Raw genomic sequence first — 139909 nt, forward strand, 5'->3', positions numbered from 1 at the left:
ACAGGCTGGGTCTCTGTTGGAGGGGTGACCTATTAGAGATTTTTAAAATTCTGAAATGTTTTGATCAAGTGGATACAGAAAGAATGTTTCCTATTGTGGGGAAGAGCAGAACTAGAGGCCGTCAATATAAGATAGTCATCGAGAAATCCAATAGGGAATTCAGAAAAAACCTATTTACCTAGAGAATGGTGAGAACGTGGAACTCGCTAGAACAGGGAGTGGTTAAGGTGAATAGAATAGATGCATTTAAGGGGAGGCTGGACTAGAAAATGATGGAGAAGGGAATAGAAGGTTACGATAATAGATTTAGCTGAGGAAAGATGGGAGGAGGCTTGAGTGGAGCATAAACACCAGCACGAACTGGTTAGGCCGAATGGCCTGTTTCTGTGCCATATATCCAATGTAGTTAGGGATGGGCAATATGGGATGAGAAGCACTCACATAACGTGAACATTTTTTTTGAAAAAAGGGCTGGTAACAAGACACATTGAGGGTCATTGACAAAAGAGTTGACACAGGAATGATGGGACAAATGACCTCTTGTGCTGTATCATTCTATCAATAATTGGCAGCTGATTACAGAATTAGCAGACTGCTTGCTCATGCGGTCCTTTTAATAGTTCTAATTCTCCTTACTCCATACAAGTAATACCAGAACCTGTCATAGCTGAGGCAAATTGAAGTGTCAGGCTTTCCCCCCTCTCTCACTCCACAACCATCCAGTTATGGTGTGCTGTACAACACCACCTTCCTGGGACTGTATTCCTTACAGTGACTGGTGCAGTCAGACATCAGCTGGACTTATGTCATTTTGATACTGTATCACCTGCAAGGGTTTGTGTTAGAGATGGTTGGAGGCTACCTAGAAAATTCCAGGTCAGTAGTTAGAAGGCAATGCTGTGTGCTGTCATTAGTCAGACTGCAAACTGTCAGCACACATGTTAATAACACAACTTCTCTAAACTACACAAAACTCTGGAATTCAAAGATTACGGTAGTGTATTTGCCTACCCCAGTAACTCCTGTGTATCCACTGCCAGGAATGATATTGTGCTGCCACCAAAGAGGTGGTTCTTTGTAGGGTATTGTACCTAGCAGTACATCACCACGAGAACCAATATAGTAGGTGTCGTACAACACAGAGCAGAGCCAGGTGTGCCTTTAACTTGAATGCTGTAGATTATACCAGGGTATCCTGTTAGAGATAGTGAGTGTGTGATTAATTTCTCACCCTTGCTGAGGTATTTTTGTATTTGTTTTCCCTTAGTTCATTACAACCCTGATGTGTAATGCTGATTCCACTCATAAAATTTAGATATATCAGTGTAGTTCTTTGATTGGCAAACGATCTAAATTGAGGAGCCTTGATCAACAAATGATTGTTGCTACAAACAGTCCTTAGTCACTGTTAAAAGCCCACAGTGGAATCTTGTCTCGATAATGCTAAATGAGATTGCTTCTGTTTGGTGAGAATTGGAAAAGGTTCTTGTACTGTTACCTCTCTGAACTATTTACTGGGAGTATTTTTAAAACTGCTCAAAGAATTACTGTAAAAAAATCAAGATGCAGCATTGAATAGAAGGTTTAAGATCATCTGGTGTTTATTTTTAATCCAGATTCACTTTAGATTTTGAGCCATGAGGAAATTTACAGTTAGCCTAGAACTGAAGAATTTAAAACTTTTCTCTTCACTTCCATTTCATGTAAGAAGAAAACATTTGTACCAAACTAATCACTAGAACTTGTAATCTTTGTGAAAAGATATTTATGAAAATGGACCAGAAACAATACAAATCTCACACAGATGCTCAGGTAATAAAAGAAAATGGCTCCTTAACATCCAGTTACATCCCCTTAATCCTTGTTGTATTCTTTATTTTAACCTTTTTGAACCGTCTGTACTTTCAGGATTCATTTTAGTCACTAACACCCGAAAAAATCTCAACGCAAGAGTCTTGATAATAAATGCTAATTGAGCAGCACTTTGTAACCACATCACATTGAAATAATACCCCAAGTTGGGAGAGACTTGCTTGACTTGGAGCTAACCTGAGATCTCTTAGTCCTCTCATCCTCTTGCAGAGGAACAGATGTATACACCGGACCCTGAGCAGTTCACTCATTCCCACCATACGGACTCAGAAAATTAATTGGCAGCAAAATCTTTCTTTTCATAGAGATGCAGCAAAGCAGCTTCCCCCAGACTCATTTTAATCAGATTCTGTCCTCAAACTCATCAACATTTATTTATTTTTCTGATGTCTTGTTTTTATAAATAAACTTGGGAATTTTGAAGTGGATTTCAGATATAATGCAAACCATAACTTGTACTGACAGACTGTCAAAAGATCTTCATTTTAAATTGTAAATGTTTTTTAAAGTTTATGTTTGTGTGAGGCTTCTGTCTTTGTAAATGAAATGTAATTAAAGTTCAACGGTTTTCTGCTCGCAGCCCTTCGCACCTTAATATAATCTCGCTTCCTGAAGCCTGAAAGCTGACTCTCTCCCCACTTTACAGCCACACAGATGGCCCAGGAGCAGGAGATTTTCAGAACATAAAAGGTGCAAGTCACAGATATTTCACAAACTGGGGACAGTGTAGAGGGAGCTTTACTTTGTATCTAACCCTGTGCTGTAACGTAGACGGAGCTCTATTCTGTATCTAACCCCGTGCTGTGCCTGTCCTGGGAGTGTTTGATGGGGACAGTGTAGAGGGAGCTTTACTCTGTATCTAACCCCATGCTATACCTGTCCTGGGAGTGTTAGATGGGGACAGTGTAGAGGGAGCTTTACTCTTATCCAACCCCGTGCTGTACCTGTCCTGGGAGTGTTTGATGGGGACTGTGTAGAGGGAGCTTTACTCTGTATCTAACCCTGTGATGTACCTGTCCTGGGAGTGTTTGATGGGGACATTGTACAGCAGCGGTTCCCAAACTGGGTTGAGCAGAAACGTGGATTTGGGTCACAAGCTCCCCCTTCTCTGATACTGTGCCCCACACCCAGTCCCTGGTGGTGCCCGCCTTACCTGTCTTTAGATTTTTTTCTTCTTCTCAAGCCCATTTAAATATGTCACCTGCCGGGTCTCAGACATACTCGGGCTGTCAAACCCGCTGCACCTCCCCACTCCTCGCCACCGGCTTGCTGACCTGTGTGTGTGTTGGTGGGTGGGGTATAAGGGTAGATTGCAGTGTGCCTATGTTTGGAATGGGGAGGAGTTGATTACAGTATGTGTGAAAGGGGTGGGGGTGGGTGCTGTTTACAGAGTGTGTATGGAGGGGGAAGGGCTTCACTCAGGTTTCTCGTCACTGGAGAAAATGGAAAGCTCAGCTAAAACCTCAATTTGCCAGTAAATGGTGCATGTTTTGTTCTGTGTCTGTTCAGAAGCACTCCACTTTACACTTGCCCCCTATTGGAAGGAGCATGGCTCCACCGTCAAGTACCTTGAATTTATTTTATTGTAAAGCTGCATTGTGTGTAGCAGAATCCATAGTGAAGCTGCAGCCACTAGGGCTATAAAACTTATTTTGTGTCATTTGAAACCCTTAGTAGAAAATTAGTTGACATGTCTCACATTAAAATCAATATTGTCAAGAATAGGGAACCTCGATGTGGTGTTGCTATAAATCCATAATGATGGATGGAAATGTGAACATCAGTCAGATCCACTGCTTCCTGGTCAAGGCCTATGAGCTGCAGCAGCCCAGATAAAATAATAGACTTGTGAGTACATAAAATAATAACATTTTGAGATAGTACTTGATGTGGATCTATAATATGCAAACTTTTATAATTATTATGAATGTTGCTATGCTGTTTTATTGCTGTTATGTTTTTGTTGGTGTTTGGGGTCACATTAATTTTCACGTTTTAAAATGGGGTCACATTGGAAAATAGTTTGGAAAGAATTGGTGTAGAGGAACTCTTACTCTGTATCCAGCCCCGTGCTGTACCTGTCCTGGGAGTGTTTGTATGTGTTACTGAAGTGGTGGAGTACACATAATCTTTGTTCACCTTATCCAATGGCTTCCGGTGGGAATGCTGCACTGCCAAAAGTACAGTCCTGTGGATGAAACATGAAGTTGAGAGAGGCCTTTGTCAGGTGGTGTTGAAGATCCTGTGACAATATTGGAAAGAGTAGAACGGCTCTCTCAGATAACACCACCAAATATAAATTAACTGAATGTTGCTAAGTGTTGGTTATAATTTGCCAGGCCTGACTACATAATAACAGTAACTGTACCTCAGAGTAATGAATGGAATGTGACACACTTTTGAGATATTTCAGTTGTGTAAAGATGCAGTATAAATACATTGGTGTCTCCTAGAATCAGGTATTGCAGAAGGTCATTTAGCCGGCTCCTGTATCAAACTGTTATGAAGAAGAAACAATCTTTGCTCACTTGGTGGGAGGAGTATTTATATAATTTTGTTTTTACACATGCAGGAAAAGTTTTATTGAGAAAATCTTTGTAGTGAATTAAAATGCTATATTTTATGGGTTATACCTGGGTCACATTTGATTCAGTTAAATTCCATGCTGATAAAGTCCATATAAAACTAATAGTGTGCAAATATAAACAAGACTATTTCGAAGCAATGCATTGGTTAAAAGCTGTCAATCTGTCTGTCGCTCTTGTTTGTTGCTTTGCCCTTGCCCACATGTGTCTGTCCCTGACTATTGACAGTTTCTTTCCAGCGTTGTAGAAGTTTAGAATCTGGGTTCTGCGCTTGTCAGATGGTAAATGGGTATTTGAAAGTCGCAAACTAGTCCTGAAGTGCAGCGATGAGGTGACATTTTGAGTGGATGTGGCGATGTCAAGAGCGAAAGAACGAAACCTGATGGGGGAGCAAACACCAACCTCCAAAAAACAGTCCCACATCCTGATGCTGTTTTTCTGTTGAATATTAACAGAATGAGGAGAGGAGTTGGCAACTGGGGGTCTGGGATGTGAGTCCTGTGTATCTTGCCACCACTATTTTGATTTAGCTCTGGAGCTATAAATAGCCGCTACACTCCTCACCAAGCCTAAGAAAGGGGGCAAGATTGGCAATTGGGATTTGGTAAAATCGGGCAAGTGAATGACTGAAGTGCTCGGCAATATCTCAAGACCTTTAATCTGGGTATCACGCTTAAGGCCTTAGGAAATGTATAGAGAAGTTTAACTAGGATTTTACCAGGGAAGAAGGACTTCAGTTGGCAGAAGGTTAAGAGGTAAGCTAACAGGTTTACATGGTAATGAGAAGCTTTGATAGATAGAGAAAAACTATTTTCTCTGTTGAGGGGGTTCAATAAGCAGATGTCTTGATTCAAAATAATTGGGGAAAAAATACCTGGAGGGAAAACAAGGAGAAATATTCTCAGATGTTAAGCAAAAATAAAACCCTCCACCTGAATAGGTGATAAAAGCTTTTTGGGTAAGTAATTTTAAAAGGGAGCTGAACAAGTATTTGAGGATGAGGAACTTACCGGGTTATGGACAAAAAGCGGGGATGTGGGACAAAGCACAATGGCAGTAAGAGACAGCACAGATGACAGATCGAACACTGTGTTGTACGTTTTAATAATTCTATCTTGCTCATTGAGCATAGCTCCAACACTGACCAAAACCAATCTCAACTTCACTCAGTCTCGCTCCTCCTTTGCATCAATGTCTGCAAATCAGATTGTGCTGTTGTAACATTTACTAAACTTTTCCGTTTCCTGAATACCAAAGATAGAAGTGACGAAGAACAAAGTGAACTCCAGCAACCAACCAACTGATTGATTGTGAGTGACAAGACTTTGGACGGATGACTGAACACTGATGATTTGTCTGAGGTCTCTTCTTTCACATCGTCTAGGGAGGGTCCAATTGTTGGAGTTATTGGTTTCACTGGAAAACTGTGGGGAAGGTTCCAGAAATGTTGATTGAAAGTTTGATGAGAGGTTGTCACTTGCCAGGGTTATAAATTCTAAAGGCTTTTGTGGGTTTAGGAATTCAGGCTGCACTCTTCAAAACTGCTACTGAAGTTGTGCTGGGTGGAAATCTTCTGGAATCGTGTCTGAGGAAGGCAAAAGCAGAACAATTAAGGGAGGCTGGAGGCAAGGGGACAAAGAGGGATGCAGAGGAGAAACAGGGAATGTGGAGTTGCGGGGAGGCGTGGTTAATGCCCTATGGTGGGTTGAATTACTTGCTTGTGGACAGTGACTGAATCATCAGTGACCTATTGCACTATGGCAGTGAGCAGTTTCTTGAGGAAAATGGGGAAAAAGGCTCCTCTGCCTGGGGACGCCCTCTTGTTCCCCCCCACCACCACCACCACCACCGCACCCACCACCCTTCAGAGAACACTTTCTCTCAATATTCCTTTAACACCTCAATTATTTTGCCCTTCTACATAGTCTTTTATCTTTGAAGGTATGAGAACATAAGAGATAGGAAAGAATGAGTCATTCGGCCCATTGAGCCTGCTCCACCATTCAACAAGATCATGGCTGATCTGATTATGGCCTTAACTCTACTTTCCTGCCTGTCCCCCACCCCAGCATAACCTTTGACTGCCTTGTCAATCAAAAATCTGTCTAATTCAGTCTTGAATATATTCAGTGACCCAGCCTCCACTGCTCTCTGGGGAAGAGAATTCCAAAGATTAATGATCCTCTGAGAGACTCCCATAGCTACCTCGACTACAGCTCCTCAAACCCCGCTTCCTGTAAGGACTCCATCCCATTCTCTCAGTTCCTTCGCCTCCGTCGCATCTGTTCCGATGGTGCTACCTTCAAAAACAGTTCCTCTGACATGTCCTCCTTCATCCTTAACCGAGGTTTTCCACCCACGGTCGTTGACAGGGCCCTCAACCGTGTCCGGCCCATCTCCCGCACATCCGCTGTCAAGCCTTCTCCTCCCTCCCAGAAACATGATAGGGTCCCCTTTGTCCTCACTTATCACCCCACCAGCCTCCGCATTCAAAGGATCATCCTCCACCATTTCCGCCAACTCCAGCATGATGCCACCACCAAACACATCTTCCCTTCACCCCCCCCCTATCGGCATTCTGTAGGGATCATTCCCTCCGGGACACCCTGGTCCACTCCTCCATCACCCCCTACTCCTCAACCCCCTCCTATGGCACCACCCCATGCCCACGCAAAAGTTGTAACGCCTGCCCCTTCACTTCCTCTCTCCTCACCGTCCAAGGGCCCAAACATTCCTTTCAAGTGAAGCAGCATTTTACTTGCATTTCCCCCAACTTAGTCTACTGCATTCGTTGCTCCCAATGTGGTCTCCTCTACATTGGAGAGACCAAACGTAAACTGGGCGACTGCTTTGCAGAACACCTGCAGTCTGTCCGCAAGAATGACCCAAACCACCCTGTCGCTTGCCATTTTAACACTCACCCTGCTCTCTTGCCCACATGTCTGTCCTTGGCTTGCTGCATTGTTCCAGTGAAGCCCAACGCAAACTGGAGGAACAGCACCTCATCTTCCGACTAGGCACTTTACAGCCTTCCGGACTGAATATTGAATTCAACAACTTTAGGTCTTGAGCTCCCTCCTCCATCCCCACCCCCTTTCTGTTTCTTCCCCCTTCCTTTTGTTTTTTCCAATAAATTATTTCGATTTTTCTTTTCCCACCTATTTCCATTATTTTTAAATATTTTAAAATCTTTTATGCTCCCCCTACCCCCACTAGAGCTATACCTTGAGTGCCCTATCATCCATTCTTAATTAGCATATTTGTTTAGATAATATCACCAACTTTAACACCTATGTGTTCTTTTGTTCTGTTGTCTGTGACATTTTTTGATGATCTGCTTCTATCACTGCTTGTTTGTCCCAACAACCACACCAACCCCCTCCACTTCTCTCCCCCTACCCAAACCACCACCCCCCCCCCCCCCCCCGCCACCCCCCCAACCACCACACACCTTAAACCAGCTTATATTTCACCCCTTTCTTGGATTCACTCAGTTCGGTCGAAGGGTCATGAGGACTCGAATCATCAACTCTTCTTCTCCGCTGATGCTGCCAGACCTGCTGAGTTTTTCCAGGTAATTCTGTTTTTGTTTTGGATTTCCAGCATCCGCAGTTTTTTTGTTTTTATCTGTTTTTTTGACTCTGCTGTCCTGTTGGCCTTGATGACCTTGGCGGTCATCCTCTGGCCCATGGAGCCTGTGCTGGCCCCGCCTGGGAGGAAGCGGCCAGCGCCATGCCTGGCATCTCCCCAGACGCTGCAGCCTCATTGGATGCCACGGTCACTGGCAGAGGGGCGGAGGAGCTGCTGTCATCATCCGGTGTGCCTTAAGTGGAGCCCGCAGAGACGACAAGCAGCTTGTGCGTCAATGTGAGGTCGCTCTGGACCTCCCTGCTCTCCATTGATGGATGGGCACCTAGCTGGGATACTGGGTGCCCAATCCATCTACCACACTGGCACTGACCACCTGAGGTCGTTGCCTGTGTGAGGGCTTGCAAGTCCGAGTGCAATCCCAGGAACCCCTGACTCTGTTCCTGGAGTTGCCTCTCCATGAGAGTCGCCACTCTGTCCATGGAGGAGGCAGTGCACTCAGTCATGAAAGTCAATGCAGTGCTTATGCCCCACATGGACTCCTCCACAACGGAGACCAAGGCGTGCAGACCCTCATGGATCTCCAACAGATCCTCCCGACATCCTGCTGGACATCCAACATCTGCCACCAATGGATGACTCCAGAGATTCATCATCTGCCTTCACCTGAGCATCGTTCTGGTCTCCAGCAGCCCTCCGACTTTTGGCTCCCTGGGCCCTCTCTGCCTCCACCTGCATCTCAAGCGAGTGTGAAGTGCCCTCACCAATGTGCACCGACATTCTAGCCATTAATCTAATGCCCACCGAGGTGCTGGTATCTGCGCTGGTGCCTGCTACAGAGAGAGGGTGTGGCGCAGGTGCAAGTGGAGTGAAGCCCGATGATACTCTGGCATCAGGGGTGGCGCTTCGGAGTCCACAGGGCGTTTGTGTGCAGTCAAACCTAAAAGGGAGAGCAAGGACATGTCATTAGTTAAAGTCATCACACTGTCACTCTACATGCCAGGCACCCTGGTGAGACAATGGTGATCTGCATCATGGCACCATTGCCTTTCAATGATCAATGGGGTCTCCAGGTTCGAGGCTCACATCAATGAAGGGACTACAATAGAATGGCTGCACAATCCAAAATTTGCACCTCTCTGCACTGCGCTCTTATCTTCATCTGACACCCCTGCTTCTCCACGCCTGGTTGCACAGGGAACGTACTGGCTCTCCAGCTCCAGGGCATCCTGCTCGAACCAGGAGAGCAGCAGCAGGTTTTGAGGGGGGCCTCCACTTGTACTTGCCCTTTCTGCTTGGTTATGGCTCATCTTCTTCTGAAAGGACAGAGGTGCATTGATTAGTCCACTGTCTACCTGCAGCGCCATTGCAGCCTGGCCAACTCCAGCTGAGAAACACCTCCCAGATACTCAGTCCAAGCAGCCAGGGCTCATCCCCTTGGCCAGCTCTGGTGTGATTAACAGTTGGCAATCAGACTCTAGCACCCCTGAGGTCCACGGGGAACGGCCAGACCTTAACATTTCTGCACGTTGACCCATGCCAACGGTACTCACCCTTCCTGATCCTTCCTGACATTGAGGTCATTGAACCTCTTCTAGCACTGCACCCAAATGTGCTGCACCACGTCATGGCTGCTCACCAGTGCTGCCACCTCCTCCCATGCCCTCTTGGTGAGGTGTGGCAGTCTCCTCCCATCTCTGGGGACAAGGCTGTCCCTCCTGGCAGCCACCTCCTCCAGGAGGATGGCAAGGCACTCATCAGAAAAGCAGGGGGCTGAGTGCCCACCCAACCTGCCCTCCCGCATGGCATCTCCGGCTACATTCGACTCCATCGCTTGAATGTTGAAGACGCAGAGGAGACGTTCTTCCGCGTCAGCCTTCCAGGGGCTGCCTGAGCCATTTTTAAACCAGCAACCGGGTCACCATTGGACCCGGCGGCCAACAGGCCCCCGCCCCCACTCGGCCCTTCCCAACCAGTGAGGAGCCGCGTTTCACACTGGTTGGGCCTTAATTGGTCCGCCAGCGTGAAATCGCAGTCAGGGGCCAATCGCGGGAGGCGGACCGTTTCCCAGCCGCTCCCAGGCCCGCTGACCACGCTGGCCTGATGACCTCATTATGCTGCCCCTGGTGAATGTCCCATAGACCCCATATCAGCTTGGAGCAATGATCCAGTGTCTCCCTCAACTCCTCTTTCAATGCCCCTCACCTTCCTTCACCCACTCCTTCGCTACCCCTCACTCCCCACCACTCTCACCCACTCCTTTGATGCCCCTCACCCCGCTCACCATTGCAGCGGTAGCGCAGATTTGCCCAGATGATGTTTTCCTGTGAGAAGCAGAAGACTCCCAGTCTCCCTCCACGCATCGTGGTGTCAATGATTGTCCCCGAATCTGCCACGATCACTGGTCCTTCATACAGGCGCACTCTGCAGGAACAAAACAGAGATTCAGCAGGGTGAGGGGGAGACGGGTGTGGGGAATAGAGGAAGGTTGGGTGGGAGTGGCGGGAGATGAAGCAGGTGCACAAAGGCATCACCCACTTTCTGCACACATTCATCCTTATTAAAAAAATGGGCACCGAATGATACAACCCAACCCTCGCCCCCACCTAGGCGTCACTGAGTGGTACAGTTTTCCCCAGTTTCTGGTTTGTGACGACATGACTAACTGTCCTAGAGGAGGTAATGAGGAAATAGGGTTGGGCTGTGACCTCACCCCTACCCTTAATGTCCCCACCCTTGGGGCTATGACCCCACCCCCCCAATGGCCCCCACCTTAGGGCTTTGACCCTACCCCCCTATACCCCCCTTGGTGTTCCCGACCCTGGGGCTATGACTCACCTGATATACCCGACCTGGGGCCGATGCTGCAGGAACCAGCGATATGAGGTGTTGTCTTTCCAGCCAGCATTCCTGGGGTCTTTCCACAGGAGTTTGACCTGATTGCTAGTGTCTCCTGTGTGCCAGAGGGCATTTCGCAGGTGTTCCCCTGGGCCAGTCTGAGATTTCACTGCCTGTTTGGAGCAAATTGAGACATTCCATCAATACAAAGGTCTGCTAGTTTATATTGTCACATGTCCTTTACCTCCATTACAAGTTGGAGGGCTGGACAACATTGAAAGTCTTCATTAAATCAAGTCAGTGATATAGCGGATACAACCCGTTACAGACACTGTATAGGAGATTAGTATCAATTATAACTCACTTGAAAAGATCATCAGATCAAAGCTTTTGCCACCCTCTCAAAGACTAGATTAAAAGGAACTCAGATGTCTGTATCTTTTCAAGGTTGAATTAATGAGATCCACCGAGTGTATTGCTGTCTATGTCAGCATGTTGTGATTGTATCTGGTTAATCTGCCTTTAACAAGTCAATGCAATAGTAACATCTCTCCACCCAATAATGAGAAGCCCTGGCTTTTCCCAGAACATCCAAAAATAAGGCTGTTCATCCCACATCATGATCTGATAGTCACTCATCTGATTTATGGCACACCTGCTGTATTTTTTAATCTCTTCCCATGGACAGATGACACTGTGGGGGGTAGGATTAATAAATTTGCGGATGACACAAAAATTGGCCGGGTGGTTAACAGTGAGGTTGAGTGTCTTGGGCTACACGAAGACATAGACGGGATGGTCAAATGGGCAGATAAGTGGCAGATGGAATTTAACCCTGAAAAATGTGAGGTGATACACTTTGGAAGGAGTAATTTGACAAGGAAGTATTCAATGAACAGCATGACACTAGGAAGTTCTGAGGAACAAAGTGACCTTGGCGTGTGCATCCATAGATCTCTGAAGACAAAGGGGCATGTTAGTGGGGTGGTGAAAAAGGTATATGGGACACTTGCCTTTATCAATCAAGGCATAGATTACAAAAGTAGGGAAGTCATGTTGGAGTTGAATAGAACCTTGTTGAGGCCACAGCTGGAGTACTGCGTGCAGTTCTGGTCGCCACATTATAGGAAGGATGTGATTTTACTGGAGGGGGTGCAGAGGAGATTCACCAGGATGTTGCCTGGGATGAAACATTTAAGTTATGAAGAAAGGTTGGATAGACTTGTGTTGTTTTCGATGGAACAGAGAAGACTGAGGTGCGACCTGATCGAGGTGTACAAGATTATGAGGGGCATGGATAGGGAGCAGCTGTCCCCCTTATTTGAAGGGTCAGTCACGAGGGGACACAAGTTCAAGGTGAGGGGCAGGATGTTTAGGGGGGATGTGAGGAAAAACTTTTTTACCCAGAGGGTGGTGACAGTCTGGAATGTGCTGCTTGGGAGGATGGAAGAGGTGGGTTGCCTCACATCCTTTAAAAAGTACCTGGATGAGCACTTGGTACATGAAAACATTCAAGGCTATGGGCCAAGTGCTGGTAAATGGGATTAGGTAAGTAGGTCAGGTGTTTCCCACATGTTGGTGCAGACTTGATGGGCCAAAAGACCTCTTCTGCACTGTGAGATTCTGTAACGGTTAGTGAGATAATGTCTCAACTGTAAGATAAAAGCAAAATACTGCGGATGCTGGAAATCTGAAACAAAAACAAAAATTGCTGGAAAAATTCAGCAGGTCTGACAGCATCTGTGGAGAGGAAGACAGAGTTAACGTTTCGAGTCCATATGACTCTTCATCAGAACTAAAGAGAGATAGAAATGTGGTGAAATATAAGCTGTTTAAGGGGGGGTGGCATAGGTCGAGCTGGATAGAGGGCCAGTGATAGGCGGAGGCAAAGGAGAGATTGCCAAAGATGTCATAAACAAAAGGTCAAAGGGGTGTTGACAGTGGTGATGTTAGCTAAAGGATGTGCTAATGGTGACATAAAGGGTAAAAAGCAGGATGAGAAAGTGCCGATTAGGCACTTTACAGCCTTCCGGACTTAACATTGAGTTCAACAACTTCAGATCATGAGCTCTCTCCTCCATCCCCACCCCCTTTTTGATCCCCTTTTTTCTAAAAATTATTATATTTTTTTAATATATATTTTTCTTTTCCCACCTATTTCTGTTATTTTAAAAATTTATTTCCATCCATCGTTTTATCTCCACCTTTTAGCCTATTTCGATCCCTTGCCCTCACCCCACCCCCACTAGGGCTATCTGTCACAACACCATTTGACCCATCATACCTGTGCTGGTCCTTTGAAAGAGCTATCCAAATAGTCCAACCCTTCTTTGATCTTTCCCTATAATTATTTCACCTCTCAAAGTTTTTATCAAAGAGCAGATATATAAATCAACAAAGGTAGAAATATGCAACAGAAAAGCCATAAAGAAAGTGAACAAACACTGAGATTTATTTATACGAGATCAGAATTGACCACATTTGGAGCTGGCAACACAGAGTGGGGGTATGAAAGAGGGACGGAGTGGGTGATGTGGAGTTGGGAACATGGGTGGGCAGTTGAGATGGAGGGAGGAGTTAAAGGGAGGAGGGTGCGACAGAGAGAGAGGGACCAAGGAGCTGATACAGAGTGGGGGTTGGGGTGCCCTGGGTGTAGAGATGGCTCCGGCCGTGTGGTCTGGGTCCAGGAGCTAATCCATTAGTGAACATTAAGATAGCAAATCCAGATCAGTCACTCACCTTGAGCTGGATTCCAGGGTCTGCCACAGCGCGGAATGGATTGGCCTGCCAATACGTTTGTTCAGTCTGTTTCCACATCACCACGTAGAAGCTGGAACTGTCCTGATAGCCAAAGATAAACCCGGCATAGTCATCATCCGTCATTGTGTTAACGTGAAACGTTCCTTCAAAATCCACACCATTAAAGGCTGTGTAACCTGAAGAGAAAGAACAAGCCGCTCGGTTTAAAGATTCTACAATGTGAAAGCCACTGCCTTTCATTCTCAGTCAGTGAGGGTCTGGTAAAGGGGAGGTCAAAAAGGGTTGGGGGGAAAAGTTGGGTCATGCATTATTTCTGATTCTCAACACCATAGATGTTGGGACATGAAGTGGAGGACGAGCCACACTTGTGTGAGAGGCCATAACACTCAGAGTGTCAAGAAGTCCCAACAGAAATACCTTCATCACTCAGTATGCAGTTAGATACAGAGTAAAGCTCCATCTACACTGTCCCCAACAAACACTCCCAGGACAGGTACAGCACGGGGTTAGATACAGAGTAATGCTATCTCTACACTGTCCCCAACAAACACTCCCAGGATAGGTACAGCACGGGGTTAGATACAGACTAAAGCTCCCTCTACACTGTCCCCATCAAACACTCCCAGGACAGGTACAGCACGGGGTTAGATACAGAGTAAAGCTCCCTCTACACTGTCCCCATCAAACACTCCCAGGGCAGGTACAGCACAGGGTTAGATACAGAGTAAAGCTGCATCCACACTGTCCCCATCAAACACTCCCAGGGCAGGTACAGCACAGGGTTAGATACAGAGTAAAGCTCCCTCTACACTGTCCCCATGAAACACTCCCAGGACAGGTACAGCACGGGGTTAGATACAGAGTAAAGCTCCCTCTACACTGTCCCCATGAAACACTCCCAGGGCAGGTACAGCACGGGGTTAGATACAGAGTAATGCTCCCTCTACACTGTCCCCATCAAACACTCCCAGGGCAGGTACAGCACGGGGTTAGTTACAGAGTAAAGCTCCCTCTACACTGTCCCCATCAAACACTCTCAGGGCAGGTACAGCACGGGGTTAGATACAGAGTAAAGCTCCCTCTACACTATCCCATCAAACACTCCCAGGGCAGGTACAGCACGGGGTTAGTTACAGAGTAATGCTCCCTCTACACTGTCCCCATCAAACACTCCCAGGACAGGTACAGCACAGGGTTAGATACACAGTAAAGCTCCCTCTACACTGCCCCCAACAAACACTCCCAGGACAAGTACAACACGTGGTTAGGTACAGGGTAAATCTCCATCTACACTGTCCCCATCAAACACTCCCAGGGCAGGTACAGCACGGGGTTAGTTACAGAGTAAAGCACCCTCTACACTGTCCCCATCAAACACTCCCAGGACAGGTACAGCACAGGGTTAGATCGAGAGTAAAGCTCCCCCTACACTGTCCCCATCAAACACTCCCAGGACAGGTACAGCAGGGGGTTAGGTACGGGGTAAAACTCCATCTACACTGTCCCCAACAAACATTCCCAGGATAGGTACAGCAGGGGGTTAGGTACAGGGTAAAGCTCCCTCTACACTGTCCCCATCAAACACTCCCAGGACAGATACAGCACAGAGTTAGATACAGAGTAAAGCTCCCTCTCCATTGTCCCCATCAAACACTCCCAGGGCAGGTACAGCACAGGGTTAGATACAGAGTAAAGCTCCCTCTACACTGTCCCCATCAAACACTCCCAGGACAGGTACAGCATGGGGTTAGATACAGAGTAAAGCTCCCTCTACACTGTCCCCATCAAACACTCCCAGGACAGGTACAGCACGGGGTTAGATACAGAGTAAAGCTCCCTCTACACTGTCCCCATCAAACACTCCCAGGGCAGGTACAGCACGGGGTTAGATACAGAGTAAAGCTCCATCTCCACTGTCCCCATCAAACACTGCCAGCAAAGTGTGATATTGATTCCACCTTTGAGAAATTTCACCAAAATTTAAAAGAAGAACAGGCTGGAGCAATCTTACCAACAGCGAGACCCGGGTCACTGTTCATTGTCTGGACAATCTCCATTCCCTGCAAGATTGACCATGAGTAACGATTAGAATTCTCAGACACATCTTTAAAATAAACCAAAAACTGTCTAAAAGCAATGCTGCTACATAGCTGGAATATTTCTGTCCCAGTCACAGTTGCACAGGTCTGAAAAGGGCAGTGTCATCTTGAAGGAGACTTGTAAAGGTTGTAAGAACAGGTTAGCATGAAAGAACCTGATAAAATAGTGTAAACAGTTGCTGTAAACTGAAAATTCAATCATAAATAATATTTCAACTTAACAGCAATAATCTAAAGTTGTCAGCTTGATCTGCCTGAATAGGACATTGCAGGGTGTCAGTATTATAATTACCGATTACAAATTATTGGGATTGTGTTTAATTGTGTTTATTTCTGGGATTTGTAAGTTAATTCCATGTGAAGCAGCCTGATCCATTTCTCAGACACAAGTACAGAAATTTGTCTCTCAATAAAGTCCAGCCCAGTCTCAGTGACTGTCCAACACTGACAGCTGAGGTACCTGGTTTAAGACAACCCAGTTCGGGTCAATCTGTGCATCTCCCTCGGGATCCAGGATCACAGTCTGATAGGCTCGGAAATCAGTGAGTGCAACCTGAGCATTTTCAGGACAAACATCGATAATATCAATGACCTTATCGTCATCAAAATCTCCTTCGCAGGCGTCTCCTATCCCATCACCTGCATTTCAAATGAGAAGTTTAACTCAAGGATCTCACATTAACTCAGCTGTCCAAACCATCTAAGTTATTCCCAACCCGAACCCAAACACAAACCCCCAACCCCAAGCCAAACCGTAACCCTAACCCCAACCCTAACCCAGACCCAAACCCCAACCCTAACCCTAATTTTAAAGGCAAAATACTGTGGATGCTGGAAATCTGAAACAAAAACAAAAAACGCTGGACAAACTCAGCAGGTCTGACAGCATCTGTGGAGAGAGAGACATAATTAACGTTTTGAGTCTGTATGACTCTTCTACAGATCTGAAGAAGAGTCATACAGACTCAAAACGTTAACTCTGTCTCTCTTCACAGATGCTGTCAGACCTGCTGAGTTTTTACTGCATTTTTTGTTTTCGACCCTAATTTTAAACCTGACTCAAACCCTTCAATTCACACAATATGGCTATCCCAGCTCTTTGCAAGAATAATCCCAAACTAATCCCACTGCCCCACTCTTTCCCCATAGCCCTGAGCAAAATTTCAAAGCTCACATTCTATCATTAAGAAGGATTTCTATTCCCATCGTTTCACAACCTCCCAATGAAGCTTTTGCCGCCCCGAGACAGGAGGCACATTACGAGCTCTCACTCGTATCCTGTTCTCGCCATCCTTCATCCTGCATATGTCCATCAGCATCAAAATTTCTCCAACTCCCTCCCTGATCTCTGATCTATGGAATCTCCTCAAGCCCTCTGTCAGCACCCCAGTGTTTTGCTTTCCATTGCATCAACCCCAATTTCCACTCTCCACTCCCTACCCCACTCCCTCCCTCTCTCTACCCCACTCCCTCCCTCTCGCTACCCCACCCCCTCCCTCTCTCTACCCAACTCCCTCCCTCTCTATCCCACTCCCCCTCTCTCTTTACCCCACTCCCCCTCTCTCTTTACCCCACTCCCTCTCTGTACTCCACCCCCTCCATCTCTCCACCCTAATCGCTCCCTCTGCCCCACTCCCCCTCTCTCTACCCCACTCCCTCCATCTCTCTACCCGACTCCCTCCATCTCTCTACCCCACTTCGTCCCTCTCTACCCCACTCCTCCTCTCTCTTTACCCCACTCCCTCTCTCTACTCCACTCCCCATCTCTCTGCCCCACTTTTTCCCTCTCACTACCCACTCCCCCTCTCTCTGCCCACTCCATTTCTCCCCCACTCTCTTTCGCTCTGTCCCACTTGCTCCCTCTCTGACTCACTCCCCCTCTCTCTCTCTCTCCCTCCCTCTCTGACCCACTCCCCCTCTCTCTGAAGCAGAAAGAGATAGACAAAGACAAAGAGAGACAGAAACAGTAACTCACCATCAAGATCATCTTGTGTTGGATTAGCTACAAGCCGACAATTGTCTGGTCCAGGGGAGACCATGTCAGGAATTCCATCGTTATCATCATCGTCATCACACTCATCACCAACTCCATCCCCATCTGTATCTAGCTGGGCGCTGTTAATAACTGTCGGACAATTATCTCTGGTGTCCTGGTGCCCATCACCGTCACTGAGAGCAGAGAGATAACATACCAACTGTTCATGGTAAAATTAGCACATCATCCTACCCAGCACACACCAAAACATGTGCACAAATCCACATAGAACCACACACACCGACACAGGAATTCACCAAGGCTCCTTAAACAGCACCTTCCAAACCCACAACCACTACCATCTAGAAGGACAAGGGCAGCAGATAGATGGGAACAGCACCACCTGGAAGTTCTCCTCCAAGCCATTCACCATCCTGACTTGGAAATATATCACCATTCCTTCACTGTCACTGGGTCAAAATCCTGGAACTTCCTCCCTAACAGCATTGTGGGTGTACCTACACCATATGGACTGCAGTGGCTCAAGAAGGCAGCTCAGCACCACCTTCTCAAGGGCAATTAGGGGTGGGCAATAAATGCTGGCCCAGCCAGTGACATCAACACCCAGTGAAAGAATTAAAAAAAAACACACACACATGCCCTCATTACAGCTTTAGTTCAAACATAGATAAAGAAGTGAGGTGAGAGTGACTGCCCTTGACATCAAGGCTGCATTTGACCAAGTGTGGCATCAAGGAACCCCAGCGAAACTGGAGTCAATGGGAATCAGGGGGAAAACTCTCCACTGGTTGGTGTCATACCTAGCACAAAGGAAGATGGTTGTGGTTTTTGGAGGTCAGTCATCTCAGATCCAGGACATCACTGCAGGAGTTCCTCAGGGTAGTGTCTTAGGCCCAACCATCTTCATCTGCTTCATCAATGACCTTCCTTCCATCATAAGGTCAGAAGTGGGGATGTTCGCTGGTGAGTGCACAATGTTCAGCAACATTCACAACTCCTCAGATTCTGAAACAGTCCGTGTCCAAATGCGGCAAGACCTGGACAATATCCAGGTTTGGGCTGACAAGTAGCAAGTAACATTCATGCCACACAAGTGCCAGGCAATGACCATCTCTAATAAGAGAGAATCTAACCATTGCCCCTTGATGTTCAATGGCATTACCATCACTGAATCCCCCACTATCAACAACCTGGGGATTACCATTGATCAGAAACTGTACGGGACTAGCCATATAAATACTGTGACTACAAGAGCAGGTCAGAGACTAGGAATCCTGCGGAGAGTAACTCAGCTCCTGACTCCCCAAAGCCTGTCCACCATCTACTAGCACAAGTCAGTAGTGTAATGGAATACTGCCCATTTGCCTGGATGAGTGCAGCTCCCATAACACTCAATACTTTTACAGTTTCCTTATGACCTCTTCACAACTTACTTTCTACCCACCTTTGTCATCAGAAAATTTAGCAACCATACATTCGGTCCCTTCATCCAAGTCATTGATATAAATGATAAATAGTTGAGGCCCCAGCCTGATCCCTTTGGCACACCACTCAGCACATTTTGCCAACCTGAAAGTGACCAGTTCTCTATCCAGGACAAAGCAGCCCACTTGATTGGTACCCCATTCATTACCTTAAACACTGACTCCCTCCACCACCGACACACAGTAGCAGCAGTGTGTACCATCTACAAGATGCACTGCAGGAATTCACCAAGGCTCCTTAGACAGCACCTTCCAAACCCATGATCTCTACCAACCAGAAGTACCAGGGCCACAGATGCATAGGAACAGCACCATCTGCAAGTTCCCCTCCAAAAGGAATACTGACTCCCTCCCTAACAGCACTGTGAATGTACCTATACCACAAGGACTGCAGCAGTTCAAGAAGGTAGCTCACCACCACCTTCTCAAGGGCAGTTAGGATGGGTAATAAATACTGGCCTTGCCAGCGACACACACACCCCGTAAGCAATTGAAAACACACCCACACACATACACCCACACAGATACTGACACACTCATCCACACACACACACATGTGCCCACTCACATACGTACACACACACATTCACACTGACACATGCACACATGCAAACACAGCACACACATGCACACACCCACACACAAACACACACCCCCGTACACACACACATGCACACGCACACTAACACACACACACCCACACACGCAAGCACACACATATACAGATACATACACCAACCCACTCAACCACGCACACACATATGCACCGACCCACCCAACCACACACACATACACACACACGGATACCCGCACACCCACGCTCATACACACACATTCACACCCACACATGCACACATACAAACACAGCAGATAGCACACACATGCACACATCCATACACATACACACATCCACACACACCCACACATCCACACACACACCCCCACACACACACGCACGCAAACACACATATACACACACACACTTACACCGACCCACCCAACCACATAAACACACATACACACACCCACCCAAACCCACACACACAGATGCGCACACACATGCACACACATACTCCCACACGCACAGACGCACATTCACACACGTGCGCAAATACAGACACAGACACACACGCACAAACACATACACACATGTGCACACATGCACACAAACATTATTCCCATCTCCTCATAACTTCTAAGCTCCCAGCTGCAGACTGACGAGTGACAGTTAATGGATTCTCAGCATAGAGGATTATTGTGGTTAAGTTTAGAATAATCTCTCTCAAAACACTAGTTTCAGTCCAGCTGCTCTCTTTTTAATTACTTGTCCTGTATCCAGCATCCCCACTCAGTTTAAATGTGAAGGTGTCGCCCTCACCTGTCAGTGTTGGTATCACAGGAATCACCCACAAGGTCATCATCATCATCCAACTGCAAAAACCAAAATCAAATCAGCATCAAATCAGGACCATTCAATCTCACTCATCCCAGCTCAGTGAGGATAGACTGTGGGATTCTCAGAGGGACAGAGGAACGCACCATGAGACAGAGGAATCCCCACCCCCAGGCAGTTAGAGACACCCTAGAGAGAAGCCCAGAGAGAGGCAAACCTTAACATTCCTGGCAGCTAGTGTATGAGCCATTGGGAGGAGGCTGAGGAGTCCCAGGCAGAGGCTGAGGGGTACCTGGCCAGAGGGCGAGGGCAGGGGTGGAGGGTGAGGAGTACCTGTCCAGAGGGCGAGGGCAGGGGTGGAGGGTGAGGGGTGCCTGGCCAGAGGACGAGGGCAGGGGTGGAGGGTGAGGAGTACCTGTCCAGAGGGTGAGGGCAGGGGTGGAGGGTGAGGGGTACCTGGCCAGAGGGTGAGGGCAGGGGTGGAGGGTGAGGAGTACCTGGCCAGAGGGCGAGGGCAGGGGTGGAGGGTGAGGGGTACCTGGCCAGAGGGCGAGGGCAGGGGTGGAGGGTGAGGGGTACCTGGCCAGAGGGCGAGGGCAGGGGTGGAGGGTGAGGAGTACCTGTCCAGAGGGCGAGGGCAGGGGTGGAGGGTGAGGAGTACCTGTCCAGAGGGTGAGGGCAGGGGTGGAGGGTGAGGAGTACCTGTCCAGAGGGTGAGGGCAGGGGTGGAGGGTGAGGGGTACCTGGCCAGAGGGTGAGGGCAGGGGTGGAGGGTGAGGAGTACCTGGCCAGAGGGTGAGGGCAGGGGTGGAGGGTGAGGGGTACCTGTCCAGAGGGTGAGGGCAGGGGTGGAGGGTGAGGAGTACCTGGCCAGAGGGTGAGGGCAGGGGTGGAGGGTGAGGGGTACCTGGCCAGAGGGCGAGGGCAGGGGTGGAGGGTGAGGAGTACCTGGCCAGAGGACGAGGGCAGGGGTGGAGGGTGAGGGGTACCTGGCCAGAGGGTGAGGGCAGGGGTGGAGGGTGAAGGGTACCTGTCCAGAGGGCGAGGGCAGGGGTGGAGGGTGAGGGGTACCTGGCCAGAGGGTGAGGGCAGGGGTGGAGGGTGAGGAGTACCTGGCCAGAGGGCGAGGGCAGGGGTGGAGGGTGAGGGGTACCTGGCCAGAGGGTGAGGGCAGGGGTGGAGGGTGAGGAGTACCTGGCCAGAGGGTGAGGGCAGGGGTGGAGGGTGAGGAGTACCTGGCCAGAGGGTGAGGGCAGGGGTGGAGGGTGAGGAGTACCTGGCCAGAGGGTGAGGGCAGGGGTGGAGGGTGAGGAGTACCTGGCCAGAGGGTGAGGGCAGGGGTGGAGGGTGAGGAGTACCTGGCCAGAGGGCGAGGGCAGGGGTGGAGGGTGAGGGGTACCTGGCCAGAGGGTGAGGGCAGGGGTGGAGGGTGAAGGGTACCTGTCCAGAGGACGAGGGCAGGGGTGGAGGGTGAGGGGTACCTGTCCAGAGGGCGAGGGCAGGGGTGGAGGGTGAGGGGTGCCAGGCAAAGAACAAGGGTATGTTAAATGGAGAGTGAGGGTGTTCTGGGAGGAGGGTGAGCTCGAGTCAAGCACCTGATATGTACCTGATCTGCGTTACTGATGTTTGGGCAGCTGTCACAGGCATTTCCAACCCCATCACTGTCGTGGTCCAGCTGATCCTGGTTTGGAACTTGCTCACAGTTATCTAAGCTATTCCTGATTCCTGGAAAAAAAAAGAATGATTGAAAGCTGCACCACTTCAAATTAGGAACAAGAGCTGGCCATCAATTCCAGAGCAGCCACACCAATCTCCACATGTTCACATCTCTCCAATCTCCACATTTAGGAACATATCTTTTTATTTCAGTTGGATTGCTGTAAAGAACATATCCTTTTATTTTCTGTTGGAATGTGGATTTTAAAATTACAATGGTTGCCGTTTGAGAGATATGTCCACTCGAACAGGATGAGAAATATATACAATGTTGCAGCCTGGGAACAGTGGGTGTGATGAAAGACAGGATGGTGCCGGAAAGGAGTCGTGTCCAAGGGAGCTGCCTGACAACAGCATTTTAATTGGCCCCTGACCAGGTGACCAGAGTTTGTGTGAAGAGCAGTGCAGCTGAATAGCTCCTAGCCTGAAAGGAACAAGGCCTAAAACCTCTTTTTCCTGTGTTGGGAAGATTCCAGTAATTCCACAATAATAGCTAGCTCTCTTTTCTTCTCATTTCTCTATAACCTGCTCTCTGTAAAAAGGGAAATGGGAAAACCACTGTTAGAGACATTGAAAAGCAAGTTCTTAACCAGTGAGCTAAATACTGAAAGTGTTGGAAGACCACCTCGTGTCATCAAGAAGAACTGAAAGGAACTTGGGAGACATCGATCAAAATCAACCCATCGAATCCTGTACTCCGGAATTGGTGTTATTGAACTGTTTTATTCCATCCTTAAAATCCAGGTTTTGTGTGTCTTGTCTGTGTGTGTATAGGGGTTTAAGAAATGGGTAGAGTTTAAATTATAGTGTTAGAAATTACCAGTTCATATTTCTTTCTTTTGCCACTGGTTAATGACAGTTTGTTCAATAAACAGTTATTTACTTACTAAGGTTACAAACCTGGTGCTCATATTCTGTTAACCTAAATTAAACAGTTAGGTAGGATTGGGACAATCTGGTGGTTTGGCCAAACTTTTCACATTTATCGCAGCTCAGGGAGCAGTGAGGCTTGATAGTACAGCGCACTATCCCCAGTGAGTTGTGACAAAGTTCTGGGGCTTGAGTCTGGGATACATTGGAACAAACGACAAATATGATTTGGGTGTAGGTTTAGTAAGTAATAAAAGCTAAAAGGAAACACCAAGTTTGTACTGTCAAAACTAAGATGGCACTGGAAACTGCTAAAGCTTTCCTGTAAGTGGAAGAAGTGTCCCTGACAATTTTACAAGGGATCTCAAATGCCAGATTAATCGAATTGGCAAGTACATTGAGAATAGGATTGCCTGCCGAAGCTAGTAAGGCAGAGGTAATCGAAGAGATGGCACAGCATTCAAAATTGGAAGGAATACCCGAGAGTCTGAGTTCTCCAAGGGGTGGTTCAATGGAATGGGCTCATTTTCAGTTGCAAGTAAAAAAAATTGGAACTCGAGGCAGCAAAGAGAGAACGGGCATTCCAAAGGGAACAGGCAGAAAGGCAGGAGAGAGAAAGAAAACAAGAAAGGGAATTAGAAATGGTGAGGTTAGAAAAGGAGGAAAGGGAAAAAGAGAGAGACAGAGGATTCCAACTTAAAATGCTGGAATTAAAAAAGAGACACCAGTAAGTGAGACAGGACTTATTCCAGATCAGAATCCAGTGGGGAGATGTTTAAATTTGTGCAAGCTCTTCCAAAATTTGAGGAAAGGGATGTTGAAGCATTCGTTATTTCATTTGACAGGTTGGCTAAACAGATGAACTGACCAGAGGAAAACTGGATATTGCCCATGCAGAGCAAATTGACAGGTAGAGCACAGGAAATTTATGCTTCACTGTCAGAGTAGGTTTCTAGGGATTATGATGTGGTGAAAAAGGCCACTTTGAGTGTATATGAGTTGGTCCCTGAGGCATACAGACAAAAGTTTCAAAATTTAAGGAAATAGCCTGGGCAAACTTACATTGAATTTGAAAGGATTAAGCAAAGTAGTTTTGACAGCTAGATATGAGCATTAGGAGTTGAAACTACCTATGAAGTTCACAGAGACCATTCTCTTGTAAGACTATAAAAATTCCCTACCTTCTGTAATAAGAGCCCGTGTGGAAGACCAAAGAATTGCAACTGCTAGACAGGCAGCAGTAATGGCTGACGATTATCAGCTAATCCATAAAGCTAAACCCTTTTTCCATCACCCCCATAAATTTGAAAAGGATAGAAAGTGGGAGAGTGAAAGGAAGGCAAGTAGCCAGGGTAAAGAATAGATAGCTGGGGATACCTTGAGATCTCCACCCCAGATCAGGAAGGAAGGTACTTAGGGTGGAAGTGAAACTCAAAGGCCTAAGTGTTTCCATTGTAATAAAATGGGACACATTTGTTCAGAATGCTGGAAGTTGCGAGGGAAGCCCAAGGGACTTATTGGAGTTCATAAGAATGAATCCGAAAAGGGAATTCAAAAAGAAAATGTCACGGATCAAATTGTAGCTTTAACTACAGATAAGGGTCAGGAGGTAAACACTGGGCTGAATGCAGGTGAAGTGAATAAGCTAGATGAGAGATATAAAGGGTTTTATCTAAAGGCAGGATAACCCTTTTTCATCAAATGATGCAGCTAAACCCATAACTGTATTAAGCGACACAGCAGCTACTCAAACTCTCTTGCTGGAGAAGAACCTAGTTTTCCCTTTAGAGAGTTCAATGAAAGTTAAACAGGATAAGTGGAGAGTATATCACAATTCCATTGTACAAAGTGAAATTGGAGTATGATTTGTTGTTTGGATCAGTAGTTGTAGGAGTGGTTAAGAAATTACCCGTGGATGGAGTTGATTTACTCCTGGGGAATGATTTGACAGGAGTGAAGGTTACAGCTTCGCCCATAATTACGGCAAGTCCGAGAGAGGCTAAAGAGACAAAACAGTTACAAGAACAAGTTCCTGGTATTTTTCCATCGTGTGTGGTAACCAGAGCAATGGCTAAACAAAGTCCATCAACAGAGGTCAAAGTAATACCTCGAGCAGATGTTAGAATAGCTGAAACTTTCTTTCAGCATGGAGATAATTCAAAGGAAGTGTTTGGCATGTCTTCATTAATTGAAGCTCAGAAAGCAGATCCAGAGTTAAACAAGATAGCACAGTCAGCTCACATTGAAGCTGAGGCGGAAAGAGTTCCAGAATGCTATTACATTAAAAACTTGAGTTCTGATGAGGAAGTGGAAACACCCTTACAGACCTGCAGATGAGGAATCAACGGTTGTTCATCATATAGTGGTACTGCCCAAACATTGTAAGGAGATATTGTGAGTAGCACATGAAATCCCTATGGCAGGACATGTAGGAATACGGAAAACCCATGCATCAATAAACAGGTATTTTACCTGGCCAGGACTTTATAAGGGACGTAGTGCAATTTTGTAAAATGTGTCATACATGTCAGGTAGCAGGTAACACTTAACATGTAATCAATCCAGTACCTTTTATACCCATACCAGTTTTTGTGACAACATGTTCACAGAACTCAGTCCATCTCTCCAATCTCCACATGTTCACAGAACCCAGTCCATTTTGTCATGACTCACTGGGATAGTGCGCTGTAATATCCAGCCCCATTGTTCCCCGAGCTGTGACAAATGTGAAAAGTTTGACCAAACCACCAGGTTGCCCCAATTCTACCTAACTGTTCAATTTAGATTAACAGAATACAAGCATCAGATTTATAAACTTAATAAGTAAATAACTGTTTATTGAACAAATTGTCTTTAACTAGTGGCAAAAGAAAGAAATATGAACTGCTAATTTCTAATACTATAACTTAAACTCTACCCCTTCTTAAACCCTTATACACACACACACACATAACATGGATTTTAAGGGTGAGATAAAACAGTTCAATAGCATCCAAAGTACAGGATTAGATCGGTTGATTTTGACTAATGTCGTCCAAATTTCTTGCAGTTTGTTGTTGACACAAGATGGCCTCCCAGCACTTTCAGTCTGTGTTCACTGGGCAAAGCTTGCTTTTCAATGTCTCTACCTGTGAGTTTTCCTCTTTTCTTCTTGACGGGTTTTCAGAGAAAGCAAATTACAGAGATGTGAGTGATAGCCAGCTGGCTATTATGGCAGAATTGCTGGAATCTTACAAACACAGGAGAGAGAGAGGTTTCAGGTCTTCCCTCTTTTCCGTCTAGGAACTGTTCTGCCTGCACTGTTACTACACAAAACCCTGGTCACCTGGTTAGGAACCAATTAAAATGCTGTTGTTAGGCAATTCCCCCTAGACAAGAACTCCTTTCCAGCACCATTCTGTTCTCTTATGGCACACTCTGTTCCAGGTTAGCAACATTGTAGATATTCCTCAACCTGTTCCAGTGAACAGGTCTTTCAACTGGTAGTTTTTTAAAGCCACAGGCCAACTTTAAAGCCACAGTCCAAAAAAAAAGTAAAAATAGAGTCTTTATAATCTCCACAAACCCTTCTCATCATGCCTCACTAAATTCACTGGATTGATCCCTGGGGTGAGGGGGTTGTCCCACGATGAGAGGCTGAATAAATTGCATCTAAATTCTCTGGAGTTTAGAAGAATGAGAGGTGATCGCATTGAAACACTCAAGATTATGAAGGGGCTTGACAGGTAGACACTGAGAAGTTGGTTCCACTGGCTAGGAAATCTAGAATACAGAGGCACATTTTCCGGATAAGGGGCCAATCATTTAGAACTGAGATGTGGAGAAATTTCTTCTCTCAGGGGGTTGTGAATCTTTGGAATTATCTAACCCAGAAGGCTGTGGATGCTCAGTCATCGAGTATATTCAAGACCGAGATAGACAGATTTTTGGTCCCAGGGAATTAAGAATATAATCCCAATTTACTCAGCCTCTCATCATAGGACAATCCCCTCATCTGAGGGACCAATCTAGTGAGCTTTCTCTGTACCGCCTCCAATGCAAGTATATCCTTCCTTAAATGTGGAGACCAAAACTACACACAATATTCCAGATGTGGTCACCAAAACCCTGTACAACTGAAGCAAGATTTCTTTATTCCTGTACTCCAATCCCCTTGCAATAAAGACCAACCTGCCATTTGCCTTCCTAATTGATTGCTGCACCTGCATGCTAACTTTCTGTGTTCCTTGTACGAGCACACACAAAATCGCTTTGAACTTCAACACTTACAAGTTTCTCACCTTTCAAAAAATATTCTGCTTTTCTATTCTTACAGCAAAAGTGAATAACTTCACACTTCCCCACATTATACTCCTTCTGCCATCCTGTTGTCCACTCACTTACCCTGCTTATATCTCTTTGCAGCCTCTCTGTGTCCTCCCCACAGCTTACCTTCACCTAGCTTGGTATCATCGGCAAACTTTGATACATTACCCTCTATCTCCTCATCTAAGTCATTAATATAGATTGTACATAGCTGAGGCCCCAGCACTGATCCCTGTGATACTCCACTATTCACTGCTTGCCAACTTGAAAAAGCCCTGTTTATGCCACTCTCTGTTTTCAATCTGTTAACTAATCCCCTATCCATAATAATATATTACCCCCAACGCCATGAGCCCTTATCTTGTCTATTAACTTTTTGTGCTGCACCTTGTCGAATGCCTTTTGAAAATCCAGGTATACTACATCCACTGGTTCCCCTTTGACTACCCTACTAATTACATCATCAAAAAATTTATGAATTTGTCAAACAGAACTTCCCTTTAGCAAAACCATGTTGAGTTGTCTTAATCATATTACGCTTTGCTGAGTGCATTGTTAAGTCTTCCTCAATTATCGATTCCAGCATTGTCCCATCAACTGATGGCTAAATGGCCTGTAGTTCACTGTTTTCTCTGTCTCTCCTTTCTTGAAAAGTGATGTAACGTTTGCCAACTTCCAATCTAGAGGGACCATTCCTGAACCTCAGGAATTTTGGAAAATCATTGCTAGTGCATCCGCCATCTCTGCAAATCTCTCTTTTAGAACCATAGGGTGTAGGCCATCAGGTCCTGGGGATTTATTGGAATTTAGTCCCTGAATTTTCTTCAATACTTTATCTCTGTTGATATTAATTTATGATGTCATGTTGCATTCATTCGGGTCAGGTGTGCGCCCATCCGATGAGCGCAATATCTTGCTCCTAATTTTAAAACAATGATCCCTAGTTCTGGACTCACCCACAAAAGGAAACATCCTTTCCACGTCCACCTTGTCAAGGCCGTTCAGGATCTTATATACTTCAATCAAGTAATATACCACACTTGGTCAAATGTGTCCTTGATATCAAGGGCAGTCACTCTCACCTCACCTCGGGAGTTCAGCTCTTATGCCCAACTTTGAACCAAGGCTGTAATGAGGGCAGGAGCTGAATGGCCCCGGCGGAACCCAAACTGGGCATCAGTGAGCAGGTTATTGATAAGCAAGTGCCGCTCGATAGCACTGTTGATGACCCCTTTCATCACTTTACTGATGATCGAGAGTAGACTGATGGGACGGTAATTGGCCGGGTTGGATTTGTCCTGCTTTTTGTGTAAAGGACATACCTGGGCAATTTTCCACATAGCCGGGTAGGTGCCAGAGTTGTACTGGGACAGCTTGGCTAGGGGCACGGCAACTTCTGGAGCACAAGTCTTCAGTGCTATTGCTGGAATATTGTCAGGGCCCATAGACTTTGCAGTATCCAGTGCCTTCAGCTGTTTCTTGATATCATGTGGAGAGAATCAAATTGGCTGAAGACTGGTATCTGTGATGCTGGGGACCTCCGGGGGCAGTTTAAACCCCTGTCTACAGCCCTATTTATGCAATTGGCCAGAACACTGCTCCCAGCCCTGTTCAAGTGGAGTCCATCCCAATGGAATAGCTCACTCTTCCTTGAGTACTGATGCCAGTGTCCCATGAATCGAAACCCCTTCTTCCATTCTGAGCCATATGTTTAATTCTCTAATCTGTGTGACCCTCTGCCATTTGGCATGTTGCTCAGGTAGCAATCCAGAGATGATTACCTTTGATGTTCTGCATTTTAATTTGGTCCCTAACTCCTCAAATTCTCTTAGCAGAACATCATTCCTGATTCTATCTGTCGTTGGTTCTCTGGTGGACCACAACAACTGGATCCTCCCCTTCCAAGTTCCTCTCCAGCCGTGAGGAAATGTCCTTAACCCTGGCACTGAGCAGGCAACACAACCTTCGGAGCTCCTGGTCGCAGCTGCAGAGAGCAGTATCTATCCCCCTGACTATACTATCTCCTGCCACTACCACATTCTTCTTCTCTAACTCCCTTGATTGGCATCCATCACCATGATGCCATTGCCAGTCTGCTCATCCACCTTGCAGTCCTTCTCCTCATCCACACAGGTAGCAAACATCTCGTACCTGTTGGACAAAGTCAGGGGCTGAGGCTCCTCCATCACCTTATGCTGGTCCCACTTACCTACCTGACTCGCAGTCACACCCTTCAGCCCCTGACCATTGACCAAATCTAAACTTCTGCCTTGCCTAAGGGACGGCTCCTGGAATAAAGTATCCGGGTAACTTTTCCCCTCCCTGATACATTGCAGTGTCCACAGCTCAGCCTCCAGGTCAATGACTGAACCGAAGCTCCTCAAGCTGCAGACACGTTTGCCCTGAATCACACTGGTGTTCAGGAACTCCCACATTCTGCAGTGGCAACACAACCCCTGCCCTGCCATCTTTATTATGTGTTAATTGGTTTATTACTTTTACTTAATTAATTCATAATTAATAAACCCTATTAATCCCAATAAGCTTTACTAGAGCCAGTAAACCTTAATACTACCAATAATACCTTACAATTACTGATAAATTACATACTTTGAAAGGTAAAGGAGCAAAATACTCACCAACCAATCACTTACCTGTTTCCCTGTAACATCACACTCTGATTATTCAACGAATGCAGTTGGTCCACAGGCTGAGCTGCTCTCTCCGAGCTCTTTCGTGAACTCTCGCCTTTCTCTCTCTGTGCTTTTTCATGAACTCTTGCCTCTCTCTCCCTGCTCTTTAATGGTCTCTTGTCTCTCCATGCTCTTTTGTGAACTCATGCCTCTCTTGCCAAGTTCTTTAATCAATTATGTTCTCAATTTGGCTGAATCACTCCCTTCTGCCACAGTGCACTGCCCCAAAACTGAGGGCACTGAGTCTAATGGTTGCCCACAGCTTTGTGTATCATTTCTCTTGCTTTGGAGCTCAGTGATTGAGGTCCTTTCCATCTAACTCATTCCCTTCCTGTCCCAAGTTAATAATCCTTGTTGCTCATAACGCTGATAACGAACCATGAAAGATTCTTCATCCCCAGGAAACCTTACATTTCATGACAATTACCATCTCCATCCATGTCCTGATCACATGCATCTCCTTTTCCATCGCCGTCAATGTCCTGCTGATTGTTATTAACAGTGAGTCTGCAGTTATCACACAAATCTCCAAAATTATCCTGATCTGTGTTTCTCTGGTCAAGATTTTGTATCAGAACGCAGTTATCCTGTAAAAATGAGATCAGATGGGATAATGTCACCAAATTTACTTTGAGAGCACCTTCCAAACCTGTGAGCACTACCATCTAGAAGGACAAGGGCAGCAGACACATGGGAACACCCCTACCTGGAGATTCCCCTCCAAGTCATTCACCATCCTGACTTGGAAATATATTGCCATTCCTTAAATGTCGCTGGGTCAAAATTCTGGAACTCTCTCCCTAACAGCACTGTGGGTGTACCTATACCACAGGGACTGCAGCGATTCAAGAAGGCAGCTCACCACCACCTTCTCAAGGGCAATTAGGGATGGGCAATAAATGCTGGCCCAGCCAGCGAAGCCCACATCCAAAAAAAAATTTTTAAAGTTGCTCATATTGAAAGAGTCCAGAGACTGTTGACCTTCTGTCAACTGTTTGTTTTATTTTTTGACCAAAATGTCTTGTACTTTTTGAAAAAAAGAAAACCGCACAGACACAATAGGCCAAGGGCTTCCTTCTATCCCATAAATTACTGTGATTCATAGATCAAAAACAAACATAAATTGCACTTCCATAGCACAATTCAAGCCCCAAAAGTGTTTCATAAATGGAGTGTTTTCAAAGTGTAGTCACTGTTGTAAGGTAGGAAATATGACAGCCACTTTGCACACAGCAAGATCCCACAAACAATGATGAGATAATGACCAGATAATCAGGTTTAATGATACTGATTGAAGGATAAATATTGGCCAGGAGGGAATTCTCCTGTTCTTCTTTGAAATAGTGGCTGTAAGATCTTGAATGTCCAGCTGAGAGGGCAGATGGGTCTGCAGTTCAACATCTCATCTGAATGTTGCCCCCCACCCCTGACAGTACAGTGTTCCTCAGTACTGTGCCAGTGCCTGCCTGGATTATGAACTCAACTTTCTGGAGTAGGGCTTGAACGTGCATCGTTCTCTAAGGCTAAGGTGCTACCCATTGAAGTAAGCTGAGATTCTATTTATTCAAACACCAACCTCAAGATTTGGAACTCCATCTCCATCTGCATCATCATCACAGGCATCTCCAGCCCCATCTCCATCAGCATCTTCCTGCCCAGAGTTTGGCACTGTCAGACAGTTATCCTGGATCAGGAGAATGGCATGTTAACAAACACTCTTTTCTTTTTATCAGTTTCCTGTCCCTTCTTCCTCACTCTCTCCAACTTTCCCTCCCTTTCATTACATTCCATCTGTACCTTGCGGCAGTTTCTTTCAGGACATTCGAGTGTCACATCTGGAAACCCATCGATATCTGTGTCCTTTGCACACCTGTGGCCATTTCCAGCCCATCCGATTGCGCACTGTGGCAATTAGAAAAGTAAAGACCATCTTAATCAATAACATGATTAGACATGAACCATACACAGAACACTAACTGATGTGTTGCTGGGACCTTTGCTAATATCGTTGGTGCAATAGATTTTTGGACAGATGCCCTTAAAGCACCAAAGCTCTTTAAACACCTGTGGCACATCTGGATTTTATCACTGTCTCTCTCACCATTTATACTTGGTTAAGCAAGTCATATAACACCTTTTCTCTCTCCCTCATTAGCATTATCTTACTGAATGAGCATGTGTTCTCTCTTTTATTTCCAGTATGTTCTTTATTCATCAATAATTAATGTTTGTGTGTCCATATTCCTGTATAATATACTAGCATGTATAGAGAATTGTAAGAGTTTGTGCTCGAGTGTACATACAAACATACAAATTAGGAGGCCATTTGGCCCCTCGAGCCTAGTCTGCCATTTAATATGATCATGTCTGATCTGACAGGAACTGCAAATCTGCATCCTGCCTACCCCCAATAATCCATCACCCTCTTGCTTACCAACAATCTATCCACCTCTGCCTTAAAAATATTTAAAGACCCTGCTTCTACTGCCTTTTCAGGAAGAGAGTTCCAAAGACTCACAACCCTCAGAGAGAAAAAATTTCACCTCATCTCTGTTTTAAATGAGCGACCCCTTATTTTTAAACAGTGACCCCTGGTTCCAGATTCTCCCACAGGAGGAAACATCCTCTCCACACCCACCCTGTCAAGACCTCTCAGGATCTTATAAGACCATAAGACGCAGGAGCAGAAGGAGGATATTCGGCCCATCGAGCCTGCTCCGCCATCCAATGAGCCCATGGCTGATCTGATAATCCTCAACTCCACTTTCCTGCTTTTTCCCCATAACCCTTGATTCCCTCAATCTACACCCTGAATGTACTTAACGACCCAGCCTCTACAGCCCTCTGCGGTAAAGAATTCCACAGATTCACTACCCTCTGAGAGAAGAAATTCCTCCTCATCTCTGTCTTAAATGGGCGATCCCTTACTCTGCGATTATGCTGTCTGGTCCTAGACTCTCCCACAAAGGGAAACAACCTCTCAGCATCTACCCTGTCAAGCCCCCTAAGAATCTTATATATTTCAATAAGGTTTCCTCTCATTCTTTTAAACTGCAATGAGTACAGGTCCAACCTACTCAACGTCTCCTCATAAGAAAATCCTTCCATACCCAGGATCAACCTAGTGAACCTTCTCTGGACTGCCTCCAATGCCAGTATATTTTTCCTTAGATAAGTTTACCAAAATTGTTCACAGTATTCTAGGCATGCTCTAAATAGTGCCTTGTATAGTTTAAGCAAGACTTCCCTATTTTTATATTTCATTCCCTTTGAAATAAAGGCCTTCCCTATTACCTGCTGAACCTGTATGTTAGCTTTTTGTGATTCACGAATGAGGACTCCCAAATCCCTCTGTGCTGCAGCTTACTGCAGACTGTCTATTTAAATAATATTCAGCTCCTCTATTCTTGCTGCCAAAGTGCATAATCTCACATTTTCCCACATTATATTCCACTTGCCATGTTTTTACCCACTCACTTAACCTGTCTATATCCCTCTGTAGACTCCTTGTGTCATCCTCAACACTTGCCTTCCCACCTATTTTTGTGTCATCCACAAACTTGATGATAGTACATTCACTTCCCTTAAGTCATGAGTATATATTGTGGCCCCAGCACTGATCCCTGTGGCACTCCACTCGTTACAGGTTGCCAATCTGAAAATGCTCCCCTTATCCCAACTCTCTGTCTTCTATTAGTTAGCCAATCCTCTTTCCATGCTATTATTCTAGCCCAACACCTCGGGCTCTTATCTTATTAAGTAGTCTTATGTGCGGTACCTTATTGAACGCCTTTTGTAAATCCAAATATATTACACCTACTGGCTCCCCTTTTAACTAACCTGCTTGTTACCTCCTCAAAGAATTGTAATAAATTTGTCAGGCATGATTTCCCCTTCATGAAGCCATGCTGACTCTGCTTGATTATATTATGCATTTCTAAATACTCTGCTATTACATTCTTTATAATTGACTCCAACATTTTCCCAATGACAGATGTTAAGCTAACTGGCCTATAGTTACCTGTTTTTTGTCTCCCTCCCTTTTTGAATAAGAGTGTTACATTAGCAGTTTTCTAATCCTCTGGGACTTTTCCAGAATCTAAGGGTTCTTGGAAGATTACTACCAGTACATCCAGTATTTGTGTAGCTACTTCCTTTAATATCCTAGGATGGAGCCCATCAGATCCAGGTGACTTGTTGGCCTTTAGCCCCATTAGTTTCTCTAGTACTTTTTCTCTAGTGGTAATTATTGTATTTATTTCCTTCCCCATTTTTGCCCCTTGATTATTTAGTATTTTTGGAATGCTATTAGTGTCTTCTACTGTGATGACTGATGCAAAGTATTTATCCAACTCCTCTGCCATTTCCTGGTTCCCCATTATTATTCCCCCAGCCTCATTCTCTAAGTGGCCTATGTTCAATTTGGCCTCTCTCTTCCTTTTTATATATTTAAATAAGTTCTTACCATCTGTTTTTATATTACTTGCTAGTTTACCCTCAAAGTTTATTTTCTCCTTCTTTATTATTTTTTTGGTGAGCTTCTGTTGGTTTTTAAAACTTTCCCAATCCTCTGGCTTACTACTAATCTTTGCCACATTGTATGTTTTTTCTTTCAATTGATATAATTTCCTTGGTTAATACCCTTCCTAGAATCCTTCTTTCTTGCTGGGATATATCTTTGTTGTGAGTCATGAACTATTTTCTCATCAACCGTCGTTTCTGCTAAACTCCTTCCCCCCCAGTCAACTCCAGCCAACTCATTCCTTTGTAATCACCCTTATTTAAGTTTAGCACAGTTGTTTCTGATACAAGTTTCTCACCCTCAAACTGAATACTAAATTCTATCATATTATGGTCACTGTTTTCCAGGGGATCGTTTATTCTGAGATCATTATTAAACCTGCTGCATTACACATTACCAGTTCCAAATAGCCTGATCTCTGGTTGGATCCACAACATATTGTTCTAGTAAACTGTCCCGAATACACTCTATGAATTCTTGCTTGTGGCTACCTCTGCCAATTTGATTTTCCCATTCCACATGAAGATTAAAGTCACCCATGATTAATGTACTGCCTCTTTACATGCCCTCATTATCTCCTGATTTATTCTCTGTCCTACTGTATAGCTACAGTTAGGGGGCCTATAGACTACTCCCAACAGTGTCATCTTCCCCTTGTTATTTCTTACCTCCACCCATATGGATTCTACACCTTCCAATCCAATATCATTTCTTGTTATCGTACTTATTCCATCTCGTACTAACAAAGCTACCCTACCTTTCCTTCCTGCCAGTCCTTTCAAAAAGTCACATACCCCTGAATATTTAGTTCCCAGCTTTGATCTCCTTGTAACTATGGCTATAAGATCATACCCATTAATCTAATTGTACTGTTAATTCATTTAATTTGTTCCGAGTACTACGTGCATTTAAATAAAGAACCATTATTTTTGTCTTTTTATCATTTTTCCCCCCGTTGAACCTATTTGCTACTTTTTTTAATGTTTGGACGTTCTGTCCCTTCCTGTTACACTCTGGGGTATGTTTCAATCAAGTTGCCTCTTACTTTTCTAAACACCAGCAGATACAAGCCTAACCTTTCCTCATAAGACAACCTGCCTACTTCTGGTATTAGTCTGGTAAACCTTCTCTAAACTGCTTCCAACGCATTTACATTTTTCTTTAAGTAAGGTGACCAGTACTGTACACAGTACTCTAGACGTGGTCTCACTAGTGTCCCGTACAACTGAAGCACAACCTCTCTACTTTTGTATTCAATTCCTCTCGCAATAAATGATAACATTCTATTAGCTTTCCTAATTACTTGCTGTACCTGCGTACTAGCCTTTTGTGATTCATACACGAGGACACCCAGATCCCTCTGAATTTCAGAGCTCTGTAATCTCTTACCATTTAGATAATAAGCTTCTTTATTATTCTTCCTGCCAAATGGACAATTTCGCATTTTCCCACATTATACTCCACTTGCCAGATCTTTGCCCACTCACTTTATCTATATCTTTTTGTAGCCCCCTTATGTCGTCTTCATAAGTTACTTTCCTACCTATCTTTGTGTCATCAGCAAATTTAGCAAGATATTCTTTTGATCCCTTCAACCAAGTCATTTATATCAATTGTCAAAAGTTGAGGGTCCAGCACTGATGCCTATGGCACACCACTCATAACAACCAGAAAAAAATTGTTTTATAGCTGCTCTCTGTTTCCTGTTAGCCAGCCGGTCTTCTATCCATGCCAATCTGTTACCCCCTACACCATAAGCTTTTATTTTCCGCAATAATCTTTGATGTGGCACTTTATCAAATGCCTCCTGAAAATGTAAGAACAGTACATCGACCGGTTCCCCTTTATCCACAGCACATGTGACTCCTTGAAAGAACTCCAATAAATTAGCTAAATGTGATTTCCCTTTCACAAAACCATGTTGAGTCTGCCTGATTGTCTTGAATTTAAGAAGCCAACCTATATTCCATACAGCTTCAAAGAATGAGAGGTAGTCTCATTAAACATTGTCAGGGTAGATGCTGGGAGCTGATCCCCCTGGCTGGGGCATTTAGAACTAAGGGTTACAGTCTTAGGATTGATTATTTACGACTGCTCAGAGGATTTAGAATTCTCTACCCCAGAGAGTTGTGGATGGTCATGAGTATTTTCAAGGCTGAGATAGGTTTTTAGATACAAAGTGAATCAGGGGATATGGGACAAAAACAGAATTACCTGGAAAAACTCAGCAGGTCTGGCAGCATCGGCGGAGAAGAAAAGAGTTGACGTTTCGAGTCCTCATGACCCTTCGACAGAACTTGCGTTCGAGTCCAAGAAAGAGTTGAAATATAAGCTGGTTTAAGGTGTGTGTGTGGGGGGCGGAGAGATAGAGAGACAAAGAGGTGGAGCGGGGGGGCGGGGGTGTGGTTGTAGGGACAAACAAGCAGTGATAGAAGCAGCTCATCAAAAGATGTCAACGACAATAGTACAATAGAACACATAGGTGTTAAAATTAAAGTTGGTGATATTATCTAAACGAATGTGCTAATTAAGAATGGATGGTAGGGCACTCGAGGTATAGCTCTAATGGGGGTTTTTTTTATATATAATGGAAATAGGTGGGAAAAGGAAAATCTTTATAATTTATTGGGAAAAAAAAAAGGGGGAAGGGGGAAACAGAAAGGGGGTGGGGATGGGGGAGGGAGCTTACGACCTAAAGTTGTTGAATTCAATATTCAGTCCGGAAGGCTGTAAAGTCCCTAGTCGGAAGATGAGGTGTTGTTCCTCCAGTTTGCGTTGGGCTTCACTGGAACAATGCAGCAAGCCAAGGACAGACATGTGGGCAAGAGAGCAGGGTGGAGTGTTGAAATGGCAAGCGACAGGGAGGTTTGGGTCATTCTTGCGGACAGACCACAGGTGTTCTGCAAAGCGGTCGCCCAGTTTACGTTTGGTCTCTCCAATGTAGAGGAGACCACATTGGGAGCAACGAATGCAGTAGACTAAGTTGGGGGAAATGCAAGTGAAATGCTGCTTCACTTGAAAGGAGTGTTTGGGTCCTTGGACGGTGAGGAGAGAGGAAGTGAAGGGGCAGGTGTTGCATCTTTTGCGTGGGCATGGGGTGGTGCCATAGGAGGGGGTTGAGGAGTAGGGGGTGATGGAGGAGTGGACCAGGGTGTCCCGGAGGGAGCGATCCCTACGGAATGCCGATAAGGGGGGTGAAGGGAAGATGTGTTTGGTGGTGGCATCATGCTGGAGTTGGCGGAAATGGCGGAGGATGATCCTTTGAATGCGGAGGCTGGTGGGGTGATAAGTGAGGACAAGGGGGACCCTATCATGTTTCTGGGAGGGAGGAGAAGGCGTGAGGGCGGATGCGCGGGAGATGGGCCGGACACGGTTGAGGGCCCTGTCAACGACCGTGGGTGGAAAACCTCGGTTAAGGAAGAAGGAGGACATGTCAGAGGAACTGTTTTTGAATGTAGCATCATCGGAACAGATGCGACGGAGGCGAAGGAACTGAGAGAATGGGATGGAGTCCTTACAGGAAGCGGGGTGTGAGGAGCTGTAGTCGAGATAGCTGTGGGAGTCGGTGGGTTTGTAATGGATATTGGTGGACAGTCTATCACCAGAGATTGAGACAGAGAGGTCAAGGAAGGGAAGGGTACTGTCAGAGATGGACCACGTGAAAATGATGGAGGGGTGGAGATTGGAAGCAAAATTAATAAATTTTTCCAAGTCCTGACGAGAGCATGAAGCGGCACCGAAGTAATCATCGATGTACCGGAGAAAGAGTTGTGGAAGGGGGCCGGAGTAGGACTGCAACAAGGAATGTTCCACATACCCCATAAAGAGACAGGCATAGCTGGAGCCCATGCAGGTACCCATAGCCACACCTTTTATTTGGAGGAAGTGAGAGGAGTTGAAGGAGAAGTTGTTCAGTGTGAGAACAAGTTCAGCCAGACGGAGGAGAGTAGTGGTGGATGGGGATTGTTCGGGCCTCTGTTCGAGGAAGAAGCTAAGGGCCCTCAGACCATCCTGGTGGGGGATGGAGGTGTAGAGGGATTGGACGTCCATGGTGAAGAGGAAGCGGTTGGGGCCAGGGAACTGGAAATCGTTGATGTGACGTAAGGTGTCAGAGGAATCACGGATGTAGGTGGGAAGGGACTGGACAAGGGGAGAGAGAAGGGAGTCAAGATAACGAGAAATGAGTTCTGTGGGGCAGGAACAAGCTGAGACGATCGGTCTACCGGGGCAGTTCTGTTTGTGGATTTTGGGTAGGAGATAGAAGCGGGCCGTCCGAGGTTGGGAGACTATCAGGTTGGAAGCTGTGGGAGGGAGATCCCCAGAGGAGATGAGGTCAGTGACAGTCCTGGAAACAATGGCTTGATGTTCAGTGGTGGGGTCATGGTCCAGGGAGAGGTAGGAGGAAGTGTCTGCGAGTTGACGCTCAGCCTCCGCGAGGTAGAGGTCAGTGCGCCAGACAACAACAGCACCACCCTTGTCAGCGGGTTTGATGACAATGTCAGGGTTGGACCTGAGAGAATGGAGTGCAGTAAGTTCAGAGAGAGACAGGTTAGAATGGGTGGGAGGAGCAGAGAAATTGAGACGACTAATGTCGCGCCGACAGTTCTCAATGAAAAGATCAAGAGAAGGTAAGAATCCAGAGGGAGGGGTCCAGGTGGAGGGAGAATATTGGAGATGGGTAAAAGGATCCGTTGAACATGGGAGTTGGCTGAGAAGATGTAACTGAGTTAGAGGATCAGCTCTAATCATATCGAATAACAAAGCCTGAAGAGCTGCATTGCCTCTTCCTGCTTCTTTTGTTTCATGTCTCATTACATCTAACACAGTCCTGGAGTGTCCATTTCCCTCTCCCCCTGTCCTATTCTTTCCCCTTGTCCTTCTCCTAGTCCCTGTCCCACTCGTCCCAGCGCCTCTATCTCTCCTCAGTCCCTCTCTCTCCCCCGTCTGTCTCTCACTCCTTCTGCTCCTGTGTCCCTCTCTCTGTCCCTTGTCCCACTTACTCTCCCTTGTTCTACTCACTCCTTGTCTCATTCTCTGTCCCTCTCTCCCCATCCCTCTCTCAATCTATCTCTCTGTCCCTCTCACTCCTTGTCACATCTCTTTTATCCCACTCCCTCTTTCTGTCTCCCAATCCCCTCTCTCCCTCTCTCTGCATATCTCTCTCTCCCCCCAGCCCCGCTCCTGCTCTTTCCCTGTCCCCCTCTCTCTCCCTGTTCTTCTTTCACCATTCCGTTCCTCTCACTCGCGCTCTATCTCACTCTAATTCGGTCTCCCCCATTTCCTTTCTCTCTCCCTCTCCCCCAATCAGTCTCTCTCACTGAACCTCTCTTTGTCATTCCCTCTCTCCCCACCAGCCCTCTCACTCTCTCCTACTCCTCTCTTTTCTTCGTTCCTCCCTCTCTTACTCTTCTCTTCCCCCGCTCTCCTCTGTCCCTGTCCCTCTTTCTCACTTGATCTCTCTCTCTCTCTTTCTCCCACCATCTCTCTCTCTCTCCCCTAATTCCCTCTTTCCCCCAGTCTCCTCTCTCTTTCCAGCTTCATCTGTCTCTCTCCCCTGCCCTTCTCTATTTCTCCATACCACTATCTCTCCCCTGCCTCTTTCCATCACTCCCCCTCTCCCCACCAACTCTCTTTTTCTTTCCATCCCCTCTTTTTCCCATTCCTCCTTTTTCCTGTCCCACTCTCTACCCTGGCTCTCTCTATCTCTCCCATGCCACCCTCTGTCTCTCTCTATCCTCCCTGCCCCGCTCTCTCTTTAGCTCTCTATCCTCTGACACCCACTGCCCCTCTCTGTCTCTGTCTCTCCCCTGGTCCTCTCTGTCTCCTGGCCCCTCTGTCTCCCCCTGCACCCTTTCTCTCCCCCGGTCCTCTCTCTCTCCCCTGCCTCATTCTCCCTCGCCCTCCCCCCTCTGTCTCTCCCCGTCCCCATCTCTCTTCTGCCCCTCTCTCTCCCCTGCCTCCTCTCTCTCTCCCCCAACCCTCTCAGGCTCTCCCCTGCCCCTCTCTCTCTCCCCTGTTTGATTCAGAATTGTTTGACATCTTTTCTTACAACACAAGCAATCTCGTTATTTCGGCCCACATGACACTCTGCTCTCTCATGGCAGGGGTTTGAGGCTCCATTTGGACAGCTCCTCTCCAGCCGACACCTCAGGTTCTGATCTCTGATGTATCCGGGTTTGCAGGGGCCACATTGGAATGTTCCCTGTGTAAATAGAGGGATATTTGTTGTCAACACCTGGAATATCAACAGGAGAATTTCTTCTTGCTCAGGAGCTCAGGTTAATTGAAAAGCTATTGGAAGTTGAGATTTCTGTCTCCCTGAAGTCAAAGCTCAGGATCCCAGTCTAAGGACAATTTGAAACTTTCTTAGTTGGCATCAAAGCAAAGAACTGAAGACTGGATTGGCATTGACTTGCCCTATTGCTGTCCAGATAGCCCAGTCTTTCCATTACTAAAACTTTTGGGCCAGATTTGGCATTTGGACTGAGATCCTGATGCCAGGGTCATTTCTGGCTCACTCGTCCACATGTGTGGAAGGCGGGACCTCTGAGGGCACCTTATGCAATGTGACCAATTAACAGCAGGCCTGCTGGGGGAGTTGACCAATAACGGGAGGCGGGCAGAGTTAATGCCAGGTGTGAGATTAAGGACACCGTCTTTAAAGAGCAGTCTGCAGCCTTCACTGGGTGCACAAAGGAGGCTAAAGATGGGCTGCAGAAGGAGGAATGGCTACAGTTTGAGGAAGGGTCGCTCTACGTTTCAGTGATGCTTCCCTGGAGCTGTTCCCATGGGTTGTGTGGGAAAGGAGAGAGGTACTATTCCCAGGTGACAGGAGGAGGAGACCAGTCGGCCTTACAAAGAAGCTCATTGCCGCAGAGGGCGAGGCTGATGTGGAACCCAGTGAGAGTGAGAGAAGCAATGGTGGTAGACACAAACCCTTCTTGATGGCCTTTTTGATGGCACTTCTGTGCTCCAGCATGTACAGGTAGGCAGAAGAGGGAGCATAGGGACATTGTGATGCGTACTCTTGTCTCTCCCACAGGCAGTATTGGGGGTGGCACCACAGAGGGCATTGGAGCCAGAAGAGGCCTCAGAGGAAGAGCACAATCTGACACATCAGTCCAGCGCACACTTCACCAGTACAGGTACCCTCTACCTGTGGGACATGTTGTGTGGTCAGAACAGGTGGCACCTGTTAGTGAACTTGGTAAACACAGGCAGGAGCGGGTGACAGAGTCAGTGACAGCTGTGGTCAGTCCCCAGTGGAGGGACAAGGAAAAGTGCAACAATGCTCAACTCCACACAGGTATTGGACCTGGGCGGCCATCAGCAAAACAGCTCCTTATCGAGCAGCAGCAGGAAATGTGTGGATGTCTCTCAGAAACCATTCACTGTCACGTGTAGGAAGGAGAAGTCCATCCATGGCATGACTGGAGTCTTTGTCTCTGGCATATGAGTGCATGGCCTCTCCATTGAGAAAGTTGTGACCCACATGGAGTGACTTATGCATCAGAGCATCAAGTGGATACAGGGGGCTTCCACAAATCTCATAATGGCATCACCCTTCTAAATGTTGAGCGCTATATTAGGGTGATGGTTCAGAGATGCTTGCAGCCATAGCCAGGTATCGGTTCACGCCTGGTAAGCAGTGGATTTGAGCCAAGGTATGGATGGCTGAAAGAGAGGGGAGCTCATCACAAGACTCCCAGCTATGATGGTGGCCCCTCAGCCCCTCTGACCATGAGACGACCACTGCTTCCTACCCTGATGACAGAGGCTACCCCTCCACAGATGCTGGTGTCTCAGTCTGTGCTGGGCCTCTCAAGAGCTCCACAATCCAGAGGTTGTCCATCACAGGGTATCTGAAGCACCAGAACAGCAAGGCCAGCAGGCTGGCTCTACATCAGCTCCATGCACAGGGGAGTATAGTGTAGTAGCAGCTAGAAACAAAATCATTAATGCACAAGGGGTCTCACACTATTGCCTTTATTTCATGTGTATGGTACTGCGTGTGGGGCATTGTGTGTATGGTACTGCGTATATGGTACTGTGTGTTTGGCACTGTGCACATGGTTTTGTGCATGTGGTACTATGCGTGTGGTACTATGTCTGGTACTGTGTACATGGAATTGTGCATGTGGTACTGTGTGTTTGGCACTATGAGTATAGTACTGTGTGCTTGGTACTGTGGGTATGGTACTATGCGTATGGTACTGTGTATATGATATTGTGTGTATGGTACAGTGTGTTTGACACTATTTGGTACTGTGTGTATGCTACTGTGCATATGGTACTGTGTATATGATATTGTGTGTATGGTACTGCATGTATGGTACTGTGTGTTTTGTACTGTGTACATGGTACTGTGTTTGGCACCTGTATTTGGTACCGTGTATATGATACTGTGCATGTGGTACTGTGTGTTTGGTACTATGTGCTTGGTACTGTGTGTGTGGTACTGCATGTTATGGTACTGTCTGTTTGGTATTGTGTGCATAGTACTGTGCACTTGGTACTTTGTGTTTGGTACTGTGTATGTGGTACTGTGTGCTAAGTACTGTGTTTGGTACTGTGTGCATGGTACAATGTGTGTGGCACTGTGTGCTCGGTACTGTGTGCATGGTACTGTGCACTTGGTACTTTGTGTTTGGTATTGTGTGTGTGGTACTGTATGTATGGTGCTGTGTGTTTGGTACAGTGTGTGTGGTACTGTGTGCTTGGTACTTTCTGTTCGGTACTGTCTGTGTGGTACAATGTGTGTGGCACTGTGTGCATGGTACTATGTGCTTGGTACTGTGTGTTGGTACTGCATGTTTTGTACTGTATGTATGGTGTTCTGTGTATGGTACTGCATGTATGGTACTGTACATATGGTACTGTGTGCTTGGTACTATGTGTTTGGTACAATATGGTACTGCATGTTTGGAACTGTGTGTTTGTATCAGTGCGCTTGGTACTGCGTGTTTGGTACTCTGTGTATGGTACTGTATGTATGGTGTTGTATGCTTGGTACTATGTGTTTGGTACTGCGTGTTTGGTACTGTATGTATGGTGTTTGTGTTTGGTACTGCATGTATGATGTTGTATGCTTGGTGCTGTGTGTTTTGTACTGTGTGTGTGTGGTACTGTAACTCAGGGGGTGATGGTGGCATGGTGGTAATGTCACTGGGCTAATAATCCTGAGGCCCAGGCTGATGTTTTGTGTACAGGGGTTCAAATCCCACCACAGCAACTGGTGGGATTTAAATTCAACTAATTATCTGGAATTGGGAAGCTAGTAGAGTGGCATGGTGGTGCAGTGGTTGGCACATCCTGACCTGGGATGTTTGTCTGTGTGAAGTTTACACATTCTCCCCCTGTCTGTGTGGAGTTTGCACATTCTCCCCGTGTCTGTGTGGAGTTTACATGTTCTCCCCGTGTCGTGTGGAGTTTACACGTTCTCCCCGTGTCTGTGTGGAGTTTACACGTTCTCCCCGTGTCTGTGTGGAGTTTACACGTTCTCCCCGTGTCTGTGTGGAGTTTACACGTTCTCCCCGTGTCTGTGTGGAGTTTACACGTTCTCCCCGTGTCTGTGTGGAGTTTGCACGTTCTCCCTGTGTCTGTGTGGAGTTTACACGTTCTCCCCGTGTCTGTGTGGGTTTCCTCCAGGCCTCCAGTTTCCTGCCAATGTCCAGAGATGTGGATTGGCTACAGTAAATTGGCTACAGTAAATTGTCCCTCAGGATGTTTGTGGAGTCTCAAGTGTACGCTGCCTAGCACCCATTGACTGTCGGATAGGCTCTGGCTCCCCACAGCCCTGAATTGGATAAAGCAGTTGTGAAAGGTGAAAGGCTATTCTCTGTAATAGCGACCATGAAATATGATTGATTGTTGTAAAAACCCATCTGGTCCTTTAGGGAAGGAAATCTGCCGTCCTTACCTGGTCTGACCTACATGTGACTCCAGACCCACAGTAATGTGATTGAAATGGTGTGACAAGCAATACAATTCAAGGGCAGTTAGGGATGGGCAACAAATGCTGGCCTAACCAGAGATGCCCACATCCCTTGAAAGAATAAGCAAAAAAACTGGCTGATGGGGAGACTCAGCTGGGTGTAATGTGGATGAGGTTTTCGCTGCAATGCAGCCTCAGCATCTACTGTGCACGGCATCTGGATACACTTTCCGTTTATTCTCCTCATCTGAGGAGAAAGCAACACTAAAGTGAACGATCCTGCACCAGTTTAACTGCTCTCTGCTGGGTCAGGTTGTGCAAAGAGCAGCAGATCACTATGATACAGTAGACCCTTGAGAGTCAGTGTTGGAGGGAACCCCAGAGCAGTGTAAATACCTGAGGACCATTTTCAGAAGGTCAATTACCTGCTAAATGGTTGCCCTTATAGTCGGATGTCTGTGACTGAATGTTTCTTCCACCTTAGCAGTGATGCTAGCAGCAATGTCTTCAGAGCCCCTTGTCACCCAGGATTTATCCACAAAGACTATCTATTGCAGTGAATAATTCAGCTGCCTGGGAATGTCATGTCAGCATATCTAACACATTTGAAGGATTCTTTTGCATTGGTTGCACATGATCTGCACATGGACAGAATAGAACCCCCTCCCTATTGGTGACATTGTCTGGATTGCTCTGAGGAGCCTTGATGGCCACACGTCTGGTGCAGTCAGACCTCCTGAAGCTGAGGGAATCCTAGTGCCAAAGCTACAGCCCATTTGGTCCAACTTGCCTTATCAGTCTGGCACCGTCAATACTCTCCTGCACCGCCACCGCCCCCCCCCACCCCCCCTTGCCCCTCCCCACAGACAAGGCATCCATCACCTGCCTTATTTAACAATGAGTAGCAGATTGTGAGATAGCATAAATGTCCCCACCCCAATCCCTACCACGTGGTCACCTTCACAGCTGGAGCACAAGTCTTCAGTCCTATTGCCGGAATGCCAGGGCCCATAGCCTTTGCAGTATCCAGTGCCTTCAGCTGTTTCTTGACATCATGTGGAATGAATCAAATTGGCTGAAGACTGGCATCTGTGATGCTGGGGACCTCCGGAGGAGGACAAGATGGATCATCCACTCGGCACTTCTGGCTGAAGATTGTAGCAAATACTTCAGCTTTATCTTTTGCACTCTCTGCTCTTTCCTCATTGCAGTTCATGGGCCTCAAAAGCTCTGCTACCTGTGCAAAATAATTGTTAATGATCCCCTACTCCCCCCCTTAACAATCTCAATCGGATGCCTGCTACCTGCAGACCACCCCCCTTGGCCCCAGAACCCCATTCCCACTCCTTGCTGCAACTGGGAAATTCACCCTGCAGCTGAAGTATGTTGGAAAGCCATCTTATTCATTACATTCTTCCAATTCTCCCTCCCCTTGCTCCCAGCCCCCTCACCACAGCTTTGTCTCCACCCTCCATCCCCACAGGGCTGTGAAAATTCAGCCCTTTTTGTCCGTCTTTGATTCATTCTTTATGCCCTGAGGCACTTTGCTCCTCTCTTCAGCAGCCAGAGCCCAATACAAGCTTTGCACACGTGATTATTTACCCAGCATGGGGCTAGACTCTGAGCCATGGCAGGTTATTCAACCATGTGTGCGTCACAGTCCAGTCTGAACTTGTCCTCGTCCAACCCGCAACTCACCAGCTGGAGTCACTGACCTGGAGCAGGGACTCTGGCTCATTGACCCGGCACTCAGGCACTGAGGACAAGTCTCACGCTCAGCATGAAAATGCCCTCACACTCACTCACACTCACTCACACTCAGCCCTCACACTCACACTCACACTCAGCCCTCACACTCACTCACACTCACATTCAGCCCTCACACTCAGCCCTCACTCACTCACACTCAGCCCTCACACTCTCACTCACACTCAGCTCTCACACTCAGCCCTCGCATTCACTCACACTCAGCCCTCACACTCACTCACTCACTCACACTCAGCCCTCACAGTCACTCACACTCAGCCCTCACACTCATGTTCAGTCCTCATACTCACAGTTACACACACACACACACACACACATACTCACCCCTCACACTCAACCCTCATACTCACACTCAGCCCTCAGGTTCACTCACACTCACAGTCAGGCTTCACACTCAGCCCTCAAGATCACACTCATTCAAAATCAGCCCTTACACTCACACTAACCCTCAGACTCACACTCACTCACACTACACCCTCACAGACTCACTCATACTGACTTACTGTCAGCCCTCACACACTCACTCTCAGCCTTCTTACACTCAGGATCCCACTCAGCCCTCACTCTCACTTACTCTCAGCCCTCACATAAAAAACCCTCAGAGACTCACACACTCAGCCCTCATGCACTCACTTACACTCACTCAGCCCTCACATACTCAGCCCTCATACTCACTCACACCCAGTCCCCACACTGACTCACGCTTAGTCCTCACACTCACTCACATTCTGCCCTCACACATTCACTCATAATCACACTCAGCCCTCACACTCACTCATACTCAGCTTGCACACTCACTCACATGTATACTCACTCACACTCATACTCACACACATACTCATTCATACCCACTCACACTCACTCACACTCAAACTCACACACACATGCATACACTCATACTCACTCATACCCACACACTCACTCACACTCAAACTCACACACTCACATGCTCATACTCACACACTCATACTCACTCATATTTACTCACACTCTCACACACACTCATAATCACACTAATACTCACTCACACATACTCACACACACTCATACTCACTCACACTCACACACATACTCACTCACACTTGTACTCACTCATACTCACTCACACTCACTCATGCTCAGCGTGACTCCTCAATGCTCACTGCCAGTGCTCTCTCAATGATTTCTGGGCTGTTCTGCTCCAACCGGCCCAGTAAAGTTCAGAGCACAGAATGATATTGCTGTTGTTCTTACTGGAATGTTGATGCAGTCCGAATTTGGATCACAGCCGCCATTATCACCATCCTCACACTCGTTGATGTCAATGCAAATCTGAAAAGAGAGAGAGAGTGAGTGAGTGAGTGAGGGAGTTCCAGATTAATAGTATCTCACACACACACACACACACACACACCTCACCCCTCCCATCACCCCACACTCACTTCCCCATTGCTCCTAACTCCCTCACCAACCCCCCACGCCCCCTCATCTTCCCAAGCTCCCACACATTCAGCCCTCACACTGCAGTGAAACAAGACCCCAGTCCCACTACAGGATCAAACCTAACCCACTGTCAGGGGTTTAGTATGTGAGGGCTTCGTGTAAGTCAGGGTGAGGGCTGAGGGTGAGTGTGAGGGCTGAGTGTGAATGAGTATCAGGGCTGAGGGTGAGGGCTGAGGTTGAGTGAGTATCAGGGCTGAGTGTGGGGGCTGAGTGTGAGGGTGAGGGCTGAGGGTGAGTGTGAGGGCTGAGTGTGTTTGAGTGTGAGTGAGTATCAGGGCTGAGTGTGAGGCTGAATGTGAGGGTGAGGGTGAGTGTGAGGGCTGAGTGTGAATGAGAATCAGGGCTGAGTGTGAGGGCTGAGTGTGAGGGTAAGGGCTGAGAGTGAGTGAGTGTGAGGGCTCAATATGAGTGAGAGTGAGGGCTGAGTGTAAGTGAGTGTGAGGGCAATGCGAAAGTGAGTGTGAGGGCTGAGTGTGAGTGAGGGCTGAGTGTGAGTGAGGGCTGAGTATAATTCAGTGTGAGGGCTGAGTATACATGAGTGTGAGGGTTTAACATAGTTGAGTGTGAGGGCTGAGTGTGAGTGTGAGGGCTGAATGTGAGTGAGCATGAGGGCTGAGGGTGAGTGAGCATGAGAGCTTAGCGTGGTTGAGTGTGAGGGCTGAGTGTAAGTGAGTGTGAGGGCTGGTTGTGAGGGCTGAGTGTGAGTGAGTGTGAGGGCTGAGTGTGAGTGATTGTGAGGGCTGAGTGTAAGTGAGGGTGAGGGCTGAGTGTAAATGAGTGTGAGGGCTGAGTGTATGTGAGAGCTGTGTGTGAGTGAATGTGAGGGCTGAGTATGACAGGTGTGAGGGCTGAGTGTAAGTGAGCATGAGGGGTGAGTGTGAGAGCTGAGTGTGAGTGTGAGGGCTGAGTGTAAGTGAGGGTGAGGGCTAAGTGTGAGTAAGCGCAGGAACGGAGTGTGAATGTTGAGTGTTAGGGCTGAATGTGAGGGCTGAGTGTATGTGAGTGTGAGGACTGAGTGTGAGTGATTGTGAGGGATGAGCGTAAGTGAGGGTGAGGGCTGAGTGTAAGTGAGGTTGAGGGCTGAGCGTAAGTGAGGGTGAGGGCTAAGTGTGCGTGAGCGCATGAACTGAGTGTGAAGGCTGATTGTAGGTGAGAATGCGGATGTTTATCAGTGAGTGTGAGGGCTGAGTGTGAGGGCTGAGTGTGAGTGAGTGTGCGGGCTGAGCGTGAGTGAGTGTGCGGGCTGAGCGTGAGGTCTGAGTGTGAGTGAGTGTGCAGGCTCAGTGTGAGGGCTGAGAGTAAGTGAGTGTGAGTGCTGAGTGTGAGTGTGTGTGAGTGCTGAATGTAAGTGAATGTGAGGCTTGTGTGTGAAGGCTGAGTGCAAGTGAATCTGATGGCTAAATATGAGTGAGGTTGAGGGCTGAGCTTGAGTGAGTGTGAGGGTTGATTGTAGGTGACTGTGTGGATGATTGTCAGTGAGTGTGAGGGCTGAGCATGAGAGAGTGTGACAGCTGAGTTTAAATGAGGGTGAGGGCTGAGTGTAAGTGAGTGTGAGGGCTGAGTATGAGGGCTGAGTGTATGTGAGTAGAGTATGAGTGAGTATGAGGACTGAGTCGAATTGAGTGTGAGGGTAAAGTGTGAGTGAGTGTGAGGGCTTAGCGTGGCTGAGTGTGAGTGAGTGTGAGGGCTGAGTGTATGTGAGTGTGAGGGCTGAGTGTGAGTGAGTGTGAGGGCTGAGTGTATGTGAGTGTGAGGGCTGAGTGTATGTGAGTGTGAGTGCTGAGTGTGAGTGAGTGTGAAGGCTGAGCGTAAGTGAGGGTGAGGGATGAGTGTAAATGAGTGTGAGGGCTGAGTGTATGTGAGAGCTGAGTGTGAGTGAATGTGAGGGCTGAGTGTAAGTGAGTGTGAGGGCTGAGTGTATGTGAGAGCTGTGTGTGAGTGAATGTGAGGGCTGAGTATGACAGGTGTGAGGGCTGAGTGTAAGTGAGTGTGAGGGCTGAGTGTAAGTGAGGGTGAGGGCTGAGTGTGAGTGAGCGCATGAACTGAGTGTGAAGGCTGATTGTAGGTGAGAATGCAGATGTTTATCAGTGAGTGTGAGGGCTGAGCATGAGAGGGTGTGACGGCTGAGTTTAAATGAGGGTGAAAGCTGAGTGTAAGTGAGTGCTGAGTGTGAGGGCTAAGTGTGAGTGTATGTGGGGACTAAGCGTGAGTGAGGGCGGAGTGTGAGTGAGTGTGAGGGCTGAGTGTGAGTGATGGTGTGGGCTGAGTTTAAGTGAGTGTGAGGGCTCAGTTTAAGTGTGGGTGAGGGGTTAATGTGAGGGCTGAGTGTGAGTGAGTGTGAGGGCTGAGTGTGTGGGCTGAGTGTAAATGAGCGTGACTGCTGAATGTGATGGTTGAGTGTGACTAAGTGTGAGGGCTGAGTGTGAGTGAGTGTGAGGGCTGAGTGTAAGTGAGTGTGAGTGCTGAGTGTGAGGGCTGAGCGTAAGTGAATGTGAGGGCTGAGTGTAAGTGAGCATGAGGTGTGAGTGTGAGGGCTGAGTGTGAGTGAGTGTGAGGACTGAGCGTAAGTGAGCCTGAGGGCTCAGTGTGAGTGATTGTGAGTGCTGCATGTGAGTGAGTGCGCGGGCTGAGTGTAAGTGAATGTGAGGGCTGAGTGTAAGTGAGCATGAGGGGTGAGTGTGAGGGCTGAGTGTGAGTGAGTGTGAGGACTGAGCGTAAGTGAGCCTGAGGGCTCAGTGTGAGTGATTGTGAGCGCTGCATGTGAGTGAGTGCGCGGGCTGAGTGTAAGTGAATGTGAGGGCTGAGTGCAAGTGAGCTGAGGGCTAAAAGTGAGTGAGTTTGATGTGTGAGTGTGAGAGAGTCTGAGCACTGAGTATAGGTGAGTGTGCGGCTGATTGTCAATGAGTGTGAGTGCTGAGTGTGGGAGAGTGTGAGGGCTGAGTGTGAGTGAGTATGAGGGCTGAGTGTAAGCGAATGTGCGGGCTGAGTTTAATGGGTTTGAGGGCTGAGTATGAGTGAGGGTGAGTTCTGAATGTAAGTGAGGGTGAGTACTGAGTGTGAGTGTGAGGGTTGAGTTTGAGGGCTGAACATGAGTGAGTGTGAGGGCAGAGTGCATGTGAGTGTGAGGGCTGAGCATGAGTGAGTGTGAGGGCTGAGTGTAAGTGAGGGTGAAGGCTGAGTGTGAAGGATTGTGGGGGCTGAGTGTAAGTGAGAGTGTGGGCTGAGGGTGAGGGTGAGGGCTTAATGTCCATGAGTGTGAGGGCTGAGTGTAAGTGAGAGTGAGGGCTGAGTGCAGGTGAATCTGAGGCTAAATGTGAGTGAGTTTGAGGTCTGAGCGTGAGTGAGTGTGAGGGCTAAGTGTAGGTGAGTGTGTGGGCTGAATGTCAGTGAGTGTAAAGGCTGAGTGTAAGTGAGTGTGAGGGCTGAGGGTAAGTGAGTGTGAAGCATGAGCGTGAGGGCTGATGTGAGTAGGCTTAGTGTGAGTAAGTGTGAGGGCTGATTGTGAGTGACGGGTTGACTGTGAGTGAGTGTGAGGACTGAGTGTAAGTGAATGTGTGGGCTGAGAGTTTAAGTGAGTGTGAGGGCTGAGTGTAAATGAGTGGGAGGGTAGGTGTGAATGAGTGCACGGGCTGAGTGTAAGTGAATGTGCGGGCTGAGTGTAAGTGGGTTTGAGGGTTCAGTATGAGTGAGGGTGAGTTCTGAATGTAAGTGAGGGTGAGTACTGAGTGTAAGTGAGTGTGAGGGTTGAGTTTGAGGGCTGAACATGAGTGAGTGTGAGGGCAGAGTGCATGTGAGTGTGAGGGCTGAGCATGAGTGAGTGTGAGGGCTGAGTGTAAGTGAGGGTGAAGGCTGAGTGTGAATGATTGTGGGGGCTGAGTGTAAGTGAGAGTGTTGGATGAGTGTGAGGGCTGAGTGTAAGTGAGAGTGAGGGCTGAGTGCAGGTGAATCTGAGGCTAAATGTGAGTGAGTTTGAGGTCTGAGCATGAGTGAGTGTAAGGGCTGAGTGTAGGTGAGTGTGTGGGCTGTATGTCAGTGAGTGTAAAGGCTGAGTGTAAGTGAGTGTGAGGGCTGAGGGTAAGTGAGTGTGAAGGCTGAGCGTGAGGGCTGAAGTGTGAAGGCTTAGTGTGAGTAAGTGTGAGGGCTGAGTGTGAGTGAGGGTGAGGGCTGAGTGTAAGTGAGCCTGAGGGCTGAGTGTGAGTGATTGTGAGTGCTGCAAGTGTGTGATTGTGAGGGCTGAGTGTGAGTGAATATGAGGGATGATTGCAAGTGAGTCTGAGGGGCAAATGTGAGTGAGTTTGATGTGTGAGTGTGAGATAGTGTGAGGGCTGAGTATGGGTGAGTGTGAGGGCTGAGCGTAAGTGAGGGTGAAGGCTAAGTGTGAGTGAGCGCATGAACGGAGTGTGAAGGTTGAGTGTTAGGGCTGAGTGTGAGTGAGTGTGAGGGCTGAGTAGAAGTGAGTGTGAGAGCTGTATGTGAGTGAGTCTGAGGGCTGAGTGTAAGTGAGTTTGAAGGCTGAGTGTAAGTGAGGATGAGGGGTGAGTGTGAGTGAGTTAGAGGACTGAGTGTGAGGGCTGAGTGTGATTGAGTGTGAGGGTTGAGCGAGTGAGCATGAGGGCTGAGAGTAAGTGAGTGTGAGAAATGTGTGTGAGTGATTGTGAGCCTGAGGGCTGAGTGATTATGAGCGCTGCATGTGAGTGATTGTGAGGGCTGAGTGTAAGTGAATGTGAGGGATGATTGCAAGTGAGTCTGAGGGGCAAATTTGAGTGAGTTTGAGGTGTGAGTGTGAGATAGTGTGAGGGCTGAGTGTGAGTGAGTGTGCGGCTGATTGTCAATGAGTGTGAGGGCTGAGCGTGAGAGAATGTGACGGCTGTGTTTAAGTGAGGTGTTTACTGAGTGCAAGTGAGTGTGAGGGCTGAGTGTGAGGGCTGAGTGTCAGTGAGTGTGCGAGGTGAGCATGAGGGTTGAGTGTAAATGAGTGTGAGGGCTGAGTATGAGGGGTGAGTGGGAGTGAGTAGATTATGAGTGAGTGTGAGGACTGAGTCAAATTGAGTGTGAGGGTTAAGTGTGAGTGAGCATGAGGGCTTAGCGTGGCTGAGTGTGAGTGAGTGTGAGGGCTGAGTGTGAGTGAGTGTGAGAGCTGAGTGTATGTGAGTGTGAGGGCTGAGTGTGAGTGAGTGTGAGAGCTGAATGTATGTGAGTGTGAGGGCTGAGCATAAGTGAGGGTGAGGGCTGAGTATGAGTGAGTGTGAGGGCTGAGTGTGAGTGAGTGTGAGGGCTGAGTGTATGTGAGTGTGAGGGCTGAGTATGAGTGAATGTGAGGGATGAGCGTAAATGAGTGTGAGGGCTGAGTGTATGTGAGAGCTGTGTGTGAGTGAATGTGAGGGCTGAGTATGACAGGTGTGAGGGCTGAGTGTAAGTGAGGTTGAGGGCTAAGTGTGAGTGAGCGCATGAACTGAGTGTGAAGGCTGATTGTAGGTGAGAGTGCGGATGTTTATCAGTGAGTGTGAGGGCTGAGCATGAGAGGGTGTGATGGCTGAGTTTAAATGAGGGTGAAGGCTGAGTGTAAGTGAGTGCTGAGTGTGAGGGCTAAGTGTGAGTGTATGTGGGGGCTGAGCGTGAGTGAGGGCTAAGCGTGAGTGAGGGCGGAGTGTGAGTGACTGTGTGGGCTGAGTTTAAGTGAGTGTGAGGGCTCAGTTTAAGTGTGGGTGAGGGGTTAATGTGAGGGCTGAGTGTGAATGAGTGTGAGGGCTGAGTGTGTGGGCTGAGTGTAAATGAGCGTGACTGCTGAATGTGATGGTTGAGTGTGACTAAGAAAAAGGGCTGAGTGTGAGTGAGTGTGAGGGCTGAGTGTGTTTGGCTGAGTGTAAATGAGCGTGACTGCTGAATGTGATGGTTGAGTGTGACTAAGTAAGAGGGCTGAGTGTGAGTGAGTGTGAGGGCTGAGTGTAAGTGAGTGTGAGTGCTGAATGTGAGTGAGATTGAGGGCTGAGTGTGAGGGTTGAGTGTGAGTGTGTGTGAGGGCTGAGCCTGTGTGAGGGCTGAGTGTGAGTGAGTGTAAGGGCTGAGTGTGAGGGCTGAGTGTGAGTGATAGTGTGGGCTGAGTGTAAGTGAGTGTGAGGGTTGACTGTGACTGAGTGTGAGTGTGAGTGCTGGGTCTGAGGGCTGAGTGAATGTGAGGGCAGAGTGGGAGTGAGGGTTGAATGTGAGTGTGTGGGTGAGGTTGAGTACTTAGTGTCATTGAGAGTGAGAGCTGAGTGTAAGTGAGCATTTGGGCTGAGTGCAAGTGAGTGTGAAGGCTGAGTGTGAGGGCTGAGTGTGAGTGAGTGTGCGAGCTGAGCATGAGGGCTGAGTGTGAGTGAGTGTGCAGGCTCAGTGAGGGCTGAGAGTAAGTGAGTGTGAGGGCTGAGGGTGGGGGCTGAGTGTAAGTGAGTGTGAGGGCTGAGTGTAAGTGAGTGTGAGTGCTGAGGGTGGGGGCTGAGTGTAAGTGAGTGTGAGGGCTGAGTGTAAGTGAGTGTGAGTGCTGAGTGTGAGTGTGTATGAGTGCTGAATGTAAGTGAATGTGAGGCTTGTGTGTGAAGGCTGAGTGCAAGTGAATCTGATGGCTAAATATGAGTGAGGTTGAGGGCTGAGCGTGAGTCAGTGTGAGGGTTGATTGTAGGTGACTGTGTGGATGATTGTCAGTGAGTGTGAGGGCTGAGCATGAGAGAGTGTGACAGCTGAGTTTAAATGAGGGTGAGGGCTGAGTGTAAGTGAGTGTGAGTGCTCAGTGTGAGGGTTGAGTGTAAATGAGTGTGAGGGCTGAGTATGAGGGCTGAGTGTATGTGAATAGAGTATGAGTGAGTATGAGGGCTGAGTTTATGTGAGCAGAGTATGAGTGAGTATGAGGGCTGAGTTTATGTGAGTAGAGTGTGAGTGAGTATGAGGGCTGAGTCGAATTGAGTGTGAAGGTGAAGTGAGTGAGCATGAGGGCTTAGCGTGGCTGACTGTGAGTGAGTGTGAGGGCTGAGTGTATGTGAGTGTGAGGGCTGAGTGTGAGTGAGTGTGAGGGCTGAGTGTATGTGAGTGTGAGGGCTGAGTGTGAGTGAATGTGAGGGCTGAGTGTATGTGAGTGTGAGGGCTGAGTGTAAGCGAATGTGCGGGCTGAGTTTAATGGGTTTGAGGGCTGAGTATGAGTGAGGGTGAGTTCTGAATGCAAGTGAGGGTGAGTACTGAGTGTAAGTGAGTGTGAGGGTTGAGTTTGAGGGCTGAACATGAGTGAGTGTGTGGGCTGAGTGTAAGTGAGGGTGAAGGCTGAGTGTGAATGATTATGGGGGCTGAGTGTAAGTGAGAGTGTGGGCTGAGGGTGAGGGTGAGGGCTTAATGTCCATGAGTGTGAGGGCTGAGTGTAAGTGAGAGTGAGGGCTGAGTGCAGGTGAATCTGAGGCTAAATGTGAGTGAGTTTGAGGTCTGAGCGTGAGTGAGTGTGAGGGCTGAGTGTAGGTGAGTATGTGGGCTGAATGTCAGTGAGTGTAAAGGCTGTGTGTAAGTGAGTGTGAGGGCTGAGGGTAAGTGAGTGTGAAGGCTGAGCATGAGGGCTGATGTGCGTAGGCTTAGTGTGAGTAAGTGTGAGGGCTGATTGTGAGTGATGGGTTGACTGTGAGTGAGTGTGAGGACTGAGTGTAAGTGAATGTGTGGGCTGAGAGTTTAAGTGAGTGTGAGGGCTGAGTGTGATTGAGGGTGAGTTCTGAATGTAAATGAGGGTTTGTGCTGAGTGTAAGTGAGTGTGAGGTTGGGGTGTGAGGGCTGAGCATGAGTGAGAGTGAAGGCTGTGTGTAAGTGAGGGTGAGGTCTGATTATGAATGATTGCGAGAACTGAGTGTAAGAGAGTGTTTGGGGTGAGGGTTGAGTGCGAATGAGGGTGAGGGCTGAGTGTGGGAGAGTGTGAGGGTTGAGTGTGAGTGAGTATGAGGGCTGAGTGTAAGCGAATGTGCGGGCTGAGTTTAATGGGTTTGAGGGCTGCGTATGAGTGAGGGTGAGTTCTGAATGCAAGTGAGGGTGAGTACTGAGTGTAAGTGAGTGTGAGGGTTGGGTTTGAAGGCTGAACATGAGTGAGTGTGAGGGCAGAGTGTATGTGAGTGTGAGGGCTGAGCATGAGTGAGTGTGAGGGCTTAGTGTAAGTGAGAGTGAAGGCTGAGTGTGAATGATTGTGGGGGCTGAGTGTAAGTGAGAGTGTGGGCTGAGGGTGAGGGTGAGGGCTTAGTGTCCATGAGTGTGAAGGCTGAGTGTAAGTGAATGTGTGGGCTGAGAGTTTAATTGAGTGTGAGGGCTGAGTGTGATTGAGGGTGAGTTCTGAATGTAAATGAGGGTTTGTGCTGAGTGTAAGTGAGTGTGAGGTTGGGGTGTGAGGGCTGAGCATGAGTGAGAGTGAAGGCTGTGTGTAAGTGAGGGTGAGGGCTGAGTATGAGGGCTGAGTGGGAGTGAGTAGATTATGAGTGAGTGTGAGGACTGAGTCGAATTGAGTGTGAGGGTTAAGTGTGAGTGAGCATGAGGGCTTAGCGTGGCTGAGTGTGAGTGAGTGTGAGGGCTGAGTGTGAGTGAGTGTGAGAGCTGAATGTATGTGAGTGTGAGGGCTGAGCATAAGTGAGGGTGAGGGCTGAGTATGAGTGAGTGTGAGGGCTGAGTGTGAGTGAGTGTGAGAGCTGAGTGTATGTGAGTGTGAGGGCTGAGCATAAGTGAGGGTGAGGGCTCAGTATGAGTGAATGTGAGGGATGAGCGTAAATGAGTGTGAGGGCTGAGTGTATGTGAGAGCTGTGTGTGAGTGAATGTGAGGACTGAGTATGACAGGTGTGAGGGCTGAGTGAAAGTGAGGTTGAGGGCTAAGTGTGAGTGAGCGCATGAACTGAGTGTGAAGGCTGATTGTAGGTGAGAGTGCGGATGTTTATCAGTGAGTGTGAGGGCTGAGCATGAGAGGGTGTGATGGCTGAGTTTAAATGAGGGTGAAGGCTGAGTGTAAGTGAGTGCTGAGTGTGAGGACTAAGTGTGAGTGTATGTGGGGGCTGAGCGTGAGTGAGGGCTAAGCGTGAGTGAGGGCGGAGTGTGAGTGACTGTGTGGGCTGAGTTTAAGTGAGTGTGAGGGCTCAGTTTAAGTGTGGGTGAGGGGTTAATGTGAGGGCTTATTGTAAGTGAGTGTGAGTGCTGAGTGTGAGGGCTAGCTATGAGTGAGTGTGAGTGAGGGTTGAGAGTGAGTGAGTGTGAGGGCTGAGTGGAAATGACTGGGAGGGTAGGTGTGAATGAGTGCGGGGGCTGAATGTAAGTGAGTGTGAAGGCTGAGGGTAAGTGAGTGTGAAGGCTGAGCATGAGGGCTGATTGTGAGTGACAGGTTGACTGTGAGTGAGTATGAGGAAATAGTGTAAGCGAATGTGTGGGCTGAGAGTTTAAGTGAGTGTGAGGGCTGAGTGTGATTGAGGGTGAGTTCTGAATGTAAATGAGGGTTTGTGCTGAGTGTAAGTGAGTGTGAGGTTGGGGTGTGAGGGCTGAGCATGAGTGAGAGTGATGGCTGTGTGTAAGTGAGGTTTAAGGCTGAGTGTGAATGATTGCGAGAGCTGAGTGTAAGAGAGTGTTTGGGGTGAGGGTTGAGTGCGAATGGGGGTGAGGGCTGAGTGTAAGTGAGTGTGAGGGCTGAGTTTGAGGGCTGAGTGCACGTGAATCTGCGGTCTAAGTGTGAGTGAGTTTGAGGACTGAGAGTGAGTGAGTGTGAGGGCTGAGCATGAGTGAATGTGCGGGCTGAGTGTAAGTGAGTGTGAGGGCTGAGTGTAAGTGAGCATGAGGGGTGAGTGTGAGGGCTTAGTGTGAGTGAGGGTGAGGGTTGAGTGTGGGTGAGCACGAGGGCTGAGTGTAAGTGAGTGTGAGTGCTGTGTGTGTGAGCTGAGTGTGAGTGTGAGGGCTGAGTGGGAGTGAGGGTTGAGTGTGAGTGAGCATGAGGGCTGAGTGTGAGTGTGAGGACTGAGTGTGAGGGCTGATTGTAATTGAGTGTAAGTGCTGAGTTTGAGGGCTAGGTGTGAGTGAGTGTGGGGGTTGAGATTGAGTATGAGGGGTGAGTATAAATGAGTGTGAGGGGTGAGTGTGAGGGCTGAGTGTAAGTGAGTGTGAGGGCTGAGTGAGTGAGGGTGAGGGCTGAGGGTGAGGGTGAGGGCTGAGCATAAGTGAGGCTGATGGCTGAGTGTGTGATTGTGAGCGCTGCATGTGAGTGATTGTGAGGGCTGAGTGTAAATGAATGTGAGGGCTGAATGCAAGTGATTCTGAGGGCTCTATGTGAGTGTGTTTGAGGTGTGAGTGTGAGAGAGTGTGAGGGCTGAGTGTGAGTGATTGTGAGCACTGCATGTGAGTGATTGTGAGCGCTGCATTTGAGTGATTGTGAGCGCTGCATGTGAGTGATTGTGAGGGCTGAGTGTAAGTGAATATGAAGGCTGAATGCAAGTGAGTCTGAGGGCTAAATATGAGTGTGTTTGAGGTGTGAGTGTGAGAGAGTGTGAGGGCTGAGTGTGAGTGAGTGTGAGGGCTGATTGTGAATGAGTGTAAGTGCTGAGTGTGAGGGCTAGGTGTGTGAGTGTGAGGGTTGAGAGTGAGTGAGTGTGACGGCTGGGTCTTAATGAGTGTGAGGGGTGAGTGTGAGGGCTGAGTGTGAGTGAGGGTGAGGGCTGAGTGTAAGTGAGCCTGAGGGCTGAGTGTGAGTGATTGTGAGTGCTGCAAGTGTGTGATTGTGAGGGCTGAGTGTAAGTGAGGTTGAGGGCTAAGTGTGAGTGAGAGCATGAACTGAGTGTGAAGGCTGATTGTAGGTGAGAGTGCGGATGTTTATCAGTGAGTGTGAGGGCTGAGCATGAGAGGGTGTGACAGCTGAGTTTAAATGAGGGTGAAGGCTGAGTGTAAGTGAGTGCTGAGTGTGTGGGCTAAGTGTGAGTGTATGTGGGGGCTGAGCATGAGTGAGGGCTAATCGTGAGTGAGGGCGGAGTGTTAGTGAGTGTGAGGGCTAAGTGTGAGTGACTGTGGGCTTAGTTTAAGTGAGTGTGAGAGCTCAGTTTAAGTGTGGGTGAGGGGTTAATGTGAGGGCTGAGTGTGAGTGTGAGTGTGAGGGCTGAGTGTGTGGGCTAAGTGTATATGAGCGTGACTGCTGATTGTGAGGGTTGAGTGTGACTAAGTGAGGGCTGAGTGTGAGTGAGTGTGAGGGCTGAGTGTAAGTGAGTGTGAGTGCTGAGTGTGAGTGAGATTGAGGGCTGAGTGGGAGGGTTGAGTGTGAGTGTGTGGGAGGGCTGAGCCTGAGTGAGGGCTGAGTGTGAGTGAGTGTGAGGGCTGAGTGTGAGTGACTGTGTGGGCTGAGTGTAAGTGAGTGTGAGGGCTGTGTGTGTGGGCTGAGTGTAAATGAGCGCGAGGGTTGACTGTGACTGAGTGTGAGTGAGTGTGAGTTCTGAATGTGAGTGAGTATGAGGGCAGAGTCAAAGTGAGCGTGAAGGCTGAGTGTAAATGAGTGTGAGTGCTGGGTCTGAGGGCTAAGTGAGTGTGAGGGCTGAATGGGAGTGAGGGTTTAGTGTGATTGTGTGGGGTGAGGTTGAGTACTTAGTGTCAATGAGAGTGAAGGCTGAGTGTAAGTGAGCATGAGGGCTGAGTGCAAGTGAGTGTGAGTGTTAAGTGTGAGGGCTGAGTGTGAGTGAGAGTTGAGAGTGAGTGAGTGTGAGGGCAGAGTCAAAGTGAGCATGAGGGCTGATTGTAAGTGAGTGCGTATGCTGAGTGTGAGGGCTAAGTGTGAGTGAGTGTGAGTGAGGGTTGTGTGAGTGAGTGTGAGGGCTGAGTGTAAGTGAGCATGAGGGGTGAGTGTGAGAGCTGAGTGTGAGTGAGTGTGAGGGCTGAGCGTAAGTGAGCCTGAGGGCTAAGTGTGAGTGATTGTGAGCGCTGCATGTGAGTGATTGTGAGCGCTGCATGTGAGTGATTGTGAGGGCTGAGTGTAAGTGAATGTGAGGGCTGAAGGCAGGTGACTCTGAGGGCTAAATGTGAGTGTGATTGAGGTGTGAGTGTGAAAGAGTGTGAGGGCTGAGTGTGAGTGATTGTGAGCACTGCATGTGAGTGATTATGAGCGCTGCATGTGAGTGATTGTGAGGGCTGAGTGTAAGTGAATATGAGGGCTGAATGCAAGTGAGTCTGAGAGCTAAATGTGTGTGTTTGAGGTGTGAGTGTGAGTGAGTGTGAGGGCTGAGTGTGAGTGAGTGTAAGTGCTGAGTGTGAGGGCTTGGCGTGAGTGAGTGTGAGGGTTGAGAGTGAATGAGTGTGACGGCTGGGTCTAATGAGTGTGAGGGGTGAGTGTGAGGGCTGAGTGTGAGGGCTGATTGTGAGTGAGTGTAAGTGCTGAGTGTGAGGGCTTGGCGTGAGTGAGTGTGAGGGTTGAGAGTGAGTGAGTGTGACGGCTGGGTCTAATGAGTGTGAGGGGTGAGTGTGAGGGCTGAGTGTGAGTCTGTGTGCAGGCTGAGTGTAAGCGAGCATGAGGGATGAGTGTGAAGGCTAGGTGTGAGTGAGGGTGAGGGCTGAGTGTAAGTGAGGGTGAGGGCTGTGTGTAAGTGAGCCTGAGGGCTGCGTGTGAGTGATTGTGAGCGTTGCAAGTGAGTGATTGTGAGGGCTGAGTGTAAGTGAATGTGAGGGATGATTGCAAGTGAGTCTGAGGGGCAAATGTGAGTGAGTTTGAGGTGTGAGTGTGAGTGAGTGTGAGGGCTGAGTGTAGGTGAGTGTGTGGGCTGTATGTCAGTGAGTGTAAAGGCTGTGTGTAAGTGAGTGTGAGGGCTGAGGGTAAGTGAGTGTGAAGGCTGAGCGTGAGGGCTGATGTGTGTAGGCTTAGTGTGAGTAATTGTGAGGGCTGATTGTGAGTGACGGGTTGACTGTGAGTGAGTGTGAGGGCTGAGTGTGATTGAGGGTGAGTTCTGAATGTAAATGTAGGTTTGTGCTGAGTGTAAGTGAGTGTGAGGTTGGGGTGTGAGGGCTGAGCGTGAGAGAGTGATGGCTGTGTGTAAGTGAGTGTGTGGGCTGAGTATGAATGATTGCGAGAGCTGAGTGTAAGAGAGTGTTTGTGGTGAGGGTTGTGTGTGAATGAGGGTGAGGGCTGAGTGTAAGTGAGTGTGAGGGCTGAGTATGAATGATTGCGAGAGCTGAGTTTAAGAGAGTGTTTGGGGTGAGGGTTGAGTATGAATGAGGGTGAGGGCTGAGTGTAAGTGAGTGTGAAGGCTGAGTGTGATTGAGGGTGAGTTCCGAATGTAAATGAAGGTTTGTGCTGAGTGTAAGTGAGTGTGAGGTTGGGGTGTGAGGGCTGAGCATGAGTGAGAGTGAAGGCTGTGTGTAAGTGAGGGTGAAGGCTGAGTGTGAATGATTGCGAGAGCTGAGTGTAAGAGAGTGTTTGGGGTGAGGGTTGAGTGTGAATGAGGGTGAGGGCTGAGTGTAAGTGAGTGTGAGGGCTGAGTTTGAGGGCTGAGTGCAGGTGAATCTGAGGGCTAATTATGAGTGAGTTTGAGGACTGAGAGTGAGTGTGAGGGCTGAGCATGAGTGAATGTGCGGGCTGAGTGTAAGTGAGTGTGAGGGCTGAGTGTAAGTGAGCATGAGGGGTGAGTGTGAGGGCTGAGTGTGAGTGAGGGTGAGGGCTGAGTGTAAGTGAGCACGAGGGCTGAGTGTGAGTGTGAGTGCTGTGTGTGTGAGTTGAGTGTGAGTGTGAGGGCTGAGTGGGAGTGAGGGTTGAGTGTGAGTGAGCATGAGGGCTGAGTGTGAGTGTGAGGACTGAGTGTGAGGGCTGATTGTAAGTGAGTGTAAGTGCGAGTTTGAGGGCTAGGTGTGAGTGAGTGTGGGGGTTGAGAGTGAGTATGAGGGGTGAGTTTAAATGAGGGTGAGGGCTGAGTGTGAGGGTGAGGGCTGAGCGTAAGTGAGTCTGATGGCAGAGTGTGAGTGATTGTGAGCACTGCATGTGAGTGATTGCGAGCGCTGTATGTGAGTGATTGTGAGGGCTGAGTGTAAGTGAATGTGAAGGCTGAATGCAAGTGAGTCTGAGGGCTAAATGTGAGTGTGTTTGAGGTGTCAATGTGAGAGAGTGTGAGGGCTGAGTGTGAGTGATTGTGAGCGCTGCATGTGTGTGATTGTGAGCACTGCATGTGAGTGATTGTGAGGGCTGAGTGTAAGTGAATGTGAGGGCTGAATGCAAGTGAGTCTGAGGGCTAAATGTGAGTGTGTTTGAGGTGTGAGTGTGAGAGAGTGTGAGGGCTGAGTGTGAGTGAGTGTGAGGGCTGAGTGTAAGGGATGATTGTGAGTGAGTGTAAGTGCTGAGTGTGAGGGCTAGGTGTGAGTGAGTGTGAGGGTTGAGAGTGAGTGAGTATGATGGCTGGGTCTAAATGAGCGTGAGGGCTGAGTGTGAGGGCTGAGTGTGAGTCTGTGTGCAGGCTGAGTGTAAGTGAGCATGAGGGATGAGTGTGAAGGCTGAGTGTGAGTGAAATTGAGGGCTGAGTGTGAGGGTTGAGTGTGAGTGTGTGCAAGGGCTGAGCCTGAGTGAGGGCTGAGTGTAAATGGGCGCAAGGGTTGACAGTGACTGAGTGTGAGTGCTGAGTGTGAGTGAGGGTTGAGTGTGAGTGAGTGTGAGGGCAGAGTCAAAGTGAGCGTGAAGGCTGAGTGTAAGTGAGTGTGAGTGCTGGGTCTGAGGGCTGAGTTAGCGTGAGGTCTGAGTGGGAGTGAGGGTTGAGTGTGTGTGGGGTGAGGTTGAGTATTTAGTGCCAGTGAGTGAGGGCTGAGTGTAAGTGAGCATGAGGGCTGAGTGTAAGTGAGTGTGAGTGTTAAGTGTGAGGGCTGAGTGTGAGTGAGAGTTGAGAGTGAGTGAGTGTGAGGGCAGAGTCAAAGTGAGCATGAGGGCTGATTGTAAGTGAGTGTGTGTGCTGAGTGTGAGGACTAAGTGTGAGTGAGTGTGAGTGAGGGTTGAGTGTGAGTGAGTGTGAGGGCTGCGTGTAAATGAGTGGGAGAGGTGAGTGCGAGTGAGTGAGCGGGCTGAGTGTAAGTGAGCATGAGGGCTGAGTGTGAGGGCTGAGTGTGAGTGAGTGTGAGGGCTGAGCGTAAGTGAGCCTGAGGGCTCAGTGTGAGTGATTGTGAGCGCTGCATGTGAGTGAGTGCGCGGGCTGAGTGTAAGTGAATGTGAGGGCTGAGTGCAAGTGAGCTGAGGGCTAAAAGTGAGTGAGTTTGATGTGTGAGTGTGAGAGAGTCTGAGCACTGAGTATAGGTGAGTGTGCGGCTGATTGTCAATGAGTGTGAGGGCTGAGTGTGAGTGAGTATGAGGGCTGAATGTAAGTGAGGGTGAGTGCTGAGTGTAAGTGAGTGTGAGGGTTGAGTTTGAAGGCTGAACATGAGTGAGTGTGAGGGCAGAGTGTATGTGAGTGTGAGGGCTGAGCATTAGTGAGTGTGAGGGCTGAGTCTAAGTGAGAGTGAAGGCTGAGTGTGAATGATTGTGTGGGCTGAGTGTAAGTGAGAGTGTGGGCTGAGGGTGAGGGTGAGGGCTTAGTGTCCATGAGTGTGAGGGCTGAGTGTAAGTGAGAGTGAGGGCTGAGTGCAGGTGAATCTGAGGCTAAATGTGAGTGAGTGTGAGGGCTGAGTATAGGTGAATGTGTGGGCTGAATATCAGTGAGTGTAAAGGTTGAGTGTAAGTGAGTGTGAGGGCTGAGGGTAAGTGAGTGTGAAGGCTGAGTGTGAATGAGTGTGAATTCTGAATGTAAATGAAGGTTTGTGCTGAGTGTAAGTGAGTGTGAGGTTGGGGTGTGAGGGCTGAGCATGAGTGAGAGTGATGGCTGTGTGTAAGTGAGGGTGAAGGCTGAATGTGAATGATTGCGAGAGCTGAGTGTAAGAGAGTGTTTGGGGTGAGGGTTGAGTGCGAATGAGGGTGAAGGCTGAGTGTAAGTGAGTGTGAGGGCTGAGTTTGAGGGCTGAGTGCAGGTGAATCTGAGTATGAGTAAACGAGTATGAGTGAATTTGAGGACTGAGAGTGAGTGAGTGTGAGGGCTGAGCATGAGTGAATGTGCGGGCTGAGTGTAAGTGAGTGTGAGGGCTGAGTGTAAGTGAGCATGAGGGATGAGTGTGAGGGCTTAGTGTGAGTGAGGGTGAGGGCTGAGTGTAAGTGAGCACAAGGGCTGAGTGTTAGTGAGTGTGAGTGCTGTGTGTGTGAGCTGAGTGTGAGTGTGAGGGCTAAGTGGGAGTGTGGGTTGAGTGTGTGTGAGCATTAGGGCTGATTGTGAGTGTGAGGACTGAGTGTGAGGGCTGATTGTAAGTGAGTGTAAGTGCTGAGTGTGAGGGCTAGGTGTGAGTGAGTGTGGGGGTTGAGAGTGATTATGAGGGGTGAGTTTAAATGAGTGTGAGGGGTGAGTGTGAGGGCTGAGTGTAAGTGAGCGCGACGGGTGAGGGTGAGGGCTGTGTGAGTGAGGGTGAGGGCTGAGGGTGAGGGTGAGGGCTGAGCGTAAGTGAGGCTGATGGCTGAGTGTGAGTGATTGTGAGCGCTGCAAATGAGTGATTGTGAGGGCTGAGTGTAAGTGAATGTGATTGCTGAATGCAAGTGAGTCTGAGGGCTAAATGTATATGTTTGAGGTGTGAGTGTGAGAGAGTGTGAGGGCTGAGTGTGAGTGAATGTGAGGGCTGAGTGTGAGGGCTGATTGTGAGTGAGTGTAAGTGCTGAGTGTGAGGGCTAGGAATGAGTGAGTGTGAGGCTTGAGAGTGAGTGAGTGTGACGGCTGGGTCTAAACGAGTGTGAGGGGTGAGTATGAGGGCTGATTGTGAGTCTGTGTGCAGACTGAGTGTAAGTGAGCATGAGGGATGAGTGTGAAGGCTGAGTGTGAGTGAGGTGAGGGCTGAGTGTGAGTGGGTGTGCGGGCTGAGCGTGAGGGCTGAGTGTGAGTGGGTGTGCAGGCTCAGTGTGAGGGCTGAGAGTAAGTGAGTGTGAGGGCTGAGGGTGGGGGCTGAGTGTAAGTGAGCCTGAGGGCTGCGTGTGAGTGATTGTGAGTGCTGCAAGTGTGTGATTGTGAGGGCTGAGTGTGAGTGAATGTGAGGGATGATTGCAAGTGAGTCTGAGGGGCAAATATGAGTGAGTTTGAGGTGTGAGTGTGAGATAGTGTGAGGGCTGAGTATGGGTGAGTGTGCGGCTGATTGTCAATGAGTGTGAGGGCTGAGCGTGAGAGAATGTGATGGTTGTGTTTAAGTGAGGGTGATTACTGAGTGCAAGTGAGTGTGAGGGCTGAGTGTGAGGGCTGAGTGTGAGTGAGTGTGTGGGCTGAGCATGAGGGCTGAGTGTGAGTGAGTGTGCAGGCTCAGTGTGAGGACTGAGACTAAGTGAGTGTGAGGGCTGAGGGTGGGGGCTGAGCGTGAGCGTGAGGGCTGAGTGTAAGTGAGTGTGAGAGCTGAGTGTGAGTGAGTGTGCGGGCTGAGCGGGAGGGCTGAGTGTGAGTGAGTATGCAGGCTCAGTGTGAGGGCTGAGAGTAAGTGAGTGTGAGGGCTGAGGGTCGGGGCTGAGTGTAAGTGAGTGTGAGGACTGAGTGTAAGTGAGTGTGAGGGCTGAGGGTGGGGGCTGAGCGTGAGTGTGAGGGCTGAATGTAAGTGAGTGTGAGTGCTGAGTGTGAGTGTGTGTGAGTGCTGAATGTAAGTGAATGTGAGGCTTGTGTGTGAAGGCTGAGTGCAAGTGAATCTGATGGCTAAATATGAGTGAGGTTGAGGGCTGAGCGTGAGTGAGTGTGAAGGTTGATTGTAGGTGACTGTGTGGATGATTGTCAGTGAGTGTGAGGGCTGAGCACGAGTGAGTGTGACAGCTGAGTTTAAATGAGGGTGAGGGCTGAGTGTAAGTGAGTGTGAGTGCTGAGTGTGAGTGAGATTGAGGGCTGAATGTGAGGGTTGAATGTGAGTGAGTGTGAGGGCTGAGTGTGAGTGACTGTGTGGGCTGAGTGTAAGTGAGTGTGAGGGCTGAGTGTGTGGGCTGAGTGTAAATGAGTGCGAGGGTTGATTGTGACTGAGTGTGAGTGAGTGTGAGTGCTGACTGAGTGAGGGTTGAGTGTGAGTGAGTGTGAGGGCAGAGTCAAAGTGAGCGTGAAGTTTGAGTGTAAATGAGTGTGAATGCTGGGTCTGAGGGCTGAGTGAGTGTGAGGGCTGAGTGGGAGTGAGGGTTGAGTGTGAGAGTGTGGGGTGAGGTTGAGTACTTAGTGTCAATGAGAGTGAGGGCTGAGTGTAAGTGAGCATGAGGGCTGAGTGCAAGTGAGTGTGCGTGTTAAGTGTGATGGTTGAGTGTGAGTGAGAGTTGAGAGTGAGTGAGTGTGAGGGGAGAGTCAAAGTGAGCATGAGGGCTGATTGTAAGTGAGTGTGTGTGCTGAGTGTGAGGGTTAAATGTGAGTGAGTGTGAGTGAGGGTTGAGTGTGAGTGAGTGCGAGGGCTGCATGTAAATGAGTGGGACAGGTGAGTGCGAGTGAGTGCGCGGGCTGAGTGTAAGTGAGCATGAGTGGTGAGTGTGAGGGCTGAGCGTAAGTGAGCATGAGGGCTAAGTGTGAGTGATTGTGAGCGCTGCATGTGAGTGAGTGCGCGGGCTGAGTGTGAGTGAATATGAGGGATGATTGCAAGTGAGTCTGAGGGGAAAATGTGAGTGAATTTGAGGTGTGAGTGTGAGATAGTGTGAGGGCTGAGTATGGGTGAGTGTGCGGCTGATTGTCAATGAGTGTGAGGGCTGAGCGTGAGAGAATGTGACGGCTGTGTTTAAGTGAGGGTGATTACTGAGTGCAAGTGAGTGTGAAGGCTGAGTGTGAGGGCTGAGTGTGAGTGAGTGTGAGTGGTGAGTGTGATTGAGGGTTGAGTGTGAGTGAGTGTGAGGGCAGAGTCAAAGTGAGCGTGAAGGTTGAGTATAAATGAGTGTGAGTGCTGGGTCTGAGGGCTGAGTGAGTTTGAGGGCTGAGTGGGAGTGAGGGTTGAGTGTGAGTGTGTGGCGTGAGGTTGAGTACTTAGTGTCAGTGAGAGTGAGGGCTGAGTGTAAGTGAGCATGAGGGCTGAGTGCAAGTGAGTGTGCGTGTTAAGTGTGAGGGCTGAGTGTGAGTGAGAGTTGAGAGTGAGTGAGTGTGAGGGCAGAGTCAAAGTGAGCATGAGGGCTGATTGTAAGTGAGTGTGTGTGCTGAGTGTGAGGGCTAAGTGTGAGTGAGTGTGAGTGAGGGTTGAGTGTGAGTGAGTGCGCGGGCTGAGTGTAAGTGAATGTGAGGCTTGAGTGTACGTGAGCCTGAGGGGTGAGTGTGAGAGCTGAGTGTGAGTGAGTGTGAGTGCTGAGTGTGAGTGAGGGTTGAGTGTGAGTGAGTGTGAGGGCAGAGTCAAAGTGAGCGTGAAGGTTGAGTGTAAATGAGTGAGTGCTGGGTCTGAGGGCTGAGTGAGTTTGAGGGCTGAGTGGGAGTGAGGGTTGAGTGTGAGTGTGTGGGGTGAGGTTGAGTACTTAGTGTCAGTGAGAGTGAGGGCTGAGTGTAAGTGAGCATGAGGGCTGAGTGCAAGTGAGTGTGTGTGTTAAGTGTGAGGGCTGAGTGTGAGTGAGAGTTGAGAGTGAGTGAGTGTGAGGGCAGAGTCAAAGTGAGCATGAGGGCTGATTGTAAGTGAGTGTGTGTGCTGAGTGTGAGGGCTAAGTGTGAGTGAGTGTGAGTGAGGGTTGAGTGTGAGTGAGTGTGAGGGCAGCGTGTAAATGAGTGGGAGAGGTGAGTGCGAGTGAGTGCACGGGCTGAGTGTCAGTGAATGTGAGGCTTGAGTGTACGTGAGCCTGAGGGGTGAGTGTGAGGGCTGAGTGTGAGGGTGAGGGCTGAGCGTAAGTGAGCCTGAGGGCTAAGTGTGAGTGATTGAAAGCGCTGCATGTGAGTGATTGTGAGGGCTGAGTGCAAGTGAATGTGAGAGCTGAAGGCAGGTGACTCTGAGGGCTAAATGTGAGTGTGATTGAGGTGTGAGTGTGAGAGAGTGTGAGTGCTGAGTGTGAGTGATTGTGAGTGCTGCATGTGATTGATTGTGAGCGCTGCATGTGAGTGATTGTGAGGGCTGAGTGTAAGTGAATATGAGGGCTGAACGCAAGTGAGTCTGAGAGCTAAATGTGTGTGTTTGAGGTGTGAGTGTGAGAGAGTTTGAGGGCTGAGTGTGAGTGAGTGAGAGGGCTGAGTGTGAGGGCTGATTGTGAGTAAGTGTAAGTGCTGAGTGTGAGGGCTAGGCGTGAGTGAGTGTGAGGGTTGAGAGCGAGTGACTGTGACGGCTGGGTCTAAATGAGTGTGAGGGGTGAGTGTGAGGGCTGAGTGTCAGTCTGTGTGCAGGCTGAGTGTAAGTGAGCATGAGGGATGAGTGTGAAGGCTGAGTGTGAGTGAGGGTGAGTGCTCAGTGTGAGGGTTGAGTGTAAATGAGTGTGAGGGCTGAGTATGAGGGCTGAGTGTATGTGAGTAGAGTATGAGTGAGTATGAGGACTGAGTCAAATTGAGTGTGAGGGTTAAGTGTGAGTGAGCATGAGGGCTTAGCGGGGCTGAGTGTGAGTGAGTGTGAGGGCTGAGTGTAAGTGAGTGTGAGGGCTGAGTGTGAGGGCTGATTGTGAGTGAGTGTAAGTGCTGAGTGTAAGGGCTAGGCGTGAGTGAGTGTGAGGGTTGAGAGTGAGTGAGTGTGACGGCTGGGTCTAAATGAGTGTGAGGGGTGAGTGTGAGGGCTGAGTGTCAGTCTGTGTGCAGGCTGAGTGTAAGTGAGCATGAGGGATGAGTGTGAAGGCTAAGTGTAAGTGAGGGTGAGGGCTGGGTGTAAGTGAGCCTGAGGGCTGAGTGTGAGTGATTGTGAACGTTGCAAGTGAGTGATTGTGAGGGCTGAGTGTAAGTGAATGTGAGGGATGATTGCAAGTGAGTCTGAGGGGCAAATGTGAGTGAGTTTGATGTGTGAGTGTGAGATAGTGTGAGGGCTGAGAATGGGTGAGTGTGCGGCTGATTGTCAATGAGTGTGAGGGCTGAGCGTGAGAGAATGTGATGGTTGTGTTTAAGTGAGGGTGATTACTGAGTGCAAGTAAGTGTGAAGGCTGAGTGTGAGGGCTGAGTGTGAGTGAGTGTGCGGGCTGAGCGGGAGTGCTGAGTGTGAGTGAGTGTGCAGGCTCAGTGTGAAGGCTGAGAGTAAGTGAGTGTGAGGGCTGAGGGTCAGGGCTGAGTGTAAGTGAGTGTGAGGGCTGAGTGTAAGTGAGTGTAAGTGCTGAGTGTGAGTGTGTGTGAGTGCTGAATGTAAGTGAATGTGAGGCTTGTGTGTGAAGGCTGAGTGCAAGTGAATCTGATGGCTAAATATGAGTGAGGTTGAGGGCTGAGCATGAGTGAGTGTGAGGGTTGATTGTAGGTGACTGTGTGGATGATTGTCAGTGAGTGTGAGGGCTGAGCATGTGAGAGTGTGACAGCTGAGTTTAAATGAGGGTGAGGGCTGAGTGTAAGTGAGTGAGAGTGCTCAGTGTGAGGGTTGAGTGTAAATGAGTGTGAGGGCTGAGTATGAGGGCTGAGTGTATGTTAGTAGAGTATGAGTGAGTATGAGGGCTGAGTCGAATTGAGTGTGAGGGTTAAGTGTGAGTGCGCATGAGGGCTTAGCATGGTTGAGTGTGAGTGAGTGTAAGGGCTGAGTGTGAGTGATTGTGAGGGCTGAGTGTATGTGAGTGTGAGGGCTGAGTGTGAGTGAGTGTAAGAGCTGAGTGTATGTGAGTGTGAGGGCTGAGTGTGAGTGATTGTGAGGGCTGAGTGTGAGTGAGTGTGAGGGCTGAGTGTATGTGAGTGTGAGGGCTGAGTGTGAGTGATTGTGAGGGCTGAGCGTAAGTGAGGGTGAAGGCTTAGTGTGAGTGAGTGTGAGGGCTGAGTGTATGTGAGAGCTGTGTGTGAGTGAATGTGAGGGCTGAGTATGACAGGTGTGAGGGCTGAGTGTAAGTGCGGTTGAGGGCTGAGCGTAATTGAGGGTGAGGGCTAAGTGTGAGTGAGTGCTGAGTGTGAGGGCTAAGTGAGTGTGCGTGGGGGCTGAGTGTGAGTGAGGGCTAAGCGTGAGTGAAGGCGGATTGTGAGTGAGTGTGAGGGCTGAATGAGTGACTGTGTGGGCTGAGTTTAAGTGAGTGTGAGGGCTCAGTTTAAATGTGGGTGAGGGGTTAATGTGAGGGCTGAGTGTGAGTGAGTGTGAGGGCTGAGTGTGAATGAGTGTGAGGGCTCAGTGTGTGGGCTGAGTGTAAATGAGCGTGACTGCTGAATGTGATGGTTGAGTGTGACTAAATGTGAGGGCTGAGTGTGAGTGAGTGTGAGGGCTGCGTGTAAATGAGTGGGAGAGGTGAGTGCGAGTGAGTGCGCGGGCTGAGTGTAAGTGAATGTGAGGGCTGAGTGTAAGTGAGCATGAGGGGTGAGTGTGAGGGCTGAGTGTGAGTGAGTGTGAAGACTGAGCGTAAGTGAGCCTGAGGGCTCAGTGTGAGTGATTGTGAGCGCTGCATGTGAGTGAGTGCGCGGGCTGAGTGTAAGTGAATGTGAGGGCTGAGTGCAAGTGAGTCTGAGGGCTAAAAGTGAGTGAGTTTGATGTGTGAGTGTGAGAGAGTCTGAGGGCTGAGTATAGGTGAGTGTACGGCTGATTGTCAATGAGTGTGAGGGCTGAGTGTGGGAGAGTGTGAGGGCTGAGTGTAAGTGAGTATGAGGGCTGAGTGTAAGCGAATGTGCGGGCTGAATTTAATGGGTTTGAGGGCTGAGTATGAGTGAGGGTGAGTTCTGAATGCAAGTGAGGGTGAGTACTGAGTGTAAGTGAGTGTGAGGGTTGAGTTTGAAGGCTGAACATGAGTGAGTGTGAGGGCAGAGTGTATGTGAGTGTGAGGGCTGAGCATGAGTGAGTGTGAGGGCTGAGTGTAAGTGATGGTGAAGGCTGAGTGTGAATGATTGTGGGGGCTGAGTGTAAGTGAGAGTGTGGGCTGAGGGTGAGGGTGAGGGCTTAATGTCCATGAGTGTGAGGGCTGAGTGTAAGTGAGAGTGAGGGCTGAGTGCAGGTGAATCTGAGGCTAAATGTGAGTGAGTTTGAGGTCTGAGCGTGAGTGAGTGTGAGGGCTGAGTGTAGGTGAGTATGTGGGCTGAATGTCAGTGAGTGTAAAGGCCGAGTGTAAGTGAGTGTGAGGGCTGAGGGTAAGTGAGTGTGAAGGCTGAGCATGAGGGCTGATGTGAGTAGGCTTAGTGTGAGTAAGTGTGAGGGCTGATTGTGAGTGATGGGTTGACTGAGTGAGTGTGAGGACTGAGTGTAAGTGAATGTGTGGGCTGAGAGTTTAAGTGAGTGTGAGGGCTGAGTGTGATTGAGGGTGAGTTCTGAATGTAAATGAGGGTTTGTGCTGAGTGTAAGTGAGTGTGAGGTTGGGGTGTGAGGGCTGAGCATGAGTGAGAGTGATGGCTGTGTGTAAGTGAGGGTGAAGGCTGAGTATGAATGATTGCGAGAACTGAGTGTAAGAGAGTGTTTGGGGTGAGGGTTGAGTGCGAATGAGGGTGAGGGCTGAGTGTGGGATAGTGTGAGGGCTGAGTGTGAGTGAGTATGAGGGCTGAGTGTAAGTGAGAGTGAAGGCTGAGTGTGAATGATTGTGGGGGCTGAGTGTAAATGAGAGTGTGGGCTGAGGGTGAGGGTGAGGGCTTAATGTCCATGACTGTGAGGGCTGAGTGTAAGTGAGAGTGAGGGCTGAGTGCAGGTGAATCTGAGGCTAAATGTGAGTGAGTTTGAGGTCTGAGCGTGAGTGAGTGTAAGGGCTGCGTGTAGGTGAGTGTGTGGGCTGTATGTCAGTGAGTGTAAAGGCTGAGTGTAAGTGAGTGTGAGGGCTGAGGGTAAGTGAGTGTGAAGGCTGAGCGTGACGGCTGATGTGAGTAGGCTTAGTGTGTGTAAGTGTGAGGGCTGATTGTGAGTGACGGGTTGACTGTGAGTGAGTGTGAGGACTGAGTGTAAGTGAATGTGTGGGCTGAGAGTTTAAGTGAGTGTGAGGGCTGAGTGTGATTGAGGGTGATTTCTGAATGTAAATGAGGGTTTGTGCTGAGTGTAAGTGAGTGTGAGGTTGGAGTGTGAGGGCTGAGCATGAGTGATTGTGCTGGCTGAGTGTAAGTGAGTGTGAGGGCTGAGTGTAAGTGAGCATGAGGGGTGAGTGTGAGGGCTTAGTGTGAGAGAGGGTGAGGGTTGAGTGTAAGTGAGCACGCAGGCTGAGTGTAAGTGAGTGTGAGTGCTGTGTGTGTGAGCTGAGTGTGAGTGTGAGGGCTGAATGGGAGTGAGGGTTGAGTGTGAGTGAGCATGAGGGCTGAGTGTAAGTGAGTGTAAGTGCTGAGTTTGAGGGCTAGGTGTGAGTGAGTGTGGGGGTTGAGAGTGAGTATGAGGGGTGAGTTTAAATGAGTGTGAGGGCTGAGTGTAAGTGAGTGTGAGGGCTGAGTGTAAGTGAGCGCGAGGGGTGAGTGTGAGGGCTGTGTGTGAGGGTGAGGGCTGAGGGTGAGGGTGAGGGCTGAGCGTAAGTGAGGCTGATGGCTGAGTGTGAGTGATTATGAGCGCTGCATGTGAGTGATTGTGAGCGCTGCATGTGAGTGATAGTGAGGGCTGAGTGTGAGTGAATGTGTGGGCTGAATGCAAGTGATTCTGAGGGCTATATGTGAGTGTGTTTGAGGTGTGAGTGTGAGAGAGTGTGAGGGCTGAGTGTGAGTGATTGTGAGCACTGCATGTGAGTGATTGTGAGCACTGCATGTGAGTGATTGTGAGCGCTGCATGTGAGTGATTGTGAGGGCTGAGTGTAAGTGAATATGAAGGCTGAATGCAAGTGAGTCTGAGGGCTAAATGTGAGTGTGTTTGAGGTGTGAGTGTGAGAGAGTGTGAGGGCTGAGTGTGAGTGAGTTTGAGGGCTGAGTGTGAGGGCTGATTGTGAATGAGCGTAAGTGCTGAGTGTGAGGGCTAGGTGTGAGTGAGTGTGAGGGTTGAGAGTGAGTGAGTGTGACGGCTGGGTCTAAATGAGTGTGGGGGTGAGTGTGAGGGCTGAGTGTGAGTGAGGGTGAGGGCTGAGTGTAAGTGAGCCTGAGGGCTGAGTGTGAGTGATTGTGAGTGCTGCAAGTGTGTGATTGTGAGGGCTGAGTGTGAGTGAATATGAGGGATGATTGCAAGTGAGTCTGAGGGGCAAATGTGAGTGAGTTTGAGGTGTGAGTGTGAGATAGTGTGAGGGCTGAGTATGGGTGAGTGTGCGGCTGATTGTCAATGAGTGTGAGGGCTGAATGTGAGAGAATGTGACAGCTGTGTTTAAGTGAGAGTGATTACTGAGTGCAAGTGAGTGTGAAGGCTGAGTGTGAGGGCTGAGTGTGAGTGAGTGTGCGAGCTGAGCATGAGGGCTGAGTGTGAGTGAGTGTGCAGGCTCAGTTTGAGGGCTGAGAGTAAGTGAGTGTGAGGGCTGAGGGTGGGGGCTGAGTGTAAGTGAGTGTGAGGGCTGAGTGTAAGTGAGTGTGAGGGCTGAGGGTGGGGGCTGAGCGTGAGCGTGAGGGCTGAGTGTAAGTGAGTGTGAGTGTGAGTGCTGAGTGTGAGTGTGTGTGAGTGCTGAATGTAAGTGAATGTGAGGCTTGTGTGTGAAGGCTGAGTGCAAGTGAATCTGATGGCTAAATATGAGTGAGGTTGAGGGCTGAGCGTGAGTGAGTGTGAGGGTTGATTGTAGGTGACTGTGTGGATGATTGTCAGTGAGTGTGAGGGCTGAGCATGAGAGAGTGTGACAGCTGAGTTTAAATGAGGGTGAGGGCTGAGAGTAAGTGAGCGTGAGTGCTCAGTGTGAGGGTTGAGTGCAAATGAGTGTGAGGGCTGAGTATGAGGGCTGAGTGTATGTGAGTAGAGTATGAGTGAGTATGAGGACTGAGTCGAATTGAGTGTGAGGGTTAAGTGTGAGTGAGTGTGAGGGCTTAGCGTGGTAGAGTGAGGGCTGAGTGTGAGTGAGTGTGAGGGCTGAGTGTATGTGAGTGTGAGGGCTGAGTGTATGTGAGTGTGAGGGCTGAGCATAAGTGAGTGTGAGGGCTGAGTGTATGTGAGTGTGAGGGCTGAGTGTGAGTGATTGTGAGGGCTGAGTGTAAGTGAGTGTGAGGGCTGAGTGTATGTGAGAGCTGTGTGTGAGTGAATGTGAGGGCTGATTATGACAGGTGTGAGGGCTGAGTGTAAGTGAGGTTGAGGGCTGACCGTAAGTGAGGTTGAGGGCTAATTTTGAGTGAGCACATGAACTGAGTGTGAAGGCTGATTTTAGGTGAGAATGCAGATGTTTGTCAGTGAGTGTGAGGGCTGAGCATGAGAGGGTGTGATGGCTGAGTTTAAACGAGGGTGAAGGCTGAGTGTAAGTGAGTGCTGAGTGTGAGGGCTAAGTGTGAGTGTATGTGGGGGCTGAGCATGAGTGAGAGCTAATCGTGAGTGAGGGCGGAGTGTGAGTGAGTGTGAGGGCTGAGTGTGAGTGACTGTGTGGGCTGAGTTTAAGTGAGTGTGAGGGCTCAGTTTAAGTGTGGGTGAGGGGTTAATGTGAGTGCTGAGTGTGCGTGTGAGGGCTGAGTGTGTGGACTGAGTGTAAATGAGCGTGACTGCTGATTGTGAGGTTTGAGTGTGACTAAGTGTGAGGGCTGAGTGTGAGTGAGTGTGAGGGCTGAGTGTAAGTGAGTGTGAGTGCTGAGTGTGAGTGAGATTGAGGGCTGAGTGTGAGGGTTGAGTGTGATTGTGTGTGAGGGCTGAGCCTGAGTGAGGGCTGAGCGTGAGTGAGTGTGAGTGTTGATTGTAGGTGACTGTGTGGATGATTGTCAGTGAGTGTGAGGGCTGAGCATGAGAGAGTGTGACAGCTGAGTTTAAATGAGGGTGAGGGCTGAGAGTAAGTGAGTGTGAGTGCTCAGTGTGAGGGTTGAGTGTAAATGAGTGTGAGGGCTGAGTATGAGGGCTGAGTGTATGTGAGTAGAGTATGAGTGAGTATGAGGACTGAGTCGAATTGAGTGTGAGGGTTAAGTGTGAGTGAGTGTGAGGGCTTAGCGTGGTAGAGTGAGGGCTGAGTGTGAGTGAGTGTGAGGGCTGAGTGTATGTGAGTGTGAGGGCTGAGTGTATGTGAGTGTGAGGGCTGAGCATAAGTGAGTGTGAGGGCTGAGTGTATGTGAGTGTGAGGGCTGAGTGTGAGTGATTGTGAGGGCTGAGTGTAAGTGAGTGTGAGGGCTGAGTGTATGTGAGGTTGAGGGCTGACCGTAAGTGAGGTTGAGGGCTAATTTTGAGTGAGCGCATGAACTGAGTGTGAAGGCTGATTTTAGGTGAGAATGCAGATGTTTGTCAGTGAGTGTGAGGGCTGAGCATGAGAGGGTGTGATGGCTGAGTTTAAACGAGGGTGAAGGCTGAGTGTAAGTGAGTGCTGAGTGTGAGGGCTAAGTGTGAGTGTATGTGGGGGCTGAGCATGAGTGAGAGCTAATCGTGAGTGAGGGCGGAGTGTGAGTGAGTGTGAGGGCTGAGTGTGAGTGACTGTGTGGGCTGAGATTAAGTGAGTGTAAGGGCTCAGTTTAAGTGTGGGTGAGGGGTTAATGTGAGTGCTGAGTGTGCGTGTGAGGGCTGAGTGTGTGGGCTGAGTGTAAATGAGCGTGACTGCTGATTGTGAGGTTTGAGTGTGACTAAGTGTGAGGGCTGAGTGTGAGTGAGTGTGAGGGCTGAGTGTAAGTGAGTGTGAGTGCTGAGTGTGAGTGAGATTGAGGGCTGAGTGTGAGGGTTGAGTGTGAGTGTGTGTGAGGGCTGAGCCTGAGTGAGGGCTGAGTGTGAGTGAGTGTGAGGGTTGAGTGTGAGTGAATGTGTGGGCTGAGTGTAAGTGAGTGTGAGGGCTGAGTGTGTGGGCTGAGTGTAAATGAGCGCGAGGGTTGACTGTGACTGAGTGTGAGTGAGTGTGAGTTCTGAGTGTGAGTGAGTATGAGGGCAGAGTCAAAGTGAGCGTGAAGGCTGAGTGTAAATGAGTGTGAGTGCTGGGTCTGAGGGCTAAGTGAGTGTGAGGGCTGAATGGGAGTGAGGGTTGAGTGTGAGTGTGTGGGGTGAGGTTGAGTACTTAGTGTCAATGAGAGTGAGGGCTGAGTGTAAGTGAGCATGAGGGCTGAGTGCAAGTGAGTGTGAGTGTTAAGTGTGAGGGCTGAGTGTGAGAGTTGAAAGTGAGTGAGTTTGAGGGCAGAGTCAAAGTGAGCATGAGTGTTGATTGTAAGTGAGTGTGTGTGCTGAGTGTGAGGGCTAAGTGTGAGTGAGTGTGAGTGAGGGTTGAGTGTGAGTGAGTGTGAGGGCTGCGTGTAAATGAGTGGGAGAGGTGAGTGCGAGTGAGTGCGCGGGCTGAGTGTAAGTGAACGTGAGGCTTGAGTGTAAGTGAGCATGAGGGGTGAGTGTGAGAGCTGAGTGTGAGTGAGTGTGAGGGCTGAGCGTAATTGAGCCTGAGGGCTAAGTGTGAGTGATTGTGAGCGCTGCATGTGAGTGATTGTGAGCACTGCATGTGAGTGATTATGAGGGCTGAGTGTAAGTGAATGTGAGAGCTGAAGGCAGGTGACTCTGAGGGCTAAATGTGAGTGTGAATGAGGTGTGAGTGTGAGAGAGTGTGAGGGCTGAGTATGAGTGATTGTGAGCGCTGCATGTGAGTGTTTGTGAGGGCTGAGTGTAAGTGAATATGAGAGCTGAATGCAAGTGATTCTGAGAGCTAAATGTGTGTGTTTGAGGTGTGAGTGTGAGTGAGTGTGAGGGCTGAGTGTGAGTGAGTGTGAGGGCTGAGTGTGAGGGCTGATTGTGAGTGAGTGTAAGTGCTGAGTTTAAGGGCTAGGCGTGAGTGAGTGTGAGGGTTGAGAGCGAGTGAGTGTGACGGCTGGGTCTAAATGAGTGTGAGGGGTGAGTGTGAGGGCTGAGTGTGAGTCTGTGTGCAGGCTGAGTGTAATTGAGCATGAGGGATGATTGTGAAGGCTAAGTGTGTGAGGGTGAGGGCTGAGTGTAAGTGAAGGTGAGGGCTGGGTGTAAGTGAGCCTGAGGGCTGAGTGTGAGTGATTGTGAGTGCTGCAAGTGTGTGATTGTGAGGGCTGAGTGTGAGTGAGTGTGAGGGCTGAGCGTAATTGAGCCTGAGGGCTAAGTGTGAGTGATTGTGAGCGCTGCATGTGAGTGATTGTGAGCACTGCATGTGAGTGATTATGAGGGCTGAGTGTAAGTGAATGTGAGAGCTGAAGGCAGGTGACTCTGAGGGCTAAATGTGAGTGTGAATGAGGTGTGAGTGTGAGAGAGTGTGAGGGCTGAGTATGAGTGATTGTGAGCGCTGCATGTGAGGGATGATTGCAAGTGAGTCTGAGGGGCAAATGTGAGTGAGTTTGAAGTGTGAGTGTGAGATAGTGTGAGGGCTGAGTATGGGTGAGTGTGTGGCTGATTGTCAATGAGTGTGAGGGCTGAGCATGAGAGAGTGTGATGGCTGTGTTTAAGTGAGGGTGATTACTGAGTGCAAGTGAGTGTGAAGGCTGAGTGTGAGGGCTGAGTGTGAGTGAGTGTGCGGGCTGAGCGTGTGGGCTGAGTGTGAGTGACTGTGTGGGCTGAGTGTAATTGCCTGTGAGGGCTGAGTTTGTGGGCTGAATGTAAATGAGCACGAGGGTTGACTGTGACTGAGTGTGAGTGAGTGTGAGTGCTGAGTGTGAGGGAGGGTTGAGTGTGAGGGCAGAGTCAAAGTGAGCATGAGGGCTGAGTGTAAATGAGTGTGAATGCTGGTTCTGAGGGCTGAGTGAGTGTGAGGGCTGAGTTGGAGTGAGGGTTGAGTGTGAGTGTGTGGGGTGAGGTTGAGTAGTTCGTGTCAGTGAGGGCTGAGTGTAAGTGAGCATGTGGGCTGAGTGTAAGTGAGTGTGAGTGTTAAGTGTGAGGGCTGAGTGTGAGTGAGAGTTGAGAGTGAGTGAGTTTGAGGGCAGAGTCAAAGTGAGCATGAAGGCTGATTGTAAGTGAGTGTGTGTGCTGAGTGTGAGTGAGGGTTGAGTGTGAGTGAGTGTGAGGGCTGCGTGTAAATGAGTGGGAGAGGTGAGTGTGAGTGAGTGCGCGGGCTGAGTGTAAGTGAATGTGAGGGCTGAGTGTAAGTGAGCATGAGTGGTGAGCGTGAGGGCTGAGCGTAAGTGAGCATGAGGTCTAAGTGTGAGTGATTGTGAGCGCTGCATGTGAGTGAGTGTGCGGGCTGAGTGTAAGTGAATGTGAGGGCTGAGTGCAAGTGAGTTTGATGTGTGAGTCTGAGAGATTCTGAGGGCTGAGTATAGGTGAGTGTGCGGCTGATTGTCAATGAGTGTGAGGGCTGAGTGTGGGTGAGTGTGAGGGCTGAGTGTGAGTGAGTATGAGGGCTGAGTGTAAGCGAATGTGCAGGCTGAGTTTAAGTGGGTTTGAGGGCTGAGTATGAGTGAGAATGTGTTCTGAGTGTAAGTGAGGGTGAGTACTGAGTGTAAGTGAGTGTGACGGTTGGGTTTGAGGGCTGAACATGAGTGAGTGTGAGGGCAGAGTGTATGTGAGTATGAGGGCTGAGCATGAGTGAGTGTGAGGGGTGTAAGTGAGGGTGAAGGCTGAGTGAATGATTGTGAGGGCTGAGTGTAAGTGAGAGTGTGGGCTGAGGGTGAGGGTGAGGGCTTAATGTCCATGAGTGTGAGGGCTGAGTGTAAGTGAGATTGAGGGCTGAGTGCAGGTGAATCTGAGGCTAAATGTGAGTGAGTTTGAGGTCTGAGCGTGAGTGAGTGTGAGGGCTGAGTGTAGGTGAGTGTGTGGGCTGAATGTCAGTGAGGGTAAAGGCTGAGTGTAAGTGAGTGTGAGGGCTGAGGGTAAGTGAGTGTGAAGGCTGAGCGTGAGGGCTGATGTGAGTAGGCGTAGTGTGAGTAATTGTGAGGGCTGATTGTGAGTGACGGGTTGACTGTGAGTGAGTGTGAGGACTGAGTGTAAGTGAATGTGTGGGCTGAGAGTTTAAGTGAGTGTGAGGGCTGAGTATGAATGAGTATGAGGGCTGAGTGTAAGCGAATGTGCGGGCTGAGTTTAAGTGGGTTTGAGGGCTGAGTATGAGTGAGAATGTGTTCTGAGTGTAAGTGAGGGTGAGTACTGAGTGTAAGTTAGTGTGAGGGTTGGGTTTGAGGGCTGAACATGAGTGAGTGTGAGGGCAGAGTGTATGTGAGTGTGAGGGCTGAGCATGAGTGAGTGTGAGGGGTGTAAGTGAGGGTGAAGGCTGAGTGAATGATTGTGGGGGCTGAGTGTAAGTGAGAGTGTGGGCTGAGGGTGAGGGTGAGGGCTTAATGTCCATGAGTGTGAGGGCTGAGTGTAAGTGAGATTGAGGGCTGAGTGCAGGTGAATCTGAGGCTAAATGTGAGTGAGTTTGAGGTCTGAGCGTGAGTGAGTGTGAGGGCTGAGTGTAGGTGAGTATGTGGGCTGAATGTCAGTGAGGGTAAAGGCTGAGTGTAAGTGAGTGTGAGGGCTGAGGGTAAGTGAGTGTGAAGGCTGAGCGTGAGGGCTGATGTGAGTAGGCGTAGTGTGAGTAATTGTGAGGGCTGATTGTGAGTGACGGGTTGACTGTGAGTGAGTGTGAGGACTGAGTGTAAGTGAATGTGTGGGCTGAGAGTTTAAGTGAGTGTGAGGGCTGAGTGTGATTGAGGGTGAGTTCTGAATGTAAATGAGGGTTTGTTTTGAGTGTAAGTGAGTGTGAGGTTGGGGTGTGAGGGCTGAGCATGAGTGAGAGTGATGGCTGTGTGTGTGTAAGTGAGGTTTAAGGCTGAGTGTGAATGATTGCGAGAGCTGAGTGTAAGAGAGTGTTTGGGGTGAGGGTTGAGTGCGAATGAGGGTGAGGGCTGAGTGTAAGTGAGTGTGAGGGCTGAGTTTGAGGGCTGAGTGCAGGTGAATCTGAGGGCTAAGTATGAGTTAGTTTGAGGACTGAGAGTGAGTGAGTGTGAGGGCTGAGCATGAGTGAATGTGCGGGCTGAGTGTAATTGAGTGTGAGGGCTGAGTGTAAGTGAGCATGAGGGGTGAGTGTGAGGGCTGAGTGTGAGTGAGGGTGAGGGTTGAGTGTAAGTGAGCATGAGTGTGAGTGTGAGTGCTGTGTGTGTGAGCTGAGTGTGAGTGTGAGGGCTGAGTGGGAGTGAGGGTTGAGTGTGAGTGAGCATGAGGGCTGAGTGTGAGTGTGAGGACTGAGTGTGAGGGCTGATTGTAAGTGAGTGTAAGTGTGAGTGTGAGGGCTAGGTGTGAGTGAGTGTGGGGGTTGAGAGTGAGTATGAGGGGTGAGTTTAAATGATTGTGAGGGGTGAGTGTGAGGGCTGTGTGAGTGAGGGTGAGGGCTGAGTGTGAGGGTGAGGGCTGAGCGTAAGTGAGTCTGATGGCAGAGTGTGAGTGATTGTGAGTGCTGCATGTGAGTGATTGTGAGCGCTGTATGTGAGTGATTGTGAGGGCTGAGTGTAAGTAAATGTGAGGGCTGAATGCAAGTGAGACTGAGGGCTAAATGTGAGTATGTTTGAGGTGTCAATGTGAGAGAGCGTGAGGGCTGAGTGTGAGTGATTGTGAGCGCTGCATGCGTGTGATTGTGAGCGCTGCATGTGAGTGATTGTGAGGGCTGAGTGTAAGTGAATGTGAGGGCTGAATGCAAGTGAGTCTGAGGGCTAAATGTGAGTGTGTTTGAGCTGTGAGTGTGAGAGAGTGTGAGGGCTGAGTGTGTGTGAGTGTGAGGGCTGAGTGTGAGGGCTGATTGTGAGTGAGTGTAAGTGCTGAGTGTGAGGGCTAGGTATGAGTGAGTGTGAGGGTTGAGAGTGAGTGAGTATGATGGCTGGGTCTAAATGAGCGTGAGGGCTGAGTGTGAGGGCTGAGTGTGAGTCTGTGTGCAGGCTGAGTGTAAGTGAGCATGAGGGGTGAGTGTGAGAGCTGAGTGTGAGTGATTGTGAGCCCTGCATGTGAGTGATTGTGAGGGCTGAGTGTAAGTGAATGTGAGAGCTGAAGGCAGGTGACTCTGAGGGCTAAATGTGAGTGTGATTGAGGTGTGAGTGTGAGAGAGTGTGAGGGCTGAGTGTGAGTGATTGTGAGCGCTGCATGTGAGTGATTGTGAGGGCTGAGTGTAAGTGAATATGAGGGCTGAATGCAAGTGAGTCTGAGAGCTAAAAGTGTGTGTTTGAGGTGTGAGTGTGAGAGAGTGTGGGGGCTGAGTGTGAGTGAGTGTGAGGGCTGAGTGTGAGGGCTGATTGTGAGTGAGTGCAAGTGCTGAGTGTGAGGGCTTGGTGTGAGTGAGTGTGAGGGTTGAGAGTGAGTGAGTGTGACGGCTGGGTCTAATGAATGTGAGGGGTGAGTGTGAGGGCTGAGTGTGAGTCTGTGTGCAGGCTGAGTGTAATTGAGCATGAGGGATGATTGTGAAGGCTAAGTGTGTGAGGGTGAGGGCTGAGTGTAAGTGAAGGTGAGGGCTGGGTGTAAGTGAGCCCGAGGGCTGAGTGTGAGTGATTGTGAGTGCTGCAAGTGTGTGATTGTGAGGGCTGAGTGTGAGTGAGTGTGAGGGCTGAGCGTAATTGAGCCTGAGGGCTAAGTGTGAGTGATTGTGAGCGCTGCATGTGAGTGATTGTGAGCACTGCATGTGAGTGATTATGAGGGCTGAGTGTAAGTGAATGTGAGAGCTGAAGGCAGGTGACTCTGAGGGCTAAATGTGAGTGTGAATGAGGTGTGAGTGTGAGAGAGTGTGAGGGCTGAGTATGAGTGATTGTGAGCGCTGCATGTGAGGGATGATTGCAAGTGAGTCTGAGGGGCAAATGTGAGTGAGTTTGAAGTGTGAGTGTGAGATAGTGTGAGGGCTGAGTATGGGTGAGTGTGTGGCTGATTGTCAATGAGTGTGAGGGCTGAGCATGAGAGAGTGTGATGGCTGTGTTTAAGTGAGGGTGATTACTGAGTGCAAGTGAGTGTGAAGGCTGAGTGTGAGGGCTGAGTGTGAGTGAGTGTGCGGGCTGAGCGTGTGGGCTGAGTGTGAGTGACTGTGTGGGCTGAGTGTAATTGCCTGTGAGGGCTGAGTTTGTGGGCTGAATGTAAATGAGCACGAGGGTTGACTGTGACTGAGTGTGAGTGAGTGTGAGTGCTGAGTGTGAGGGAGGGTTGAGTGTGAGGGCAGAGTCAAAGTGAGCATGAGGGCTGAGTGTAAATGAGTGTGAATGCTGGTTCTGAGGGCTGAGTGAGTGTGAGGGCTGAGTTGGAGTGAGGGTTGAGTGTGAGTGTGTGGGGTGAGGTTGAGTAGTTCGTGTCAGTGAGGGCTGAGTGTAAGTGAGCATGTGGGCTGAGTGTAAGTGAGTGTGAGTGTTAAGTGTGAGGGCTGAGTGTGAGTGAGAGTTGAGAGTGAGTGAGTTTGAGGGCAGAGTCAAAGTGAGCATGAAGGCTGATTGTAAGTGAGTGTGTGTGCTGAGTGTGAGTGAGGGTTGAGTGTGAGTGAGTGTGAGGGCTGCGTGTAAATGAGTGGGAGAGGTGAGTGTGAGTGAGTGCGCGGGCTGAGTGTAAGTGAATGTGAGGGCTGAGTGTAAGTGAGCATGAGTGGTGAGCGTGAGGGCTGAGCGTAAGTGAGCATGAGGTCTAAGTGTGAGTGATTGTGAGCGCTGCATGTGAGTGAGTGTGCGGGCTGAGTGTAAGTGAATGTGAGGGCTGAGTGCAAGTGAGTTTGATGTGTGAGTCTGAGAGATTCTGAGGGCTGAGTATAGGTGAGTGTGCGGCTGATTGTCAATGAGTGTGAGGGCTGAGTGTGGGTGAGTGTGAGGGCTGAGTGTGAGTGAGTATGAGGGCTGAGTGTAAGCGAATGTGCAGGCTGAGTTTAAGTGGGTTTGAGGGCTGAGTATGAGTGAGAATGTGTTCTGAGTGTAAGTGAGGGTGAGTACTGAGTGTAAGTGAGTGTGACGGTTGGGTTTGAGGGCTGAACATGAGTGAGTGTGAGGGCAGAGTGTATGTGAGTATGAGGGCTGAGCATGAGTGAGTGTGAGGGGTGTAAGTGAGGGTGAAGGCTGAGTGAATGATTGTGAGGGCTGAGTGTAAGTGAGAGTGTGGGCTGAGGGTGAGGGTGAGGGCTTAATGTCCATGAGTGTGAGGGCTGAGTGTAAGTGAGATTGAGGGCTGAGTGCAGGTGAATCTGAGGCTAAATGTGAGTGAGTTTGAGGTCTGAGCGTGAGTGAGTGTGAGGGCTGAGTGTAGGTGAGTGTGTGGGCTGAATGTCAGTGAGGGTAAAGGCTGAGTGTAAGTGAGTGTGAGGGCTGAGGGTAAGTGAGTGTGAAGGCTGAGCGTGAGGGCTGATGTGAGTAGGCGTAGTGTGTGTAATTGTGAGGGCTGATTGTGAGTGACGGGTTGACTGTGAGTGAGTGTGAGGACTGAGTGTAAGTGAATGTGTGGGCTGAGAGTTTAAGTGAGTGTGAGGGCTGAGTATGAATGAGTATGAGGGCTGAGTGTAAGCGAATGTGCGGGCTGAGTTTAAGTGGGTTTGAGGGCTGAGTATGAGTGAGAATGTGTTCTGAGTGTAAGTGAGGGTGAGTACTGAGTGTAAGTTAGTGTGAGGGTTGGGTTTGAGGGCTGAACATGAGTGAGTGTGAGGGCAGAGTGTATGTGAGTGTGAGGGCTGAGCATGAGTGAGTGTGAGGGGTGTAAGTGAGGGTGAAGGCTGAGTGAATGATTGTGGGGGCTGAGTGTAAGTGAGAGTGTGGGCTGAGGGTGAGGGTGAGGGCTTAATGTCCATGAGTGTGAGGGCTGAGTGTAAGTGAGATTGAGGGCTGAGTGCAGGTGAATCTGAGGCTAAATGTGAGTGAGTTTGAGGTCTGAGCGTGAGTGAGTGTGAGGGCTGAGTGTAGGTGAGTATGTGGGCTGAATGTCAGTGAGGGTAAAGGCTGAGTGTAAGTGAGTGTGAGGGCTGAGGGTAAGTGAGTGTGAAGGCTGAGCGTGAGGGCTGATGTGAGTAGGCGTAGTGTGAGTAATTGTGAGGGCTGATTGTGAGTGACGGGTTGACTGTGAGTGAGTGTGAGGACTGAGTGTAAGTGAATGTGTGGGCTGAGAGTTTAAGTGAGTGTGAGGGCTGAGTGTGATTGAGGGTGAGTTCTGAATGTAAATGAGGGTTTGTTTTGAGTGTAAGTGAGTGTGAGGTTGGGGTGTGAGGGCTGAGCATGAGTGAGAGTGATGGCTGTGTGTAAGTGAGGTTTAAGGCTGAGTGTGAATGATTGCGAGAGCTGAGTGTAAGAGAGTGTTTGGGGTGAGGGTTGAGTGCGAATGAGGGTGAGGGCTGAGTGTAAGTGAGTGTGAGGGCTGAGTTTGAGGGCTGAGTGCAGGTGAATCTGAGGGCTAAGTATGAGTTAGTTTGAGGACTGAGAGTGAGTGAGTGTGAGGGCTGAGCATGAGTGAATGTGCGGGCTGAGTGTAATTGAGTGTGAGGGCTGAGTGTAAGTGAGCATGAGGGGTGAGTGTGAGGGCTGAGTGTGAGTGAGGGTGAGGGTTGAATGTAAGTGAGCATGAGTGTGAGTGTGAGTGCTGTGTGTGTGAGCTGAGTGTGAGTGTGAGGGCTGAGTGGGAGTGAGGGTTGAGTGTGAGTGAGCATGAGGGCTGAGTGTGAGTGTGAGGACTGAGTGTGAGGGCTGATTGTAAGTGAGTGTAAGTGTGAGTGTGAGGGCTAGGTGTGAGTGAGTGTGGGGGTTGAGAGTGAGTATGAGGGGTGAGTTTAAATGATTGTGAGGGGTGAGTGTGAGGGCTGTGTGAGTGAGGGTGAGGGCTGAGTGTGAGGGTGAGGGCTGAGCGTAAGTGAGTCTGATGGCAGAGTGTGAGTGATTGTGAGTGCTGCATGTGAGTGATTGTGAGCGCTGTATGTGAGTGATTGTGAGGGCTGAGTGTAAGTAAATGTGAGGGCTGAATGCAAGTGAGTCTGAGGGCTAAATGTGAGTATGTTTGAGGTGTCAATGTGAGAGAGCGTGAGGGCTGAGTGTGAGTGATTGTGAGCGCTGCATGCGTGTGATTGTGAGCGCTGCATGTGAGTGATTGTGAGGGCTGAGTGTAAGTGAATGTGAGGGATGATTGCAAGTGAGTCTGAGGGGCAAATGTGAGTGAGTTTGAAGTGTGAGTGTGAGATAGTGTGAGGGCTGAGTATGGGTGAGTGTGTGGCTGATTGTCAATGAGTGTGAGGGCTGAGCATGAGAGAGTGTGATGGCTGTGTTTAAGTGAGGGTGATTACTGAGTGCAAGTGAGTGTGAAGGCTGAGTGTGAGGGCTGAGTGTGAGTGAGTGTGCGGGCTGAGCGTGTGGGCTGAATGTGAGTGACTGTGTGGGCTGAGTGTAATTGCCTGTGAGGGCTGAGTTTGTGGGCTGAATTTAAATGAGCACGAGGGTTGACTGTGACTGAGTGTGAGTGAGTGTGAGTGCTGTGTGAGGGAGGGTTGAGTATGAGGGCAGAGTCAAAGTGAGCATGAGGGCTGAGTGTAAATGAGTGTGAATGCTGGTTCTGAGGGCTGAGTGAGTGTGAGGGCTGAGTTGGAGTGAGGGTTGAGTGTGAGTGTGTGGGGTGAGGTTGAGTAGTTAGTGTCAGTGAGAGTGAGGGCTAAGTGTAAGTGAGCATGTGGGCTGAGTGTAAGTGAGTGTGAGTGTTAAGTGTGAGGGCTGAGTGTGAGTGAGAGTTGAGAGTGAGTGAGTTTGAGGGCAGAGTCAAAGTGAGCATGAAGGCTGATTGTAAGTGAGTGTGTGTGCTGAGTGTGAGTGAGGGTTGAGTGTGAGTGAGTGTGAGGGCTGCGTGTAAATGGATGGGAGAGGTGAGTGTGAGTGAGTGCGCGGGCTGAGTGTAAGTGAATGTGAGGGCTGAGTGTAAGTGAGCATGAGTGGTGAGCGTGAGGGCTGAGCGTAAGTGAGCATGAGGTCTAAGTGTGAGTGATTGTGAGCGCTGCATGTGAGTGAGTGCGCGGGCTGAGTGTAAGTGAATGTAAGGGCTAAGTGCAAGTGAGTTTGATGTGTGAGTCTGAGAGATTCTGAGGGCTGAGTATAGGTGAGTGTGTGGCTGATTGTCAATGAGTGTGAGGGCTGAGTGTGAGTGAGTATGAGGGCTGAGTGTAAGCGAATGTGCGGGCTGAGTTTAAGTGGGTTTGAAGGCTGAGTATGAGTGAAAATGAGTTCTGAGTGTAAGTGAGGGTGAATACTGAGTGTGAGTGTGAGGGTTGGGTTTGAGGGCTGAACATGAGTGAGTGTGAGGGCAGAGTGTATGTGAGTGTGAGGGCTGAGCATGAGTGAGTGTGAGGGGTGTAAGTGAGGGTGAAGGCTGAGTGAATGATTGTGGGGGCTGAGTGTAAGTGAGAGTGTGGGCTGAGGGTGAGGGTGAGGGCTTAATGTCCATGAGTGTGAGGGCTGAGTGTAAGTGAGATTGAGGGCTGAGTGCAGGTGAATCTGAGGCTAAATGTGAGTGAGTTTGAGGTCTGAGCGTGAGTGAGTGTGAGGGCTGAGTGTAGGTGAGTATGTGGGCTGAATGTCAGTGAGTGTAAAGGCTGAGTGTAAGTGAGTGTGAGGGCTGAGGGTAAGTGAGTGTGAAGGCTGAGTGTGAGGGCTGATGTGAGTAGGCTTAGTGTGAGTAAGTGTGAGGGCTGATTGTGAGTGACGGGTTGACTGTGAGTGAGTGTGAGGACTGAGTGTAAGTGAATGTGTGGGCTGAGAGTTTAAGTGAGTGTGAGGGCTGAGTGTGATTGAGGGTGAGTTCTGAATGTAAATGCAGGTTTGTGCTGAGTGTAAGTGAGTGTGAGGGTTGAGTTTGAGGGCTGAGTGCAGGTGAATCTGAGGGCTAAGTATGAGTGAATTTGAGGACTGAGAGTGAGTGAGTGTGAGGGCTGAGCATGAGTGAATGTGCGGGCTGAGTGTAATTGAGTGTGAGGGCTGAGTGTAAGTGAGCATGAGGGGTGAGTGTGAGGGCTGAGTGTGAGTGAGGGTGAGGGTTGAGTGTAAGTGAGCACGAGGGCTGAGTGTGAGTGTGAGTGCTGTGTGTGTGAGCTGAGTGTGAGTGTGAGGGCTGAGTGGGAGTGAGGGTTGAGTGTGAGTGAGCATGAGGGCTGAGTGTGAGTGTGAGGACTGAGTGTGAGGGCTGATTGTAAGTGAGTGTAAGTGTGAGTGTGAGGGCTAGGTGTGAGTGAGTGTGGGGGTTGAGAGTGAGTATGAAGGGTGAGTTTAAATGAGTGTGAGGGGTGAGTGTGAGGGCTTAGTGTGAGTGAGGGTGAGGGTTGAGTGTAAGTGAGCACGAGGGCTGAGTGTGAGTGTGAGTGCTGTGTGTGTGAGCTGAGTGTGAGTGTGAGGGCTGAGTAGGAGTGAGGGTTGAGTGTGAGTGAGCATGAGGGCTGAGTGTGAGTGTGAGGACTGAGTGTGAGGGCTGATTGTAAGTGAGTGTAAGTGTGAGTGTGAGGGCTAGGTGTGAGTGAGTGTGGGGGTTGAGAGTGAGTATGAAGGGTGAGTTTAAATGAGTGTGAGGAGTGAGTGTGAGGGCTGTGTGTGTGAGGGTGAGGGCTGAGTGTGAGGGTGAGGGCTGAGCGTAAGTGAGTCTGATGGCAGAGTGTGTGTGATTGTGAGTGCCGCATGTGAGTGATTGTGAGCGCTGTATGTGAGTGATTGTGAGGGCTGAGTGTAAGTGAATGTGAGGGCTGAATGCAAGTGAGTCTGAGGGCTAAATGTGAGTGTGTTTGAGGTGTCAATGTGAGAGAGTGTGAGGGCTGAGTGTGAGTGATTGTGAGCGCTGCATGTGTGTGATTGTGAGCGCTGCATGTGAGTGATTGTGAGGGCTGAGTGTAAGTGAATGTGAGGGCTGAATGCAAGTGAGTCTGAGGGCTAAATGTGAGTGTGTTTGAGCTGTGAGTGTGAGAGAGTGTGAGGGCTGAGTGTGTGTGAGTGTGAGGGCTGAGTGTGAGGGCTGATTGTGAGTGAGTGTAAGTGCTGAGTGTGAGGGCTAGGTGTGAGTGAGTGTGAGGGTTGAGAGTGAGTGAGTATGATGGCTGGGTCTAAATGAGCGTGAGGGCTGAGTGTGAGTCTGTGTGCAGGCTGAGTGTAAGTGAGCATGAGGGATGAGTGTGAAGGCTGAGTATGAGTGAGATTGAGGGCTGAGTGTGAGGGTTGAGTGTGAGTGTGTGCGAGGGCTGAGCCTGAGTGAGGGCTGAGTGTAAATGAATGCAAGGGTTGACTGTGACTGAGTGTGAGTGCTGAGTGTGAGTGAGGGTTGAGTGTGAGTGAGTGTGAGGGCAGAGTCAAAGTGAGCGTGAAGACTGAATGTAAGTGAGTGTGAGTGCTGGGTCTGAGGGCTGAGTGAGTGTGAGGGCTGAGTGGGAGTGAGGGTTGAGTGTGTGTGGGGTGAGGTTAAGTATTTAGTGCCAGTGAGTGAGGGCTGAGTGTAAGTGAGCATGAGGGCTGAGTGTAAGTGAGTGTGAGTGTTAAGTGTGAGGGCTGAGTGTGAGTGAGAGTTGAGAGTGAGTGAGTGTGAGGGCAGAGTCAAAGTGAGCATGAGGGCTGATTGTAAGTGAGTGTGTGTGCTGAGTGTGAGGGCTAAGTGTGAGTGAGTGTGAGTGAGGGTTGAGTGTGAGTGAGTGTGAGGGCTGCGTGTAAATGAGTGGGAGAGGTGAGTGCGAGTGAGTGCGCGGGCTGAGTGTAAGTGAGCATTAGGGGTGAGTGTAAGGGCTGAGTGTGAGTGAGTGTGAGGGCTGAGCGTAAGTGAGCCTGAGGGCTCAGTGTGAGTGATTGTGAGTGCTTCATGTGAGTGAGTGGGCGAGCTGAGTGTAAGTGAATGTGAGGGCTGAGTGCGTGAGTCTAAGGGCTAAAAGTGAGTGAGTTTGATGTGTGAGTGTGAGAGAGTCTGAGCACTGAGTATAGGTGAGTGTGCGGCTGATTGTCAATGAGTGTGAGGGCTGAGTGTGAGTGAATATGAGGGCTGAATGTAAGCGAATGTGCGGGCTGAATTTAATGGGTTTGAGGGCTGAGTATGAGTGAGGGTGAGTTCTGAATGTAAGTGAGGGTGAGTACTGAGTATAAGTGAGTGTGAGGGCTGAGTGTAAGTGAGGGTGAGTACTGAGTGTAAGTGAGTGTGAGGGTTGAGTTTGAAGGCTGAACATGAGTGAGTGTGAGGGCAGAGTGTATGTGAGTTTGAGGGCTGAGCATTAGTGAGTGTGAGGGCTGAGTGTAAGTGAGGATGAAGGCTGAGTGTGAATGATTGTGGGAGCTGAGTGTAAGTGAGAGTGTGGGCTGAGGGTGAGGGTGAGGGCTTAGTGTCCATGAGTGTGAGGGCTGAGTGTAAGTGAGAGTGAGGGCTGAGTGCAGGTGAATCTGAGGATAAATGTGAGTGAGTGTGAGGGCTGAGTATAGGTGAGTGTGTGGGCTGAATATCAGTGAGTGTAAAGGTTGAGTGTAAGTGAGTGTGAGGGCTGTGTGTAAGTGAGGGTGAAGGCTGAGTGTGAATGATTGCGAGAGCTGAGTGTAAGAGAGTGTTTGGGGTGAGGGTTGAGTGTGAATGAGGGTGAGGGCTGAGTGTAAGTGAGTGTGAGTGCTGAGTTTGAGGGCTGAGTGCAGGTGAATCTGAGGGCTAAGTATGAGTGAATTTGAGGACTGAGAGTGAGTGAGTGTGAGGGCAGAGCATGAGTGAATGTATGGGCTGAGTGTAAGTGAGTGTGAGGGCTGAGTGTAAGTGAGCATGAGGGGTGAGTGTGAGGGCTTAGTGTGAGTGAGGGTGAGGGCTGAGTGTAAGTGAGCACGAGGGCTGAGTGTAAGTGAGTGTGAGTGCTGTGTGTGTGAGCTGAGTGTGAGTGTGAGGGCTAAGTGGGAGTGAGGGTTGAGTGTGAGTGAGCATGAGGGCTGATTGTGAGTGTGAGGACTGAGCGTGAGGGCTGATTGTAAGTGAGTGTAAGTGCTGAGTGTGAGGGCTAGGTGTGAGTGAGTGTGGGGGTTGAGAGTGAGTATGGGGGTGAGTTTAAATGAGTGTGAGGGGTGAGTGTGAGGGCTGAGTGTAAGTGAGTATGAGGGCTGAGTGTAAGCGAATGTGCGGGCTGAGTTTAAGTGGGTTTGAGGGCTCAGTATGAGTGAGAATGAGTTCTGAGTGTAAGTGAGGGTGAGTACTGAGTGTAAGTGAGTGTGAGGGTTGGGTTTGAGGGCTGAACATGAGTGAGTGTGAGGGCAGAGTGTATGTGAGTGTGAGGGCTGAGCATGAGTGAGTGTGAGGGGTGTAAGTGAGGGTGAAGGCTGAGTGAATGATTGTGAGGGCTGAGTGTAAGTGAGAGTGTGGGCTGAGGGTGAGGGTGAGGGCTTAATGTCCATGAGTGTGAGGGCTGAGTGTAAGTGGGAGTGAGAGCTGAGTGCAGGTGAATCTGAGGCTAAATGTGAGTGAGTTTGAGGTCTGAGCGTGAGTGAGTGTGAGGGCTGAGTGTAGGTGAGTATGTGGGCTGAATGTCAGTGAGTGTAAAGGCTGAGTGTAAGTGAGTGTGAGGGCTGAGGGTAAGTGAGTGTGAAGGCTGAGCGTGAGGGCTGATGTGAGTAGGCTTAGTGTGAGTAAGTGTGAGGGCTGATTGTGAGTGACGAGTTGACTGTGAGTGAGTGTGAGGACTGAGTGTAAGTGAATGTGTGGGCTGAGAGTTTAAGTGAGTGTGAGGGCTGAGTGTGATTGAGGGTGAGTTCTGAAATGTAAATGAGGGTTTGTGCTGAGTGTAAGTGAGTGTGAGGTTGGGGTGTGAGGACTGAGAATGAGTGAGAGTGAAGGCTGTGTGTAAGTGAGGGTGAAGGCTGAGTATGAATGATTGCGAGAGCTCAGTATAAGAGAGTGTTTGGGGTGAGGGTTGAGTGCGAATGAGGGTGAGGGCTGAGTGTAAGTGAGTGTGAGGGCTGAATTTGAGGGCTGAGTGCAGGTGAATCTGAGGGCTAAGTATGAGTGAGTTTGAGGACTGAGAGTGAGTGTGAGGGCTGAGCATGAGTGAATGTGCGGGCTGAGTGTAATTGAGTGTGAGGGCTGAGTGTAAGTGAGCATGAGGGGTGAGTGTGAGGGCTTAGTGTGAGTGAGGGTGAGGGCTGAGTGTAAGTGAGCACGAGGGCTGAGTGTGAGTGTGAGTGCTGTGTGTGTGAGTTGAGTGTGAGTGTGAGGGCTGAGTGGGAGTGAGGGTTGAGTGTGAATGAGCATGAGGGCTGAGTGTGAGTGTGAGGACTGAGTGTGAGGGCTGATTGTAAGTGAGTGTAAGTGTGAGTTTGAGTGTGAGGGCTAGGTGTGAGTGAGTGTGGGGGTTGAGAGTGAGTATGAGGGGTGAGTTTAAATGAGTGTGAGGGGTGAGTGTGAGGGCTGTGTGAGTGAGGGTGAGGGCAGAGTGTGAGGGTGAGGGCTGAGCGTAAGTGAGTCTGATGGCAGAGTGTGAGTGATTGTGAGCGCTGCATGTGAGTGATTGTGAGCGCTGCATGTGAGTGATTGTGAGCGCTGCAGGTGAGTGATTGTGAGCGCTGAGTGTAAGTGAATGTGAGTGCTGAATGCAAGTGAGTCTGAGGGCTAAATGTGAGTGTGTTTGAGGTGTCAATGTGAGAGAGTGTGAGGGCTGAGTGTGAGTGATTGTGAGCGCTGCATGTGTGTGATTGTGAGCGCTGCATGTGAGTGATTGTGAGGGCTGAGTGTAAGTGAATGTGAGGGCTGAATGCAAGTGAGTCTGAGGGCTAAATGTGAGTGTGTTTGAGCTGTGAGTGTGAGAGAGTGTGAGGGCTGAGTGTGTGTGAGTGTGAGGGCTGAGTGTGAGGGCTGATTGTGAGTGAGTGTAAGTGCTGAGTGTGAGGGCTAGGTGTGAGTGAGTGTGAGGGTTGAGAGTGAGTGAGTATAATGGCTGGGTCTAAATGAGCGTGAGGGCTGAGTGTGAGGGCTGAGTGTGAGTCTGTGTGCAGGCTGAGTGTAAGTGAGCATGAGGGAGTGTGTGAAGGCTGAGTGTGAGTGAGATTGAGGGCTGAGTGTGAGGGTTGAGTGTGAGTGTGTGCGAGGGCTGAGCCTGAGTGAGGGCTGAGTGTAAATGAATGTAAGGGTTGACTGCGACTGAGTGTGAGTGCTGAGTGTGAGTGAGGGTTGAGTGTGAGTGAGTGTGAGGGCAGAGTCAAAGTGAGCGTGAAGGCTGAGTGTAAGTGAGTGTGAGTGCTGGGTCTGAGGGCTGAGTGAGTGTGAGGGCTGAGTGGGAGTGAGGGTTGAGTGTGTGTGGGGTGAGGTTGTGTATTTAGTGCCAGTGAGTGAGGGCTGAGTTTAAGTGAGCATGAGGGCTGAGTGTAAGTGAGTGTGAGTGTTAAGTGTGAGGGCTGAGTGTGAGTGAGAGTTGAGAGTGAGTGAGTGTGAGGGCAGAGTCAAAGTGAGCATGAGGGCTGATTGTAAGTGAGTGTGTGTGCTGAGTGTGAGGGCTAAGTGTGAGTGAGTGTGAGTGAGGGTTGAGTGTGAGTGAGTGTGAGGGCTGCATGTAAATGAATGGGAGAGGTGAGTGCGAGTGAGTGCGCGGGCTGAGTGTAAGTGAGCATGAGGGGTGAGTGTAAGGGCTGAGTGTGAGTGACTGTGAAGGGTTGAGCGTAAGTGAGCCTGAGGGCTCAGTGTGAGTGATTGTGAGCGCTGCATGTGAGTGAGTGCGCGGGCTGAGTGTAAGTGAATGTGAGGGCTGAGTGCAAGTGAGTTGAGGGCTAAAAGTGAGTGAGTTTGATGTGTGAGTGTGAGAGAGTCTGAGCACTGAGTATAGGTGAGTGTGCGGCTGATTGTCAATGAGTGTGAGGGCTGAGTGTGGGAGAGTGTGAGGGCTGAGTGTGAGTGAGTATGAGGGCTGAGTTTGAAGGCTGAACATGAGTGAGTGTGAGGGCAGAGTGTATGTGAGTGTGAGGGCTGAGCATGAGTGAGTGTGAGGTGTGTAAGTGAGGGTGAAGGCTGAGTGTGAATGATTGTGGGAGCTGAGTGTAAGTGAGAGTGTGGGCTGAGGGTGATGGTGAGGGCTTAATGTCCATGAGTGTGAGGGCTGAGTGTAAGTGAGAGTGAGGGCTGAGTGCAGGTGAATCTGAGGCTAAATGTGAGTGAGTGTGAGGGCTGAGTATAGGTGAGTGTGTGGGCTGAATATCAGTGAGTGTAAAGGTTGAGTGTAAGTGAGTGTGAGGGCTGTGTGTAAGTGAGGGTGAAGGCTGAGTGTGAATGATTGCGAGAGCTGAGTGTAAGAGAGTGTTTGGGGTGAGGGTTGAGTGTGAATGAGGGTGAGGGCTGAGTGTAAGTGAGTGTGAGGGCTGAGTTTGAGGGCTGAGTGCAGGTGAATCTGAGGGCTAAGTATGAGTGAGTTTGAGGACTGAGAGTGAGTGAGTGTGAGGGCAGAGCATGAGTGAATGTGCGGGCTGAGTGTAAGTGAGTGTGAGGGCTGAGTGTAAGTGAGCATGAGGGATGAGTGTGAGGGCTTAGTGTGAGTGAGGGTGAGGGCTGAGTGTAAGTGAGCACGAGGGCTGAGTGTAAGTGAGTGTGAGTGCTGTGTGTGTGAGCTGAGTGTGAGTGTGAGGGCTAAGTGGGAGTGAGGGTTGAGTTTGAGTGAGCATGAGGGCTGATTGTGAGTGTGAGGACTGAGTGTGTGGGCTGATTGTAAGTGAGTGTAAGTGCGGAGTGTGAGAGTTAGGTGTGAGTGAGTGTGGGGGTTGAGAGTGAGTATGAGGGGTGAGTTTAAATGAGTGTGAGGGGTGATTGTGAGGGCTGAGTGTAAGTGAGTGTGAGTGCTGAGTGTGGGAGAGTGTGAGGGCTGAGTGTGAGTGAGTATGAGGGCTGAGTGTAAGCGAATGAGCGGGCTGAGTTTAAGTGGGTTTGAGGGCTGAGTATGAGTGAGAATGAGTTCTGAGTGTAAGTGAGGGTGAGTACTGAGTGTAAGTGAGTGTGAGGGTTGGGTTTGAGGGCTGAACATGAGTGAGTGTGAGGGCAGAGTGTATGTGAGTGTGAGGGCTGAGCATGAGTGAGTGTGAGGGGTGTAAGTGAGGGTGAAGGCTGAGTGAATGATTGTGAGGGCTGAGTGTAAGTGAGAGTGTGGGCTGAGGGTGAGGGTGAGGGCTTAATGTCTATGAGTGTGAGGGCTGAGTGTAAGTGGGAGTGAGGGCTGAGTGCAGGTGAATCTGAGGCTAAATGTGAGTGAGTTTGAGGTCTGAGCGTGAGTGAGTGTGAGGGCTGAGTGTAGGTGAGTATGTGGGCTGAATGTCAGTGAGTGTAAAGGCTGAGTGTAAGTGAGTGTGAGGGCTGAGGGTAAGTGAGTGTGAAGGCTGAGCATGAGGGCTGATGTGAGTAGGCTTAGTGTGAGTAAGTGTGAGGGCTGATTGTGAGTGATGGGTTGACTGTGAGTGAGTGTGAGGACTGAGTGTAAGTGAATGTGTGGGCTGAGAGTTTAAGTGAGTGTGAGGGCTGAGTGTGATTGAGGGTGAGTTCTGAATGTAAATGAGGGTTTGTGCTGAGTGTAAGTGAGTGTGAGGTTGGGGTGTGAGGGCTGAGCATGAGTGAGAGTGATGGCTGTGTGAAAGTGAGGGTGAAGGCTGAGTATGAATGATTGCGAGAACTGAGTGTAAGAGAGTGTTTGGGATGAGGGTTGAGTGCGAATGAGGGTGAGGGCTGAGTGTGGGAGAGTTTGAGGGCTGAGTGTGAGTGAGTATGAGGGCTGAGTGTAAGCGAATGTGCGGGCTGAATTTAATGGGTTTGAGGGCTGAGTATGAGTGAGGGTGAGTTCTGAATGCAAGTGAGGGTGAGTACTGAGTGTAAGTGAGTGTGAGGGCTGAGCATGAGTGAGTGTGAGGGCTGAGTTTAAGTGAGAGTGAAGGCTGAGTGTGAGGGCTGATGTGAGTAGGCTTAGTGTGAGTAAGTGTGAGCGCTGATTGTGTGTGACGGGTTGACCGTGAGTGAGTGTGAGGGCTGAGTGTAGGTGAGTGTGTGGGCTGAATGTCAGTGAGTGTAAAGGCTGAGTGTAAGTGAGTGTGAGGGCTGAGTGTAAGTGAGTGTGAAGGCTGAGCATGAGGGCTGATGTGAGTAGGCTTAGTGTGAGTAAGTGTGAGGGCTGATTGTGAGTGACGGGTTGACCGTGAGTGAGTGTGAGGACTGAGTGTAAGTGAATGTGTGGGCTGAGAGTTTAAGTGAGTGTGAGGGCTGAGAGTGATTGAGGGTGAGTTCTGAATGTAAATGAGCGTTTGTGCTGAGTGTAAGTGAGTGTGAGGCTGGGGTGTGAGGGCTGAGCATGAGTGAGAGTGATGGCTGTGTGTAAGTGAGGGTGAAGGCTGAGTATGAATGATTGCGAGAACTGAATGTAAGAGAATGTTTGGGGTGAGGGTTGAGTGTGAATGAGGGTGAGGGCTGAGTGTAAGTGAGTGTGAGGGCTGAGTTTGAGGGCTGAGTGCAGGTGTATCGGAGGGCTAATTATGAGTGAGTTTGAGGACTGAGAGTGAGTGAGTGTGAGAGCTGAGCATGAGTGAATGTGCGGGCTGAGTGTAATTGAGTGTGAGGGCTGAGTTTAAGTGAGAATGAAGGGTGAGTGTGAGGGCTGAGTGTGAGTGAGGGTGAGGCTGAGTGTAAGTGAGCACGAGGGCTGAGTGTGAGTGCTGAATGTGAGTGAGTGTGATGGCTGAGTGCGAATGAGGGTTCATTGTGAGCGAGTGTGAGGGCAGTGTCAAAGTGAGCATGAGGGCTTATTGTAAGTGAGTGTGAGTGCTGAGTGTGAGGGCTAGCTATGAGTGAGCGTGAGTGAGGGTTGAGAGTGAGTGAGTGTGAGGGCTGAGTGTAAATGAGTGGGAGGGTAGGTGTGAATGAGTGCACGGGCTGAGTGTAAGTGAATGTGCGAGCTGAGTTTAAGTGGGTTTGAGGGCTCAGTATGAGTGAGGGTGAGTTCTGAATGTAAGTGAGGGTGAGTACTGAGTGTAAGTGAGTGTGAGGGTTGAGTTGAGGGCTGAACATGAGTGAGTGTGAGGGCTGAGTGTAAGTGAGGGTGAATGCTGAGTGTGAATGATTGTGGGGGCTGAGTGTAAGTGAGAGTGTGGGCTGAGGGTGAGGGTGAGGGCTTAGTGTCCATGAGTGTGAGGGCTGAGTGTAAGTGAGAGTGAGGGCTGAGTGCTGGTGAATCTGAGGCTAAATGTGAGTGAGTTTGAGGTCTGAGCGTGAGTGAGTGTGAGGGCTGAGTGTAGGTGAGTGTGTGGGCTGAATGTCAGTGAGTGTGAAGGCTGAGCGTGAGGGCTGATGTGAGTAGGCTTAGTGTGAGTAAGTGTGAGGGCTGATTGTGAGTGACAGGTTGACTGTGAGTGAGTGTGAGGACTGAGTGTAAGTGAATGTGTGGGCTGAGAGTTTAAGTGAGTGTGAGGGCTGAGTGTGATTGAGGGTGAGTTCTGAATGTAAATGAGGGTTTGTGCTGAGTGTAAGTGAGTGTGAGGTTGGGGTGTGAGGGCTGAGCATGAGTGAGAGTGATGGCTGTGTGTAAGTGAGGGTGAAGGCTGAGTGTGAATGATTGCGAGAGCTGAGTGTAAGAGAGTGTTTGGGGTGAGGGTTGAGTGCGAATGAGGGTGAGGGCTGAGTGTAAGTGAGTGTGAGGGCTGAGTTTGAGGGCTGAGTGCAGGTAAATCTGCGGTCTAAGTATGAGTGAATTTGAGGACTGAGAGTGAGTGAGTGTGAGGGCAGGGCATGAGTGAATGTGCTGGCTGAGTGTAAGTGAGTGTGAGGGCTGAATGTAAGTGAGCATGAGGGGTGAGTGTGAGGGCTTAGTGTGAGTGAGGGTGAGGGTTGAGTGTAAGTGAGCACGAGGGCTGAGCTTAAGTGTGTGTGAGTGCTGTGTGTGTGAGCTGAGTGTGAGTGTGAGGGCTGAATGGGAGTGAGGGTTGAGTGTGAGTGAGCATGAGGGCTGAGTGTGAGTGTGAGGACTGAGTGTGAGGGCTGACTGTAAGTGAGTGTAAGTGCTGAGTTTGAGGGCTAGGTGTGAGTGAGTGTGGGGGTTGAGAGTGAGTATGAAGGGTGAGTTTAAATGAGTGTGAGGGCTAAGTGTAAGTGAGTGTGAGGGCTGAGTGTAAGTGAGCGCGAGGGGTGAGTGTGAGGGCTGTGTCAGTGAGGGTGAGGGCTGAGGGTGAGGGTGAGGGCTGAGCGTAAGTGAATGTGTGGGCTGAATGCAAGTGATTCTGAGGGCTAAATGTGAGTGTGTTTGAGGTGTGAGTGTGAGAGAGTGTAAGGGCTGAGTGTGAGTGATTGTGAGCACTGCATGTGAGTGATTGTGAGCGCTGCATTTGAGTGATTGTGAGCGCTGCATGTGAGTGATTGTGAGGGCTGAGTGTAAGTGAATATGAAGGCTGAATGCAAGTGAGTCTGAGGGCTAAATGTGAGTGTGTTTGAGGTGTGAGTGTGAGAGAGTGTGAGGGCTGAGTGTGAGTGAGTGAGGGCTGAGTGTGAGGGCTGATTGTGAATGAGTGTAAGTGCTGAGTGTGAGGGCTAGGTGTGAGTGAGTGTGAGGGTTGAGACTGAATGAAGGCTGGGTCTAAATGAGTGTGGGGGTGAGTTTGAGGGCTGAGTGTGAGTGAGGGTGAGGGCTGAGTGTAAGTGAGCCTGAGGGCTGAGTGTGAGTGATTGTGAGTGCTGTAAGTGTGTGATTGTGAGGGCTGAGTGTGAGTGAATATGAGGGATGATTGCAAGTGAGTCTGAGGGGCAAATGTGTGTGAGTTTGAGGCGTGAGTGTGAGATAGTGTGACGGCTGAGTATGGGTGAGTGTGCGGCTGATTGTCAATGAGTGTGAGGGCTGAGTGTGAGTGAGTGTGCGAGCTGAGCATGAGGGCTGAGTGTGAGTGAGTGTGCAGGCTCAGTGTGAGGGCTGAGAGTAAGTGAGAGTGAGGGCTGTGGGTGGGGACTGAGTTTAAGTGAGTGTGAGGGCTGAGTGTAAGTGAGTGTGAGGGCTGAGTGTAAGTGAATGTGAGGCTTGTGTGTGAAGGCTGAGTGCAAGTGAATCTGATGGCTAAATATGAGTGAGGTTGAGGGCTGAACGTGAGTGAGTGTGAGGGTTGATTGTAGGTGACTGTGTGGATGATTGTCAGTGAGTGTGAGGGCTGAGCATGAGAGAGTGTGACAGCTGAGTTTAAATGAGGGTGAGGGCTGAGTGTAAGTGAGTGTGAGTGCTCAGTGTGAGGGTTGAGTGTAAATGAGTGTGAGGGCTGAGTATGAGGGCTGAGTGTATGTGAGTAGAGTATGAGTGAGTGTGAGGACTGAGTCGAATTGAGTGTGAGGGTTAAGTGTGAGTGCGCATGAGGGCTTAGCGTGGTTGAGTGAGGGCTGAGTGTGAGTGAGTGTGAGGGCTGAGTGTATGTGAGTATGATGGCTGAGTGTGAGTGATTGTGAGGGCTGAGCATAAGTGAGGGTGAGGGCTGGGTATGAGTGAGTGTGAGGGATGAGCGTAAATGAGTGTGAGGGCTGAGTGTATGTGAGAGCTGTGTGTGAGTGAATGTGAGGGCTGAGTATGACAGGTGTGAGGGCTGAGTGTAAGTGAGGTTGAGGGCTGAGCGTAAGTGAGGGTGAGGGCTGAGTGTAAGTGAGTGTGAGTGTTAAGTGTGAGGGCTGAGTGTGAGTGAGAGTTGAGAGTGAGTGAGTGTGAGGGCAGAGTCAAAGTGAGCATGAGGGCTGATTGTAAGTGAATGTGTGTGCTGAGTATGAGGGCTAAGTGTGAGTGAGTGTGAGTGCTGCATGTGAGTGAGTGTGCGGGCTGAGTGTGAGTGAATATGAGGGATGATTGCAAGTCAGTCTGAGGGGCAAATGTGAGTGAGTTTGAGGTGTGAGTGTGAGATAGTGTGAGGGCTGAGTATGGGTGAGTGTGCGGCTGATTGTCAATGAGTGTGAGGGCTGAGCGTTAGAGAATGTGACGGCTGTGTTTAAGTGAGGGTGATTACTGAGTACAAGTGAGCGTGAAGGTTGAGTGTAAATGAGTGTGAGTGCTGGGTCTGAGGGCTGAGTGAGTTTGAGGGCTGAGTGGGAGTGAGGGTTGAGTGTGAGTCTGTGGGGTGAGGTTGAGTACTTAGTTTCAGTGAGAGTGAGGGCTGAGTGTAAGTGAGCATGAGGGCTGAGCGTAAGTGAGCATGAGGGCTCAGTGTGAGTGATTGTGAGTGCTGCATGTGAGTGAGTGCGCGGGCTGAGTGTGAGTGAATATGAGGGATGATTGCAAGTCAGTCTGAGGGGCAAATGTGAGTGAGTTTGAGGTGTGAGTGTGAGATAGTGTGAGGGCTGAGTATGGGTGAGTGTGCGGCTGATTGTCAATGAGTGTGAGGGCTGAGCGTTAGAGAATGTGACGGCTGTGTTTAAGTGAGGGTGATTACTGAGTACAAGTGAGCGTGAAGGTTGAGTGTAAATGAGTGTGAGTGCTGGGTCTGAGGGCTGAGTGAGTTTGAGGGCTGAGTGGGAGTGAGGGTTGAGTGTGAGTCTGTGGGGTGAGGTTGAGTACTTAGTTTCAGTGAGAGTGAGGGCTGAGTGTAAGTGAGCATGAGGGCTGAGTGTAAGTGAGTGTGCGTGTTAAGTGTGAGGGCTGAGTGTGAGTGAGAGTTGAGAGTGAGTGAGTGTGAGGGCAGAGTCAAAGTGAGCATGAAGGCTGATTGTAAGTGAGTGTGTGTGCTGAGTGTGAGGGCTAAGTGTGAGTGAGTGTGAGTGAGGGCTGAGTGTGAGTGAGTGTGAGGGCTGCGTGTAAATGAGTGGGAGAGGTGAGTGCGAGTGAGTGCGCGGGCTGAGTGTAAGTGAATGTGAGGCTTGAGTGTAAATGAGCATGATGGGTGAGTGTGAGAGCTGAGTGTGAGTGAATGTGAGGGCTGAGCGTAAGTGAGCCTGAGGGCTAAGTGTGAGAGATTGAGAGTGCTGCATGTGAGTGATTGTGAGCGCTGCATGTGAGTGATTGTGAGGGCTGAGTGCAAGTGAATGTGGGAGCTGAAGGCCGGTGACTCTGAGGGCTAAATGTGAGTGTGTTTGAGGTGTGAGTGTGAGAGAGTGTGAGGGCTGAGTGTGAGTGACTGTGAGCGCTGCATGTGAGTGATTGTGAGGGCTGAGTGTAAGTGAATAGGAGGGCTGAACACAAGTGAGTCTGAGAGCTAAATGTGTGTGTTTGAGGTGTGAGTGTGAGAGAGTGTGAGGACTGTGTGTGAGTGAGTGTGAGGGCTGAGTGTGAGGGCTGATTGTGAGTGAGTGTAAGCGCTGAGTGTGAGGGCTAGGTGTGAGTGAGTGTGAGGGTTGAGAGTGAGTGAGTGTGACGGCTGGGTCTAAATGAGTGTGAGGGTTGAGTTTGAGGGCTGAGTGTGAGTCTGTGTGCAGGCTGAGTGTAAGTGAGCATGAGGGATGAGTGTGAAGGCTAAGTGTGAGTGAGGGTGAGGGCTGAGTGTAAGTGAAGGTGAGGGCTGGGTGTAAGTGAGCCTGAGGGCTGAGTGTGAGTGATTGTGAGCGTTGCAAGTGAGTGATTGTGAGGGCTGAGCGTAAGTGAATGTGAGGGATGATTGCAAGTGAGTCTGAGGGGCAAATGTGAGTGAGTTTGAGGTGTGAGTGTGAGGTAGTGTGAGAGCTGAGTATGGGTGAGTGTGCGGCTGATTGTCAATGAGTGTGAGGGCTGAGCGTGAGAGAATGTGACGGTTGTGTTTAAGTGAGGGTGATTACTGAGTGCAAGTGAGTGTGAAGGCTGAGTGTGAGGGCTGAGTGTGAGTGAGTGTGCGGGCTGAGCATGAGGGCTGAGTGTGAGTGAGTGTGCAGGCTCAGTGTGAGGGCTGAGAGTAAGTGAGTGTGAGGGCTGAGGGTGGAGGCTGAGTGTGAGTGAGTGTGAGGGCTGAGTGTAAGTGAGTGTGAGGGCTGAGGGTGGGGGCTGAGCGTGAGCGTGGGGGCTGAGTGTAAGTGAGTGTGAGTGCTGTGTGTGAGTGTGTGTGAGTGCTGAATGTAAGTGAATGTGAGGCTTGTCTGTGAAGGCTGAGTGCAAGTGAATCTGATGGCTAAATATGAGTGAGGTTGAGGGCTGAGCGTGAGTGAGTGTGAAGGTTGATTGTAGGTGACTGTGTGGATGATTGTCAGTGAGTGTGACAGCTGAGTTTAAATGAGGGTGAGGGCTGAGAGTAAGTGAGTGTGAGTGCTCAGTGTGAGGGTTGAGTGTAAATGAGTGTGAGGGCTGAGTATGAGGGCTGAGTGTATGTGAGTAGAGTATGAGTGAGTATGAGGGCTGAGTCGAATTGAGTGTGAGGGTTAAGTGTGAGTGAGCATGAGGGCTTAGCGTGGCTGAGTGTGAGTGAGTGTGAGGGCTGAGTGTATGTGAGTGTGAGGGCTGAGTGTGAGTGAGTGTGAGGGCTGAGTGTATGTGAGTGTGAGGGCTGGGTGTAAGTGAGCCTGAGGGCTGAGTGTGAGTGATTGTGAGCGTTGCAAGTGAGTGATTGTGAGGGATGTTTGCAAGTGAGTCTGATGGGCAAATGTGAGTGAGTTTGAGGTGTGAGTGTGAGACAGTGTGAGGGCTGAGTATGGGTGAGTGTGCGGCTGATTGTCAATGAGTGTGAGGGCTGAGCGTGAGAGAATGTGATGGCTGTGTTTAAGTGAGGGTGATTACTGAGTGCAAGTGAGTGTGAAGGCTGAGTGTGAGGGCTGAGTGTGAGTGAGTGTGCGGGCTGAGCATGAGGGCTGAGTGTGAGTGAGTGTGCAGGCTCAGTGTGAGGACTGAGAGTAAGTGAGTGTGAGGGCTGAGGGTGGGGGCTGAGTGTGAGCGTGAGGGCTGAGTGTGAGTGAGTGTGAGTGCTGAGTGTGAGTGTGTGTGAGTGCTGAATGTAAGTGAATGTGAGGCTTGTGTGTGAAGGCTGAGTGCAAGTGAATCTGATGGCTAAATATGAGTGAGGTTGAGGGCTGAGCGTGAGTGAGTGTGAGGGTTGATTGTAGGTGACTGTGTGGATGATTGTCAGTGAGTGTGAGGGCTGAGCATGAGAGAGTGTGACAGCTGAATTTAAATGAGGGTGAGGGCTGAGTGTAAGTGAGTGTGAGTGCTCTGTGTGAGGGTTGAGTTTAAATGAGTGTGAGGGCTGAGTATGAGGGCTGAGTGTATGTGAGTAGAGTATGAGTGAGTATGAGGACTGAGTCAAATTGAGTGTGAGGGTTAAGTGTGAGTGCGCATGAGGGCTTAGCGTGGCTGAGTGTGAGTGAGTGTGAGGGCTGAGTGTATGTGAGTGTGAGGGCTGAGTGTATGTGAGTGTGAGGGCTGAGCATAAGTGAGTGTGAGGGCTGAGTGTATGTGAGTGTGAGGGCTGAGTGTGAGTGATTGTGAGGGCTGAGTGTAAGTGAGTGTGAGGGCTGAGTGTATGTGAGAGCTGTGTGTGAGTGAATGTGAGGGCTGAGTATGACAGGTGTGAGGGCTGAGTGTAAGTGAGGTTGAGGGCTGAGCGTATGTGAGGTTGAGGGCTAAGTGTGAGTGAGCGCATGAACTGAGTGTGAAGGCTGATTGTAGGTGAGAGTGCGGATGTTTGTCAGTGAGTGTGAGGGCTGAGCATGAGAGGGTGTGATGGCTGAGTTTAAACGAGGGTGAAGGCTGAGTGTAAGTGAGTGCTGAGTGTGTGGGCTAAGTGTGAGTGTATGTGGGGGCTGAGCATGAGTGAAGGCTAATCGTGAGTGAGGGCGGAGTGTGAGTGAGTGTGAGGGCTGAGTGTGAGTGACTGTGTGGGCTGAGTTTAAGTGAGTGTGAGGGCTCAGTTTAAGTGTGGGTGAGGGGTTAATGAGAGGGCTGATTGTGTGTGTGAGGGCTGAGTGTGTGGGCTGAGTGTAAATGAGCGTGACTGCTGAATGTGAGGCTTGAGTGTGACTAAGTGTGAGAGCTGAGTGTGAGTGAGTGTGAGGGCTGAGTGTAAGTGAGTGTGAGTGCTGAGTGTGAGTGAGATTGAGGGCTGAGTGTGAGGGTTGAGTGTGAGTGTGTGTGAGGGCTGAGCCTGAGTGAGGGCTGAGTGTGAGTGAGTGTGAGGGCTGAGTGTGAGTGAATGTGTGGGCTGAGTGTAAGTGAGTGTGAGGGCTGAGTGTGTGGGCTGAGTGTAAATGAGCGCGAGGGTTGACTGTGACTGAGTGTGAGTGAGTGTGAGTTCTGAGTGTGAGTGAGTATGAGGGTAGAGTCAAAGTGAGCATGAAGGCTGAGTGTAAATGAGTGTGAGTGCTGGGTCTGAGGGCTAAGTGAGTGTGAGGGCTGAATGGGAGTGAGGGTTGAGTGTGATTGTGTGGGGTGAGGTTGAGTACTTAGTGTCAGTGAGAGTGAGGGCTGAGTGTAAGTGAGCATGAGGGCTGAGTGCAGGTGAGTGTGAGTGTTAAGTGTGAGGGCTGAGTGTGAGTGAGAGTTGAGAGTGAGTGAGTGTGAGGGCAGAGTCAAAGTGAGCATGAGGGTTGATTGTAAGTGAGTGTGTGTGCTGAGTGTGAGGGCTAAGTGTGAGTGAGTGTGAGTGAGGGTTGAGTGTGAGTGAGTGTGAGGGCTGCGTGTAAATGAGTGGGAGAGGTGAGTGCGAGTGAGTGCACGGGCTGAGTGTAAGTGAATGTGAGGCTTGAGTGTAAGTGAGCATGAGGGGTGAGTGTGAGAGCTGAGTAAGTGAGTGTGAGGGCTGAGCGTAATTGAGCCTGAGGGCTAAGTGTGAGTGATTGTGAGCGCTGCATGTGAGTGATTGTGAGCGCTGCATGTGAGTGATTGTGAGGGCTGAGTGTAAGTGAATGTGAGAGCTGAAGGCCGGTGACTCTGAGGGCTAAATGTGAGTGTGATTGAGGTGTGAGTGTGAGAGAGTGTGAGGGCTGAGTGTGAGTGATTGTGAGCGCTGCATGTGAGTGATTGTGAGGGCTGAGTGCAAGTGAGTGTGAGGGCTGAGTGTGAGGGATGAGTGTGAGTGAGTGTGCGAGCTGAGCATGTGGGCTGAGTGTGAGTGAGTGTGCAGGCTCAGTTTGAGGGCTGAGAGTAAGTGAGTGTGTGGGCTGAGGGTGGGGGCTGAGTGTAAGTGAGTGTGAGGGCTGAGTGTAAGTGAGGTTGAGGGCTGAGCGTATGTGAGGTTGAGGGCTAAGTGTGAGTGAGCGCATGAACTGAGTGTGAAGGCTGATTGTAGGTGAGAATGCAGATGTTTATCAGTGAGTGTGAGGGCTGAGCATGAGAGGGTGTGATGGCTGAGTTTAAACGAGGGTGAAGGCTGAGTGTAAGTGAGTGCTGAGTGTGTGGGCTAAGTGTGAGTGTATGTGGGGGCTGAGCGTGAGTGAGGGCGGAGTGTTAGTGAGTGTGAGCGTTGAGTGTGAGTGATTGTGTGGGCTGAGTTTAAGTGAGTGTGAGGGCTGAGTTTGAGTGACTGCGTGGGCTGAGTGTAAGTGAGTGTGAGGGCTGAGTGTGAGTGACTGTGTGGGCTGAGTGTAAGTGAGTGTGAGGGCTGAGTTTGTGGGCTGAGTGTAAATGAGCGCGAGGGTTGACTGTGACTGAGTGTGAGTGAGTGTGAGTGCTGAGTGTGAGGCAGGGTTGAGTGTGAGGGCAGATTCAAAGTGAGCGTGAGGGCTGAGTGTAAATGAGTGTGAATGCTGAGTCTGAGGGCTGAGTGAGTGTGAGGGCTGAGTGGGAGTGAGGGTTGAGTGTGAGTGTGTGGGGTGAGGTTGAGTACTTAGTGTCAGTGAGAGTGAGGGCTGAGTGTAATTGAGCATTTGGGCTGAGTGTAAGTGAGTGTGAGTGTTAAGTGTGAGGGCTGAGTGTGAGTGAGAGTTGAGAGTGAGTGAGTTTGAGGGCAGAGTCAAAGTGAGCATGAAGGCTGATTGTAAGTGAGTGTGTGTGCTTAGTGTGAGGGCTAAGTGTGAGTGAGTGTGAGGGCTGCATGTAAATGAGTAGGAGAGGTGAGTGCGAGTGAGTGCGCGGGCTGAGTGTAAGTGAATGTGAGGGCTGAGTGTTAGTGAGTGTGAGGGCTGAGGGTGGGGCTGAGCGTGAGCGTGAGGGCTGAGTGTAAGTGAGTGTGAGTGCTGAGTGTGAGTGTGTGTGAGTGCTGAATGTAAGTGAATGTGAGGCTTGTGTGTGAAGGCTGAGTGCAAGTGAATCTGATGGCTAAGTATGAGTGAGGTTGAGGGCTGAGCTTGAGTGAGTGTGAGGGTTGATTGTAGGTGACTGTGTGGATGATTGTCAGTGAGTGTGAGGGCTGAGCATGAGAGAGTGTGACAGCTGAGTTTAAATGAGGGTGAGGGCTGAGTGTAAGTGAGTGTGAGTGCTCTGTGTGAGGGTTGAGTGTAAATGAGTGTGAGGGCTGAGTATGAGGGCTGGGTGTATGTGAGTAGTGTATGAGTGATTATGAGGGCTGAGTCAAATTGAGTGTGAGGGTTAAGTGTGAGTGAGCATGAGGGCTTAGCGTGGTAGAGTGAGGGCTGAGTGTGAGTGAGTGTGAGGGCTGAGTGTATGTGAGTGTGAGGGCTGAGTGTGAGTGAGTGTAAGGGCTGAGTGTATGTGAGTGTGAGGGCTGAGTATGAGTGATTGTGAGGGCTGAGCGTAAGTGAGGGTGAGGGATGAGCGTAAATGAGTGTGAGGGCTGAGTGTGAGTGACTGTGTGGGCTGAGTGTAAGTGAGTGTGAGGGCTGAGTTTGTGGGCTGAGTGTAAATGAGCGCGAGGGTTGACTGTGACTGAGTGTGAGTGAGTGTGAGTGCTGAGTGTGAGGGAGGGTTGAGTGTGAGGGCAGATTCAAAGTGAGCGTGAGGGCTGAGTGTAAATGAGTGTGAATGCTGAGTCTGAGGGCTGAATGAGTGTGAGGGCTGAGTGGGAGTGAGGGTTGAGTATGAGTGTGTGGGGTGAGGTTGAGTACTTAGTGTCAGTGAGAGTGAGGGCTGAGTGTAAGTGAGCATTTGGGCTGAGTGTAAGTGAGTGTGAGTGTTAAGTGTGAGGGCTGAGTGAGTGAGAGTTGAGAGTGAGTGAGTGTGAGGGCAGAGTCAAAGTGAGCATGAAGGCTGATTGTAAGTGAGTGTGTGTGTGCTGAGTGTGAGGGCTGAGTGTGAGTGAGTGTGAGGGCTGCGTGTAAATGAGTGGGAGAGGTGAGTGCGAGTGAGTGCGCGGGCTGAGTGTAAGTGAATGTGAGGGCTGAGCATAAGTGAGCATGAGGGCTCAGTGTGAGTGATTGTGAGCGCTGCATGTGAGTGAGTGCACGGGCTGAGTGTAAGTGAATGTGAGGGCTGAGTGCAAGTGAGTCTAAGGGCTAAAAGTGAGTGAGTTTGATGTGTGAGTGTGAGAGATTCTGAGGGCTGAGTATAGGTGAGTGTGCGGCTGATTGTCAATGAGTGTGAGGGCTGAGTGTGGGAGAGTGTGAGGGCTGAGTGTGAGTGAGTATGAGGGCTGAGTCTAAGCTAATGTGCGGGCTGAGTTTAAGTGGGTTTGAGGGCTGAGTATGAGTGAGAATGAGTTCTGAATGTAAGTGCGGGTGAGTACTGAGTGTAAGTGAGTGTGAGGGTTGAGTATGAGGGCTGAATATGAGTGAGTGTGAGGGCAGAGTGTATGTGAGTGTGAGGGCTGAGCACGAGTGAGTGTGAGGGCTGAGTGTAAGTGAGGGTGAGTACTGAGTGTAAGTGAGTGTGAGAGTTGGGTTTGAGGTCTGAACATGAGTGAGTGTGAGGGCAGAGTGTATGTGAGTGTGAGGGCTGAGCATGAGTGAGTGTGAGGGGTGTAAGTGAGGGTGATGGCTGAGTGAATGATTGTGAGGGCTGATTGTAAGTGAGAGTGTGGGCTGAGGGTGAGGGTGAGGGCTTAATGTCCATGAGTGTGAGGGCTGAGTGTAAGTGAGAGTGAGGGCTGAGTGCAGGTGAATCTGAGGCTAAATGTGAGTGAGTTTGAGGTCTGAGCGTGAGTGAGTGTGAGGGCTGAGTGTAGGTGAGTGTGTGGGCTGAATGTCAGTGAGTGTAAAGGCTGAGTGTAAGTGAGTGTGAGGGCTGAGGGTAAGTGAGTGTGAAGGCTGAGCGTGAGGGCTGATGTGAGTAGGCTTAGTGTGAGTAAGTGTGAGGGCTGATTGTGAGTGACAGGTTGACTGTGAGTGAGTGTGAGGACTGAGTGTAAGTGAATGTGTGGGCTGAGAGTTTAAGTGAGTGTGAGGGCTGAGTGTGATTGAGGGTGAGTTCTGAATGTAAATGAAGATTTGTGCTGAGTGTAAGTGAGTGTGAGGTTGGGGTGTGAGGGCTGAGCATGAGTGAGAGTGAAGGCTGTGTGTAAGTGAGGGTGAAGGCTGAGTATGAATGATTGAGAGAGCTGAGTATAAGAGAGTGTTTGCGGTGAGGGTTGAGTGTGAATGAGGGTGAGGGCTGAGTGTAAGTGAGTGTGAGGGCTGAGTTTGAGGGCTGAGTGCAGGTGAATCTGAGGCTAAGTATGAGTGAGTTTGAGGACTGAGAGTGAGTGACTGTGAGGGCTGAGCATGAGTGAATGTGCGGGCTGAGTGTAATTGAGTGTGAGGGCTGAGTGTAAGTGAGCATGAGGGGTGATTATGAGGGCTTAGTGTGAGTGAGGGTGAGGGCTGAGTGTAAGTGAGCACGAGAGCTGAGTGTGAGTGTGAGTGCTGTGTGTGTGAGCTGAGTGTGAGTGTGAGGGCTGAGTGGGAGCGAGGGTTGAGTGTGAGTGAGCATGAGGGCTGAGTATGAGTGTGAGGACTGAGTGTGAGGGCTGATTGTAAGTGAGTGTAAGTGTGAGTGTGAGGGCTAGTGTGAGTGAGTGTGGGGGTTGAGAGTGAGTATGAGGGGTGAGTTTAAATGAGTGTGAGGGGTGAGTGTGAGGGCTGATTGAGTGAGGGTGAGGGCTGAGTGTGAGGGTGAGGGCTGAGCGTAAGTGAGTCTGATGGCAGAGTGTGAGTGATTGTGAGCGCTGCATGTGAGTGATTGTGAGCGCTGCATGTGAGTGATTGTGAGGGCTGAGTGTAAGTGAATGTGAGGGCTGAATGCAAGTGAGTCTGAGGGCTAAATGTGAGTGTGTTTGAGGTGTCAATGTGAGAGAGTGTGAGGGCTGAGTCTGAGTGATTGTGAGCGCTGCATGTGAGTGATTGTGAGGGCTGAGTGTAAGTGAATGTGAGGGCTGAATGCAAGTGAGTGTGAGTGCTGAGTGTGAGTGAGATTGAGGGCTGAGTGTGAGGGTTGAGTGTGAATGTGTGGGAGGGCTGAACCTGAGTGAGGGCTGATTGTGAGTGAGTGTGAGGGCTGAGTGTGAGTGAGTGTGAGGGCTGAGTGTGTGGGCTGAGTGTAAATGAGCACGAGTGTTGACTTGACTGAGTGTGAGTGAGTGTGAGCTCTGAGTGTGAGTGAGTATGAGGGCAGAGTCAAAGTGAGCGTGAAGGCTGAGTGTAAATGAGTGTGAATGCTGGGTCTGAGGGTTAAGTGAGTGTGAGGGCTGAATGGGCGTGAGGGTTGAGTGTGAGTGTGTGGGGTGAGGTTGAGTACTTAGTGTCAATGAGAGTGAAGGCTGAGTGTAAGTGAGCATGAGGGCTGAGTGCAAGTGAGTGTGAGTGTTAAGTGTGAGGGCTGAGTGTGAGTGAGAGTTGAGAGTGAGTGAGTGTGAGGGCAGAGTCAAAGTGAGCATGAGGGCTGATTGTAAGTGAGTGTGTGTGCTGAGTGTGAGGGCTAAGTGTGAGTGAGTGTGAGTGAGGGTTGAGTGTGAGTGAGTGTGAGGGCTGCGTGTAAATGAGTGGGAGAGGTGAGTGCGAGTGAGTGCGCGGGCTGAGTGTAAATGTGAGGCTTGAGTGTAAGTGAGCATGAGGGGTGAGTGTGAGGGCTGAGCATAAGTGAGCATGAGGGCTCAGTGTGAGTGATTGTGAGCGCTGCATGTGTGTGAGTGCGCGGGCTGAGGGTAAGTGAATGTGAGGGCTGAGCGTAAGTGAGTCTGATGGCAAAGTGTGAGTGATTGTGAGCGCTGCATGTGTGTGATTGTGAGTGCTGCATGTGAGTGATTGTGAGCGCTGTATGTGAGTGATTGTGAGGGCTGAGTGTAAGTGAATGTGAGGGCTGAGTGCAAGTGAGCTGAGGGCTAAATGTGAGTGTGTTTGAGGTGTCAATGTGAGAGAGTGTGAGGGCTGAGTGTGAGTGATTGTGAGCGCTGCATGTGTGTGATTGTGAGCGCTGCATGTGAGTGATTGTGAGGGCTGAGTGTAAGTGAATGTGAGGGCTGAATGCAAGTGAGTCTGAGGGCTAAAAGTGTGTGTTTGAGCTGTGAGTGTGAGAGAGTGTGAGGGCTGAGTGTGAGTGAGTATGAGGGCTGAGTTTGAGGGATGATTGTGAGTGAGTGTAAGTGCTGAGTGTGAGGGCTAGGTGTGAGTGAGTGTGAGGGTTGAGAGTGAGTGAGTATGATGGCTGGGTCTAAATGAGCGTGAGGGCTGAGTGTGAGGGCTGAGTGTGAGTCTATGTGCAGGCTGAGTGTAAGTGAGCATGAGGGATGAGTGTGAAGGCTGAATGTGAGTGAGATTGAGGGCTGAGTGTGAGGGTTGAGTGTGAGTGTGTGCGAGGGCTGAGCCTGAGTGAGGGCTGAGTAAATGAATGCAAGGGTTGACTGTGACTGAGTGTGAGTGCTGAGTGTGAGTGAGGGTTGAGTGTGAGTGAGTGTGAAGGCAGAGTCAAAGTGAGCGTGAAGACTGAGTGTAAGTGAGTGTGAGTGCTGGGTCTGAGGGCTGAGTGAGTGTGAGGGCTGAGTGGGAGTGAGGGTTGAGTGTGTGTGGGGTGAGGTTGAGTATTTAGTGCCAGTGAGTGAGAGCTGAGTTTAAGTGAGCATGAGGGCTGAGTGTAAGTGAGTGTGAGTGTCAAGTGTGAGGGCTGAGTGTGAGTGAGAGTTGACAGTGAGTGAGTGTGAGGGCAGAGTCAAAGTGAGCATGAGGGCTGATTGTAAGTGAGTGTGTGTGCTGAGTGTGAGGGCTAAGTGTGAGTGAGTGTGAGGGCTGCGTGTAAATGAGTGGGAGAGGTGAGTGCGAGTGAGTGCGCGGGCTGAGTGTAAGTGAATGTGAGGGCTGAGTGCAAATGAGTTGAGGGCTAAAAGTGAGTGAGTTTGATGTGTGAGTGTGAGAGAGTCTGAGGGCTGAGTATAGGTGAGTGTGCGGCTGATTGTCAATGAGTGTGAGGGCTGAGTGTGGGAGAGTGTGAGGGCTGAGTGTGAGTGAGTATGAGGACTGAGTGTAAGCGAATGTGCGGGCTGAGTTTAATGGGTTTGAGGGCTGAGTATGAGTGAGGATGAGTTCTGAATGTAAGTGAGGGTGAGTGCTGAGTGTAAGTGAGTGTGAGGGTTGAGTTTGAGGGCTGAACATGAGTGAGTGTGAGGGCAGAGTGTATGTGAGTTTGAGGGCTGAGCATGAGTGAGTGTGAGGGCTGAGTGTAAGTGAGCCTGAGGGCTGAGTGTGAGTGATTGTGAGCGTTGCAAGTGAGTGATTGTGAGGGCTGAGTGTGAGTGAATGTGAGGGATGATTGCAAGTGAGTCTGAGGGGCAAATGTGAGTGAATTTGAGGTGTGAGTGTGAGATAGTGTGAGGGCTGAGTATGGGTGAGTGTGCGGCTGATTGTCAATGAGTGTGAGGGCTGAGCGTGAGAGAATGTGACGGCTGTGTTTAAGTGAGGGTGATTACTGAGTGCAAGTGAGTGTGAGGGCTGAGTGTGAGGGCTGAGTGTGAGTGGGTGTGCGGGCTGAGCATGAGGGCTGAGTGTGAGTGAGTGTGCAGGCTCAGTGTGAGGGCTGAGACTAAGTTAGTGTGAGGGCTGAGGGTGGGGGCTGAGTGTAAGTGAGTGTGAGGGCTGAGTGTAAGTGAGTGTGAGTGCTGAGTGTAAGTGAGTGTGAGTGCTGAGTGTGAGTGTGTGTGAGTGCTGAATGTAAGTGAATGTGAGGCTTGTGTGTGAAGGCTGAGTGCAAGTGCATCTGATGGCTAAATATGAGTGAGGTTGAGGGCTGAGCGTGGGGGCTGAGTGTAAATGAGCGCGAGTGTTGACTGTGACTGAGTGTGAGTGAGTGTGAGTTCTGAGTGTGAGTGAGTATGAGGGCAGAGTCAAAGTGAGCGTGAAGGCTGTGTAAATGAGTGTGAATGCTGGGTCTGAGGGCTAAGTGAGTGTGAGGACTGAATGGGCGTGAGGGTTTAGTGTGAGTGTGTGGGGTGAGGTTGAGTACTTAGTGTCAAGAGAGTGAGGGCTGAGTGTAAGTGAGCATGAGGGCTGAGTGAAAGTGAGTGTGAGTGTTAAGTGTGAGGGCTGAGTGTGAGTGAGAGTTGAGAGTGAGTGAGTGTGAGGGCAGAGTCAAAGTGAGCATGAGGGCTGATTGTAAGTGAGTGTGTGTGCTGAGTGTGAGGGCTAAGTGTGAGTGAGTGTGAGTGAGGGTTGAGTGTGAGTGAGTGTGAGGGCTGAGTGTAACTGAGAGTGAGTTCTGAGTGTAAGTGAAGGTTTGTGCCGAGTATAAATGAGTGTGAGCACGAGTGAGTGTGAGGGCTGAGTGTAAGTGAGTTTGAAGTCTGAGCGTGAGTGAGTGTGAGGGCTGAGTATAGGTGAGTGTGTGGGTTGAATGTCAGTGAGTGTAAAGGCTGAGTGTAAGTGAGTGTGAGGGCTGAGGGTAAGTGAGCGTGTGGGCTGAATGTCAGTGAGTGTAAAGGCTGAGTGTAAGTGAGTGTGAGGGCTGAGGGTAAGTGAATGTGAAGGCTGAGCATGAGAGCCGAGTGTGAGGGCTTACTGTGAGTGAGTGTGGGGGCTAATTGTGAGTGACAGGTTGACTGTGAGGACTGAGTGTAAGTGAGTGTGTAGTCTGAGAGTTTAAGTGAGTGTGAGGGCTGAGTGTGATTGAGGGTGAGTTCTGAATGTAAGTGAGGGTTTGTGCTGTGTGTAAGTGAGTGTGAGTGCTGATTGTGAGGGCTTAGTGTGAGTGAGTGTGGGATGATGGTGAGTGAGGGTTGACTGTCAGCGAGTGCTGCATGTAAATGAGTGTGAGGGCTGAGAGTGAGCGAGGGTTGAATGTGAGTGAGTTAGAGGGCAGAGTGTGAAGGCTGAGGGTGAGTGTGAGGGTGAGAACTGAGTGTGAGTGTAAGTGAGCGTGAGGGCTGAGTGTGCGTGAGTATGAGGGCTGAGTTTAAGCATGTGTATGGGCTGAGTTTAGGTGAGTGTGAGGGCTGAGTGTGAGTGAGAGTGAGGGCTGAGTGTAAGTGAGGGTGATTGCTGTGCATAAGTGAGTGTGAGGGTTAAGTGTGAGGGCTGAGCATGAGTGAGAGTGAGGGCTGAGTGTAAGTGAGCGTGAAGGCTGTGTGTGAATGATTGTGAGGGCTGAGTGTAAGTGAGTGTGTGAGGTGATGGTGAGGGCTTAGTGTCAGTGAGTGTGAGGGCTGAATGTAAGTGATTGTGAAGGCTGAGTGTAAGTGAGTCTGAGGGCTAAATGTGCGTCAGTTTGAGGACTGAGAATGAGTCAGTGTAATGGCTGAGTATAAGTGAGCGTGAAGACTGAGTGTGAGTGAGTGTGAGCGATGAATATGAGTGACTGTGAGTGCTGAGTGTGAGTGAGTGTGAAGGCTGAGTGTAAGTAAGGGTGAAGGCTGAGTGTGAGTGATTGTGAGGGCTGAGAGTGAGTGTGTGGGCTGAGTTTAAGTGAGAGTGATGGTTGAGTGTAAGTAAGTGTGAAGGCTGAGTGTGAGGGCTGATTGTGAGTGACAGGTTGACTGTGAGGACTGAGTGTAAGTGAGTGTGTAGTCTGAGAGTTTAAGTGAGTGTGAGGGCTGAGTGTAATTGAGGGTGAGTTCTGAATGTAAGTGAGGGTTTGTACAGAGTATAAATGAGTGTGAGGTTGGGGTGTGAGGGCTGAGCATGAGTGAGAGTGATGGCTGTGTGTAAGTGCGGGTGAAAACTGAGTGTGAATGATTGCGAGAGCTGAGTGTAAGTGAGTGTTTGGGTGAGGGTTGAGTGTGAGTGAGTGTGAGGGCTGAGTGTAAGTGAGTGTGACGGCTGAGTTTGAGGGCTGAGTGCAGGTGAGTCTGAGGGCTAAATGTAAGTGAGCTTGAGGACTGAGAGTGAATGAGTGTGAGGGCTGAGTGTAAGTGAGTTTGAAGTCTGAGCGTGAGTGAGTGTGAGGGCTGAGTGTAGGTGAGTGTGTGGGCTGAATGTCAGTGAGTGTAAAGGCTGAGTGTAAGTGAGTGTGTGGGCTGAATGTCAGCGAGTGTAAAGGCTGAGTGTAAGTAAGTGTGAGGGCTGAGGGTAAGTGAATGTGAAGGCTGAGCATGAGGGCTGAGTGTGAGGGCTTAGTGTGAGTGAGTGTGGGGGCTAATTGTGAGTGACAGGTGGAGTGTGAGGACTGAGTGTAACTGTGTGGTCTGAGAGTTTAAGTGAGTGTGAGGGCTGAGTGTGATTGAGGGTGAGTTCTGAATGTAAGTGAGGGTTTGTGCTGAGTGTAAGTAAGTGTGAGGTTGGGGTGTGAGGGCTGAGCATGAGTGAGTGTGATGGCTGTGTGTAAGTGCAGGTGAAGACTGAGTGTGAATGATTGTGAGGGCTGAGTGTAGGTGAGTGTTTGGGTGAGGGTTGAGTGTGAGTGAGTGTGAGGGCTGAGTTTGAAGGCTGAGTGCAGGTGAGTCTGAGGGCTAAATGTAAGTGAGGACTGAGTGAATGAGTGTGAGGGCTGAGTGTAAGTGAGCGTGAGGGCTGAGTGTGAGTGCTTAGTGTGAGTGAGTGTGAGGGATGATTGTGAGTGAGTGTTGAGTGTCAGCGAGTGCTGCGTGTAAATGAGTGTGAGGGCTGAGAGTGAATGAGGATTGAATGTGAGTGAGTTAGAGGGTGGAGTGTGAAGGCTGAGGGTGAGTGTGAGGGTGAGAACTGAGTGCAAGTGAGCGTGAGGGCTGAGTGAGTGAGTATGAGGGCTGAGCTTAAGCATGTGTGTGGGCTGCGTTTATGTGAGTGTGAGGGCCGAGTGTGAGTGAGTATGAGGGCTGAGTGTAAGCCGGTGTGCGGGCTGAGTTTAAGTGAGTGTGAGGGCTGAGTGTGAGTGTGGGTGAATTCTGAATGTAAGTGAGGGTGAATGCTGAGTGTAAGTGAGTGTGATGGTTGAGTGTGAGGGCTGACTGTAAGTGAGGGTGATGGCTGAGTGTGAATGATTGTGAGGGCTGAGTGTAAGTGTGTGTGTGGGGTGAGGGTGAGGGCTGAGTGTCAGTGAGTGTGAGGGTTGAGTGCAAATGAGTGTGAGGGCTGATTTTGAGTGAGTGTGAGGTCTGAGTGTAAGTGAGTGTGAGGGCTGAGTGTAAGTGAGTGTGAGGGCTGAGTGTGAGTGAGTGTGAGGGCTCAGTGTAATTGAGTGTGAGGGCTCAGTGTAAATGAGTGTGAGGGCTGAGTGTGAGGGCTGAGTTTAAATGAACGTGAGGGCTAAGTGTACGTAAGTGTGAGGGTTGAGCGTAGGTGAGTGTGAGGGCTGAGTGTGAGTGAAGGCTGAGTGTAAGTGAGTGTAAAGGCTGAGTGTGAGGGCTGAGTGTAGATGAGTGTGAGGGCTGAGTGTAAGTGAGTGTGACGGCTGAGTGCGAGGGCTGAATGTAAGTGAGTGTGAGGTTTGAATGTGTGAGTGTGAGGGCTGAGTGTGAGTGAGGGTGAGGGCTGAGCGTGAGTGAATATGAGTGCTGAGTATGAGGGTGAAAGCTGAGTGTATGTGATTGTGAGGACTGAGTGAAAGTGAGTGTGAGGTCTGAATGTGAGTGAATGTGAAATGTGAGTGAGTGTTTTGGCTGAGTGTGAGCGTGGGTGAGGGCTGAGTGTAAGTTAGTGTGACAGCTGAGTTCGAGGGCTGAGTGTAAATGAGGGTGCGGGCTGATTGCAAGTAGGTGTGAGGGCTGAGTGTAAATGAGTGTGAGGGCTGAGTGTAAATGAGTACTCCCAGGACCCTAACCCACTCCTCCCTCCCCCCAGTCCAGCTCCGTCAACTGTTAAATATGGAGCAGTTCTTGAGCCCTCGGAATGTCTGTCCAGCCCTGTGTGACTGGGTGGGACTGGCACATAATGACAGTGATGCTTGATGGCTTACACATTACCGAGTGCACAGTGTAGCATTTTTGGCTAGTTCAGGTGTTGGCTCCTTACCTGCCGGTGTGTTCTGGCAAAGATCTCTCCCACTCCCTGAATTCTTGGGCCGGTGTAGCCAGAAGGGCAAGGCTCACATTGAAAACCAGGAGACGTATTAATGCATCGGACCCTCGGGTAACAGGGTTTTGCCCGGCACTGGGAGAAGAGAGAAAGGTTGGTTCAACAGACTCTGGTGGCTACTGGTGAGGTCTAGTGGTCTAACCCTAAGCCTAACTCTGTGCAGGTCTCTACATATTTTACACTTGCTAGGTCAAAAATGTCACTTTAGAATTATTTCTTTCTGAATTGTGAGTAAAATTGAACAAATTAATAACAGAATTCTGATCCCACTGTTACCAGTTTGCATGTTCTGTTAATTTGTTATTATATTGACCAATCTGACATTGGTTTAAACAAATGCAACCAGGACCCTAGTTCAGCGTCACTTCCCAGCTGTTCCTGCCCCATCCCCTCGCTCCTGTACTAACCTCGTCTATATCGACACAGTGCGATCCATTTCCAGTGAAGCCACTGGGACAGGCGCCACAGTGGAATCCAACAGCTGTCTCTGAGCAGAGCACGCCTGGGAAGCATGGATTGGGAACACACCTTCCCAATGGATAAACAGTGATTGGCTGCTGCTGACCCTCACTTTGGATACCTGGGGATGAAACGTGTCATCAGCACCTGAAACATTAAAAGTACCAGACCCTTTACCCCAAAAACACAGAGATGGAAGATCGAAAACAGAGTGAAACACAGGGTACAAACCCACGGACAGGGTTCCAGCTCTGAAAGAGCGTTCCAGTACAGGAAGATGGATCTGGTGAGGGGAGAGGTCCAGGCAGGGACAGGGGTCTGGTGCAGTGAGAGGCGTCTGGCGTGAGGAGAGGGCTCTGGTGCGGGGAGAGGGATCTTGTGTGCCGAGGGTGGTCCAGGCTAGGGAGAGGGGTCTGATGCAAGGAAAAGGGTGTGAGGAGAGGGATCCAGTCTAGAGAGAGCAGTCTGTTGCAGGGAGGGGGTTTGGCCTAGGGAGAGGGTTCCGGCCCAGGGAGAGGGTAGGGTGATGTTGCCAACTCACTCTTTACTAGACTGGATAACATGGCATGCTAGTTCAAAGTAAACTGCTGCCATTGTTATGAACTGTCCACAGAGTTTGTGTTTCCTGAGTTCCTGTTGATTCTCAGTCAGTTTACTCACCACAGAAATTACACTCTGCCAGCGTGTTCTTCAAAAAGATGATCTCCTTTATCTGTGAGATTGGAGAGCAAAGTTACTTAAAGCAAACAAGTATATACAATTGCAAAAAGCCACTGTACCAAACCCGATGTAGTAGCCTACCTGGAAGTGTTTGATGGGTCAGTGTAGAGGGAGCTTTACTCTGTTTCTAACCCCGTGCTGTACCTGTCCTGGAAGTGTTTGATGGGGACAGTGTAGAGGGAGCTTTACTCTGTATCTAATCCCATGCTGTACCTGTCCTGGAAGTGTTTGATGGGGACAGTGTAGAGGGAGCTTTACTCTTTATCTAACCCCGTGCTGTGCCTGCCCTGGGAATGTTTGATGTGGTCAGTGTAGAGGGACCTTCACTCTATATCTAACCCCATACTCTACCTGTCCTGGGACTGTTTGATGGGGACTGTGTCTAGGGAGATTTTCTCTGTAGCTAACCCCGTGCTGTACCTGTCCTGGGAGTGTTTCATTGGGACTGTGTAGAGGGAGATTTACTCTGTATCTCACCCCGTGCTGTACCAGCCCTGGGGATGTTTGATGTGGACAGTGTGGAGGGATTTTACTTTGTACCTAACCTCATGCTGTACCTGCCCTGGGAGTGTTTGATGGGGACAGTGTAGAGGGAGCTTTAATTTGTATCAAACCCCATGCTGTACCTGTCCTGGGAGTGTTTGATGGGGACAGTGTAGAGGGAGCTTTATTCTGTATCTAACCCCGTGCTGTACCTGTCCTGGGATTGTTTAATGCGGACTGTGTAGAGGGAGATTTACTCTGTATCTAACCCCGTGCTGTAGCTGTCCTGGGAGTGTTTGATGGGGACTGTGTAGAGGGAGATTTACTCTGTATCTAACCCCATGCTGTAGCTGTCCTGGGAGTGTTTGATGGGGACTATGTAGAGGGAGATTTACTCTGTATCTAACCCCATGCTGTACCTGCCCTGGGAGTATTTGATGGGGACTGTGTAGAGGGAGCTTTTCTATGCATCTAATCCTGTGCTGTACCTGTCCTGGGAGTGTTTGATGGGGACTGTGTAGAGGGAGATTTACTCTGTATCTAACCCCATTCTGTACCTGTCCTGGGAGTGTTTGATGGGGACTGTATAGAGGGAGATTTACTCTGTATCTATCCCCGTGCTGTACCTGTCCTGGGAGTGTTTGATGGGGACAGTTTAGAGGGAGATTTACTCTGTATCATTCTTTCACGTGAAAAATATGGATCATAAAAGCAAGTGAAGGGAGTTTTAATCCCTCACTCCTGTTGAATGATATCATTTGAATGTGCTCATACTCCTGGCCAACTTATATAAAATACACTGAAGAGTACAAGTATTATGGTTCACAGATAATTAATAACATAAAAGCTTCTGGGGTCACTGGGTGGAAACTGAGGGAGGTTATGGACATCAGGTCAAGGTCAAGTTCAGCTGGGGTATTTCAGGATGGGACACGGGGTAGTCAGTGGGGGGGGTAGTCAGTGGGGGGTGTTAGTCAGAGAGGTGGTTAGTCAGTGGGGGGGTAGTCAGTGGGGGGGTAGTCAGTTGGGGGTTAGTCAGTGGGGGTGTAGTCAGTGGGGTGTAGTCAGTGGAGGGTTAGCCAGTGGGGAGGTAGACAGTGGGGGGGGGGGGGTAAGTCTGTGGAGGGGAGTTAGTCAGTGAGGTGGGATAGTCAGTAGGGAGGGAGTCATTGGGGGGGGTAAGTCAGTGAAGGGGGGTTAGTCAGTGAGGTGGGATAGTCAGTAGGGAGGGAGTCAGTGGGGGGTAGTCAGTGGGGGGGTAGTAGTCAGTGGGGGGAGGTTAGTCATTGGGGGGTAGTCAGTGGGGGAGTAGACAGTGGGAGGCTAATCAGTGGGGGGGTAGTCAGTGGAGGTGTAGTCAGGGGGGTGTAGTCAGTGAAGGGTTAGCCAGTGGGGGGGCAGTCAGTGGCGGGGGGGTAGTCATTTGGGGGTTAGTCAGTGGGGGTGTAGTCAGGGGGGTGTAGTCAGTGGAGGGTTAGCCAGTGGGGGGAGGTTGTCAGTGGGGGTGGGTCAGTGGGGGGTCAGTCAGTGGTGGGGAGTCATTGGGTTGGGTAGTCTGTTGGGGATAGTCAGTGGTGGGGAGTCAGCGAGGGGGAGTAAGTGGAGGGGGAGTCAGCGGGGGGGGTAGTCAATGGGGGTAGTCAGTAGGGGGGTAGTCAGTGGGGGGTTTTTGGTTAGTGGGGGGGTTAGTCAGTTGGGGGCTAGTCAGTGGGGAGGGGTTAGTCAGAGGGGGGTAGTAGTCAGTGGGGGGGGCGTAGTCAGTGGGGGGTAGTTAGTGGGGGGGTGTGTCAGTGGGTAGCTTAGTCATGGGGGGGTTGACAGTAGGGGAGTAGTCAGTGGGGGGTGTAGTCAGTGGGGGAGGGGGTTAGTCACTGGGTGGAGGTTGTCAGTGGGGGTGGGTCAGTGGGGTGTCAGTCAGTGGGGGGGAGTCATTGGGTTGGGTAGTCTGTTGGGGATAGTCAGTGGGGGGGAGTCAGCGGGTGGTAGTCAGTGGGGGGGAGTCAGTGGGGAGGTTGTCAGTGGGGGGTAGTCAGTGGGGGGGTTAGTCAGTAGGGGGGTTTGTCAGTGGGGGGTGTTTAGTCAGTGGGGGGGTCAGTCAGTTGGGGCGAGTAGTCAGTGGGGGATAGTCAGTGGGGTGTAGTTAGTGGTGGGGTGTCAGTGGGGGGGTTAGTCAGTGGGGGGGTGGACAGTATGGGGGTAGTCAGTGGGAGGGATTAGTCAGTGGCAGGTGTTAGATAGTGGGGGGGTTAGTCAGTGGGGTGGAGTAGTCAGTGGCGGGGGGTAGTCAGTGGTGGGGGGGGTTAGTCAGTAGTGGGGGTTAGTGAGTGGGGAGGAGGTTTGTCAGTGGGGGTGATTAGTCAGTGGGGGGGAGTAGACAGTGGGGGAGGGTAGTCAGTGGGTAGTAGTCAGTGGGGGGGATTCAGTGGGTGTTAGTCAGTGGGGGTTAGTCAGTGGGAAGTGTAGTCATTGTGGGGGTAAGTCATTGTGGGGGTAAGTCATTGGGGGGGTTAGTCAGTGGGGGGGTTAATCAGTAGGGGTGGTTAGACAGTTGGGGGGAGTAGACAGAGGGAGAGGGTAGTCAGTGGGGGGGTTTCAGTGGGGGTTAGTCAGTGTGGGGGTAAATCATTGGGGCGGGTTAGTCAGTCGGGTGGGTAGTCAGTGGGGGGGGTTAGTCAGTGGTGGGGAGTAGTCAGTGGACGGGTAGTCAGTGGACGGGTAGTCAGTGGGGGGTAGTCAGTGGTGGGTAGTCAGTGTGGGGTTTAGTCAGTGGGGGGTAGTCAGTGGGGGGGTGAGTCAGTGGGGGGGTTAGTCATTGGGGGGGTTAGTCAGTGGGGGTAGTCAGTTAGGGGGGGTTAGTCAGTGTGATGGTAGTCAGTGGCGGGGGGTTAGTCAGTGGTGGGGGGGTTAATCATTGGGGGCGAATAGTCAGTGGGGGTAATCAGTGGCGTGGGGCTAGTCAGTGGTGAGGGGGTAGTCAGTGAGTGTGGTTTAGTCAGTGGGGAGGGTTTATTCATTGGAGGGTTTAGTCATTGGAGGGGGTTGTCAGTGGTGGGGGGTAGTCAGTGAGGTGGGGTAGTCAGTGGGGGGTTGTCAGTGTGGGGTGTAGGGTAGTCAGTTTGGGGGGAGTGAGGTCGAATGGGCTGTGTCACAACGTTATGCCGTGACAACTGGCCTGCTTGGCACCTCTGGTTGCCTGTCATGGGTATGACTCTTCTGGGGAGAAGGACAGAAGGAGATGGAGAATCACAGGGCTCTTTCTCTCATTTACCTGCTGTTTTAGGAGATGCTTAATTTCTGCCAGTTCCCGGTTTGTTTCCATCATCTGAGAAAGCATTCGCCGGCTAACATCTAAAAATCAGAGAATGAACACATCAGTCACAGCAACGCGCAATGTTAATCCAGCTCCCTCTCCCGCAGTAACCACACTCCCTTCAGCATCTCAACTGATGTTAATCCAGCTCCCTCACACTGTCGTTCAGTGACAGGCAGAGGGAGGAGATGTAGACATAGCCATCATTAGACTTTTTAGTTTCAGGTTTTCATTGAATTCAAAGTCCACCATCTACCCTGGCAGGATGTGAACCTAGAACACTACGCTGGGTCTCTGGTTTGTTAGTATAGCAACAATACCACTACACCATTGCTTCCTCTGCACTATTGTCACAAGAATGGTTTAAAAAGCAAAATGATTTCAAATATTAACTTTACCTCATAAATGTTTGACTGAAACTGGATGCTTGATGACAAGTCACAAATTCTACACAGGAGGCAGAAATGGGAGAAGTGGATCCAGAATTGAGTAGAGGAGTAATGAATCCAGAAGTGAGAGTTGTGAGTAGAGGAATAATGAATCCAGAAGTGAGAGTTGTGAGTAAAGGAGTAATGAATCCAGAAGTGAGAGTTGTGAGTAAAGGAGTAATGTATCCAGGAGTGAGTCATGGGCTGAGGTCTTCCAATGGGAAGTTGTTCAAGATCAGAATCTTCTTACTGGGGGATACAAGTGCCCAATTTAAGGAACGTTACTTTGAAAGCTGCAATACTGTTGCCCAGAAACACACCAGGAATTATTCTGATACACAGTTTAATTTTCCATGAGTTGCAGAGAAACTTTTAAAGGAGGGGACTACGGCTTTAGGACGTCCCTATTCTGTTGAGGACACAAACTACCTGTTAGGATCTGGTACAATGCTTTAAATGATTGAGCTCTGGACAGTCTGTTTTTCTCACACTCACTGCCTCAGACCCAGGCATCAGCAAAACCTGGAGAAACTCCATCACAAATATAAACAATGAATACAAATGGAACAGGATTCTTACCCCTGCTAACCGGTTGCTGACAGGAGCTGTAATGATACAAAAAATGCAAAGTCATAATCAACAAATACACGTTTCGAATCATTTTCTTCTTGAGGCTTTAGGATGAAGTGATCTCTTTCAGTATATCCCAGCTCTCGGCTAAATGCTAAATCCAGAGAACGACAATTTCCCAGTCCCCAGCTCAGTCTCTAAGCCTGTTCCACCTCTTCGGTTCTCACTCTCTGCATTTAAGTCTATTTCGACTTGTTCCAGCTCTCTCCCTCTCTCTATGTCTTTGCTAAGTGGCTGCTGCTACTTTTAAATCGCTGATGTTTTCTGTAAAGTGATGTCATGCCTTGGCACTCTGATCTGAGTCGCTTTCTCAAAACAAAAACAAGAAGAGTTTGAAAGCCCCCGGAATGATGAAAGGCACTGCTTTCACTTCTTGCCCTTATCTCACCAGCCCTCACCTCCCTCATTAAAGATACACTCGCTGGGGTTTGCTCAGAATGAGGCTCTCAATCACTGCTTCAGTACTTCGATTTCTTTCATCCCCAAAGTACATAATAATTTCAGAATATTTGAAGCTTCCTTTTTGTAAAACCACAAACCTCTCTGTCTGGCCCTCTGTCTCCTGTCTGTCTGCATCTCCCTCCCTCTGACTATCTGCATCTCCCTCTGTCTGTCGGTCTGACTGTCTGCATCCCCCTCTGTCTGTCTGTCTGCCTGTTTGCATCTCCCTCTGTCTGTCTGCATCTCCCTCCCTCTGTCTGTCTGCATCTCCCTCTGTCTGTCTGTCTGCCTGTCTGCATCTCCCTCTGTCTGTCTGTCTGCCTGTCTGCATCTCCCTCCCTCTGACTGTCTGCATCTCCCTCTGTCTGTCTGTCTGCCTGTCTGCATCTCCCTCCCTCTGACTGTCAGCATCTCCATCTGTCTGTCTGTCTGCATCTTCCTCCATTTGTCTGTCTGCATCTCCATATGTCTGTCTGTCTGTCTGCATCTCCCTCCCTCTGAATGTCTGCATCTCCCTCTGTGTGTCTGTCTGCCTGTTTGCATCTCCCTCCTTCTGACTGTCTGCATCTCCCTCTGTCTGTCTGCCTGTCTGCATCTCCCTGCCTCTGACTGTCTGCATCTCCCCCTGTCTGTCTGTCTGTAACTCCCTCTGTCTGTCTGTCTGCCTGTCTGCATCTTCCTCTGTCTGTCTGTCTGCATCTCCCTGCCTCTGACTGTCTGCATCTCCCTGCCTCTGACTGTCTGCATTTCCTTCTGTCTTTCTGTCTGCATCTCCCTGCCTCTGACTGTCTGCATCTCCCTGCCTCTGACTGTCTGCATTTCCTTCTGTCTTTCTGTCTGCATCTCCACCCCACCTCTGTCTGACTGCATCTTCCTCTGTCTGTCTGTCTGTCTGCATCTCCCTGCCCCTGACTGTCTGCAGCTCCCTGCCCCTGACTGTCTGCAGCTCCCTGTCTCTGACTGTCTGCATCTCCTTCTGTCTGTCTGCATCTCCCTCCCTCTGACTAACTGCATCTCCCTCTGTCAGTCTATCTGCATCTCTCACCCTCTGTCTGTCTGTCAGCATCTCCCTGCCCCGACTGTCTGCATCTCCCTCTGTCTGTCTGTCTGCCTGCCCACATCTTCCTCCATCTGTCTGTATCTCTGCATCTCCTTCTGCCTGTCTTTCTGTCTGCAGCTCCCTCCCTCTGTCTGTCTGCATCTCCCTCTGTCTGTCTGTCTGTATCTCCCTGTTTGTCTGTCTGCCTGTCTGCATCTCCCTCCTTCTGACTGTTTGCATTTCCATCTGTCTCTCTGTCTGTATCTCCCTGCCTCTGACCGTCTGCAGCTTCCTCTGTCTGTCTGTCTGCATCTCCCCCCCACCCGCCACCCCCCCAATGACTGTCTGCACCTCCCTGCCTCTGACTGTCTGCATTTCCTTCTGTCTTTCTGCCTGCATCTCCCCCCCTCTCTGTCTGTCTGCATCTCTCTCTGTCTGTCTGTCTGTCTGCCTGCATCTCCCTGCCCCTGACTGTCTGCATTTCCCTGCCTCTGACTATCTACATCATCTTCTGTCTGTCTGCTTGCATCTCCCTCCCTCTGATTGCCTGCATCTCACTGTCTGTCTGCCTGTCTGCACCTTCCTGCCTCTGTCTGTCTGCATCTCCTTCTGTCTGTCTGTCTGCCTGTCTGCCTGCCTGCATCTTCCATGTCTGCATCTGACTTCCTCATCTGTCTGCCTGTCTGCATATCCCTGCCTCTAACTGTTTGCATCTCCCTGCCTCTGACAGTCTGCAGCTCCATCTGTCTGTCTGCATCTCCCTCCCTCTGATTGTCTACATCTCCCTCTGTCTGTCCTTCTGTCTGCATCTACCTCCCTCTGACTGTCTGCATCTTCCTCTGTCTGTCTGCCTGTCTGCATCTCCCCCCCACCCCCCCTCAACGAGTGTCTGCAACTCCCTGCCTCTGACTGTCTGCATTTCCTTCTGTCTGTCTGCCTGCATCTCCCTCCCTCTGATTGTTTACATCTCCCTCTGTCAGTCTGTTTGCATCTCTCTCCCTCTGTCTCTCTGCATCTCCCTGCCTCTGACTATCTGTATCTCCCTCTCTCTGACTGTCTGCATCTCCCTGTCTCTGACTGTCTGCATCTCATTCTGTCTGTCTTTCTGTCTGCATCTTCCTCCCTCTGTCTGTCTGCATCTCCCTCTGTCTGCCTGTCTGCATCTCCCTCTGTTTGTCTGCATCTCCCTCCCTCTGATTGTCTGCATCTCGCTGTCTGTCTGTCTGCATCTCTCTGCCACTGACTGTCTGCATCTCCTTCTGCCTGTCTGTCTGTCTGCATCACCCTCCCTCTGACTGTCTGCATCTCCCTGTCTGTCTGTCTGTCTGTCTGTCTGCATCTTCCTCCCTCTGCCTGTCTGCATCTCCCTCTGTCTGTCTGCATCTCCCTCTGTCTGTTTGTCTGTCTGTCTGCTTGTCTGCATCTCCCTGCCTCTGACTGTCTGCACCCCCTCCTGTCTTTCTGTCTGTATCTCCCCCGTCTGTCTGTCTGCATCGCTCTCTGTCAGTCTGTCTGCCTTCCTGCTTGTCTGCATCTCCCTTCTTCTGACTGTCTGTACCTTCTTCTGTCTGTATGTCTGTCTGCATTTCCCTCCCTCTGATTGTCTGTATCTTCATCTGTCTGTCTGTCTGCATCTCCCTCCCTCTGACTCTTTGCATCACCCTCTTTCCGTCTGCATCTTCCTCCCTGTGACTGTCTGCATCTCCCACTGTCTGTCTGTCTGCATCTCTGTATGTCTGTGTCTCCCTTCCTCTGTCTGTCTGCATCTGCCTCCCTCCGTCTGTCTGGATCTCCTTCCCTCTGTCTGCATCTTCCTGTCTGTCTGTCTGTCTATACCTCCCTCCCTCTATCTGTCTACATCTCCCTCAGACGGGTCTGTCTGCATCTCCTCCCCTCTCGTTGTCTGCAACTCCCTGTCTGTCTGTCTGCATCTCCTTCCCTCTCTCTGTCTCATAGACTCATAGACATTTACAGCACAGAATGAGGCCATTCAGCCCATCATTTCCATGCCAGTCAACAAAGATCTGACTACACGAATCCCATTTTCCAGCACTTGGCCCATAGCCCTGGAGGCTATGGCAATGCAAGTGAATATCTAAATACTTCTTAAATGTTACACAAGTTTCTGACTCAACCACCCTTTCAGGCAGTGAGTTCCAGACTCCAGCCACCTTCTGGGTGAAAAAATTTCTCCTGAACTCCCTTCTTAGCCTTCTACCTCTTACCTTAAATCTATGCCCCCTGGTTATTGGCCCCTCCACTAATGGAAAAAGTGCCTTCTTATTCACCCTATTTATGTCCCTCATAATCTTATATACCTCTATCAGGTCCCCTCTCAACCTTCACTGCTCCTAGGAAAACAACCCCAGCCTATCCAATCTTTCCCCCTGGCTCAGACCCTCCAGCCCAGGCAGCATCCTGGTAAATCTCCTCTGCACCTTCTCCAGAGCAATCACATCCTTCTTATAATGTGGTGACTAGAACTCCACAGTACTCCAGTTGTGGTCTAACCAGCGTTTTAATCAGTTCCAGCATAACCTTCCTGCTCTTGTATTCTATGTCTCAGCTAATAAAGGCAATTATCCCATATGCCTTCTTAACCACCTTATCTACCTGCCCTGTTACCTTCAGGGATATATGGATATGCAAGGTCCCTCTGAACTTCAGTACTTTCCAGGGTCCTACCATTCATAGTGTAATTCCCTTGTTAGCCCTCCCCAAGTGCATGACCTCACACTTTTCTGGGTTGAATTTTATTTGCCACTGCTCTGCTCACCTGACCAGTCCATTGATATCCTCCTGCAGTTTACGGTTATCCTCCTCACTATTTATCACCCTACCAATCTTTGTGTCATCCATGAACTTCTTGATCATACCTCCTACATTTAAATCCAAATCATTTAGGCACACCACAAACAGCAATGGTCCCAGCACTGAGCCCTGTGGAACCCCATTGGAAACAGACATCCAGTCACAGAAACATCCCTCTGCCATCACCCTCTGCTTCCTGCCTCTCAGCCAATTTTGGATCCAACGTGCAACTTTGCCTTGGATCCCTTGGGCTCTTAATTTCTTGACCAGTCTGCCATGAGAGACCTTGCTAAAAGCCTTGCTAAAGTCCATGTAGACCACAACAAATGCATTACCCTCATCAACATTCCTGGTTACCTCCTCAAAAAATTCAATCAAATTTGTCAAACACAACCTTGCCTTAACAAATCCATGCTGACTATCCCTGATTAATCCATGTCCCACCAAGTGCAGATATATTCTGTCCCTCAGAATTCTTTCTAGTAATTTCCCCACTACCAAGGTTAGACTGAATGGCCCATAATTTCCTGGTCTATCCCTTCCCTCTGTCTGTCTGGCTGTCTGTCTGTATCTCCCTCCACCTCTTTGTCTGCATATGCCTTCTGTCTGTCTTTCCCTCTCTCTGCCTGTTTCTCTCTCTATCTCTCTCATGTGATTTACACTGTCAGTATCTGAAAGCTGTGGGAACTGTACCTGTACCTGAGCATAGTGGTAAGTCCATGTTTCAATCCCGCTCTCCTGTCCTGTTGCTACTGATGGAACTGTTGTTCATATTCAGCAAAGTGGAAGCTCAAAAAATAAAAGGAAAAATGGCAGCATTCATTCAAAATTGTCTGAGTGACAGTAAACAAAGGGTGGTGGGCAGTGTTGGATGGAGATAAACAGTGGGCTTCCCTCCGTTCACTGCTTTTGTTAATCCATTTTAATGACATGGACTTGTGTGTGCAGGGTACAATTTCACATTTGTGGAAGACATAAAACTGTAAACATAAAACTCAATTGTGAATGGTGAGGAGGATAGTGATGGACTTCAAGAGGACATTGAGAGACCTTCTGAATGGGCGGACATGTGGCAGATGAAATTTAACAGAGAAATGTGTGAAATGATTCATTTTGGTGGGAAGGACACAGAGAGGCAACATAAAATAAAGTTTACAATTCTAAAGGAGGCGTAGGAGCAGAGGGACCCAGGAGTATCTGATCATTGAAGGTGACAGGCAGCTGGAGAAAGCAGTTAAGAAGGAAAACAGAATCCTGAGCTTGATAAATGGATGTCAACAGCAAGGAAGATATGATGAACTTTTATTAAAGACTCATTTGGCCTCACCCAGAGTATTCAGCTGGATTTAACAGGGTAACTGTGGCCCCAAGCCCCAGCTACTAACAGGAGGGAGAATCCTCGCCATGACCGCACCCCCTCACCACTCCCCACTGACCCTCAACTGTACCCCCCAAATCCTCCACTGCCCCCCAACACCTCCACTGCCTCCCCCGCCACCCCTCACTGCCCCCACCAACACCCCCATGTCCCCCCACCAACCCCCACTGCCCCTCACCATCCCCACTGCCCCCCACCATCCCCACTGCCCCCCCACCAACCCCCCCTGCCCCCCACCACCACCCCCATGTCCCCCCACTGACCCCCCACCATCCCCACTGCCCCCCAAGCAACCCCCCCTGCCCCCCACCACCACCCCCATGTCCCCCCACTGCCCCCCAGCACCACCCCCTACCATCCCCACTGCCCTCCACCAACCCCCACTGCCCCCCACCAACCCCCCCTCCCCCCACCACCACCCCCATGTCCCCCCACCAACCCCCACTGACCCCGCACCATCCCCACTGCCCCCCCACCAACGCCCCCTGCCCCCCACCACCACCCCCATGTCCCCCCACCACCCCCACTGCCCCCCAGCACCACCCCCCACCATCCCCACTGCCCTCCACCAACCCCCACTGCCCCCCATCAACCCCCACTGCTTCTCACTGCCCCACTACCATCACCCCCACTGTCCCCCCACACCCCCAACTGCCCCCCACCACCAAACCCCACTGCCCCCCACCAACACCCACTGCTCCCCACCAACACTCACAGCATCCCCCCACGACCCTCCACTGCCCCCATCCAACCCCCACTGCCCCCATCCAACCCCCACTGCCCCCATCCAACCCCCACTACCCCCATCCAACCCCCACTGCCCCCATCCAACCCCCACTGCCCCCATCCAACCCCCAATACCCCCATCCAACCCCCACTGCCCCCATCCAACCCCCACTGCCCCCATCCAACCCCCACTACCCCCATCCAACCCACACTGCCCCCATCCAACCCCCACTGCCCCCATCCAACCCCCACTACCCCCATCCAACCCCCCTGCCCCCCACCCCATAAGTGGCCAGGGTGGATGGGCCATGGCGGGAGGGGAAATCTCAGTGGGGTTGAACCTTAGGGGGTGGGGAGGCCCTCCAATGGGTGCAGGGCCCTGTTAAGAGGGGACCCTGCAACCTGCTGGCAGGAAAAGCTGCTGGGTTGCATGTTTGGCTTGGGCCACTCCAGCTGCTGGATAGTGATGGCAAGATGAAGCCTTTAAGTGCATCATTCCCACTGCCAGCCACTCTCCCCACCCCAACCTCTCCACTGCAGTTAAAATTGGGTGGGCGTGCAGGCGGTGGGTAAAGCACCCACTGGAATTTACATGGTACCCCCACCTTCAAACACATCGAGCATTAAATCTGACCTATTGTGTCAAATTCTGGGCACTGCACTTTCGGAGGGATATGAAGGCATTGGAGAGTTTGCAGAAAAGATGTACAAGAGTGGTTCCAGAGGTGGGAGGCTTTGATTACTAGGACAGATTGCCAATATTGGGACCTTCTCCTTAGAGGAGAAAGCTGAGACATTTGACAGAGATGTTCAAAATCATGAGGGGTCTGCATAGAGAAGAAAGGGAGAAACTGTTCCCATTGGAAGGGTAGAGAAGCAGAGGGCACAGATTTAAAGAGATTGGCAGAAAAACCAAAGGTGACACAAGGAAAAACTTTTTATACAGCAAGAAGTTAGGATCTGGAGTGCACTGCCTTAGAGTAGTGGAGGCAGATTCAACTCTTGCTTTAAAAAGAGAATTGGATAATTAGCTGAAGGGAAAAGATTTGTAGGGATACAGGATAAAGATGGGGAGTGGAACTAGCTGAGTTGTTCTTGAAGAGAACCAACACAGACATGACAGGCTAATTGGCCTCTGAACTGTGCTGTAACCATTCTATGATCAGACCATCCTTCCAGTGACCACAAGAAGATACATTGTCAGAAATTACCCTGAAGAGCACTTTTAAAAGATTACAGATAAATATGAGAACATTTTCCTCCTTGAGTATGTATCCAATTTTCTTTTGAAAGTTAACACTGAATTTGCTTCCGCTGCTCCTTCAGGCAGCACATTGCAAATCACAGAGAATTTGCTTTTCTTTATCTCACCCTTGGTTCTTTTGACAATTGTGTTCCCCCCTGCTTACTGATGCTCCCACCACTGGAATCAGCTTCTCCTTATTTACTCTGCCAAAACCATTCAAGATTTTAAACACCACTTTTAAATCTCCTCTTAACCTTCTCTACTCGAAGGAGAACAGCTCCTCTGTCCACATAACTAAAAGCCTCTCTCCCCTCATACCATTCTAGTGAATAGTCCCTGCTCAAGGCCTTGATGTCCTTCCTGAAGGACAGTGCCCAGATTTGGACACAACCTCCATTTGGGGTGTCATCCCTGTTTTGTACAGGTTTATCATAGCTTCTCTACTTTTGTATTCAATCTCTCTACTAATAAAGCCAAGAACCCCATCTGCTTTTCTAACAGCCTTCTCAATTTAGTCTGCCATCTTCAAAGATTTATATTAATACACCCCCAGGTCTCTCTGTTCCATTTAGTTCATATTGTCTCTCCTCATACTTCCTGCTAAAATCTTTTGAAGTTCTCTGCATTAAATTTCATCTTCCATGTGCCTGCCCTTCACTAGAGAGGGTTTTATTGATGAGTTAACAGAAATGGTGCTGTGTGTTGTGGATTGTTCATAGCCAGAGAGATGCCTAGAATGGAAAGCTAGAGAAAAGGATAGAAAGAAAATCGACAGCCAGAGAAATAGAAAGTGCTGGAAATACTCAAAATGTCAGTCAGTGAGTCTGCAGAGAAAAGAGAAAGAGTACACCATTCTCAGGAATAATTTGCCTCCTATATTGCACCTCTCTTTCCTCTACACATCAACTGCCATACTGCATATTTCCAGTTTATTTTTCCAATTTTATTTCAGATTTGCAGCGTTTGCAGTTTTGACTTCTTGTTTCTGATTAACTGTTGCAAACGTATAATTCCACACACTCTTTCTAAATGCTGCCTCCCACATACTGGAGTTGAAAGAATGGGGAGGGCAATGCACACCTAGCAGGAAGGAAGATGGTTGTGGTTGTTGGAGGTCAATCATCTCAGCACCAGGACTTCGCTGCAGAAGCTCCTCAGGGTAGTGTCCTCGGCCCAACCATCTTCAACTGCTTCATCAATGACCTTCCTTCCATCATAAGGTCAGAACTGGGGATGTTCACTGATGATTGCACAATGTTCAGCACCATTCGTGACTCCTCAGATACTGAAGCAGTCCATGTCCAAATACAGCAAGACCTGGACAATATCCAGGCTTGGGCTGACAAGTGGCAAATAACATTTGAGCCACATAAGTGCCAGGCAATGACCATCTCCAACAAGAGAGAATCTAACCATCGCCCCTTGATGTTCAATGGCATTAATTACCATCACTGAATCCCCCACTATCAAAATTCTGGGGGTTACCATTGACCAGAAACTGAACTAGACTAGCCATATAAATACTATGGCTACAAAAGCAGGGCAGAGGCTAGGAATACTGGGACGAGTAACTCACCTCCTGACTCCAAAGCCTGTCCACCATCTACAAGGTACAAGTCAGGAGTGTGATGGAATATTCCCCGCTTGCCTGAATGAGTGCAGCTCCCACAACACTCAAGACGTTTGACACCATCCAGGATGAAGCAGCCGCTTGATTGGCACCACATCCACAAACATTCACTCCCTCCACCACCAACGCACAGTAGCAGCAGTGTTCACCATCTACAAGATGCACTGCAGAAACTCACCAAGGCTCCTTCGACAGCACCTTCCAAACCCACAACTACTACCATCTAGAAGAACAAGGACAGCAGATAGATGAGAACACCACCATCTGGAAGTTCCCCTCCAAGTCGCTCACCATCTGGACCTAGAAATATATCGCTGTTCCTTTACTGTCACTGGGTCAAAATCCTGGAACTCCCTCCCTAACAGCACTGTGGGTGTACCTACACCACATGTACCGCAGCGGTCGAAGAAGTCAGCTCACTACCATCTCCTCGAGGGCAATTAGGGATGGGCAATAAATGCTGGCCCAGTGAATGAATTTTAAAAAAGTAATTCCCTGAATAGGACCTTTGAAGCAGTCAATCGGCTGTCAGATTTACCGTCACTGATCTGCAAGAAATACACCTGCCTGGCTTCAACCGATTGCAACTCAGACAGTGACAAGCCCTAATCAGGCTTAGCTTGCATTGTGCCCTGGCCAGACACTGCGCCAGCCAGACACTGCCCCGACCAGACACTGCCCTGACCACACACTGACCCAACCAGACACTGCCCCTGACCACACACTGACCCCACCAGACACTGCCCCGACCACACACTGCCCCGACCAGACACTGACCCAACCAGAAACTGCCCCAGCCAGACACTGACCCAACCAGACACTGCCCCGACCAGACACTGCCCTGACCACACACTGACCCAACCAGACACTGCCCTGACCACACACTGACACCAGACACTGCCCTGACCACACACTGACCCAACCAGACACTGACCCAACCAGACACTGCCCTGACCACACACTGACCCCACCAGACACTGCCCCGACCACACACTGACCCAACCAGACACTGACTCAACCAGACACTGCCCCAACCAGACACTGCCCCGACCACACACTGCCCCGACCAGACACTGCCCTGACCACACACTGACCCAGCCAGACACTGACCTGACCAGACACTGCCCCGACCACACGCTGACCCAACCAGCCACTGCCCTGACAACACACTGACCCAGCCAGACACTGACCCGACCAGACACTGACCCAACTAGACACTGCCCTGGCCAGACACTGCCCTGACCACACACTGACCCAACCAGACACTGACCCAACCAGACACTGCCCTGACCACACACTGACCCCACCAGACACTGCCCCGACCACACACTGCCCCGACCACACACTGCCCCGACCAGACACTGCCCTGACCACACACTGACCCAGCCAGACACTGACCTGACCAGACACTGCCCCGACCACACGCTGACCCAACCAGCCACTGCCCTGACAACACACTGACCCAGCCAGACACTGACCCGACCAGACACTGACCCAACTAGACACTGCCCTGGCCAGACACTGCCCTGACCAGACACTGCACTGACCAGACACCGCCACGACCAGACACTGCCCCGACCAGACACTGATCCAACCAGACACTGCCCTGGCCAGACACTGACCCGACCAGACACTGCCCTGACCAGACACTGCACTGGCCGGACACTGACCCGACCAGACACTGACCCAACCAGACACTGCCCTGACCAGACACTGCACTGGCCGGACACTGACCCAACCAGACACTGACCCGACCACAAACTGCCCTGACCAGACACTGCCCTGGCCAGACACTGCCCCGGCCAGACACTGCCCCGACCAGACACTGACCCGACCAGACACTGCCCCGACCACACACTGCCCCGACCAGACACTGCCCTGACCACACACTGACCCAGCCAGACACTGACCTGACCAGACACTGCCCTGACCAGACACTGCACTGACCAGACACCGCCACGACCAGACACTGCCCCGACCAGACACTGATCCAACCAGACACTGCCCTGGCCAGACACTGACCCGACCAGACACTGCCCTGACCAGACACTGCACTGGCCGGACACTGACCCGACCAGACACTGACCCGACCACAAACTGCCCTGACCAGACACTGCCCTGGCCAGACACTGCCCCGGCCAGACACTGCCCCGACCAGACACTGACCCGACCAGACACTGACCCGACCAGAGACTGCCCCGACCAGAGACTGCCCTGACCAGACACTGCCCTGACCAGACACTGCCCTGACCAGACACTGCCCGACCAGACACTGCCCCGACCAGACACTGACCAGGCCGGCCACTGACCCGACCAGACACTGCCCCAGCCAGACACTGCCCTGACCAGACACTGCCCCGACCAGACACCGCCCCAACCAGACACTGTCCTGGCCGAACACTGATCCAACCAGACACTGCCCCGGCCAGACACTGCCCCGACCAGACACTGCCCTGACCACACACTGACCCAGCCAGACACTGACCTGACCAGACACTGCCCCGACCACACGCTGACCCAACCAGACACTGCCCTGATCACACACTGACCCAGCCAGACACTGACCCGACCAGACACTGACCCAACTAGACACTACCCTGGCCAGACACTGCCCTGACCAGACACTGCACTGACCAGACACCGCCACGACCAGACACTGCCCCGACCAGACACTGATCCAACCAGACACTGCCCTGGCCAGACACTGACCCGACCAGACACTGCCCTGACCAGACACTGCACTGGCCGGACACTGACCCGACCAGACACTGACCCGACCACAAACTGCCCTGACCAGACACTGCCCTGGCCAGACACTGCCCCGGCCAGACACTGCCCCGACCAGACACTGACCCGACCAGACACTGCCCCGACCACACACTGCCCCGACCAGACACTGACCCAACCAGAGACTGCCCTGGCCAGACACTGCCCTGACCAGACACTGCCCCGACCAGACACTGTCCTGACCAGACACTGCCCGACCAGACACTGCCCCGACCAGACACTGACCAGGCCGGCCACTGACCAGACCAGACACTGCCCCGGCCAGACACTGCCCTGACCAGACACTGCCCCGACTAGACACTGCCCCGACCAGACACTGTCCTGGCCGAACACTGATCCAACCAGACACTGCCCCGGCCAGACACTGACCCGAACAGACACTGCCCTGACCAGACACTGCCCCGACCAGACACTGCTCTGATCAGACACTGCCCCGACCAGACACTAACCCGACAAGACACTGCCCCAACCAGACACTGCACTGGCCGGACAATGACCCGACCAGACACTGCCCCAACCAGGCAGTGCCCTGACCAGACATTGCCCTGACCAGACACTGCCCCGGCCAGACACTGCCCCAGCCAGACACTGCCCTGGCCAGACACTGCATTGACCAGACACTGCCCCGACCAGACACTGCACTGACCAGACACTGCCCCAACCAGACATTGCCCCAACCAGACACTGCCCCAACCAGGCACTGCCCTGGCCAGACACTGTCCCGACCACACACTGACCCAGCCAAACCCTGCCCCGACCAGACACTGACCCAACCAGACACTGCCTCGGCCAGACACTGCCCTGGCGAGACACTGCCCCAGCCAGACACTGCCCTGGCCAGACACTGACCCAACCAGGCACTGCCCCGAACAGGCACTGCCCCGGCCAGACACTTCCCTGACCAGACACTGCCCCGACCAGACACTGCCCTGGCTGGACACTGCCCTGACCAGACACTGCACTGACCAGACACTGCCCTGACCAGACACTGCACTGACCAGACACTGCCCCAACCAGGCACTGCCCTGGCCAGACACTGCCCCGACCACACACTGACCCAACCAGACACTGCCCCGACCAGACACTGCCCCGACCAGACACTGCCCCGACCAGGCACTGACCCAACCAGACACTGCCGCGGCCAGACACTGCCCTGACAAGGCACTGACCCGACCAGACACTGCCCTAACCAGACACTGTCCCGGCCAGACACTGCCCTGATCAGACACTGCCCCGACCAGACACTGCCCTGACCAGACACTGCCCCGACCAGACACTGCCCCGACCAGACACTGCCCTGACCAGACACTGCCCCGACCACGCACTGCCCTGACCAGACACTGCCCTGACCAGACACTGCCCCAACCAGACACTGTCCTGGCCAGACGCTGCCCTGGCCAAACACTGCCCTGACCAGACACTGCCCCGACCACACACTGCCCCGACCAGACACTGCCCTGGCCAGACACTGCCCCAGCCAGACACTGCCCCGGCCCGACACTGCCCCATCCAGACACTGTCCCAGCCAGACACTGCCCTGGCCAGACACTGCCCCAGCCAGACACTGCCCTGACCAGACACTGCCCCAGCCAGTCACTGCCCCAGCCAGACAATGCCCTGGCCAGACACTGCCCCAGCCAGACACTGCCCTGACCAGACACTGCCCCAGCCAGACACTGCCCTGACCAGACACTGCCCCATCCAGACACTCCCCCAGCCAGATACTGTCCCGGCCAGACACTGCCCCATCCAGACACTCCCCCAGCCAGATACTGTCCCGGCCAGACACTGCCCCAGCCAGACACTGCCCTGGCCAGACACTGCACTGATCAGACACTGCCCCAACCAGACACTGCACTGACCAGACACTGCCCCAACCAGACACTGACCCAACCAGACACTGCCCTGGCCAGACACTGCCCCAACCAGACACTGCCCCAGCCAGACACTGCCCTAGCCATACACTGCCCCAGCCAGACACAGCCCTGGCCAGACATGCCCCAGTCAGACACTGTCCCAGCCAGATACTGCCCTGGCCAGACACTGCACTGACCAGACACTGCCCCGACCAGACACTGCCCCAACCAGACATTGCCCTGGCCAGACACTGCCCCAGCCAGACACTGCCCCGGCCAGACACTGCACTGACCAGACACTGCCCTGACCAGACACTGCACTGACCAGACACTGCCTCGACCAGACACTTCCCCGACCAGGCACTGCCCTGGCCAGACACTGCCCCGACCACACACTGACCCGGCCAAACACTGCCCTGATCAGACACTGACCCAACCAGACACTGCCCTGGCCAGTCACTGCCCCAACCACACACTGATCCGACCACACACTGCCCCGACCACACACTGACCCGATCAGACACTGCCCCGGCCAGACACTGCCCTGGCCAGTCACTGCTCCGACCACACACTGCCCCAACCAGACACTGCACTGACCAGACACTTCCCTGGCCAGACACTGCCCTGATCAGACAGTGCCCTCTGCAGGCACTTCCCTGACCAGACAGTGTCCCGACCTATTGCATTCAGGCCAATTGCATTCTGACCAGTCTACATTCTAACCAGGTTACATTAGAGTCATTGATAGAGTTATACAGCATAGAAACAGGCCCTTCAGCCCATTGTGTCCATGCTGGCCATCAAGCACCTATCTATTCTAATCCCATTTTCCAGCACTTGGCCCTTAGCCCTGTATGCTATGGCATTTCAAGTGCTCATCTAAATACTTCTTAAATGTTGTCAGGGTTCCTGCCTCTACCACCCCCTCAGGCAGTGAGTTCCAGATTCCCACCACCCTCTGGGTAAAAAATATTTTCCTCAAATCCCCACTAAACCTTCTGCCCCTTACCTTAGATCTGTGCCCACTCTTCATTGACACCATATGGCCTCATGTGAGGCACCTTCTAAGATACCATTCTGACCAGACAGTGTTCTGGACAGACAGTCTTCTGACCAGACAGCGTTATGTCCAGACTGTGCCCTGACCAGGCTGTGCCTGATCTAAGTTTGTGTGGAGTTAGGTGATTTACTGCCAGTAAGTCTTTAAAGACTTCACAGGACAGGGTCAATAATCCACAATCTCTGCTTTGGATCACCAGCCAGGGCAACATAAAAGTTTGCTGGAAAAAGGCTAATCCAGTTAACTAGTCCGCAAGATGTTGTCGTAACCTGATCGGCAAAGATCAGCAGGGAAGTTCCTGACTGTTTCTTCCCTCTTTAGTTGAAAGTTGCTGATGATAACTGTAGCACTGTCTGAGATAGTCTTGCGGGGCTATGGGGACCAAGGGATGAAATGGGATTGACTGGATTGGCCTCTGGGGAACCAGAATGGACTTGATGCACCAAATGGCCCCCTTCTGAGATGTAAATTATATCATGACATTCTCGATGACATACATCAGTGATCACAGCACAGAACAGGAAATGAGTCTTGGATCTGTACAGATCACCAGAAGGATAGCTCTGTCTAGTGAGACTGGAGAGAGAATGAGATTGATAGGAGGCTAGTCAGGTACAGGTAGAGTGAGATTGATAGGAGTTTAGTCAGGCTGGAGGGAAAGTGAGATTGATAGGAGGCTAGTCAGGGTGGGGGGAGAGTGAGATTGATAGGAGGCTATTCAGGCTGGGGGGAAGATTGAAAATAAAAACAGAATTACCAGGAAAAACTCAGCAGGTCTGGCAGCATCAGCGGAGAAGAAAATTGATGTTTCGAGTCCTCATGACCCTTCAACAGAACTAGGTGAATCCAAGGAGAGGGGTAAAATATAAGCTGGTTTAAGGTGGCGGGTGGGGTGGGGGGATGGGTGGGGGGAGAGAAGTGGGGGGTTGGTGTGGTTGTAGGGACAAGCAAGCAGTGATAGGAGCAGATAATCAAAAGATGACACAGACAAAAGAACAAAAGAACACAAAGGTTCTCTACCCGACCCAAACCCGCACCCCCCACCACCAGACGCCCCCCACCACCCCCCCCCCCCCCCCCCCCACCCTTAAACCAGCTTCTATTTCACCCCTCTCCTTGGATTCACCTAGCTCTGTTGAAGGGTCATGAGGACTCGAAACGTCAACTCTTTTCTTCTCCGTCGATGCTGCCAGACTTGCTGAGTTTTTCCAGGTAATTCTGTTTTTGTTTTATATTATGGGGCAAGATTGAGTTTGATACGAGGCTAGTCAGGTTGGGGGGTGAGTGAGTTTGATAGGAGGCTAGTCAGACTGGAGGGAGAGTGAGATTGATAGGAGGCTAGACAGGCTGAGGTGAGACAGATTGATAGGAGGCTTGTCAGCGTAGGGTGGAGAGTGAGATTGCTAGGAGTCTAGTCAGACTGTAGGGAGAGTCAGATTAACAGGACGCTGCTCAGGCTGGGGGGAGAGTGAGATTGATAGGAGGCTTGTCAGGCTGGGGGGAGAGTGAGATTGCCAGGATGCTAGTCAGGCCGGAGGGAGAATGATATTGATAGGAGGCTAGTCCGACTGGGGGGAGTGAGTGAGATTGATAGGAGACTCGTCAGGCAGGGCGAGAGTGAGATTGATAGGAGGCTGGTCCAACTCGGGGGAGAGTGAGATTGATAGCAGGCTAGTCAGACTGGGGGGAGAGTGAGAGTGATAGGAGGCTAGTCAGACTGGAGGGAGAGTGAGATTGATAGGAGGCTAGTCAGACTGGGGGGAGAGTGAGATTGATAGGAGGCTAGTCCGACTGGGGGGTGAGTGAGATTGATAGGAGGCTAGTCCGACTGGGGGGAGAGTGAGATTGATAGGAGGCTAGTCAGACTGGAGGGAGAGTGAGATTGATAGGAGGTTAATCAGGCTCAAGGGGGAGAGTGAGTTTGATAGGAGGCTAGTCAGGGTTTGGGGCGAGTGAGATTGTTGGCAGGCTAGTCAGGATGGTAGTGGGTGAGATCGATAGGCGGTTAGTTAGTCTGGTGGGAGAGTGAGATTGAAAGGAGGCTAGTCAGCCTGGGTGGACAGTGAGATTGATACGAGGCTAGTCAAGGTAGGGAGAGATTGAGATTGAGGGAGGCTTGTCAGGTTGGTGGGGGAGTGAGATTGATAGGAGGTTAGTCAGGCCAGAGGGAGAGCGAGAGTGTTAGGAGGATGGTCAGGCTGGAGAGGGAGTGAGATTTCTAGGAGGCTAGTCTGGCTGGGGGGAGAGTGGGATTGATAGGAGCATAGTCAGGGTACAAGGAGCGTGAGATTGATAGGAGGCTAGTCAGTCTGGAGGGAGAGTGAGATTGATAGGAGTTGAGTCAGGCTGGAGGGAGAGTGAGATTGATAGGAGTTGAGTCAGGCTGGAGGGAGAGTGAGATTGATAGGAGTTGAGTCAGGCTGGAGGGAGAGTGAGATTGATAGGAGTTGAGTCAGGCTGGAGGGAGAGTGAGATTGATAGGAGTTGAATCAGGCTGGAGGGAGAGTGAGATTGATAGGAGTCAAGTCAGGCTGGAGGTGGAGAGTGAGTTTGATAGGAGGATAGTCAGGATGTGGGGCGAGTGAGATTGTTGGCAGGCTCGTCAGGCTGGTAGTGGGTGAGATCGATAGGCGGTTAGTTAGTCTGGTGGGAGAGTGAGATTGAAAGGAGGCTAGTCAGACTGGAGGGAGAGTCAGATTGATAGGAGGTTAGTCAGACTGGAGGGAGAGTGAGTTTGATAGGAGGTTAGTCAGCCTGGGTGGACAGTGAGATTGATACGAGGCTAGTCAAGCTAGGGGGAGATTGAGATTGAGGGAGGCTTGTCAGGTTGGTGGGGGAGTGAGATTGATAGGAGGTTCGCCAGGCTGGAGAGAGAGTGAGATTGATAGGAGGTTAGTCAGGCCGAGGTGAGAATGAGATTGATAAGAGGCTGGTCAGGATGGAGGGAGAGTGAAAAAACAAAAACAGAATTACCTGGAAAAACTCAACAGGTCCGGCAGCATCGGCGGAGAAGAAAAGAGTTGACGTTTTGAGTCCTTACGACCCTGCAACAGAACTGGGTGAATCCAAGGAGAGGGATGAAATATAATCTGGTTTAAGGTTGGGGGGGTGGTGTTGGGGTTGGGTGGGGGGAGAGAAGTGGAGCGGGCTGGTATGGTTGTAGGGACAAGCAAGCAGTGATAGGAGCAGATAATCAAAAGATGTCACAGACAAAAGAACAAAAGAACACAGAGGTGTTGAAGTTGGTGATATTATCTAAACAAATGTGCTAATTAAGAATGGATGGTAGGGCACTCAAAGTATAGCGCTAGTGTGGGTGGGGGGCATAAAAAATTTAAAAATAATGGAAATAGGTGGGAAAAGAAAAATCTATATAAATTATTGGAGAAAACAAAAGGAAGGGGGAAGAAACAGAAAAGGGGTGGGGATGGAGGAGGGTGCACAAGATTTAAAGTTGTTGAATTCAATATTCAATCCGGAAGGCTGTAAAGTGCCTAGTCGGAAGATGAGGTGCTGTTCCTCCAGTTTGCGTTGGGCTTCACTGGAACAACACTGCAAGCCAAGGACAGACATGTGGGCAAGAGAGCACGGTGTAGAGTTAAAATTGCAAGTGACAGGGTGGTTTGGGTCATTCTTGCGGACAGACCGCAGGTATTCTGCAAAGGGGTCGCCCAGTTTACGTTTGGTCTCTCGAATGTAGAGGAGACCGCATTGGGAGAAACGAACGCAGTAGATTAAGTTGAGGGAAATGCAAGTGAAATGCTGCTTCACTTGAAAGGAGTGTTTGGGCCTTTGGACGGTGAGTAGAGAGGAAGTGAAGGGGCAGGTGTTGCATCTTTTGAGTGGGCATGTGGAGGTGCCATAGGTGGGTGTTGAGGAGTAGGGGGTGATGGAGGAGTGGACCAGGGTGTCCCAGAGGGAACGATCCATACGGAATGCCGCCGGCAGGGTGGTGGCATCATGCTGGAGTTTGCGGAAATGGCGGAGGATGATCCTCTGAATGCGGAGGCCGGTGTG

The 139909-nt window shown here is 50.1% G+C and overlaps 1 protein-coding gene across 1 annotated transcript; it reads right to left on the bottom strand.

Moving 5' to 3' along the window:
• Positions 1–4396: 4396 nt before the first annotated feature.
• On the bottom strand, positions 4397–121148 carry LOC121287107 (cartilage oligomeric matrix protein). Its single transcript, XM_041204655.1, has 19 exons — positions 120868–121148; positions 119819–119898; positions 116008–116059; positions 115296–115468; positions 114826–114963; positions 47656–47733; positions 40771–40923; positions 31997–32101; positions 31776–31883; positions 30627–30786; positions 22222–22340; positions 20601–20653; positions 17718–17911; positions 16203–16381; positions 15655–15703; positions 13623–13819; positions 10884–11056; positions 10330–10469; positions 4397–6042 (listed from the first exon to the last, which is right to left on the bottom strand). Exons 1-19 carry the CDS (start codon positions 120947–120949, stop codon positions 6002–6004), a joined length of 2274 nt encoding a protein of 757 aa, XP_041060589.1. The 5' UTR covers positions 120950–121148; the 3' UTR covers positions 4397–6001.
• Positions 121149–139909: the final 18761 nt, after the last annotated feature.

This window comes from Carcharodon carcharias, chromosome 14 (assembly GCF_017639515.1).
Source record: "Carcharodon carcharias isolate sCarCar2 chromosome 14, sCarCar2.pri, whole genome shotgun sequence".
NCBI lineage: Eukaryota > Metazoa > Chordata > Chondrichthyes > Lamniformes > Lamnidae > Carcharodon > Carcharodon carcharias.

Excerpts from the sequence above, each read along its gene's own strand:
- LOC121287107 (XM_041204655.1), bottom strand. The coding sequence starts at position 120,949 with ATGATTCGAAACGTGTATTTGTTGATTATGACTTTGCATTTTTTGTAT. Across the intron at positions 119,899-120,867 it reads TCAGCAACCGGTTAGCAGGG|ATGTTAGCCGGCGAATGCTT; the intron begins GTAAGAATCCTG and ends TCTGATTTTTAG. Across the intron at positions 30,787-31,775 it reads ATGGAGTTCCAAATCTTGAG|GATAACTGCGTTCTGATACA; the intron begins GTTGGTGTTTGA and ends TCATTTTTACAG.